This window comes from Gobio gobio (genome assembly GCF_949357685.1).
Source record: "Gobio gobio genome assembly, chromosome: 15".
NCBI lineage: Eukaryota > Metazoa > Chordata > Actinopteri > Cypriniformes > Gobionidae > Gobio > Gobio gobio.
Window position 1 is genome coordinate 8,236,109 of NC_137108.1, and position 144,179 is coordinate 8,380,287.

Here is a 144,179-nt window from a genome sequence, read left to right on the forward strand (position 1 = left end):
CACTTCTGAGGCCATTATATCAAATATTTCTATCACAGAGGACAGAGCCAATCATCGCCCCCGAGCCCGAGCCCGAGCCCGAGCCCGAGCCCGAGCCCCACTGTGAGTTTGACCAGATGTGTGAGCAGGCACCACCACGCATCGCCATGGGATGTTAAGTGGAGTTCGAGGATATGGAGGAAGACCCCACCCACAATCTCACCCCTGACCGTGAGATAAGACTAGAACCTGTAGAGACAGAGCGACACGCGTCATAATCTGAAAACCACGACCACCGGGGGGAAAACAATCGAACGCTCTCCATTGACTTTGCATTGATTGAAGCGGCCTCCTTGTCATTTCGGACTTATAACAAAAAACAGAACAATGTCTAAAAGCGGATATGTGACAAAGTGTACAGCAAACAAGCTAAACAAAACCCACAACCAAAAACCCAAAAGTTTTTATAAGCTGTTGACCCAAAAAACGAGCGTTTAAGCACAAAAGAGTGGATACAGGCCATTGAGACAGAGCGTGACACGTTATATTACACTGAGAAGTACACCCACTAGAGGGGAACGTAATCAGTGACAGGAAATATAATAAAACCCCAAATCAGAAAAAGTTGGGACAGTATGGAAGACGCAAAAAAAAAGTTCTAAATTTACTTTGACTTGTATTTACTGTTTGTATTACAGTAAAGCATTTACCACTTTGTAATGTTGCCATTCCTTTTCACAACACTTAAAAGACGTTTAGGGACTGAAGACACCAAGTGATGAAGTGTTTCAGGTGTAATTTTGTCCCATTCTTCCTGCAAACAAGTCTTAAGGTGGGCAACAGTACGGGGTCTTCGTTGTCGCATTTTGCGCATCAAAATGTGCCACACATTCTCTATTGGAGACAGGTCGGGACTGCAGGCAGGCCAGTCAAGTACCCGTACCCTCTTCCTCCACAGCCAGGACTTTGTAATGTGTGCAGAATGTGGTTTTGCATTGTCTTGTTGAAATATGCATGGACGTCCCTGGAAAAGATGTCTTCTTGAAGGCAGCATATTATGCTCCAAAATCTCTATGTACTTTTCAGCATTAATGGTGCCTTCACAGAAGTGCAAGTTACCTTTGCCAAGGGCACTGACACAACCCCATACCATGACAGACCCTGGCTTTTGGACTTGTTGCTGGTAACAGTCTGGATGATCCTTTTCTTCTTTGGTCCGGAGCACACGGCGTCCATTCCTCCCAAAAAATACCTGAAATACTGATTCCACTGTGTGATGGTCCATCCCAGATGCCTCCGAGCCCAGGGAAGTCGACGGCGCTTCTGGACACTGTTAACATAGGGCTTCCTTTTGGCACAGTACAGTTTTAACTGGCCTTTGTGGATGTAACTACGTATTGTGGTACTTGACAAAGGTTTGCCAAAGTAGTCCTGAGCCCATGTGGTGATATCGCTTATAGATGAATGACGATTCTTGATGCAGTGCCGCCTGAGGGATCGGAGATCACGGTTGTTCAGCTTAGGCTTGCGCCCTTGTCCTTTACGCACTGAAATTCCTCCAGATTCCTTGAGTCTTTTCATTATGTTATGCACTGTTGAATGTGAAATATCCAAATCTCTTCCTATCTTTCTTTGAGGAACATTGGTTTTAAACATTTCAATAATTTTCTCACGTATTTGTTGGCAAACTGGCGATCCTCGGCCCATCTTTGCTCCTAAAGGATTAGACCTTTCTTGGATGCTGCTTTTGTACAAAATCATAATTACAATCACCTGTTGACATCACCTGTTTCAAATCACATCATTATTTAACCATTTTACCTCATTACTAGCCCTAAATTGCTCCTGTCTCAACTTTTTTTTAAATGTGTTTCAGGTCTGAATGACAGGAGAGGATGCATATTTACAAATGACATGAAGTTGACAAGACAAAACATGAAATATTTTGTGTTCATATTGTCTGCAATGAAATACAAGTCAAAGTAAATTTAGAAATCACTTTCTTTTTTTTGTTTGCGTTTTCCATACTGTCCCAACTTTTTCTGATTTGGGGTTGTATATAAAACTGACATATGGATATTTGACTGAACAGTGACAAAATGTTTACTGCATACATACGCATACTGAGGCATCCTGAGTGTCAGGATCCCAAAATGCTTCCTGCTGAAGCGTCACGTTTTACTGCCTGTATCCATTTTTGTCTCCTTAAACTCTCGTTTTTTTGGGTCGACAGCTTATAAAAACGTATTTGTGTTGTCCTTAAGGGTTTTAATTTTCAAATATCTGTGTTCTTTAGCTTGTTTGCTGTACACTTTGTGACATATCAGCTTTTAGACATTGTTCTGTTTTTTGTTATAAGTCCGAAATGACAAGGATGCAGCCTCACGCAATGCAAAGTCAATGGAACCGGTGTGGGCGTGGCCTAAATAAGCTCTTTATGGAATATAATGATTATGAGGATTTGCATATGGATGTTTTGCTGAATCTCCCGTCCCCGCTGGTTCCCAGAACAAAGTCTGTGTCATCGTCGCTGATCCCACCCAACCTCCCTCTCCCGCCTTCTCTTCCTAATTCAGCCAGTCCTTCAGCATCACATCCGCTGGTTCCCTTCAGCCACTTGACTTCTCCTCTAACGCCACTCAGTTGTGTGGATCTGTTTCAGGTCTTCGGGTCTCCAGCTCCGCCCAGACAAGTGGATCCCATGGCTTCGCCTCCAGCTTCTGAGCCAATCCTCCACACTTTGGCTCCTCCCTCCCTCGCCTCCACCAGATACCAACGTCCTTACGGCTCAACCAGACTCCCTCGTCCCTCTGGCTCCACCTTGGTCAGACGCCACTCTGTTTGCGCGACAGACTTACGGGCCTTCAGCTACACTTCATCCCACCACACTCTTCAGCTCCAGCGGGCCCCGCCGGCTCCGCCTTAGTCCTCAGGCCCACCGGCTTCACCTTAGACCTCTGGCACCCTGGCTCCAGGTCACGCCGACTGTGCCTTGGTCTCCTAAGCCATCAGTTTTGTTCAGTCCCATCAGCTCTCAGTTCAAGACTCCACCATGGCTCTTCTCTGCATAATACCCCTTTAAATAAACTAACCTATTATTTCGATCTTCTTTGTCAACTTTCTTCATCTTCTGACCCATAACTTGACAAAAATAGAAAACACTTATTAATTTGTAATAATTTTTCACAATATTACAGTTTTTATGTATTTTAATCAAATAAATGCATCATTGGAAACTTTTGAAAAGTAATGTACATAAAAACGAGGGAGTTTCTATGCAAATGATCACATTGTGGGTGACATTTGTGTTGCTATAGGTGTCAAAAGAATCCACCCCCACGACTCTTTAATATTCTGGTCTCTGCTCAAGTCACTCAATCAATCAATGGGATTTTTATACGTTTTATTGTCCAGCAAGTGGATGATGGATGATGATTTATACACTGAAGTTTAAAACTCAACGTTAGGGGTTTGTTTCAATCCATATGGGTGATTTATGCTCAAATTAAATACGCAAGTCTGTCATGTAGTTACACTTATCATTGTAGATCCCCGGCTGTCATTACACTGAATAGATTCATCTCTGATGTGATCTTCTAATACCACCAATTAGAAACCATCCTTTACGTTACCCAGCTGCTACAGGGCCCTGTCATTCAGCTACCAGCTGCCCAGAGAGGGGTACCATCCCCCGTCCCGCCACGGCACACACACTTTATTACAACAAGCCTCAATTAAAGCATCTTGTATGGAACAAATGCACTGACCGTAATGCTTTTTGCTAGTGTGTCATCGATACATGTAAACAATGAGTCAATAAGACAAAGACATAAAGTAGAAACCACGCATTTTGTCAAAACTGAGAACATTCGGTCTTGTGTGTTAGACGGGTTTGACTCCACTGTGTTCAGATTCAGAGAAATTAATTTTAAAGCATCAAAATATTCAACCAGACACTTAGAAGCCTTTGTAGGGCAGTATGACTGGGCAAGAAAGGCAGACAACAGACATAATGCCAGTGTGTGTGTGTGTGTGTGTGTGTGTGTGTGTGTGTGTGTGTGTGTGTGTGTGTGTGTGTGTGTGTGTGTGTGTGTGTGTGTGTGTGTGTGTGTGTGTGTGTGTGTGTGTGTGTGTGTGTGTGTGTGTGTGTGTGTGTGTGTGTGTGTGTGTGTGTGTGTGTGTGTGTGTGTGTGTGTGTGTGTGTGTGTGGATGTGATGGAGTCCCAGATGGTGTGTGTGACTGCAGACGCACTGGGGTGGAGCCCGGTGTATTGATCATGTCAGTCTGGTAGAGGAGAGAGCAGAATACCGGCCTCACACAAGATCCAAAAACATAAATATTAATTAGGCTATGAAACATTTTAAGGAAGTTACTGGATATACAATTCAAGATTTTATACTGTGAAGATTTGAATGTTTTGACAATTTGCTATATAGATAGATTTATGGATGGATGGATGGATGGATGGATGGATGGATAGATAGATAGATAGATAGATAGATAGATAGATAGATAGATAGATAGATAGATAGATAGATAGATAGATAGATAGATAGATAGATAGATAGATAGATAGAGACGGATGGACAAACAGACAGAGAGACAGACAGACAGACATACAGATAGATAGATAGATAGATAGATAGATAGATAGATAGATAGATAGATAGATAGATAGATAGATAGATAGATAGATAGATAGATAGATAGATAGATAGATAGATAGATAGATAGATAGATAGATAGATAGATAGATAGATAGATAGATAGATAGATAGATAGATAGATAGAGACGGATGGACAAACAGACAGAGAGACAGACAGACAGACAGACAGACATACAGATAGATAGATAGATAGATAGATAGATAGATAGATAGATAGATAGATAGATAGATAGATAGATAGATAGATAGATAGATAGATAGATAGATAGATAGATAGATAGATAGATAGATAGATAGAGACGGATGGACAAACAGACAGAGAGACAGACAGACAGACATACAGATAGATAGATAGATAGATAGATAGATAGATAGATAGATAGATAGATAGATAGATAGATAGATAGATAGATAGATAGATAGATAGATAGATAGATAGATAGATAGATAGATAGATAGATGATGGATGGATGGATGGATGGATGGATGGATGGATGGGTGGGTGGATGGATGGGTGGATGGAGATAGATATGTGCTCAAGCGTCTCTGATGTTCAAGTCTCCGCCTAGCGATGACGTCACCTCGTGAATATTGATCCATTTTAATGGTGGTTTTTAGACGCTGTACACTGCCATTATTTTTTTCCCTGCGCCATGAAGGTGAGAAGATGAGATATTAAAAGGTAAGAATTGCGTTAATTTGTTATTATGGGATGTTTAAGTAATGTTGTCTTTGCGTCTTTTGCCCGGCCGGGTACAAAGAAAGGCTAAAACGATTCATTCACCTTGGAGAGGTTATTAGACAATACCTGCTCGCGACGTCAATATTAAAACCTAATCAGTATATGAATGACACGAATAAAGTCTAGGCTAGTCACGACCGTGTAGAATCTACGATAAACAAATGTAACGATTGCCTAGCCGAACTAAATGAATGTAAACGAGCCGGGTGCTTCAGCAGTGTTTCTGCATATAATCATTTATGATGCTTCTCATTTGAATCTCAGCTGCTGGCACATGATTGATGTCTTTATTATTTTGTATTTCTCTTTGTATTCCCGTCCATACGAGTCGTCATGATATCATCCTGGCCCACATGGAAAAATAATACTCGGTTCAATTAAATGAAATATGCTAATTTGATCAAAAAGACGGGTGCCTCGAATAATAATCTGTTCTAATATTATCAGAGATTTGCTGCAAAGGTTCACGTGCAAAAGAATAGGCCTATATCTGCTATATGAGCCCCACCATCACTGGATGATGATGATGACAACATTTGATCTGCCATTATAACATCCCCTGACTTCACACAAATCAATCAGATCGACACACTTAACCTCACTGTTTTTATTCAAGTCAGAAATATTGTAAAGGGTTAGATCACGTAGAAATAGATCATTAAAGTTACAATTGCATCTTGCCGTGTCAACCGGGTCATTTCTCCATTAATGCCATATTAAAGTGGACTCTGGGGTGTTGGGTTGGGCTTGCACTGCTGCATAAGCTGGATTATATAAAGCTGGTTTCTACATGATCTAAGTTGGTCACTGTAGCTGGTAGACTAGCAAAAAACAGCTGCCAGCTGGGCAAGAGGGTTTTTGAGCTACTACACATCTGGATCTATGAAGAACCTGTAACATCCATGTACCTTTCCATTGCACAAAAGATTCTTATATTGTTTATATAAAATATATTTTCTTCACAAATGGCTCTTTGAAGTTCTGTTCACTGAAGGGGAAATGAAAATGGTTATTCTATGGCATCCCTGCTGAAAAAAACAAACAGCTAATACCAGCCAAGTTTGGAGGTTTTTATCTGGTCTTCCAGCTTGAACAGTTAAAGGGATAGTTCACCCAAAAATGAAATGTATACAATAAGCCAGCCTATATGACATTCTTATTTCAGACGAATACAATCAGAGTTATATTACAAAATATCCTGGCTCTTCCAAGCATTATAATGGCAGTGAATGGGAGCCCAAAAATGGAAAATGTTGCCCAAAAGAGTGCATCTACCCATTATAAAAGTGCTCCACACGGCTCCGGGGGGTTAATAAAGGCCTTCTGAAGCGAATCGATGGGTTTGTGAAAGAAAAATATCCATGTTAAAAACGTTATAAAGTAAAATTTCTAGCTTCTGCCAGACCGCCTCCCGTATTCAACACCACATCCGACGTCATTGTTGTGCCAGTTACGCTTTTTCCTCAAGTTGAATATGCCAAGAGCTAGATATTTTACTTTATAACATTTTAAATATGGATATTTTTCTCACACAAAGGCATTGATTGGCTTCAGAAGGCCTTTATTAACCGCCGTGTGGAGCACTTTTATAATGGATGGATGCACTTTTTTGGCCTTCAGATTTTGGCCTCCCATTCACTGCCATTATAAAGCTTGGATTAGCCAGGACATTTTTTAATATAACTCTGATTGTGTTCGTCTGAAAGAAGAATGTCATACACACCTAGGATGGCTTGAGGGTGAGTAAATCATAGGCTAATTTTCATGTTTGGGTGAACTATCCCTTTAAGACCAGCCTCTTCAGCTAAAAAGGAGTGCAAAACCCCTCTAAAACCAGCCTGGGAGACCAGCCTAAACCAGCCAACCAGTTTAGGCTAGTTTTAGCTGTGTGTTTTTTCCCCCCAACAGGGATAGCTGCCTTTATTTTTAAGAGTAGGCCTACCATTTCAATACAATTCAATTATGATTCATTAGTACAGATCCATTATACCGCATGCTTTCACCCTCACAGCTGCAGGATAAAATGGATCTTGCACACGTGAACTCGCACAGATGACAGAATGGACTCTGTGGAAAGCAGCAGTATGAAGCAGCAGCAGCAGCGCGCGTCCTCGCCAGCCAGATTCAAAGACTCGCCGTCAAAAGCGGCTTCCAAAAGCGCGTCCCCCAAAGCCGCCGCCGCCGCGTCGAAGCCAGGCGGTAAAAGCAGCCGCAGTAATTCTCCGGTCACCGTCCACGCCGGCAAAGACAAACACGCGGCCAAAGGCGCGGCCGCTGTCCACGGCAGCGGTGCTGAAAGCCCGACTCTGAGGAGGGCGGAGAAGAACAAGAGCGTCGAGGAGCGCAGCAGCTCGTCTGAGGAACCCTACGCCGCCGACGAGTCGCTGTTGGGGGCCGATGCCGCTCGGGTGGTGTCCGATCAGCCGAGCTCCACGAAATCCTCTCAGGGCAAAAGAGAGAACGCGAGAGCCGATGGAGGAAAGCAGACGGCCAAGAGTGCTGTAGGATGCGGCCCGGGCTTCTGGAGGGAGGGATGCTTGCAGTCTGAACTCATACAGTTCCACATGAACAAAAGCTTGAAGAAAGAAAGCGGCATGGCAACGAAGACGCCGAGCTCGCCGGTGACGGAGCCGCAGCTGCCGCACGCGGAGGCGAACCGGCCCTTGGAGGCTTTACCTCCGCCAAACCAGGAGCTGCAGGAAGAGATCGAGAAGCTAGAGGAGGATAACGATTACCTCAAGGTAGGATGCGATAGATATACTGAATGTGCTACTGTGGAAAATATGGTTCTATTTAAAATACATACATGATAAATGCATATGATACAAAGAACGTGTTGCTGTAATGAACAATTTCATTTTCTAATTTTCATTTTTGCATCACATAAGACCATCCTGAGAACAAAGAAAAATATTTATAATATTTTATTTATTATTTCTTTAATACATTGCAATTAATTTGATAAAGTATTCAAAGAAAATATTATTAACACTTGAAAAATATGTGTCCACCAAATCAGAGTGGTATAATAACCATAATGCAGGGTTGTGCTGTCATTGTGAGAAGTAAACAATCAAACCCTTTACATGATTGTGAATTAAGGACGCTTAATCTCTTAAAATATCAGATAAATTGACCTTTTTAAGTAACCACACGAAAAATTAATGACATACACTCAAAAAAATTATATGTTGGATTTACTTAATTTTTTTTAAGTCAACAGGTTCCTCGTAATTGGGTTATGTTGAATTTAATTAACATTGTTTATTTCAGTAAACTTTTTTTTTTTTTAAACTAAAAGTTTTTTATGCAAGGTTAATTCAATGCCATTTAGTTAAATCAGGTTAACATTCTTAATTTTGTTCAAACCTATGCAATTTAATTATTCTAAAATCCATATAAAAAACAAACCAAAACAAGTAAACCAGTTTAATTGATTATTTTTATTTATTGAAATACTATTTTTACAACATGTACAGAACTTTTACAAGGTCTTGCTAGCCAGATGACGGTTTTGAACACCCATGGCATGGCCAAAGTAGTAGTTTTTTATTATTAAAACAACTTTAATTGTTATTAGCAGGTCCTCACCCCAAGCACATGCTCTACACTTCACCTCAATTGTAAACTCCAAAACACTAACATAACACAAACTTTTTAATACCAACATAACAAAACATTAAGCATTAAAAAGTCTCTCCATTTGCTCATCTTGTTAAAAATGCATCAAATAGCACTTTCTTTAAACATTTACTCTCCGAATTCAGCCCCTTTGCAAAGCATGATGGGAAGTGAAAGTCTTGTTTGATTGGGTTACTTATTGTTATTTCAAAATGAAAACATCAAGTTATGTCAAAGAGTAACGGGTTTAAGTCAGTTTAACATGAATCAATTACATTTGAACCAGAAACCTGATTTAATTGTGTTAAATCAAGATGAATTGCTTAAATAAAGTGAACAGCATCATAAAATATTTTTTGGAGTGTACATTCAGAAGTTTGGATTGTATGTTTTTATGTTTTTATAAGAAGTCTCTTCTGCTCACTAAGGCTGCATTTATTTGATACAAAATACAGTAAAAACAGTAATATTTCAACATTTGAATAGAATATAAAATAATATATTCTATTTTAATATAAATGTAATTTATTCCTGTGATCAAAGCTGAATTTTCAGCATCATTACCCCAGTCTTCAGTGTCACATGATCCTTCAGAAATCATTCTAATGTGATGATTTGATGCTCAAGAAACATTTCTGATTATTATCAATGTTGTGTACATTTTTTTCAGGATGTATGTAAACATTTTTAACATTTTTACTTTTTTTACTTTATTTTGGATCAAATAAATGCAGCCTCAATAAGCAGAATATGCTTCTTTTAAAAACATACACTGTAAAAAATTATAGGATTAATAAGTTATGACAACATATATTTTTAAGTTAATTTAACTCGTCAAAATAAGTTAAGGAATTTCAACTTTTTAATTTGAGTTATACAAGATTCAACTCAAAATTATAAGTCAGTTAATGTAATCTAAATTGAAATGACTCGTACTTTTAAGTTGCTTTAACTTAAAAATGTAAGGGGGCTGAACTAAAGTGTTTAAGTTGAAATAGGTTGAATTTTTTCTTACCAATCCCAGACATTTGAACCGTAGTATACTTTTGAATTCGTGATTAGACAAAAATGTTTACCTTGAAAAATGTTTGCAACATTTTTGTTGAAAGTGCAATAAAGTTATTTTAAAACCTAAATAAATAAAAAGATTATTATTAAAAAGAGCATTTCCAACAACTTGCCGGTTGGCGCATCATTTTTAGACTAGATTTAAAAAAGATTACTCACTTTAGACATATTTTTTGTCACTAACCCACATATAAAGGATTTTTTTTCTATTTTAACATGACTTTGAACTTGTGATTTATTAGCATGAAATTGAAGAAATGCGAGCAGAGATGGATGAAATGAGGGACACATTCTACGAGGAAGACGCCTGTCAGTTGCAGGACATGCGGCGTGAGCTCGAGAGAGCCCATAAGAACTGCCGAATCCTTCAGTATCGCCTGCGGAAGGCAGAGAGGAAGCGAATGCGATACGCAGAAACAGGTGAAATTGACGGGGAACTGCTGAGGAGCCTGGAGCAAGACCTAAAGGTAGAGTCAAATCCTCAAGCCTGTAAACAAATAAATGCATAGGTCAGATATGAGGTTCTTCACTTTACCTTTTCACTGTGTCAAAAAAAATGTCAGAACCACAAAACAACAACGAATGAGAGAAGTGTCAGTAACAAGACAACGACAACCCTAAAATGTTCTTTCCTCTCCCAGGTGGCCAAGGATGTGTCTGTGCGACTGCACAATGAACTGGAGAATGTGGAGGAGAAACGAACGAGAACAGACGAAGAGAATGAAAAACTGAGGGAACAGCTGATTGAAGTTGAGGTGACAAAGCAGGCTTTACAAAATGAGCTGGAGAAGACCAAAGAGGTGAGAGGATCTGGAAGATACCGATGTTGAACTAAACAGGGAGCCATTTTAACTGGCCAGTATAATAAACGATATATAACTAAACAGCCGATACGATTTGTAATCTCTCCATACACAATAAAAATTTGCACTGATGCATGTTTTCAAAGCATAATATGTTTTGAGCATAGAAATTTGTACTTCATACACTGAAAAAATATTGCAACAGACAAATTAGTTTTACTCAAATTATATTTATGGTACGGTTCAGACCTTAAAGGGATAGTTCACCCAAAAATGAAAATTCTGTCATCATTTACTCACCCTCAAGTTGTTCCAAACCTGTATGAGTTTCTTTGTTCTGCTGAACACAAAAGAAGATATTTAGAAGAATGTTTGTAACCAAGCAGAGAGAGCAACCATTGACTACCATAGAAGGGAAAAAAATACTATGGTAGGTAGTCAATGGTTACTCTATCGGCTTTATAAACAAACATTCTTCTAAATATCTTCTTTTGTGTTCAGCGGAACAAATAAACTCATACAGGTTTGGAACAACTTGAGGGTGAGTAAATGATGACAGAATTTTCATTTTTGGGTGAACTATCCCTTTAAATTTGATTTAATATGAATCCAAAACATTCAAACAAAGTAAAAATATTATTTATTTTAAAGACCATACCATACTTAATCAATATATTTTCCTTAGACATAAGCTAAAATGTTACTTAATGTAGGTGAATATAACAGCTTTTTTGTGGCATTTTCCTATTTAATTTCACCATAAGCAAAACATATAATATATATTAGCTATAATATGACAGCAGCATTTTCACTTAAGATAAAACTAAAGTAAAAACATTTTTTACTTACAATAAATAAAGACAACTTCGAAAGACCTTAATTTATAGAGTAGTGCAGGCAGGACATCAAAATCCGAAAGACTAATTTGCCACTGGTTCCCTCAAAAATGTCCTATGGGTTTTTATAATGGGGGGGGGGGGGGGGGGGGGGGTAATTTATGAGTAAAATAAGGTCATAAAAGGGATAAATATAATTTGACGATTCTTGGACGTTTTGTTCTATGATGTACACTGCACACATTCACACCCCAAACTGCCTTATCTAGCTAAAATGAACATAACATCTTCAAAATATGCATTTAATATGGTTGTGTATAATTTACTTTGAAGAACAAAACATCCAAGTATCATCAAACAACCTTATTTAAATCATAAATTGATGGATTGAACCGATTATAAAAACCCGTAGGAAAATCTCAAGGGAACCAGTGGCGAATTAGTCTCAAGGATTTAGACGTCACGTCTGCACCACTCTATTGTTGTCACCAGAGTGGTCACCAGACCATTCACCTCAGCACACTACATTTCCCATAATCCTCTCTGGCTAACACCTGTGCACACTCAATAATCACCACACTTGTCTGTCATCAGCCTCATCAGTTCCTCCATAAAATCCAGCACCAAACACACATGTTGGTCTGGTCTGGTCTGGTAGTTCAACCCTGAACACTTACCCGACTACCAACCTGTGGATAATTACTTGTGTGCTTCTGTCTCGAACTGTCCAGTCTTCTGTCTTCCTCAGTCTTCAGAGATCATATCATCTTCAAGCCAGCCAGCCAGCCAGCCAGCCTTCCAGTCTTCCAGTGTGTGTCTCAATAAACTCTGTATGAATTCGACCTTTGTCTGCATTCTTCTGTTCCATGACAGAAGACCAGACCTAAAATGGATTATGCAGCGCGATTTGCTGTTATGGCTCATGAGCAGTTTTTACCAAGAGATTCTGCCTTCTTGTCGTCACCAGCCCCTTTTTTTAACAACGAGACCCTGAAGTCACTTTTCTGGATCGGGGCGAATTACCATCACCCTGTAGACCTCCCAGACACCTCTGGGCTGAACCTGGAGGGATGCTATCATCCAGTGTCTGGAGAGCATTTACCTCCGGGTCCAGAAGTCCAGAGTCCGTTCCACCACCATCGACCACGGAGGAAGCGTGTGAGTCCTCCACAGACGGAGAGCTACCACCCGCCGCGACGCGTCAACCAGTGTGTGAAGATACAAGGTCAGTGCGGACCCTCGCCCTGGAAGAGGAGCCTCCCAGTGAGTCTAACCAAGGGTGTGAGCCCACGACATCAGTGGCCGAGGTTATTTTGGTGGATTTTGAGACTGGCTGATCAGCCAGTCCTCCAGCCCCGGCTCTGATGGAGGTTGTCAGCCCTTCGCCATCTCCTGCAATGCCAAGCACTCCCGTCTAGCCTCAGGTCCTGCAACCACCATCAGTGCCTGACTGGATAGATCCAGTGGCTCTGCCTCCGGCCTCAGATCGTCTCGCTCCATCTCAGCCCGTCGACCTGTTGGCTCCACCTTCGGCTCCACCAGACTCCCTCTGCCTTTTGAGTTCACCGGGTTCCCTCGTCCCACCAGCTCCCCCTTGGTCAGTCGTCACAGCACCTCTGCCACTGTCTCTTCTGCTACGCTCTGTTCCTCCACCCCTACCGCTGCAGCGGGCTCCTCCTTCCCTTTGTGTATTCCTCGGTCCACCATCACACCAGCATCGCCTCAGTCCTCGGTCCGTCAGGCTCCTCAGACGATCGTCACTGTGCCTGCAATGTCGCTCTTTGTCTGCGTCCTGGGATCCATTGGCTCCACCTCCATTGGTCAGTCCCCAGTTGACGTCAGCCTCTTCTCCACCATGGCTCCTCCCTCCCTCAACTCCGCCATGGTCTGGGTCTGTGCCTTCAGACAACTACCATCATCGCTGCCGGGGTCTCGTCATCCATCTTTCCCCATTCCCGCCACCTGCTATCTCCATCCCTTTGCCTGCTCCTCTTACCATCCCTGCACCATCTCCTTGCCCTCCTCCTAAGTCTTCTGTCTTCCTTTGTCTTCAGTGATCATCTCGTCTTCAAGCCAGTCAGCCTTCCAGTCTCCTGTTATCTCTGCCTGCAAACAGATAAGAACAGTCATTACCCTGCCAGTATCATCTCATCGATCTACTTTCCAGTTACTTACCTGTTTACATCCCATGTGTGCCTCAATAAATGCTGTTTGGATTTACTTTTATCTGCATTCTTCTGTTGCATGACAATTGTGATGTCTTTTTAAAATATGTAATTGTATTTTCTGCTATATGCTTAAAAAAACAACAGAAAACCACAATGATTTCTGCTGCCTGTAAAGCTAGCCAGAATGTGTTCTGCACATCAATGCTCTGGTGTCAAGCGAAAATACTATGTAAAAAAAAATGTATTGTATTTTTTTTCTATGGGGAGTGTTATTTGCTTTTAGACAAACTGAACAAAACCATGATATTTGATTAGACCAATTTAAAAATGTATTTTAACTAAATACACTGTTGTTTTGCATTTTTCAGCGTAGATAATGAAGTTCCATAATGTTTATTTCAATGCATTGCAGCTTTCTCTGAAACGAAGAGGAAAAGATGTGCAGAAATCAGAGAAGAGGACTCCACAAACCCCAACAGAGGTAAGAGATATTCAAATGTTGTATGCATCAGGAGCATTGCAGCTTTAGTAAGAGTAGAAATGTCTAAGTCTCCCTCCACTCCCACACATACACTATTTTGGGAAATAATAATTGTGGTAGAAGCAGAATCCTTTGCCAACCTAAACAAACTCGGCCAGCACCAGTTGCATTCGTGGGCCATGCCCTCCAAACGAGTTACTGTGACCACCCTCCTTCCCCTCCTCACTGAACGCGAGCGAATTCAAAAGTGAAAGCGAAAAGCGAGTACTCATTAGAAAGCGACTGAACATGATATCAGCTATCAGCTATTATTTATGTACCCTGGTGCCGGCGTGGTGTGCAAGTGGTAAGTACCAGTTAACCTGGCAAGTGCCTATATCACGGGTGGCGAACTCCGGTCCTGGAGAGCCACAGTCCTGCAGAGTTTTGATTCAACCCTGATCAAACATACCTGAACAAGCTAATCAAGGTCTGAAGGGTTACTAGGAAGCTACAGGCAGGTGAGTTTTATCAGGATTGGAGCTGAACTCTGCAGGACTGAGGCTCTCCAGGACCGGAGTTCGCCACCCCTGGCCTATATTATGTCACCTAAAAATGTATTAGCCAAGCTGACTTTTCCTAATGACTCCTGCCTAATGTTCCTATGCCCTTGATTTGCACCAACAGCATCGATGCATTATCAATTTGACACCAAACTATATTTTCTTCCATAGGAGGAAAATGAAGATCTAAAGTGCCAGTTGGCCTTCATCAAGGAGGAGGCTATCTTAATGCGGAAGAAAATGGCTAAGATAGACAAAGAGAAGGACCGTTTAGAGCAGGAGCTCCATAAGTACCGTTCCTTTTACGGTGATGTAGACAGTCCTCTCCCCAAAGGCGAGGCTGGAGGTCCCCCCACCACCCGAGAGTCCGAACTGAAGCTCCGCCTGCGGCTGGTGGAAGAAGAAGCCAATATTTTAGGTCGCAAAATCGTGGAGCTGGAAGTAGAGAACCGCGGGCTGAAGGCAGAGTTGGATGACCTGCGTGGGGATGAGCTGGCTGGTGGGACGATGGACCCATCGACCAGAGAGCAGAGCGAGGCGCTGTCCGAACTGCGGCAACAGCTGCAGTTGGTGGAGGATGAGGCCGAACTTCTGCGCCGCAATTTGGCTGATGTGGAAGAGCAGAACAAGAAAATGACCAGCGAGCTCAACAAGCTCAAATACAAGGCAGGGTCACATGAGGGCTCACGCTACAACAGTGGGGCGATCGATGCCGCAAAGTTTGAAGCTCTGCAGGAAGAGCTGAAGGCCGCCAGGCTGCAGATCAACGAACTGAGCGGGAAGGTGATGCAGCTGCAGTATGAAAACCGCGTGCTGCTGTCCAACATGCAACGCTACGATCTGGCGTCCCACCTGGGCATCCGCGGCAGCCCGAGGGACAGCGACGCAGAGAGCGACTGTGGCCGCAGGGAAAGCGACGATGACTGCTCTCGGCTCACGCCGCATCGCAAACGTGAGGGTCCCGTCGGCGGCGAAAGTGATTCCGAGGAGGTCCGCAACATCCGGTGTCTTACTCCTACTCGCTCCCTCTACACCCCAGAGGGACGTTTTTTATCAAGAAGTTTCAAGGACCGCCAGCAGATGATTGATATCCGTATGGAGGCGGAAAGATTGAGCAGGACCATTGATAGACTCATTGCTGACACCAGCACCATCATTGCAGAAGCTCGAGTTTACGCGAGCAACGGTGAGCTGTTTGGAAGAATGGATGATGATGAAGAGGGCGGCCGAATACGAGAGCACGAGCTGCTCTATCGTATCAATGCTCAGATGAAAGCTTTCAGGAAGGAGCTGCAGAACTTCATCGACCGCCTGGAAGTCCCAAAACCAGAGGACCGAGAAACTGAAGAACCTCTGTCAGTAAGTACAAATAAAAACAGGACTTACACAAGCCTGTTTAAAGTGCCCCTATTATGTTTGTTTTTTTCTCTGGATATTACTTTTAATTTAGTGTGTAATATCACTGTTTGTTATTGTAAAAGGTCTGCAAAGTTTCAAAGATCAAAGAGCATGATAAATAGAGTTATTGCCTCCCAAAAGAAAGAACCGATTCTGATCTGCTTCATATGAGTCATCAGGATTCCAGTTTTTCTTCTTGAACCTATTTAGGTTTGTCACAAATTTGCATAACACCAGCCTATGGTCTTCATTGGCCACCTGTGAACACTGTCTAATTTGCCCTGCCCTCAAACACTAGTTTGATTGAGTTTGGTTCGTGTTGTCGAGATGTCGATAAGATGCAGTTTTCTGTGCTGTGAAGAGAAATCCACATTGCATGCACTTCCAAAGGATGAGGACTCGCACCAGAATTGATACTCTAAAATCAACGCCATCTTTGCTGTTTGTGTCACTGTGTATCAAATGCTGAGATACACATTCAGATTGGGCATTTAGTTTCTGACACGTAATGTAATGTCCAATCACAACAGACTGGGCCATCTGACCAATCAGAGCAGAGTAGACCAATCACAACAGACTGAGCCATCTGACCAATCAGAGTAGACCAATCACAACAGACTGACCCATCTGACCAATCAGAGCAGAGTAGACCAATCACAACAGACTGAGCCATCTGACCAATCAGAGTAGACCAATCACAACAGACTGACCCATCTGACCAATCAGAGCAGAGTAGACCAATCACAACAGACTGAGCCATCTGACCAATCAGAGCAGAGTAGACCAATCACAGCAGACTGTCCATCTGACCAATCAGAGCAGAGTAGACCAATCACAACAGACTGGGCCATCTGACCAATCAGAGCAGAGTAGACCAATCACAACAGACTGGGCCATCTGACCAATCAGAGCAGAGTAGACCAATCACAACAGACTGGGCCATCTGACCAATCAGAGCAGAGTAGACCAATCACAACAGACTGGGCCATCTGACCAATCAGAGCAGAGTAGACCAATCACAACAGACTGGGCCATCTGACCAATCAGAGCAGAGTAGACCAATCACAACAGACTGAGCCGTCTGACCAATCAGTGAAGAGTAGACCAATCACAACAGACTGAGCCGTCTGACCAATCAGAGCAGAGTAGACCAATCACAAAAGACTGGGCCATCTGACCAATCAGAGCAGAGTAGACCAATCACAACAGACTGAGCCGTCTGACCAATCAGAGAAGAGTAGACCAATCACAACAGACTGAGCCGTCTGACCAATCAGAGAAGAGTTGACCAATCACAACAGACTGAGCCATCTGACCAATCAGAGAAGAGTAGACCAATCACAACAGACTGAGCCGTCTGACCAATCAGAGAAGAGTAGACCAATCACAACAGACTGAGCCGTCTGACCAATCAGAGAAGAGTAGACCAATCACAACAGACTGGGCCATCTGACCAATCAGAGACGAGTAGACCAATCACAACAGACTGGGCCATCTGACCAATCAGAGACGAGTAGACCAATCACAACAGACTGGGCCATCTGACCAATCAGAGACGAGTAGACCAATCACAACAGACTGGGCCATCTGACCAATCAGAGAAGAGTAGACCAATCACAACAGACTGAGCCGTCTGACCAATCAGAGAAGAGTAGACCAATCACAACAGACTGAGCCGTCTGACCAATCAGAGAAGAGTAGACCAATCACAACAGACTGGGCCATCTGACCAATCAGAGACGAGTAGACCAATCACAACAGACTGGGCCATCTGACCAATCAGAGACGAGTAGACCAATCACAACAGACTGGGCCATCTGACCAATCAGAGACGAGTAGACCAATCACAACAGACTGGGCCATCTGACCAATCAGAGACGAGTAGACCAATCACAACAGACTGAGCCGTCTGACCAATCAGAGCAGAGTAGGTGCTCGGAAAAGAGGGGTTTCGAGAACTGAATTCTTTATCAAACCGTTTCAGACACTTACAAATGAGGTGATGCTGCAGTGTATACTACGAGAAAACAACTAAAGTGTTTTTGATCTTAGAAGCATGTAAACCTTTTGTAGGAGATCAAAATGAGCAACCTTTACAACAGCATAATGGGGCACTTTAAAGGAAAAGTTGAACTGAAATCAACATTTAATCATTATTTAATCATCCTCATGTCATTCTGGCCCTGTATGCCATTTCCCCCCAAATAAGACATTTTGAAGAATCAATACTACAAGTTTATTGTAATTTAATCTGTCAATCTCCAAAAAGGATAAAAAACACCATAAAGGGTTGCGTGAACATACTATTTTTGAAATTGTTTATATCCACGGAAACAATTTGCATTCTGCCATAGCTCAAATCAAATACAGCACCAGTTTTGGCCCCGGTGATGTTTAGTCATAAGAACAGTTATGTTTGAAGAAGTTATTGAGTTCTAACTTGAGGAAATGTGACTGATGTGTCAGCTACGGTGGAGAGCAGGCTCTTTAGAGAATAAGGATTTCAATTTTGGCCTGTTTGTCACCCATTGTGATTTAACACAAAGTCAAAAAAGCTGCATAAAGATTCTTCAAATGTTAAATAAATGCATACGAACAATAACAGCATATGGGTTTGGAACGATGATGTGTAAATAGTGACAAAATTGTCATTGTGGGGTGACCTATTTCATATGTATATGGCTTGCATTTAAAATGGTTTGTTGAATGGATGATTGTGATATTCTCTATTTTCCTCAATAATCTTGGTCATATGTAATGCATATTGACCTTTCTGCCTATCTTCCGACTCACTGTTCCTCTCTTTCTTCCATTTCCTCTTCCATTTTGATATCAACCCAGATGTTTCAACCTATTATTTTGCTTATTCTCATTCTTGTCTTATTCTCATCTTTATCGTATGCCACTATTTTCAAACTAGTCTTTCTTTTCACTCTTTTCTTTGTTCTGTAAACTTCATTTCTTTTAGTTATTGTACAGTTTTGTTATTTTCTCCCTTTTCTTTTCGTTCTATTTTCTTAGTTTATCACATTGATTTTGGACATGTCATCAAGGTTACACACAGGAAGCGATGATCATTTCAGGCACGGACTACTACAAACACTCACAATCTGCTTCACTGTTTCTGTAGTCAGTTCATTAGGTGAGTAATCTTTTGTGTATTTCATTAACTTGTTACATTTAATATAGTTTAAATGATATGTATTAGCATGTGTCCTGATCAGGGCTTGACATTAACACCTGCCAAATGCGTGTGGAACGCAGTCACTCCTTTTTATATATAATATACATCGTTTTCAGTTGTAGTCTTTTAAAAATGCATCAGAAATAATAAACTAAGAGCCACGTAGTTTTGTCAAACGTATCGCTTTTTCGATCCTGAAATCGATCCTGAAATATCTGAAACGCTTCCAATACTTATATTTCCTGTAGAATAGACACACGATACCAGCTGCTCTTTCTCTCTCTCTCATCTCTCTGACAGTGAGACAAACCTCTTCTCACATACTCGCTATATTTGCTCCGGATGAATATTGTTGCTGTTTTCGGCGTGGGATTGCGCATCATTTTCCAGCAGATTTTGTGCTCGCACCCAAAAGTGCGCACACATAAAGCTGCCTCTCAGCACTATATGTAGTTCTTTTCCGCTGCTTGTTTTAAAGAAGACACTCAGCAGATTATTTCTGAAGTGAAAGCATTTCAAAATATGAAAGTTTGAAAAAGTTATGGAAGTTTAAATTTACTGTAAATGAAAAATACTGTACTAAATATTTATTTTATATAAAATATATATTTTACAAAAAATGTTTTACTCTAAAATTACTATAAAATTAAAGCCATATGTCTAACCAAGTTGTGTTTCAAATTTGAAGTTGAAATCACAAAATTCGAAGTCCCCATGAGATTTTGTTTAGGCGCTATGCCAAAAATAGCCACCGGGTGTCATCCACATTCCATTGATTGTTTTTTTAAATGCATTTTCCTGTAAATTTCTGTCCAAATATCACTTCCATCACAAAACAGTCACCAAATATGGAACCTTGAGACTCAGACCTTACAGACGAGATGTGTTTTGTCAAGATTAGAAAAGATTTAGATTATAAAGTAGTTAAAATACATTTTGTAATATGAAACATGACGCCGCCCACTAGGGGAGGAGCCCGCTAGAAGAATTTAGAGCACCGTTTCCATGGTAACGCAAAGTCTGATTTCAAAACGGTTTTCACAGGATGAATTTTGAGTTCGTAAGCTTTCGAATGATACCTAATTTATGATAATACCTAAAATATATGATGCGAGAAAAAGGCGATCAAAAAATAAACGCCAGGTGGGGGTTTTAAACAATCAAATACACACAAAATAATGTCAAGATGCCGGTTTTGCCGAGTATTCACATAAACACAGTCAGTTCTGTTTTAAGTGAACGTAAACAGTTGAGAAAGAAAACACATGTGTAACAGTGTAATGGATCCGTGAGTCAGATCTTAAAGTGACAGCAGCCAAATAAACCTGCTGCCAAATTATGAGATATTACAAATATCTAAATGGCAGTTTTTCTGATGATACCGATGTCAAAATAGTGGGCAGTGGAAATGCTGAATGGCTAGTAACTTTGGAAAACCATTAGCCAGTGGCTGGTGAGCAAAAAAGTTAATGTCAAGCCCTTGTCCTGATTATCTGAATATTTATACAGAGTATGAAAACTTTCAGTTTGTGGACTGTAAAACATGTTAAAACATCTCAGCATTGTGCATTAGTCAGTGCTTGTTTGCAGCATGTATATTTTCAACGAGAATCATTTCCTCTGTTCTCTCAAGAACCCTTAGTTGGCCATATGGTTCTTTGGAGATTAAAAATTTCCTGATGTTACATTTATATGTGATGAGTGTCCTGGTTCTAAATATCACCTTTTAAAAGTGACAAAGTGAAGCCCTTCTCCAGTGCATTTTCTAAAGAACCATGGAACTCTTTTGGCATCAGGCTGTAAAACACATGTGAAACCTTTTCAAAATAAAGAGCGTGTGATATATACCTATTTTTGTTTTAATGGTTGATGATCACAGTTATGATGACTATCTGCTGTACCCTGTAAACGCTGAATATAAGCAGCTGTTGCTTTCTACTTTTCTACTCATTGTGAACCTTAAAAATGAACTTCTTATACTGTTTCTGTTGAGATGTTTGGGTTCTGTCTTTTTTGATTCTAATGGTTATCACTGTCATATCATTTTTGAGTTCTAAGAGAACTGAGAACTAAGAGAATTGCCTGTTCTAAAGGCAGAAGTGCGCGTTCTAAAGGCAGAAGTGCGCGTTCTAAAGTGTGAAGTGCGCGTTCTAAAGTGTGAAGTGCATGTTCTAAAGTCGGAAGTGCGCGTTCTAAAGTCGGAAGTGCGTGTTCTAAAGTGTGAAGTGCATGTTCTAAAGTCAGAAGTGCATGTTCTAAAGTCAGAAGTGCGTGTTCTAAAGTCAGAAGTGCGTGTTCTAAAGTCAGAAGTGCGTGTTCTAAAGTCAGAAGTGCGTGTTCTAAAGTGTGAAGTACGTGTTCTAAAGTCTGAAGTGCGTGTTCTAAAGTCAGAAGTGCGTGTTCTAAAGTCTGAAGTGCGTGTTCTAAAGTCAGAAGTGCGTGTTCTAAAGTTGGAAGTGTGTGTTCTAAATTCAGAAGTGCGTGTTCTAAAGTCAGAAGTGCGTGTTCTAAATTCAGAAGTGCGTGTTCTAAATTCAGAAGTGCGTGTTCTAAAGTCAGAAGTGCGTGTTCTAAATTCAGAAGTGCGTGTTCTAAATTCAGAAGTGCGTGTTCTAAAGTCAGAAGTGCATGTTCTAAAGTCAGAAGTGCGTGTTCTAAAGTCTGAAATGTGTGTTCTAAAGTCAGAAGTGCGTGTTCTAAAAGTGCGTGTTCTAAAGTCTGAAATGCATGTTCTTAAGTCAGAAGTGCGTGTTCTAAAGTCAGAAGTGCGTGTTCTAAAGTGTGAAGTGCATGTTCTAAAGTCAGAAGTGCGTGTTCTAAAGTGTGAATTGCGTGTTCTAAAGTCTGAAGTAAGTGTTCTAAAGTCTGAAGTAAGTGTTCTAAAGTCAGAAGTGCGTGTTCTAAATTCTGAAATTGTGTGTTCTAAAGTCAGAAGTGCGTGTTCTAAATTCTGAAATTGTGTGTTCTAAAGTGTGAATTGCGTGTTCTAAAGTGTGAATTGCGTGTTCTAAAGTCTGAAGTAAGTGTTCTAAAGTCAGAAGTGCGTGTTCTAAATTCTGAAATTGTGTGTTCTAAAGTCGGAAGTGCGTGTTCTAAAGTCAGAAGTGCGTGTTCTAAAAGTGCGTGTTCTAAAGTCTGAAATGCATGTTCTTAAGTCAGAAGTGCGTGTTCTAAAGTCAGAAGTGTGTGTTCTAAAGTCAGAAGTGTGTGTACTAAAGTCTGAAGTGCGTGTTCTAAAGTCAGAAGTGCGTGTTCAGAAGTGCGTGTTCTAAATTCAGAAGTGCGTGTTCTAAAGTCAGAAGTGCGTGTTCTAAAGTCAGAAGTGCGTGTTCTAAAGTCAGAAGTGCGTGTTCTAAAGTCTGAAATGTGTGTTCTAAAGTCAGAAGTGCGTGTTCTAAAAGTGCGTGTTCTAAAGTCTGAAATGCATGTTCTTAAGTCAGAAGTGCGTGTTCTAAAGTCAGAAGTGCGTGTTCTAAAGTGTGAAGTGCATGTTCTAAAGTCAGAAGTGCGTGTTCTAAAGTGTGAATTGCGTGTTCTAAAGTCTGAAGTAAGTGTTCTAAAGTCAGAAGTGCGTGTTCTAAAGTCTGAAGTGCGTGTTCTAAAGTCAGAAGTGCGTGTTCTAAAGTGTGAATTGCGTGTTCTAAAGTCTGAAGTGCGTGTTCTAAAGTCAGAAGTGCGTGTTCTAAAGTGTGAATTGCGTGTTCTAAAGTCTGAAGTAAGTGTTCTAAAGTCAGAAGTGCGTGTTCTAAATTCTGAAATCGTGTGTTCTAAAGTCGGAAGTGCGTGTTCTAAAGTCAGAAGTGCGTGTTCTAAATTCTGAAATTGTGTGTTCTAAAGTCAGAAGTGCGTGTTCTAAAGTGTGAATTGCGTGTTCTAAAGTCTGAAGTAAGTGTTCTAAAGTCAGAAGTGCGTGTTCTAAATTCTGAAATTGTGTGTTCTAAAGTCGGAAGTGCGTGTTCTAAAGTCAGAAGTGCGTGTTCTAAAGTCAGAAGTGCGTGTTCTAAAGTGTGAATTGCGTGTTCTAAAGTCGTAAGTGCGTGTTCTAAAGTCGTAAGTGCGTGTTCTAAAGTCTGAAGTGCATGTTCTAAAGTCGGAAGTGCGTGTTCTAAAGTCGGAAGTGCGTGTTCTAAAGTCGGAAGTGCGTGTTCTAAAGTCAGAAGTGCGTGTTCTAAAGTCAGAAGTGCGTGTTCTAAAGTCAGAAGTGCGTGTTCTAAAGTCAGAAGTGCGTGTTCTAAAGTCAGAAGTGCGTGTTCTAAAGTCGGAAGTGCATGTTCTAAAGTCAGAAGTGCGTGTTCTAAAGTCAGAAGTGCGTGTTCTAAAGTCTGAAGTCCGTGTTCTAAAGTCGGAAGTGCGTGTTCTAAAGTCGGAAGTGCGTGTTCTAAAGTCGGAAGTGCGTGTTCTAAAGTCGGAAGTGCGTGTTCTAAAGTCGGAAGTGCGTGTTTTAAAGTCAGAGGTGCGTGTTCTAAAGTCGGAAGTGCGTGTTCTAAAGTCTGAAGTGCGTGTTCTAAAGTCTGAAGTGCGTGTTCTAAAGTCGGAAGTGTGAATTGCGTGTTCTAAAGTCTGAAGTGCGTGTTCTAAAGTCGGAAGTGCATGTTCGAAGTGCGTGTTCGAAAGTCGGAAGTGCGTGTTCGAAAGTCGGAAGTGCATGTTCGAAAGTCTGAATTTTCAAGAACAAAGTCAAAATTTTGCGAGTTTTAAAGTCAGAATTATTTTTATTCTGTGGTGGAAACAAGCTTCCATATACGGTGCTGGTCATATCATTAGAATATCATCAGAAAGTTGATTTATTTCACAAATTCCATTCAAAAAGTGAAACTTGTATATTATATTCATTCATTACACGCAGACTGATATATTTCAAATGTTTATTTATTTTAATTTTGATGATTATAACTGACAACTAAGGAAAATCCCAAATTCAGTATCTCAGAACATTTGAATATTACTGAAGACCAATACAAAGAAAGGATTTTTAGAAATCTTGGCCAACTGAAAAGTATGAACATGAAAAGTATGAGCATGTACAGCACTCAATACTTAGTTGGGGCTCCTTTTGCCTGAATTACTGCAGCAGTGCGGTGTGGCATGAGTCGATCAGTCTGTGGCTCTGCTCAGGTGTTATGAGAGCCCAGGTTGCTCTGATAGTGGCCTTCAGCACTTCTGCATTGTTGGGTCTGGTATATCGCATCTTCCTCTTCACAATACCCCATAGATGTTCTATGGGGTTAAGGTCAGGCGAGTTTGCTGGCCAATTAAGAACAGGGATACCATGGTCCTTAAACCAGGTACTGGTTGCTTTGGCACTGTGTGCAGGTGCCAAGTCCTGTTGGAAAAAGAAATCTGCATCTCCATAAAGTTGGTCAGCAGAAGGAAGCATGAAGTGCTTTAAAACTTCCTGGTATACGGCTGTGTTGACCTTGGACCTCAGAAAACACAGTGGACCAACACCAGCAGATGACATGGCACCCCAAACCATCACTGACTGTGGAAACTCTACACTGGACCTCAAGCAACGTGGATTGTGTGCCTCTCCTCTCTTCCTCCAGACTCTGGGACCCTGATTTCCAAAGGAAATGCAAAATTTACTTTCATCAGAGAACATAACTTTGGACCACTCAGCAGCACTCCAGTCTTTTTTGTCTTTAGCCCAGGCGAGATGCTTCTGACGCTGTCTGTTCAAGAGTGCGACAGCTGAAACCCATGTCTTGCATACGTCTGTGCGTAGTGGTTCTTGAAGCACTGACTCCAGCTGCAGTCCACTCTTTGTGGATCTCCCCCACATTTTTGAATGGGTTTTGTTTCACAATCCTCTCCAGGGTGCGGTTATCCCTATTGCTTGTACACTTTTTTTCTACCACATCTTTTCCTTCCCTTCTCCTCTCTATTAATGTGCTTGGACACAGAGCTCTGTGAACAGCCAGCCTCTTTTGCAATGACCTTTTGTGTCTTGCCCTCCGTGTGCAAGGTGTCAATTGTCGTCTTTTGGACAACTGTCAAGTCAGCAGTCTTCCCCATGATTGTGTAGCCTACAGAACTAGACTCAGAGACCATTTAAAGGCCTTTGCAGGTGTTTTGAGTTAATTAGCTGATTAGAGTGTGGCACCAGGTGTCTTCAATATTGAACCTTTTTACAATATTCCAATTTTCTGAGATGCTGAATTTGGGATTTTCCTTAGTTGTCAGTTATAATCATCAAAATTAAAAGAAATAAACATTTGAAATATATCAGTCTGTGTGTAATGAATATACAAGTTTCACTTTCTGAATGGAATTAGTGAAATAAATCAAATTTTTGATGATATTCTAATTATATGACCAGCACTTGTATAGTGAAACGGCTTCTTGAAAAATAAAGGAAAAAAGTAGGACGGGGCTGGATTTTGTCCATGGGGAATTGATTGGATGGTTGTGGTTTGCTATTGATGGATGTCCTGTGGGTCATCAGAAAAGAGAAGATGACAAAAGGAAGGGGAGGTTATTTTGATTAAAGATTACATTAATGTAAAAAGTAATGATGTGCACGGATAAATACTGCAGTAGGCCTATTCCATAAAATATAAGACTCGCCATTTTTGATTTAATGGTGACTTTAAAGTCGAGCTTTCGGGGTGCATAAGGACGCTGAATGTTAGACCTACAACATAGTTACAGAGGTAAAAATACACGTGAACTCTTACATCAGTGAGCTCAGAGTATTTTAGGCTCTTGACTCGGAGTCTGTCGGTGTCATTTTCAGTCTGAAGCGCTAATGGATAACTTCAATCTGCGGCTCACTGGCTTATGTTATTAAAGAGAAAAAATGTAGACTGATAATTTATTACCTAAAGGATATAATTGAGAGGATAGTGTATAGCCTACTATACTATTTCCAGTGTAAAATCGGCGTCTCAGGAGAATGACAGGCTGACCTTGTCGTCCTTTATTGATATGGAAGGAACAAATGCGCCCGGCGCAGAGAGCGCGGACTGGGCTGCAGAGGAGATGGCCGAAATGGCTGGTTTCGGATAATAAATAGTGTGCGTGTTTTTTTTTTTTTACGGGGACTGTAACTGCAGTGCAATAGTTAAAAAAGAGAGAGAGGCTGTTATTCGTGTTTAGTTGTGACTGAAAGATGTGGAATGCGTTTGGAAATGGATCAAGCGGGTATGTGAGCAAGGCGCAAGGCTGGGAGTTCGTCCCGTGCTCTCGCCTAGAGAGGCCCGGTAAGAAGGTCCAGAGTCCCGCCCGGGTTCGATCGTTCCCGAGCAGCCTTCTGGAGCAGCTTCCACCTGGACCCGCTGCTGCTTCCGCTGCATCCGATGCGCCTCACGGACAAACTCCGAGTCCACACACACGCCTTAAAAAGAAAGTCGAGGACTTAAAAAAACGCTACGATCACGAGAAAGAGGAGTGGAGAATGGAAAAGGAAATGCTTTTGAGACAAGTTGCTGATATTCAAGTACAAATGCAAGCATGCGACACCAGTGGTTTTGACCAACCAGCAGTGTGCGTTTCTCTCATTCTGCGTTGTATTTACAGGGTGGAGAAAACAGAAGGATATTGTTGGATCTGAAGGGTGTTTTAGAAGAGGTGCAGTCGGGGGTGAAGCGTGAGGAAAGTAAACGGGGTGAGCTGGAACTGCAGTACATTAAGGATCGATGCGCGTGGGAACTGGAGCGATCAGAGCTGAAGAGGCGCATTACTCAGGTATGAAACATACTATAGCATAAAATCATATTTCTGTGATAGAGGATTTCTGTTTCTAAGGGTGGGGTTCTTTGTGAAAGACACAAACCGAAAGTGTTGCCTACAAAACACTTGCACCTGAGGGTAAAAGGTGGTTAATTGAACACAGACTATAGCGGGGCATGTTGTCACAGCGTGAATTTGTTGTTTTTTGATGTTGATTTGAGAGGAATACATTTTTGGCATATGAAATACAACAATTATAAAAATTTAACATATAATATTTCCTCGCATATTTGTATTCCAAAGCACAAACCAATACAGATAAACAATAAAAATGCAAAGATATCAAACCGATTATGTTGTTTTGGCCAACAGAAAAACATACAATACATTTTTTAATACATAAAATAACAGCAAATAAAAAATCGGACACTTCTTCCACACAGAAAACAACAACCAAACAACTTAAATTAATTAAATTATGGAAAAGAAATGTTATTTAACATCACTGAACCGACAAACATCCATACCAACAAAAGTCATTTTTAGGGTGTTAAAGCAGGTAGAAATGGATCTTAAAGGTAACAATCACAGGTTACCACTTTTTACAGTGTTTTAAGTAGTTGTTTAAAAATGAAAACATCTAAAAGTTAATTTTTAATTGATTATAATGTCAAATGATGGTTTTCTAATGGTTGTCATTGAGCATAGCTCAGAGATTGCATAGGCTTAATGTAACGCAAACACTATCATGTGCAAATACATCCTGTCAGCAGCAGCTTTGTGTAAGCGGCCACAGAAGACCAGCTCTTTTGCGGTATTAGATCATATATTTCACCAATGAATGAACAAGATATTGTCACCGTGCTAATGTAAGAGTAATATGCAACGCAAACGAATGTGGAAACAATCTAAAAATAGCATCCACTTGTGCTTAGTTTTCACCTCGCGTATGTAATGCTTTAATTTCTGTCTATGACATCCTTATAAAGACACTGTCCAGATCGCCTATACTATCCACTGTGAGAGAAGATTTCAATCCGGTCGAGGGCTCTCCTAATACAGTAGCACAGACAGCATTGTTGAGATGAAGAGGAGAGGAGCTTTGGATTGTTGTGTGAAGGCATATCTTGTGACGGACTACGCCTCAGGACACACACTAGACTCGAGACTCCATGCTGTGCTCCAAGTTAAACATACTGCAAAAATATACAAAAGAATAACCCAATAATGTGTAGTTGGTATTGCATTGATGTTTGACATTGTGGAACTATGGACTCGTGTGTTGCTTGACCGCAAGTGCACTTGTTTAAATTCAGAAAACGATCTGGGTTTAGCCACACAAATCCACCCAAAGTATTGGTTGGTGCAGAGAACAGAATTCAGGGAGGGGTCGAACCCAACTGTAAAAAGTTGTTTTCTTTGCAGTCCACATCCGACCACAGCACATACTTTAGTCCCAGTGGATTTCTTAGGTTTACCACTACAGCAGGGTATTTGCCTGCATATTTCTGAGCATATTTTTTGATCTTTAAAACAGAGATGAGTTGCTCCAGGGCCCCACCCTCAGGAATGTGAGATGCTAAAGGATTGGTCTTGCCGTCTATTAATAGAAAGCTGTTTTTGTGACATTGTTACACAGACACAGAGTGCACTGCAACCACGGTAATTATATTTTAGTCTTAAAACTAGCAGCACCCTTGCACTCTCAACTCTAGTTACATGTCCCGTCAGTGTTTCACATGCCCTCTGCTTGTAAACATATGCGGCGACGCACCCAGGAGAACGCACAGGTTTGATGACAGTGTGCCAGCACATTTTAGTGCTATATGAGCACACTGTTAGTACAAACACTGCTCTGCTCTGGTTCGTTGCTATATGAACCATAAATAAGATTCACTTATTTTTGTCTTTGCGGTTGCCCAGATGGTGGAGCATGCAGGTTTAGTCCAATCAAGTTGTCAGCTATATTATTATTAAGAATTTAATATTAAAATTAGCTGTGTTTCCATCCAAAGTTGCAAATTTAAAGGGTCAGTTCACCCAAAAATGAAAATTAGCCCATGATTTACTCACCCTCAAGTCATCCTAGGTGTATATGACATTCTTCTCTCAGACAAATACAATCAATTATATCAAAAATGTCCTGGCTCTTCCAAGCTTTATAATGGCAGTGAATTGTTGCTTCGTTTTTGAAGTCCATAATATAAAAGTTTATTTGAAATATTTTACTCATGGAAAGCCCCTTGAGATGCAGCATCTCGTTTTTAAGGGGGACCAAAAAAGCATATATCCATCATATTGATATAGCTATTTGACTTTATAAAGTTTTAAATATAGATATTTTTCTTACACAAATGCACCACTTCACTTCAGAAGGCCTTTATTAACCACCCGGAGCCGTGTGGAGCAGTTATATGATGGATAGATGCACTTTTATGGACTTCCGAAACGAAGCAACTGCCATTATAAAGCGTGGAAGAGCCAGGACATTTTTAATATAACTCTGATTGTGTTTGTCTGAAAGAAGAATGCCATATACACCTTGGATGACTTTAGGGTGAGTAAATCATGGGCTAATTTTCATTTTTGGGTGAACTATCCCTTTAACTTCTGCGCAAAATTGGAATATTGGGAATAAAGCAGGGTTTCCATCCAGTGAGTAGAAGAGAACAAAATCGTCACTTCCTGATAAACTGGCACTAAAAATCACTTAGAAAAGTCGGAGAAGCCACTGTATATAATAATCTTCGTATATAAGACAGCGAAAATAAGTGCAAATAGCAACTTATGCTATTTATACTATGTCAAAATAGCAGTATTTTCTTTGCAATAAGTGTAAATAGTAGTTAGATGCTCTTTATGTTTATAAATAGTGGCAGATACTATTTGCACCTCAGTGTTGTTGTACATTAAACAGTATGCAATAATAACAGAATGTAAATTATTATATAAAAAAATATGTTTAATAATTATGTTTTTTCGAATATTCCCTTCCATTCAGTGTGTAATATCGCTGTTTGTGAATGTAAACGTTCTGCAAAGTTGTGAAGTCGAAAGTGCATGGTAAATAAAGTTATTGTCTCCCAATAGAAAGAATCGGCTCTAAATCACAAATACGAATCGTTGTTATTGGCGGTTCTACGTCACTAGAAATGACATTCGCAAAATGTCCGCCTATGTTGTCCGCCCGCGAAAAACTTGTCCCGCCCTCAAACGTCATTTTACTGACGACTGCTTCTTAAATCTCGGAGTTCAACACAGGCTCTTGAAAGATGGTTTGAATGGTGTTTTTTGACCTTTGATGCATTTAAACCTGTTGTTGGAGACGCCAAAACAAAATTAGGAAACTTTAAAATAGCATAATTGGGGCACTTTAAATGGATGCCGCCTTATTGGGAAAATAAAGCCATCCCTCTACCCTTAACCGACAATTTAACCGATAATGGCAGTAATTTCATTGATAAACACTTTATTATTAAACACATGTTAGACCATTTATTTCCACTTTGATCATTTTAAATAAGTGATTTATTTGAATATTTGATTGTTAAATAAGTGACTTTCCGGTCTGATATGTAAAAAAGGAGTAAAGTGAGTTAAAAACAGATTCAAACTCCAGTCGATTTGTGTCAACTTTCTGCCACACGCCCTAGCCTACATTATTACTACTTTTGATAATCTAGCATCTTCCGTCATTTTTCCTGGCTCAACCAGACATCAGTGGGTGGAGATAGTGTAAATAACCTCTGCCAGCAAGGACACTCCGATATAGTAAATCCTTTGCGTCTTAGAGCGCAGACGAAACGCAATAAAAGCGTTATCTTGCTTTCAGAGGCAGATGTCTGCTGTTTGGGAACGCAGTTGTGTAAGACAGTTCTGGAAGGGAATTATACCGAAATATGACGACAGACTTTGCTCAGGCGTTTCAGAACGACCAAAATAGCATTTCAGATGCTGTGCAAAAAGATCAGTCCGCTGGTTAGTCCAGTTATGCTGTCTTGTCGCGCATAGTCACATGATGTTTTTAATGCGCATCGAGGAATTTATTCGGTAAATGTGTTTCAATTGTAGTCTATGCGCAGTAGTTTAATCTTATCGGATACAAAATCAAATGAACACATGTTTTTTTATGCAAATTTGTAGAATGTATGCGCATCTTGGCATTTTCATCCAGCAGTTTATTATGCTCACCAAGATTGCTTCTTAATTTCTTTTGTGGAAAATGTTAAATTTTTTCAGGGTTATTTGATAAATACAACGTTCAAAAGAACAGCATTTATTTGAAATAGAAGTATTTTGTAACTTTACAAAAGACTGTCTTTACCGTCACTATTGATCAATTTAATGCATCCTTGTTGAATAAAATATTAATTTAGCATCGTAACTTTTGAACAGGAGCATGTAGAAATCTGTAAAACACAACGAGCACAATTATGTGTAATAACTCCTGTCGCAAGGGCTGTGCCAAGTGTGCGACCGCTCAGGGCCTTGCGCAAAAGTAAAGTGACGGCTGACTTGATGATGGAAAGCCACTAGTTACATTTTTAGTTTTTGTCCTAAAACATAGCTAAAATGTGTATCGTGATGCTTTATTATTCTGCATGTTAAAAATGTATTATGTAGTAAATTGCAATAGCATATTTCTCTGTGCGTGAGACTGTGTGACAGTGATTAATGCGCATACATGTCAGTCAGAGGGCATCGCACGTCAGGCTCGTAGAGCTTTATCACAGTCCATTCAAATTCTGATTTTGGCCACATCTGAAATGGGTCAAACCATAGATATTACCTAAGAAGTTCAAGTAAATATGCTAGAAATCAACGCTCATTTAAAGGTGAACTATGTAGGATTTTTGCAGTAAAATATCCAGAAACCACTAGGCCAGTGTTATATATTTTGTTCAGTTGAGTACTTAGAATATCCCAAATGTTTCCAACTATTTGTAAATCGTGAGAAATTGCTATTTTAACCAAGGAACCGGGACGTGTGAGCTATGCGTGTGAGGGAGTCGCCTGTCGATTGCGTCATATCTGCGTCACCCTCGGTTTCCGGTTTTATTCAGTGAAACACTTTACTCTCACTGCAGTGTGAACAAGTGTCATAGCAGCCGCCGAGCGAACGTCATAACTTCCTTTTCAACACATTCAGATATATCTAATACGATTAACAGAGTTGCGTTACCTCATACTCATGACTGGAAAAGAGGAAGTGCCGCCGGCGACCGTGTCATAATAAAAGTCCCGCCGGCGACTATGCCATAATAACAGTCCCGCTCTTCAATCGCTCCTGCGGCCTTGCTCAGCTCCACAAGCCCTGCTCTGCTTCATAACTACAGTAATGTTAATAATCGCATCCATGAACATGATTTCTGCCAGAGTCCTATGCTGACTCTTTCCCACCGGCTGTGAGGTGAAGATCACATGTCCCAAGATTCTACGCTCAAACGTGGCGTCATCAAACTATGCCTTTGTTTTGAACAGGCGACCTCTAGTGGACGGAAAAGTTACATAGTGTAGCTTTAAGGATGTGCATTTTATTGCACGGACGGAGAAAGTGTTTTTTATTTAACACTATTAAAGTTAAATAGCGTAGCCTAACTATTACTCATCTTTCGGAGCATCAGTGAGAGCAAGGGCACTGCAGAACGAGTAAAGCCTACTCTATCTCTAGATGTTTTAAATGTTTTAAATCTGAAAACTGCAAAAAGCAACGAAATTGTCAGACATCCATTTAGCACATGTTCACAGAGGAAAACAACTGAAAAACAGCGCTGGTCCTCTCAATACTGTTTATTTTACTGAGAAATGGCTTCAGATGATTCAGTGAGCGAGCAGTCCAAACTCATTCAAGTGGATTCAGGCCGTTTTGCAAACGCGTTTGACCCATTCATAATTTAGAACATCATTTAAGTGTCAAAATGTGCCCAGTTCAGTTACACAGTTTAACTTCTTGAACCTAATGCTGTTAAACTGAATATACATTGTTTTTCTTCTTAAATATCCACAAAAACAACAAATTGTTCGTCACTATAGCAACAGTAGACCCCCGTTAACAGGCTATACCCCGGCCCCGGGCCTCGCACATCATGTTCGCACAGGGCCTCGCACCCCCCTTGCGACGGCCTGATGTAGACTATAGGTCTCAATGACATCAATGGCTTCCATCAGCTGCAGAGTTCAATCAAGCTCTGTGATAAATATGGTTTTAGTGTTTGCTGTCGAGTGAGCTCCCTCCAGGATCATCGGGGGGTCAGCATACCAATGTGGCCTCTCCATTACATGCGAAACTCTCAGCACCAGTATGAGCTGTTTTTGTCTGTTGGCTTAGGCTGGGCATCCAAGGCCTTGGTCATCCGGTTGGCAACAGGTTTCTCAAAACTCCTCATGTTTCGTCCTGTTCAAATGATTTGTTTTCTTTGTACAACTGTCCCATACACCCATTTCCTCTTTGGTGGTCAGCAAATCCCTGCCTCTCTTCCCCCCACAGCTAGAAACGCGGGGATGTAGCGGGTTGGTGGAGACTGTGAGGAGTAATGAACTAGGGGACACTCTGAAGCGGGAAAGAGCGGAACAGAAGAGGCTGTTGGCAGACACTCACAGTGCAGCGATGGACCTCCGCTGCAGGCTGGAGAGCAGCGAGAAGGGCTGGGTGAAGGAAAAATCTGAGCTGCTGGAACGCTTTGAGACTGAGAGGAAGGAGTGGGAGAACCAGCTCATGGACATGCAGCAGAAGATTGAGGAGGTGAGTCTGCGGATGTGCGCCACTCCCCACATCTCAGCAGAAAGAACGATATCTTGTTTCAAATGAAATGAATTCCCCAAGTGCTCCTGTTTTCTTCCATGCTAAATGAAAGCTCTGCCAGTAAGGATAATGGTAACAACTAAAATTGGAAGCGATGAAGTCACATTATATAAACCTTGGAATTTCAAGTGACTGCCAAAGGAAGTTTAGCTCAGTGGTGACAGGCATTCATCAGAGAGAAGCTCAGAGCTCCAAACTAGTGGTAGTGAAAGAGCAAACATCAATGCATTTGGCAGATGCTTCATCTAAAGTGCATTTAAGCTATGCATTTTATCAGTATGAACGTTCCTTCAGAATCAAACCCACAACCTAGGTGTTACAAATGTTCGTTGCTCTACCAGTTGAGCAGCATGTCTTATGGTGCGTTCACACCGGACGCGAATGACGCGATTCGCGCGAGTGATTTACATGTTAAGTCAATGCAGAGACGCGAAATGGCATATCTATCTATCTATCTATCTATCTATCTATCTATCTATCTATCTATCTATCTATCTATCTATCTATCTATCTATCTATCTATCTATCTATCTATCTATCTATCTATCTATCTATCTATCTATCTATCTATCTATCTATCTATCTATCTATCTATCTATCTATCTATCTATCTATCTATCTATCTATCTATCTAAACATTAAATGACATGAAACACAACCCAGTCTTTTTTTTGTTAAATGCACGTTTATGTTCGATCAATAATACAAAAGTATAAGTAAAAGGTATACATGAAATAAAGCAAACAATTCAGTCGAACATTCAAAGTCAGTGCTAGTCGGCTACAACTGTAACTTTAAAGTTATAGCCTAAAAATAAAAAAGTAATGAAACTTCACTTTGACCTCAGCCTAAACGATTTGCCAGGGAACAAATTATAGATCCATGAGACCAAAGATCGGCCGTTACATCTACACAAGACGAATTATAGCTTGAGACACCGCAGAGACATCAGAGCCAGCGGCAGACGGCAGAAGGACTGGCCGAGGAAAGTCTGCTCTCGCCGGGGTTAACGAGCGCTGAGCGCCGCTGATCCACTGGAGCTGACAACTCCGAAAACACCAGATAAAATGTTATAATAGGCACTCTTTTTTATAAATAAACCACAAGTTTGAGCTTTAAACAACGACATTATCGCCTGAAAAAGTCTTAAAACTACGTTTTGTCACACATTAACAGTAGATTTTAACAAAAAAAGATGTGTAAACACAGCCCATGTCAGCCATTTCTCAATGAGACGAGCGCCTCCCATGACGCGAATTCGCGTCTGTTGTGCAGTGAATGTCACACGCGAATGAAGCGAGTAAACTCAAAATGTTCAAGCGTCCACCTTCACGCGAAAAGCGTGATTTATTCGCGTCAATCGTGTCCGGTGTGAACGCCACATTAGGGTCAGTAATGGAACTTTTCATTGATCTGTCAAAGTGATCCCATAGAGTCTGGGCAAAATTCTTAGCTCTAGACCAAGTTTAGCTCAAACACTGAACAAACCACCTACGTGTAATGTTCTAATAACTCTGAAGACTTTTATTAGCTTGCTCAGGTAGGGGTGGGCAATATACCGGTAGACACGATTAACCAGTAGAAATTTGTCAACTGGTAGAGATTTTGGTTGCCGTCCTGTGCCATCTCGAAATCTTGTTTGAAGCTTTGCGGTTTAAAAACTTTATTTTTAAATCATTAAAGCGCAATAAGCAGTGAAAGAGGACTCATTTCGGCATATGCGTGCGCTGTCTGAGAGACTGTTTTTAAGCGCACACATAAAGCCGCTGCTCATACAGCGCATGAGTGCTGAACTTAGTGCCTAGAGTTCTTTTTAGCAACTTACTGGACTTGAACAGTCAAGTACATAAACGTATTTGTCAAAATGCCAGTCTTTGCGAGTATCCTCATAAAAAGTTGTTTATGTCTTAAGTGAACATAAATGGTTGAGAAAGAAAGCGCATGTGTATCAGTATTAGGGATGAAACGGTATGGAAATTTAACATCACGATTATAGTGAACCAAATTATCACGGTTATCAATATTATCACGGTTTTGTTCAAACGAGATGAAAGTGTTCAAAAAGAACAGATGCACACACTTAAAACATTTCAACAAGTTTTATATTTGAAAATCAACAAACAACAAATAACTAAAGCAGCTCTATGTACTTTTTTAAAGCTAGATTCTGTGGGATTTCCATCCTTATAATGGCCGTCGTCAATAGCAACGCATAAATAATAATAATTTGTCGTAAATATAATCTCTAATATTATCTCTGTAAATATATTCTGAAGCGATATTCTCATCTGTGTTCAGCAATGATGCATTTAAATCAAGCATATTTTGTGTAAGAGCCCAAACAGTATTCTAGTGAAATAATGCATATGATTTGACAGTTTATTTTATTAAATATCAAAATGTGTGCATCATACCCGACACCTCAGTTAACTGATCAATTTACAGTCAGTTTTATGACTGTCATTCTCTTCAAATGCTATTGAAGTCAGAAACATGTATAACGTTACCAATGTTGTATGTAACTTTAGAGACGGTCCCTAAATTCGCCAGCGTTATGCCAGTCATATCAGATGCGCTATGGTTCTGCTGTGTTTTTTTTTTTTTAAACCATTTTCGCTGCTGAAATAGAACAAAAACAGTCAACCACTGGATGATGAGTGAATTTCCTGCGTACATCGCACGTTTATCTCTGCTTTGAGTGCAGATTTCAGTGAGTGTGAGAGCGGCGCGCGCTCTGAACTCCGGCTAATCTGAACGCCTCTGATTATGAGACATTGCATTCATAAACTCAATATAAACACGTGTGAGTGGTTATAATGCGCAACGCGATTATAACAGATGGCTTTTGAGAAGACTATAATAAGTTCAACAGCCAGTTCAACAGAGTGGCTAGTGTGCAGCCGAGATAACGTTACACCCGCAAATGGCGGTTGTTAATGTCAAGCTCTGATTATTATCCCTTAATGTCACCCTAGTCTTGACTGAACTTGTTCGTTCGCTTCACGTTATTATTTTCCAGAAGTAGTTTTGGTATTGAGTCCACTTGCCTTGCGTTCGTAGTTTTGAAGTGTTCCCCCTATTACAGCGACTTTCTTCTGGCATGTTCTGCAGACAGGGTGACCATCTTCGATTAAGTTTCCCTCAGGACTTTTGTAAAAACCAAAATATGACAACGCCTCAGATTTGGTCCTTTTAGAAGTCTGAAAAATCTCCCAGCGCTGTCACTGCCTTCTGCCATTTCTTCTCATTCAAAAAACAGCGGTGCGGTGAGCCAGACTGACGCTGACTGGACAAGATTTACCGCGAGTTTTCACAATCGTGATAATCACACGCGGTTTTAATGCTAATTAAATTTTATACGATATTACTAACTGTCACTAAATTTTAGCGTGGTTTATCGTGAAACCGGTAATCGTTTCATCCCTAATCAGTATATTAGATCAGTGCGTTCCCTCTTAAAGTGACAGCACCTTAATAAACCTGCTTTGTTCTATTGTAGTTTTTCAGTGAGCTAGTTTTTATTTTATTTTACTTATGTTGTTTTTTTATGTGGTTTTAAAATTAGTGATGAGATTTCTGAAGTTTCGATACAAATTTTATATCATAACTTTATTTAAAGCAAAAACAACTATATTGTCATATACAGTATATCGTTATCGTGAAAAAATATATTGTGTCTTTTATTAAGGCTGGAGATAAACTCTGCAGGGCAATGCCCTTCCATGGCTGCATTTGTGGGACCCTGCACTAGTCTGAACCATGACTTAGATTTTTGATATGTGGTTACATATGCATTTGGCAGACACTTTTATACAAAGCACCATATTAAAGGTATACCGTTTATCAGTTCATGCATTCTCTGGGAATCAAACCCACGATCTTGGCATTGTGAGCACCATGCTCTACTGCAGGAGTGTCCAAATCTGTTCCTGGAGGGCCAGAGTTTAACCATAATTAAACTCACCTGATCTAGCTTATCAAGGTCTTCAGAGTCACTAGAAACTTCCAGGGAAGTGTGTTGCAGCTAAACTCTGAAGGACGTTGGCCCTTCCAGGAGCAGGATTGAAGACCCCTTCTCTACTGATATGCTGTGGAATGGAGGGGTGGTTAAATGTAGAACAGGGAGGGGCAACGTCAGCTCTAACCTAGATTTTTTTTTTTTTTTTTTTTTTTATCCTTTGTTTTACCAGGGTAGTCACATTGAGACAGTAGTCTCTTTTTCAAGTGAGCCCTGGCCAAGAAAAGGCAGCACATAGCTTAAAAAGACACATAAAAACAGAGATGGACACAACATAAAAAACATAAATACAATTAACAAGTGAGAATATGCAGGCTGTAAACAACAAAAAGTCTAGACACACTCACATGTATGATGTAAAGTGTCTGCCAGATATGACTTGAAATCAGAAATGGGGATAAACATGTTTAGTTTCAGTTCTTTCTGTAGTGCGTTCCAGGTTGACGGAGCATTGTAACGATAGGCTGTTTTACCAAATTCGGAGTGAACAGTAGGCACATTCAAAAGTATGCTATTGTTAGACCTGAGGTTATATCTATTGTTTGTTGCCAATGAGAATACTGATAAATATGATGGTAATGATCCAGTAATTGCTTAATAAATGAAAATCAACCAATTGCGTTGTCTGCGTATAGACAGTGGTAACCAACCAGATAAGCTGTACAAATTGCAGTGGTGTGTGTTATAGTCGGCTTTTGTTATAAATCGTAGTGCTGAATGGTAGACAGAATCCAGTGAACGCAATACAGACTTTGAGGCATGCATATAGATAATGTCGCCATAATCCAGATAAACTCTGTCTGTAGCCTTAGCAATCCTTAAGACATTAGGCTTGTTCGAGATACATCTGCGCTGCGCAGACTGATCGGCGTATGACATCAAAGTACAGCGAGAGTGATTCAAAAGCATAAGGAGTTGTTTGCTCTCCAATCGCTCTTGGGGTACTTTGATGTCATACGCCGAACAGTCTGCGCAGCACCGATGCATCTCGAACAAGCCTATTCATCAGGTTTGATTACGGTTGGTGCTAAACTCTGCAGGATAGCGGCACTCCAGGACCGACGTTCCTATTCCTGATGTAGAGGAAAGAGCATGGCTGGGCTTCTTGTCGAGGTAGCAAGTAGTAAATGTCTGTATATTACAAGACTACATTCACAATTGTTTTTTCTTTTCCAGTTGTACAATGAAGTGAAGGCTCACCGGACAGGAAGTTCTCTCAGACCAATTACCGATGGACAAAATGCACTAAGGATCAGCTCATGTTCTGCCAGCACTTTGTCAAGTGAAGTAACCTATCCCTCAGATGCCCAGAGCAATGAATATTCTGAGGCTCTAACCCAGCAAAGCAATGCCAGCATAGACTCCCAATCAAGTCATCTCAGTCACATCACCGGTGAATCCAGTGAATCCAGTGAATCCAGTGACCAGTGCAACAGCGATCAAAGCAAACTATTCAATCAGCAAGAGACTGGTGAACAAAAGGCTATAGACACTGCAGAGCTGGAAGAAATCCTGGAAAGCTGTTTGAAAATGAAAATGGGGAACAAGTCCTGCTTCACTGGACAAGATGACCTCCTTAACCCTTTCAAACGATTTCAGAGCATGGAAATAACCTGTGGAAGTGACAAGAAGAAGAACAATACTGCTCTTAATGCGGTGAGACTTTTGTTCATAACACTCTAATCTCAATCTAATCTCTCAGGCTTTACAATTACTGTATTGGTTTTACCTCCTGAACTATTCCTTAATAGAAACACAAAACATAGGGAGCTGCAAATAGTACATTTCATTGTATTCCATGTTAGGATGCTGCCATGTAGGGTAGAGATTGTGTGGTCTGAGGTCTAAGGTTTGCTCTTTATTCATCAACATCTTATAGGCACTTAAGGAAATTGCCCTTGTGAGTGAAGAACTCTGTAGCTACCAGGATGAAATGCGGAAGTGGCCAGATATTAAGAGGTAAACCTCATTGCGCATAGGTGTTGCATGCATCACAAATGAATCAGATCTTTGCTTCATAATGATCTCACTTTAATTGGTTTCCCTTCTAGAAGCCGCAGTGAGTCAATGTTTTTTCCGAGAGAGGCTGGGTTGGTGGAGAGGGTAAAGGATCATTTGGAAATGGAGGATACAGTTTTGTACTTGAAAAACATGAGTGAAGATCTTAAATCCCTCGATGAGCAATACTGGATGAACTGGGAAAGTTGTAACATGGAATCACAGCAAAGTGATGCTAAGCCACAAGACAACTTAAGACAACAAGCCCCGCCCATACCAGCCCGTAGTACATCTTGGTACCTTTGCAGTCCTTCAGCTTCAGAATTAGAGTCCAGTGGTACCGAGCAATTGTGTCAACGGCCAGGAACCCACCCGGACAGAAAGTACACCAGCCCCGCAATTGTACGAAAGTTTGAGGCGATGCTTCAAGAAAACGAGGGGAAAATTCTGACAGACTCTGAGAATGTAACCTGCAGCGATTCCAAGTGCAATATTAGTTGCTGCCAGAGCCGCTGGTCCTGTGATGGAAGTAGGTTTGGCAGCAACAATTCATCCAGATATGCACCTGTTAAAAGATGCCTCTCCAACATAGACATTATAGCTGAAGCCACAGATCATAGTCAAAACCATACAGATGCGGAGAGAAAAAAATATCTCAAGAGTGCATCTCATCCCATGAACATGCCTATAGATTCTGTTGCATCAATAGACTTAATTTCGCCATATCCCAGCGCTACAGCTACTCCTAGAAACGAGAGAGATCTAAACCCAACAGATGCAGAGAGCAAAAATGATTTCAAGAGTGCATCTCATCCCATGAACATGTCTACAGATTCTGTAGCATCAATAGACTTCATTTCACAATATCCCAGTGCTACAGCTACTCCCAGAAATGAGAGTCATCTAAACCAAATGGATGCTGAGAGCAAAAATGATTTCAAGAGTGCATCTCATCCCATGAACATGTCTACAGATTCTGTAGCTTCAGTAGACTTCATTTCACAATATCCCAGTGCTAAAGCTACTCCCAAAAATGAGAGACTTGAGCAAAAAACTGCAGAGTTCAACCGTACACTCTTCCAGGCAGGAATGGGTCGTCGGTTTGATGAGGACATTTCTACGAATGTTTCTACTGATTGTTCTACAAGTCTACCAGAGGTCGTATCAAAGGACACATTTACAGAGAGGCCATCAATGTATGTTGAAGACAATCTAAAGGTTGTGCTCTCGGATCTTGTGCCACAGGAGGAGGGAAGACGAAAGAAAACAAAGGACCTCGTCTCTAAGTCTTCATCTCCACAGCAGGAATGTATTCAACAAAAAGACAATGAAGTTAAACCTTTCCAGACTGAACACGCTACACCAAGTTCAGTTGACCAGCTTGGCCCAAGTGTTGAAAAAAAATGCTTTGAAATTAGTGCAAGTCCACCACAGCTGCAAATCCAGATGGAAAGGTGCAGCAAAGTTTCAGATGTTAGTACTGATCAACATCAAGCAGTCAAAAAATCTAAACAGGCCAAAAAGGACGTGTGTAGCACCAGATCTCGGATTTTAGATGAAAATCCCTGGAAGCCCTCTACACTAGCAGCCTATCCTCGTCCAATGGAGTCTAGGTCCAACTATGGCGCTGTTGAGAGGATTCTCAAAAGTTATGAGGATTTGGAGAGATCTCAGGAGCAGAAGCAGTCACAGCCCAGTCCAGGGAAGGAGGAAGACCTCATGGACCTCTTGGAAATGTTGGATATGCGACATGAGCCCAGATCCAGTCAGAGACTAACACACACACCGCACCACCAGGTCATAGCCCACAAAGAGACACATGTAACAGTGCAGGTCAGTACTGCACACACTCCCACACATAGAGACACACCATTCAAACCACAAAAGCACACACTTTCACCTGAGCTCCACACATTCAAATACATGCTAAATAACTCAGCCGGAGAAGTGTATGAAGTGCAAGTGTAGATGACTATAGTGTATTAAGACTCTGTGGTTCTCAAACCTGTCCTGGGACCCCTCACCACTGCACATTTTGCATGTCTCCCTCACATAACACACCTGATTCAACTTATCAGCTCATTAGTACCAAGCGGCAACCTCACCCAGTTTATCTTGAAGCCAATACAGAAGTGACTTATGCCGCGTTCCATGCAACCCGTAACCCGTGTTTTTCCAACCTTCTACCCGTGAAAGTGCACTGGAATGGCAGTCAAACCCCCGTGAACTCGTACTAGATCGATATACTCCTAGTTACGAGCTCTGACGTTACATAGCCCGTGAAACAACAATGGCAGCCCCTACGGATGCTGTGTTTATGAAAGTCGTACATTAAAAACCAAATCGTTTTTTAAAATAAGGTATTGCTCTAACGTTATTTATCCACCAATGTTATGCATTATCAGCAGCTTTTCTAGCGTTAGCTAGTTTTCAGTCCATTGAGTGCAAGAATAAATTAATAACAAATACATTTCCAAATATACAAATAATGTAAAATAAAAGGTCTAACAGCTTCTCTTGCCTTATGCACCGTTGTTTTTTCTCAGTTTCCCTCAAATAAGCAAGGAGTAAGCACCTTTGGCGATAGAAACGATTGTAAATGAGCATAAGCCCTGTACAGTCTGCCATTCTTTGTTTACATCTAGTTACCACAATTCCTTGCTCTCAGACAGTTTTAGCGTGACTGCCTGGAACGCTCCAAAGTCGTGAGTAGTGGTTTGAAGTTGCAACTTACGGGCTCAAAAACCTGCCTGGAACGCAGCATTAGGGTGCGTTCACACTTGTCATGTTTGGTTCGATTTAAACAAACCCTGGTGCGATTGCTCGGTTAGTGCTGTTCATTTGAACATATGTGAACGCTGCCATACGAACCCTGGTGCGCACCAAATAAGCGGACCGAGGCCGCTAAAAAGATGGGTCTCGGTCTGCTTCCAAACGAACTCTGGTGCGGTTCGATTGATATATGAACGCAACAAGGACCAAAGACATGTAAACGAACCAAAAACAGGACGTGATCTCACAAGATGCGACGCTACAAGTCAGCTGATTTGACGACGCGGAAAGATCGGTGTATCCAAAATGAGTAGAGGGAAAAAGTGAAGCAACGAGGAGGTAAAGTGCCTCATCAATATATCGTTAGCCTCATAGCATAATTGCCCAGATCATATTTCAATCTTTATGGACTTAGGCAATTATGCTATGAGGCTAACGATATGCAGATCTTCGTTTCTGCATACACCGGAGGAAATCCTGCTGCTGTTTTGAATGTTTTGAACATTTTATGAGCTCTTCGTGAGTTCTCAGCTTGTAAAAATAAAACCATATGTACACGCAAAAAATGATGGCGTTTAATCCAGCACACAGCATTGTTTTGAATGTCCGGTAAGCAAGCTCCGTCGCAAAATATACGTGATAAAAGCCGACCAATCAGGTTGTGACCGTATCCCTATGCCTTTGGTTCGGTAACTTTAGGTTCGCTGTTAAAAATGCCAGTGTGAACGCTAAGCAGACCAGGAATATATGTATTGTTTTTGTTTTTTGGTCCGGACCAAACGAACCGAACTACAAGTGTGAACGCACCCTAAAACTGCAATTCATCAACTGGCCACTAGGGCTCCAAAAAGGAGCAGAATCTCATTGAGCCCCATGTTAAAATGCCCAACTTTACAGCAGATAAAAACATGTTTACAGTCTGGTACAAATTGTGGTTTTGGTCTATATATCTAATTTTGCCCTTAATGACAACTGTGAGGGGGTGAATTTATACATTAACATAAGTTTACATTATATAAAGCCTTGCATTTCTGCATAATTAAGGGCGTGGCCACTTTGAGTGACAGGTGGATTGTCATTTGTCTGCTGTCTGTTAGTCATCACGTCACCTCAGCTCCGCCCACATCCCGCCTCTTTGCCCATTTTACGTTATACGCGCTGCCAAGATGGCAACAGCCAGCTCGACCCTACTTTATGCTTCAAAACTGCTCTTCAGAATCCTATGGGGTCCATATGTTTTTACAGTCTATGATTACTACAGACTACAACATTTGAAATGGGTGTGTCTGCTGAGGGAGACATACAAAAGGTGAAGCAGTGGGGGACAGGTTTGAGAACCACTGTATTAAGTAAGTAGCAGTTTTTCAAGGAAAGAAGTCACTTTGTTCTATATTCAAATGCATTTACTAAAAGCTCTGAAAGCCTGTGGTGTTGTGAATATAGGCACGGTTAAAGGATGTTGTAGCACCTGCAGCAACTTTAGCCATGGCATACAGGTAAAAAAAAATATATATATATTATTTCTGACATGTAAACTAAGGTTAATAAGTGGTTTCTTTGGGTGCTGTATATTGATACACACTCAGTTTTTATCAGAATATGTTCTCATCAATAAATAACAGCAAATATATTAGACATTGCTTAGATTAAAAAATCCTCTAAATCTACAACCGCAAGTCTTTTCTCATGTCTGGAAATAGTTAGAATTTATTGTAAAAATACCTCATTCCCACAAAACCATCAAAGTAGCACAGTTAAAATTCCTTAAGTTGAATTTCTGTCAGAAAATGTTGGCATATTTCTCAAAGCGAGAAGCACAAAAGCTTCTTATTGTTGAAACCGTGAATTTCCTTCAAGGCTTTGAGTGAAAAGAATGGGTGGCACAGAGTTTAATTGACATCTTTCATGTCCAGCTCTTTGGACAACCTCTATTAACTGTTTTTATAGAGGCCAAGGTACGTGGTGCAATTACTCAAACATGTACCATGGCCAGGATTCCTAGTGAAGCCAGTCCTCTGCATGGACCGCTTTTGAAAATTACACTGCAGAATTGCTGGAAATGATTGTCTGATGACTCAGAAAGCATCAGAGAGATTTAATCAGTTCTTTTATTTTCAATTAGTTCTAAAATGGAGACATATGCTGGAAACAAAAGTTCAGTCATTTCCTTTAAATGCAATGGCATCGAAAGAAAAATACAAGAAACGTTCTGTGATTTTTATGACAATTAAGCAACCCCTCCCTAAGTTTCCATTACTGTAACCTAATTATGAAAACCATCCTGTCTGGACACTTTTCACTTTTGTACTTTATCAATATACATAACACTTTCTTTGCTGTATACATTAAAGGGTTAGTTCACCCAAAAATGAAAATTCTGTCATTAATTACTTACCCTCATGTCGTTCGACACCCGTAAGACCTCCGTTCATCTTCAGAACACAAATGAAGATATTTTAGTTGAAATCTGATGGCTCTGAAAGGCCTCCATTGGCACAATGGCACGGTTCACTCTCAAGACCCTTAAAAGGTACTAAAGACGTCGTTACAAAGTCCATCTCACTACAGTGGTTCTACAATAACTTTGACTCGGCGAGAATAGTTTTTGTGCGCAAAAAACCCCTAAATAACGACTTGCATAGTGATGACGATTTCAAAACACGGCCTCATGAAGCTTCGAAGCGTTATGAATCAGTGAGTCGATTCAACAGTTTGGATCGCCAAATTTCAGCAGTTTGACACGCGATCTGAATCATGATTCGACTCACTGATTCATAACGCTTCGAAGCTTCATGAGGCCGTGTTTTGAAATCGTCATCACTATACAAGTCGTTATTTAGGGTTTTTTTGCGCACAAAAACTATTCTCGCCGATTCATAAAGTTATTGTAGAACCACTGTAGGGAGATGGACTTTGTAACGACGTCTTTAGTACCTTTTAAGGGTCTTGAGAGTGAACCGTGCATTGTGCCAATGGAGGCCTTTCAGAGCCATCAGATTACAACTAAAATATCTTCATTTGTGTTCTGAAGATGAACGGAGGTCTTACGGGTGTCGAACGACATGAGGGTAAGTAATTAATGACAGAATTTTCATTTTTGGGTGAACTAACCCTTTAAAGACTGCATTACATTAATGATAATTACAATAACCATGCAGGCAAAGCATAATTTCTTCTTTGATTTGGGGGAGAAACATGGCCTGGGCATCTCAGATCTCGTGAGATTCATTGACAAATGTTCTGCACAGAGTAGGTTATTATGCTGTTGGTAGGAATATTTAAATCCAATGATATTTCATTCAAATATTTGTCTCAACAGCAAGGCAAAGAGTCCTCTGTAACTATCAAGAAGAGCTTTTCACGACCCATGTGTCCTGCAAAGAGACGTTTGCCCTCTCGTTGGGCTAGCCGCTCGTCCGTCTCGTCTACATCATCTCCCTCACCCCCACCCACAGTCTTCACCCAGCGACAAACACTCACCTACTCCACCTATCACACAGAGACAGTGATCTAAACGGCCGTTAGGGAGAGTCCGATGCCTTTACAGCTGTAAATGTTGCCTGATGACCTTGTGTAAATAAACACTGTGACTGTTCAAATGATGATTTTGTTGTGTACATTTCTGTAACCATGAACTCGAACTGCCTTTTTTCATTGTTTTGTTTATTTTTAATTTCTACCAGTGCGACTTAAAAGTGCACAAATGATGTTTTCTGTTTTCATAAACTAATATGTCATTATATTTTATAGCTGCCAATGTAGACCTGTTTTCAGTCCAAGCTTCACATGTGGCCTCGTGTGTGTGTGTGTGTGTGTGTGTGTGAGGTCTGATGTCTGATTGATAATATCACATCCTTTGTTATACTTTTACCAACCTTAACCAAAATGACACAGATGGATTCTATGCTCAGTTTACTTGCTTATCTGATGTGAGACATATCATTTAGACTATGCCTTTGCAGTTCTTTTTCTTGTTAATTAATATGACAAGTGTATTCAGCATTTATAAAATAAATAAAATATTGACACTCATTCCTAGATGTGTTTTATTCATAACCTATTTAGTCTCGCCTGGCTGGTGCTACAGTACACATATAAAAAGTAAAAAATGAGGTGTTCTTCTTTTGCATCAAATGAAGGATAGTTTATTTAATTCTGTCATCAATTCCTCACCCTCATGTCGTTCCAAACCCGTAAGACTTTCGTTCATCTTCAGGACACAAATTAAGATCTTTTTGATGAAATCTGAGAGATTTCTGTCCCTCCATTGACAGCTACGCAACTACCACTAATCCATATGAATTGAGCGGTTTAGTTCAAACTTTCTGAAGAGACACGATCGCTTTATATGATGAACAGACTGAATTTAGGCTTTTATTTACATATAAACATTGATCAAATCACACATCAGATATGGTAAATAGAAGCTCTAGCATAATTGTGCATCTGCAAGAACCAATGAGGTTCATTCTCGTGTTACGCAGCACGTTTGAGCTTCTGCAAGAACCAATGAGGTTCATTCTTGTGTTACGCAGCACGTTTGAGCTTCAGCAAGAACCAATGAGGTTCATTCTCGTGTTACGCTGCACGTTTGAGCTTCTCAAGAACCAATGAGGTTCATTCTTGTGTTACGCATCACGTTTGAGCTTCTGCAAGAACCAATGATGTTCATTCTTGTGTTACGCAGCACGTTTGAGCTTCTGCAAGAACCAATGATGTTCATTCTTGTGTTACGCAGCACGTTTGAGCTTCTGCAAGAACCAATGAGGTTCATTCTTGTGTTACGCAGCACGTTTGAACTTCTCAAGAACCAATGAGGTTCATTCTTGTGTTACGCAGCACGTTTGAACTTCTCAAGAACCAATGAGGTTCATTCTTGTGTTACGCAGCACATTTGAGCTTCAACAAGAACCAATGAGGTTCATTCTCGTGTTATGCAGCACGTTTGAACTTCTGCAAGAACCAATGAGGTTCATTCTTGTGTTACGCAGCACGTTTGAGCTTCTGCAAGAACCAATGATGTTCATTCTTGTGTTACGCAGCACGTTTGAGCTTCTGCAAGAACCAATGATGTTCATTCTTGTGTTACGCAGCACTTTTGAGCTTCAGCAAGAACCAATGAGGTTCATTCTTGTGTTACGCAGCACGTTTGAGCTTCTGCAAGAACCAATGATGTTCATTCTTGTGTTACGCAGCACGTTTGAGCTTCAGCAAGAACCAATGAGGTTCATTCTTGTGTTACGCAGCACTTTTGAGCTTCTGCAAGAACCAATGAGGTTCATTCTCATGTTACGCAGCACTTTTTAGCTTCTGCAAGAACCAATGAGGTTCATTCTCGTTTTACACATCATGTTTGAGCTTCTGCAAGAACCAATGAGGTTCATTCTTGTGTTACGCAGCACGTTTGAGCTTCAGCAAGAACCAATGAGGTTCATTTTTGTGTTACGCAGCACGTTTGAGCTTCTGCAAGAACCAATGAGGTTTGTTCTCGCACATCAAGCAGGTTTGGTTGAGCTTCTGTTTATGTTCGCAATGTTTAAATGTGAACAAAAGTTTTACGATCTCTTTACAAACTTTTTGAAGCGTCAACGTGGTAGTTGCGTAGCTGTCAATGGACGGACAGAAAGCTCTCAGATATCCTCAAAAATATCTTATGAACGAAAGTCTCACGGGTTTGGAATGACATTTTTGGGTGAAGTAACCCTTTAAAAAGCGTGCTTGAATCAATTGTCCTCCTGTCTAGAAGTGTTTTGATCCTGAGGCATGAGCGACGTCTGTTTGACAAGGACAGTTAACATTTCCCCTTGAAATACCATGAAATAACACAGCAAGACAAAACTCTAAAACAGCTTTTGATCAATATGCCCATATACACTTCACTTTGAATACAATGTCTGAAGTACAGTTCACTTTACATATTGAATTTGCTTTGCTTTTCAATCTATTCTAGTCATGAGTGTAGACATGTAGACTCCAACCTTGCTCTCTTTAGTCGCTCACAGAATTAAGTCAGGAAAAAATGTTTTTGCAGCTGCAGCATCCTGTCAGAAAACCTTTGCCAACATGCCAGGACAAAGATCGCCTTCCACAAATCACCTCGTCCTTGTCCACATTTATTCCACTTCACTCAAACATCTCTCCCAACAGGAAGCCAGGAGCCCCACATAGGCATCTGAGACAGGAAGAAGCATCTGTCAACCTCTCACTTCTGAAATGTAATGTCTTTTCACTGTCATCTAAGGCTCCGTGTGTTTGTTCCTGCACTCTTTTAGAAAACCAAAAGGTTAAATGGGGTTCTATATAGAATTTAAATACTTTATCTTCAATGCTATTTCAGTTTTGTCTAGAGATAAAGTATGTTTACAAACTGTTCCAATGATGGGAACCCCTAAACTGTTAAATGAAGCAATGTAGATATTATTTTACTAGTGTATAATTGTGGTTACATCATGTAGGCTACATGGTTATTAAAGAGGTTGATTAAAAAATCAATCAACAAATGAATGACACTCTACTGCTTATTGTGTGGAATAGGGACAGTCTGTGGGCTAGCCTAACCAAAATATTTTAAACAAAACGTGAAATCTTTAAACAACACAAGCTTTAATATAGGATAAAATGAAGTGATAAATAATGAAGTAGGCTACCTGTCTCGGAAGGAGCTCGAGCAGCTCTGTTGCTACTTCTATTCGCGAGCGCCTGTTTGGCGCCAGATAAAAATACGCGCGCAGACGCCTGTCTGTCCCGCTGTGACGGGGTAACCTTAAACCTTATAACCTATAAATATTAACTAATAAATAATTAAAACTGTAGCGCAGTCTTTTCCTTAATAACATGTACGGGTACTGTCAACAAGGCTGTATGGTACAGTATGAGATACTAATCAACTAATAAATCATTATAATCAGTGTTGTTGGGCAAGTTACTCTAAAAAAGTAATGAATTACTAGTTACTAATTACATCTTCAATAGTGTAATTGGATTACTGTAGCCTACAAATTACTCTCACCAAAAAGTGTTTAATTAGCCTATATTATTACTAATTACTATCTAAATCCTATATCAACCTCGACTAGGCCTAGTGAAGTGATTCAAGGATAGATTGACTTTTAATTCATTCAAATAAATAATATAAAACTACATAAATTATTCTTATTAACTGACCAGCAAATGTGAAAATGATACATAAAAACATGCATTTTAAAGTTAGACTTTATATTTCGATGTTAATTCCACTATTGTATTATATAGGCTATAATTACAGTCTATACACAGTATTTAGTTCCATTACATCAGAAGTAACTGTAATTACATTTCAGAAAAAATAAGAGTAGCCCAATCCCTTACTTTACTTTTTCAAAGGAAAAGTAATTAAATTACAGTAACTAATTATTTAGTATACTAACTTACACCCAACACTAATTATAATACATTGCAACCAATAAACCATATTATAATAAACATATTATATGTCTATTACAGTTTTCCTGATGAAATGGTTATATATTTAAAGTGATGTTGTGAAGGATGATGTTAAATTAGGCCATCAGGTAAAAGGTCAGATAAGGTTAATGCGGCTTCCACGTGTTATCAGAAATTCCTACTTCCCACTTCTGAAGTCGTGATTACGAGTTTGTCGCATTATAATATATTCAAGTGCTTTGTTGTTGGAAACAACAGGAATCAGGAGGACACCAGGTTCATACTATTGATTTATTGGGAAAATCTTATTAAAGCCTATGATATTTAGCTATCAAACTATCCCTTTAAGATCCCCCTGCATTGTGGTCAATTACTAGTAATGTCATATTTAACAAAAATAAAACAAAGAATAATTTCCTTCTTTTATTTGCCTAAACCTTTTCCACTGTCACTTCCATGGACTGTGGTCACTTCTCCCTTGATTTCAGCTTGCTTGGAGTTAGGGACTTATAAAGCGACTTTGAGTTTGAAGCCATTTTATAACAATATAATAGATATACAAAAAAAGTACAGAATTTGGCGTCCAACTGTTAAAATTTTCACAGAATTTATGGGATTCAATGTTAGGCTAAACAGTTATGATCCATTTCATTTAGCCTACATTACTGGACTATGGTTTACTATATCAACCTTAGTACCATGGTGTTCAAATTGTAAGCTAACATGCAATATACAAAGTGCCATGATACTTACATTTTATTATACCATCAATGAATGAATAAACCATATCAATAGTTAGGCCTGAATATTTTGGTGTGTTGGGGAACAGCTCTCCCCTGTGGACAATTGCAGCATCGCCTAGAAAGTGAATTTTAATAAATCCATCGATATCTCTGGTGGTTATATCGTCTGCTTTTATTTCTTTGTGATGTTCTTTAACACGTTGAGTGCATCTAGCAGCTTTGAATTGAATTGTAAGTTTAAGAAAGGCGGTATAAAAGCGGAATGTTTGCATCAATACTTTGTTTCTTTCAGGACCGTTTTTAAAGTTACTCCTACTGCTCGAAACAGGTCAAGTACCTTTAAAATACTGAAAAATAAATGCATTAAAAACTGAACACTATAATAGACGCGGCATAATCATAATGAGTGTGTGCGGTGCCGCTCGGTGCCGGTTGATCCAGACCCGCGGTGCTGTGAGGAGGGCCCTTCAGCAGAACCGAACCGCCTGCGGACACACGAATGGAGCTGCTGAGAGTATCAGGGAAAAGCTTCAGGCTTTCCCGGGGGGATCCATAGATCTCCAGAAGCAGCAGGAGTCAGGCGTTGCGGTGCTCACTGTCAATAATCCCGCGCGCATGAACGCCTTCTCAGGTACTCATATGTTTTGCGGACACTTTATTGTTTAAAGATTTGTGGTGGAAATTAAACTTTTGAAATAACATGGCAGAACCGTTGACTTGTTAAGTATTTTCATACAAATATGATTAATCAAATAATAGCTTTGGTCCCACTTTCAGGATCAGGAACATTATCTCTTCATCACGGCACCTGTTTTAGTGGGTGGGATATATTAGGCAGCAAGTGAACATTTTGTCCTCAAAGTTGATGTGTTAGAATCAGGAAAAATGGGCAAGCGTAAGGATTTGAGCGAGTTTGACAAGGGACAAATTGTGATGGCTAGACGACTGGGTCAGAGCATCTCCAAAACTGCAGCTCTTGTGGGGTGTTCCCGGTCTGCAGTGGTCAGTCTCTATCAGAAGTGCTCCAAGGAAGGAACAGTGGAGAACCGGCGATAGGGTCATGGGCGGCCAAGGCTCATTAATGCACATGAGGAGAGAAGACTGGCCCGTGTGGTCCAATCAAACAGACCAGCTACTGTAGCTCAAGAAGTTAATGCTGGTTCTGATAGAAAGGTGTCAGAATACACAGTGCATCACAGTTTGTTGCGTATGGGCATCAGAACTGGACCACGGAGCAATGGAAGAAGGTGGCCTGGTCTGATGAATCATGTTTTCTTTTACATCACGTGTGTCGCTTACCTGGGGAACACATGGCACCAGGTGCACTATGGGAAGAAGGCAAGCTGGCGGAGGCAGTGTGAAGCTTTGGGCAATGTTCTGCTGGGAAACCTTGGGTCCTCCATTCATGTGGATGTTACTTTCACACGTACCACCTACCTAAGCATTGTTGAAGACCATGTACACCCTTTCATGGAAACGGTATGGTGGCTGTGGCTCTTTCAGCAGATAATGTGCCCTGCCACAAAGCACAAATGGTTTGAGGAGCACAATGAGTTTGAGGTGTTGACTTGGCCTCAAAATTTCCCAGATCTCAATCCAATCGAGCATCTCTGGGATGTGCTGAACAAACAAGTCCAATCCATGGAGACCCACCTCACAACTTACAGGACAATGGCACCTTAACAACTAACTAACTCATGCTTAAACCTACCCATACCACCAAACCTGGCCCTAACCTTACCTGTATCCCTCCTCAATAGCAGCACAAGTGTTTTGCAACACAAGAAAACAAGTACATTATACACAAAAAATGTTATGCAAGTACATAGTCATGACACCTAATAAAGTGTGACGGTTCATTTGATAGAAGTAGAATTTGTAGACGTTTTGCATTATTTGACAAAATTAGAGTTTGATTGGAAATGATGCACAATAAAAAATACTTTGTCCATAAGTTATATTTGCCTTAATCTTCTTCACGTCACATTCCTCAAACTTTATCTCAAACTTGTATTGTCCTTGCTAAACAAAAATAAAAAAAACTAACTTAAAAAACTTAGAGGTAAAATTGATTGATGTGGTGGAAATGGCCTTGGAAATTTGTGAAATTTGGTTTATGTTTCACTCTTGTTTTGTAATTGTGAGATAATGATAGTCTTTCCTTCCCTATTGTGAAACACGCTTGAATTTTTTTCAACAAAGTTAAACCAAATACAGTTTTAGAGTTTTTAGCAGAAAACCTGCTGATATAGTTTTACCATACATTTTCTGTCCATAAAAATAGAATCTGGCATGATGTTAAAAACAAACAAACAGACTTCCCTATTGTGACGTACTGTATGTCTGAGTGAAACCGCTTCTCGAACAAGAACAAATGTAGGGCGGGACTTGATTTTGTCCATAGGGAATTGATTGGATGGTTGTGCTTTGCTATTTGTGAGTGACAAGATGCCCCGCCATCACGCCAGTAAACACGCCATCAGAGAATATAATGAGATGTAAGAGGGAGTGGAAGTTCTTTTGATTAAAGATTATGGCACATGAATGTAAAACAAAATGATGTGCACGGATAAATCATTTAGAATAAATATGGCAATAATCCATAAAAAATAGGAATTATCAACACAACTGTTGATTTCATGGTTGACAGTCTGGGATAAGAGTTAAACAATAAAATCTCTACATACAGTGAATATATCTGAAATGTAGCCAATATAAATTATGCATGTTAAAAAAGCAGGTTAAATGTGTTTAATGTTTGCAGGCGGCATGATGCTTGAGCTGGAGCAGCGGGTGCATGAACTGGAGACCTGGACTGAAGGGAAAGCTGTCATTGTGCAGGGAGCGGCTGGAACCTTCTGCTCTGGATCTGATCTCAATGCAGTCCGAGCCATAGCAAACCCACATGTGAGAAGAGTTATGTTCATACTGTCAACACTGCCCGGACAACAAAAGTTGCTGGATTTATATAGGCAAATGCTTAAGAGTCTATGATTGGATCATTATTGCAGCAACGTGTAGGCAGACACATCATGGCCATATTCCAGGATCACAATGTCAAGATTCATCAGCTCAAACTGTCTGGCACCTCTGAGTCAATTCATTGAAAGTCTTTGGGATGTACTGGAGGAGACTTTACAGAGTGCTGGACTCTTGCATTGACAGTACAAGATCTTGACCAAATATTTATAGAAATAACATCACAACATTTATATCCAGCACTCCCTTTCTTCATGTTCCCTCCCAACCATTCTTTCACAGTTTGAGCTGATGAATCTTGACATTAGCTACGTTTACATGGACACTTTTTATTTCTATTTTATTGAATCCGAACGTAGTGTTTACATGAAAGCTAAATAAAGTGATCGGGTTGATGTGTGCGTTTATATGTCACAAGATTCAAATCGGAATTGTTTTTTTGGACACACTGCACAAATATACAGGGTTTCCCGCTGTTTGCGCATACTATTCTCCTACATTGCTTCTTTTTATTGTTTTAAAGGGGTCATGAATTGAGAAATCAACTTTTCATTCAGCCTTTGATATAAGAATATCCTGTAAGTTTCAGACCTTGTTAGTCAAAGAAAAACTTTTATTGACACCAGGCCCAGCAAACGCTCAATCTCAGAATATGTCACACCTTGACGTCATCGTGTGTTGAAACACCGCCACAACATAAGATGAACAACGCCTGATTCTGTAGCCCCGCCCACCAACTCGTGCCTGAGATGATGTAGGCCTACATAGAGCTAGACCGGATTGAACTTTTAAGCAATAAACATACCACATAAATTTCATTCGGATTCCAATATTATGAATGCATGGATTAACTTTATTTTAAATGAATATCCAGCTCACGTGTTCCTTCATTTCACCACGGATTCGTTTGTAAACAAGAGACTGGATTTGCAGACAGGATGAGATTACATGAATGAATGAATGAAGCAACACACTATGAGTAAAACATGTTTTTTAAATGTGATAGTATTGCATTGTTACAGATTGTATTGATTATGTGTATGTGTCTAACTGAACATACCTTAGCACGCTGTCAAAGGCTGAAGAATCCTTTATTTGTGGTTTTGTTGGTTCATTGCGATTCGGAATCAGACTCAGACATGTATGGGCTAGGGCTCGCAAAGCCCAACATCCCGAGGCTATGGGTTTTCCAGACGGGCTACCAAAACATAAGCCCGGCCTGTCTTAAATAGTGAAATAACATTCCTTTCTTGATGTATTTCACTCTCTTGACTTGATATTTGAAGGGCGCGTAACATTCCAATCAATCGCGGGTGGATGAGAGCTGAATCGTGTTTGTTTGATAAAGACATTTTGCAAGCCCTGTGGGCGATTCATTCCGGTTGCCGTTTCCCCACTGACCACAGGGGAGCTGAAGCTCATTAAATATGCAAATCTTATCCAATGCTAGCATTGGGCATTTACTTTCAAGTCTTCAGTGCGGCACGCCCATAAAAACAGAGCGTTCCGGGAGAGAGCCTCAAAACCAGGGTCGAACATAGCCTATTACTTATTCATTATGATGTTTTTGAATGTAAAAACCATGCAAACGCCATAAGTTGACCTCAGACAACAGTATAAAAAATTTAAAAAGCCAGTTCATGACCCCTTTAAAGAGCAGACATGATATTTTTCTATTTCGGGTTCTAATTAGGAGATGACAAACGCATGCCGTGCTGCTTATATTAATCAAGCAGTAAATACGGCCATTCCTGTGCCCAAAACAAAGCGCCAAAGTCCGAAACAAGGACTAATGGGACATTGTCCTACTCCACTTCACAGACGATGAGTGGAAGAAGAATTTTAGAATCACACAACAGTCATTTCTGTCAGGACCACTATCGTAAAAGATGATTGATTGACTATTTGCATAGTTTGGAGTGGCGGTATGGTTCTGTTCTGGGCAAGAACTCCCTGCGCATCCATGCAGCCTATTATGGATAAGAGCAGGGAGAGCAGCGATAACCCCCCTAGGGTAAACAGAACAGAACCAACATAATGTATTGCAGGTAGCATTAATGTTGATATTAAAATGTACAACCTAATTCTGGAATTTAGTCTGATTCCGGGGGAATCCGATGCCAAATCTTGACTGGACAAGAGGAGGAGCTGGGGATGGAGGAGGGTAATTGGCTCCGGAGAAACGCGATAGCTGCTGATAATACTGAAGGAGCTTATATATATATATATATATATATATATATGGTCAGTCAGCTGATGCGAGCTTGACTAACGTTACCTGCCAAAACTAATGCTACGCTTGGTTTATGACACTTCATTCAACAACAACAACAACAGCTCATTCTGCGCGTCATACGTCATTACGCTATTTCTACATCGGTACTTTCCAGTTTTCTGTTTTCAACCCGATCAAGTGTTTACATGCCTTTTCGTTTGGATTAAACCACCCCTTTCAATCCGAATGAAATTTGAATCCGATTTGGCCAATTTATCCAGATTGACGTGGTTACATGTGACTTTTTTTAATTCCGATTACAATCAGATTATTAGGGTCCATGTAAACGCAGCTGTTGTGATCCTGGAATATGGCCATGATGTGTCTTCCTACATGGTTGTTTAAGAAATGAAAAGCTACACACTGCAACTAGGGTCAGAAGAACTGTTGCCAAACATATAACATGCTAGAAACATAACACATTTCAATACATTTGTTAATTGTGAATTGTACTTTCAGAACTAAAACGTCCCAGTAAAAAAACATTGCCTATCTTTGCTAACATTATAACTTCTGTAGCCTTGTGAAACATCTGAAGAACAAAACACCCACTGTTTCCAGTTTATATATTGTTTGCTGTGTTTTTCAGGATGGCATGAAGATGTGCGAGTTCATGCAGAACACTCTAACACGACTCCTCAGGTTAGTCTGGGCAGTCAAGACACCAGGGGTCAATACTGTAGATGTATTTTTTGAACAAAACACCATGAAAATGATCTCCTGTCCTTATTTTTTGCAAAGGTAGTTTGCTATGTTGTTATAACCTGACCATGTTATTATCATGAAAATAAATAGATATAAACCTTTGGCAGATTAATAAAAAGATGAGTCAGGCACATTAAACACTGTGGCTGTAATTACTCCTGTTACTTTATTTATCACACTGGAAATAGAAGGTCAAGTGGAGCTTATTACAATGCTGTTCACTTTTCAAATGTCATATTTTACTATTCAGCACAGCATATACTGTATACTACTGGTCAAAGGTTTGGAATAATTATGATTTTTTTAAATGTATTTTAAAGAAGTCTCTTGCTCACCAAGGCAACATTTATTTGGGAAGAGGAAAAAAATGTATTGAATACTCATTTACTTCAGAAAGGATGCATTAAATTGATCAAAAGTGACAGTTAAGACATTTATAATGTGACAAAAGATTACTGTTTCAAATAAAAGCTGTTCTTTTGAACTTTCTACTCCTCAAAGAATCCTGTAAAAAAGTATGACTGTTTCCACAAAAATGTTTAAGGAACACTCCACTTTAAAAAAAAAAAAAAAAAAAAAAAGGCTCATTTTCCAACTCCCCTAGAGTTAAACAGTTGAGTTTTACCGTTTTCGAATCCATTCAGCCGATCTCTAGGTCAGGCGGGAGCACTTTTTAGCATAGCTTAGCATAGATCATTGAATCTGATTAGACCGTTAGCATCTCGCTAAAAAAAATGACCAAAGAGTTGCGATATTTTTCCCATTTAAAACTTGACTCTTCTGTAGTTACATTGTGTACTAAGACCGACGGAAAATGAAAAGTTGTGATTTTCTAGGCCGATATGGCTAGGAACTATACTCTCATTCCTGCGTAATAATCAAGGAACTTTGCTGCCATACCATGAGTGCAGCGGTCCAATGATATTACGCAGCGCCTGAAAATAGTCCCCAACACGCTCTGTGTTTTCATTTTCGTCGGTCTTAGTACACGTCAAGTTTTAAATATAGAAACTCTTTGGTCATTTTTCGAGCAAGATGCTAACGGTCTAATCGGATTCAATGATCTATGCTAAGCTATGTTAAAAGTGCTCCCGCCAGACCCGGAGATCGGCTGAATGGATTCGAAAATGGTAAAACTCAACTGTTTAACTCTAGGGGAGTTGGAAAATGAGCCTATTTTCAAAAAAAGTTGAGTGTTCCTTTAAATTGCAATGTTTGCAAACATTGATAATAATAAGAACCATTAATAATAATTGAGCACCACCAAATCAGCGTAATAGAAAAATGCGGCTTTACCTGCATGAGCATCTACAGCCACATTTTTTGCACAATCCCCACAGTGCATTGTGGGTTTTCACATTGCTTGTACATTCGTTTTGCAGTGCATTTATTGTATTGAAAATGTGCATTCAGTAATTTCCAGTATGGCTTTGGTGCTCCTCATCAAATGGCTGTCCCTTCAAATAGTGCACTAAATAAGGGCATAGTGGGCATTTTTGAACAGAGTCTGTATACGGCCATCTAGTTTCAAAACTGTGCAGATCCATGTGTTTTAAACAGCATTATTTCTGCGGTGTCCTGTGTCAGAGCTAAACTCCAGTTCTTTCAGGCAGGCTGCCGCTCATCTCCATGGCTCTGGTGGAGGGAAGAGCGCTGGGCGGTGGAGCAGAACTCACCACCGCCTGTGACTTCAGGTACAAAGACACACATATTTAATTGTTTAGGGGTCATATTATTCTATTTATGTATTCATTTATTCAAAGTGATTCATTTCAGAGAAAGAAATAAGCAAATAAAAAACGTGGAATAACTAATTGCGGTAACACTTTATTTTAGGTTCCAATACTCACTATTAAAGGATTAGATATTTTACTCACCCCCATTTCATCCAAGATGTTGATGTCTTTCTTTCTTCAGTTGAAAAGAAATTCAGTTTTTTGAGGAAAACATTCCAGGATTAGTTCAGAAGGAACATTCCCTCCTGAACTAATGCTTAACCTTCTGGTGCTTTTCACACAGCGGTCAAAAGGACTGAATTTTTTTTGTTTTTAATTTCACTGAAATGTACTATATTTTAGTTTGATTTGATAATAATTTTTTATTTAAAATGTATTTTTAAGGGTAGTATATGGTACTAAATTATATTTTTGCAGAAGTTATAATATAACCCATTTATTCTCTTTTTGAGCATCGACCTGAAAATGAGTCATAAATCTTGAATGTTTTGGAGCACAGACTGAAGTTGGTCTCTTTCATAGGAATTCATTGAGAACACTCGCTTTGCTCACTCCGTTATGAATGTCCGAGCGGCCGTGCGCATTCACATTCTGTGAGTGAGATCCCACCCTTGTGGGCGGGTTGAAAACATATGGAACTAGCTCCTACTACTGGCTGTAGTCTCTAGCCTCTGGTCAAAAAAGCCTCCTATGATGCAAAATGAAGATTTTCAAATTCCGAGCATGGTCATTTGAATATACTACCGGGTTTCTATTGATACAAAGCTTAATGCTAAGTCGCTGAAGTAACCCTTTAAGCCATTTTATCTTTAATATCCTGTTGGAATAGAACGTCACCATTTTATTTCCATTTCCAGGTTGATGGCGTCTGATGGTGTTATCCAGTTTGTCCATAAGCATATGGGACTGGTACCTGGATGGGGAGGAGCTGCAAGACTAGTTCGTATTGTTGGCAGCCAGAACGCCCTGAAACTGCTGAGCGGGGCTAAAAAGGTTGATCCAGACTTTGGCAAGCAGATGGGACTGGTGGATGAGGTGCTCCAGTGCTCTTCTGGTGCGGGAGAGACACTGGCACACGCCGAGCAGTGGCTGAGTCCACTCATCAAGGGTCCGGCCCCAGTGATCCAGGCCATCAAGAAGGTTGTTGTCTCGGGAAGAGAGCTTCCCCTGGAACATGCCCTTCAAACTGAGAGACATGTGTTTGGGACAGTATGGGGTGGTCCTGCCAATCTCCAGGCTCTGGCTTTGAAACCTAAACATAAGTGATTGAAATCATAACATTAAAACTGTTGCACAATTGCTTGAAGCACTTTTCAGATCACATTATAAAATGGAAGTTACCGAAATTGTTTTGCGGAGTTCATGTCAAGCACATGCATACATTAGTAAATAAATATCATCTTTCTTACTGTTTTCAAGTTTATTGTTTTGTGATTTTTGTGTGATTTTTGTGAAGTTTTGCAAATTCAGCTAATCGTTTATTTATAGCATTATTTGCTAAATAACAGCTAAAACAAGGTTATCCACCCATCCATACATAGTGGTATTATAACAAAGTGGAAGCAATTGGGAACAACAGCCACAAAGTGGTAGGCCACGTAAAATCACAGAGCGGGGTCAGCGCATGCTGAGGTTCACAGTGCAAAGAAGTCACCAACTTTCTGCAGAGTCAACAGCTACAGACCTCCAAACTTCTGTGGCCTTCAGATTAGCTCAAGAACAGTGTGTAGAGCTTCATGGAATGGGTTTCCATGGCTGAGCAGCTCATCCAAGCCTTACATCATCAAGTGCAATGCAAAGTGTGGGATGCAGTGGGGTAAAGATCGCCACCACTGGACTCTAGAGCAGTGGAAATGTGTTCTCTGGTCTGGAGTGACCAATCACACTTCTCTGTCTGACAATCCGATGGACGGGTCTGGGTTTGGCGGTTGTCAGGAGAACGATACTTGCCTGACTGCATTGTGCCAAGTGTAAAGTTTGGTGGAGGGGGGATTATGGTGTGGGGGTTGTTTTTCAGGGGTTGGGCTTGTTCCCTTAGGGTGTACTCACACTAGCCAGTTTGAACCGTGCCCGAGTGCGTTTGACCACCAAAGCGCGGTTCGTTTGACTAGTGTGAGTGATCCGAACCGTGCTCGGGCGCGGCTCGATTAGCCGGCCCTGGCCCGCTTGGAAGAGGTGGGCCAGAGCACGGTTCAGTTGGACTCGGGCGCGGTTCGCATGCAGTGTGAGCGCTAACACAGCTGCGCGCTACTATCAACATTACAACAGCAAACACCAAACTATTACTACTTGGATACACTTTTCAATTAATTCAATTATATTTTGGTTTATAATGGTTCTGGTTCTCACCTTATTGATGAACATGAATTGAAGTTTGCGGGTAAAGCTGCAAATTCCTCCGTCAAAGTCAGCTGCCTCCGTAATAATCTTCTGATATGTGCAGTGCAATCAAGTGAAAATCGCTGCGCGGCATAAATTATAAATGTATTAGGCAGTCTATTAGCGAAAGCGCTTTTCTTCCTGTCTTCTTCAAAACAAAAAGTTGCATCGTGAATGACTTGGAAAAAAAAGTGAAAGCGAGTGAAAGCGTGCTCCGGCCCGGTACGTTAAGTGCAATGTGAGTGCAGGCCAGCGGGGGAGTGGGGAGGGGGGACAATCGCGCTCGGGCACGGTACAAGGCAATCGTGCCTAGTGTGAGTACACCCTTAGTTTCAGTGAAAGGAAATCTCAATGCTTCAGCATACAAAGGCATTTTGAAAAAAAACGTCATGCTCCCTATCTATCTATCTATCTATCTATCTATCTATCTATCTATCTATCTATCTATCTATCTATCTATCTATCTATCTATCTATCTATCTATCTATCTATCTATCTATCTATCTATCTATCTATCTATCTATCTATCTATCTATCATCTAATCTATCATCTAATCTATCATCTAATCTATCATCTATCAATCTATCTAGCATGCATGTTGTAAAAACAGAAAGCATATGTCATTACTGGTATGTAATGCTTGAATCACATTACTTGGTAGGCTTAAACTTGCATCAGAGTTCACACACACACACACACACACACACACACACACACACACACACACACACACACACCTCCTGCATGTCTCTTTAATTTAACCATTTTGTCGTGTCAAGCCTCGGTCAGGTCTGGACACTGTACAGTCCCTAAATGTATGTGAAGTTGATGATCACTGACCGGTATCGTTTATTCTTCTTTGGCAGAGCTTTTGGCGCAATGGGTCGCTGTTTTACACGGGTTAATCATTGATCGCTGACGTTTTTGCTGGTGCTGTGTGTGTGTGCTGTGGGACGGTGTGTGTGTGTGCATGTGGACACCGCGCGCGCAGCACTGCAGTTTCTGCATTTCAGCTCTTCTGCCTGCGGCAGAGTCAGACTGACCGCACCGAGGCTTCATTATTTCCACGCGTGGATTTTACAGTGTTACAGGAATTCAGCGTGAAGCGAGGCGTGTGTCCCGTGAATGCTGCTCTGACAGGACCGCGAGAGCTGCCAGCCGCACACACGGTAAATCACCAGAGACAGCTCTTTATTAAGATTCCGTTCAGGTGATATTTGATATTTACTTAATGCCACATTTTGTGGATGGGTGGTGTGTGCACTGCAGGTTTAAAGAGATGGACAGATGTTTGGTGGGTCTGTTTTGCAGTGGTTTATTCAGGTGATGGATAATGTCTTCAATGCTACTGTAGGTCCTTATAATCTGAGGTATTCGAAAAGTTATTAAGGGCTCCAATTATAACTTGCTTAATTCAGTCTTTTGCATGTAAAGTCATGAAGTAAATACATCAAGATACGAGTGTTTCATTTCAAATATAATTTCTGAAGTGTCTGTGGATCCATTGTGCTGATGATTTCACTTCTCATCAGTCAGAGGCCTCAATTGTGTTCTCATTTTTTTATTGTAATTTATTATTACTGTATTATGTTATACACCCACGTTGCCTTCATGCATGCATCAGCACATCTGCATCATAGATGTGCAAGAATCTCCCTTATAACACTTTTCACTCTCCCACTTGCTTTTTCAGTGTCCCTCGGTGTACTTGCACCACAGGAGAATTGTACAGTATTTTTGTACTGTCATGAACATTTGAATGCCATCACCATTCATTCTGGGGTGGAAATAACGCTAGTGGAAATGGCATTGTAAACATTTTCTAACTTCAAAGCTTGCATTTAATTAAACACTATTAAAATGTCACACTTTTGCATAATTTGACTATACAGCTTGATTACAGAACTGTTGTCTCCTTGATAAACAAGTACACTAAGATAAAATGTTATTAGGGATAAAATATCTGGCTGAGGTGAAAATGTTTCCACAACCAACAAATATGATGGAATTTCATAGTTTAGCAGACCTAAAGCTTTTGTCATTTTTACTATATCAAGTTGATTTACTTTGCATTGCAATACAATAGAAATGATCCGAAAACTGAAGAAAAGTGTCTGAATACATCAACCACTGAAAATAATAGTATGCCTAATGCAATTCTAAATGTGTGTAGTAGTAGGAAACATCTTCCTCCTTAAATCCATAAAGTTTGAGCCTGAATCCATCTCCTGTTGACTAAGAGGTGGGTCAGTACTTCTGTCACTTTCGATCAAATGTACAGTACGTCATGCATCACTGTGCTTATCTGCTGAGTACAGAGGATGGAACTGTCATAACAGAGATTATAAGACATTTGATGACTGTGCATGAGTGTCCATGCTCTATATCAGATGCACTGAACTATAATTAGGAAGATATCTTTACACCATAGCTTTCGTTTTCATGTTGACTGTGGTCCAGTAGTAGCCTAGAAATCTTGACGCACACTAGCGGCAGCAAATGTAATTTGCAGCCAGGGTCGTCTAGCAACTCTCCGTCGACTTGCGAGCTTGAAAAACCAAACTCTAGTCAGGCCAATCACATCTTGTATAGAGTCGGTGGGCGGGCTTAAAGGGTTAGTTCACCCAAAAAGGAAAATTCTGTCATTAATTACTTACCCTCAATGTCGTATGACACCCGTAAGACCTCCGTTCATCTTCGGAACACAAATGAAGATATTTTAGTTGAAATCTGATGGCTCTGAAAGGCCTCCATTGGCACAATGCACGGTTCACTCTCAAGACCCTTAAAAGGTACTAAAGACGTCGTTACAAAGTCCATCTCACTACAGTGGTTCTACCATAACTTTATAAAGCGACGAGAATAGTTTTTGTGCGCAAAAAAAACCTAAATAACGACTTATATAGTGATGACCGATTTCAAAATAATGCATCATGAAGCATCGAAGCGTTATGAATCAGTGAGTCGAATCATGATTCGGATCGCGTGTCAAACCGCCAAACTGCTGAAATCAGTTGACTTTGGCGATTCAAACCGCTGAATCGACTCACTGATTCATAACGCTTCGAAGTAACTAATTGTGTTACTTAGATACTTTGGTAACACTTTATTTTAGGGTTCAATTCTCACTATTAACTAGGGGCTTATTATCATGCATATTACTAGGATATTGGCTGTTTATTAGTACTTATAAAGCACATATTAATGCCTGACCATATTCTACATCCCTTAACCAATACCTAAACTTAAACGCTACAAAAACTACCTGTACTTACTATTAATAAGCAGTAAATTGGGAGTTTATTGAGGCAAAAGTTGTAGTTAATAGTGAATATATGTTCCCCATACTAAAGTGTTACCGATACGTTTTAAGTAAAGTAATGTTACGTTACTTTTGCTGTACTTTTACTCACCTGGGCTGGGTTTGCTTGTATGTTTTTGATTTTTTTTTTTACAACAAATAACAAATTTTTTTTGCCCCTTATGCTGCGTTTACACCAAACGCGAATAGTGTCTCGAGTGAGTGATTTCAATGTTAAGTCAATGGAAAGGTGCGTTGACGCGTGTCTGGATGTCCTGCGGCGCGATAGACGCGATTCTGCCTCATTCGCGCGAATGACGCGAATCGACCGTCTTGTTTGATTTGGTGCTTTTTGTGCATTGACGTGTTTGAAGCAAATTCACGTCTGACGCCTGAGTTGAAAAATCATAACTTTGGCGTCTATTCGCGCCGTGTTAACCAATCAGGAGCCTGCTTGCTGCTGTCACATAGTAAAGTGACGTGATGAGAAACCCTGCAAAATTAAAAAATACTACTGTTATTGTGTCACAATTCTTTTTAAAGACTTTTTCAGGTGAGAATGTACAGTAGTTTAAAGCTCAAATCTGTGGTTTATTTATAAAGAGAGTGCCTATTTAAAAATAAATAAAATAAATTCGGAGTTGTGAGATCCAGGCGATCATCGGCCGTTCAGTGTTCATTAACCCCAGCGAGAGCAGCCTTTCCTCAGCCAGTCTTTCTGCCGCTGGCTCGGATGTCTCTGTAGTGGTTAAACAAGAGATAGAATTCGTCTTGTGTAGATCTAATGGGCGATCTTTGGTGTCATGAATCTATAATTAGTTGTCTGCCAAATCGTTTTGACTGAGAAGTTTCATAACTTTATTTTTTAGGATATTTAAATATGCAGTGAAGATAATTTAGGCTAGGTAGTGCGTTGCCTGGACCACATTTGTGTGGCTATTAATGTTTAATATTTTTTTTAATGAAAAGGAAAAGAGGCAGAGTGGTGTTTTATGACATAATTCTCCTGGAGCGCCTTGAACGGACGTTTATTTAGCTTCAAACGCTCAATTTATATGCGCGTTCAATTCACTGTGGACGCGCAAATGGATTCAAAATGTTCCAGCGTCCAACTAGACGCGGTAGACGCGAGTTTGACACTCTATTCGCGTTTGGTATGAATGCAGCATCAGGCTGAAGGAAATGCAGATTCACGTGTGTACGGTAGAGGGCGCAGCTCAAACAAACCTTTCAGCTTTGCTGCTATTATGGATCGCAGGAGAAGAAAATTCAACACTCTAATTTAAGCCACAAAAACAAAACAAAAAAGAAACACAAATGTGGTGTTAACTAAAGTCATTTTTGCTTATTAGCATGGTTGAATTGGATCATTGAAGGTCAGCAGCAAAGACATTGGTTAATAAAGTGAGATTAAATACATAAAGTATATTTGTATAATTTAACGTTTAATTATTGCAGGTTTGCTTAATATTCTGAGTTTGCATTTCACAGTTTTTTTTTAATTTTGAGAAATACTGAATAGGGATGGGCAACAGTGGTCGAGTAATCGAGTACTCGAACGTGACAGCGATCATCGATCATGAGAACGATGATCGCCCTGACTTTAAAAAAATATATTTGTCTCTTTATTATTTTTTATTGCGTCATTTTGCGTGGTACCGGAGGTCTGATTGGCGTTATACAGCACGCCTCCAGACCGCGGCGAAAAAGTGAAAAAGTAAAGTGAAACTGAGGCGTGCACTACAGTGATGTCTGGATTCTGGAATCACTGTGATCGTTGAATGGTTATTGCAAGATGTGCAGCGCCAATCTGTCACAGCCTACATAGCATTATAATGAGAACACGATGGAAATAGAATGCTGTAAATTCTCTGTGCTTCCCCGTGTATCAGCTGTTAAAGGAAATCCACAGAGAAGCGAGAACACTCAGACTAGTGCGCTTAGTTCATGTGCGCATTCGCGTCCTTTTCTGCAGATGCACGTTGTAAGATTACTTTTATGTTGTCTATATCTGATTAATCTAATATAAAACGCATTTGGTTGAGCTTAATAAGCTAGCAAAGCGTTTTTCGTTATGAGTTCGAAAACGCGCAGTGATGTCTGTAAACACTTCGATCATGAATAATAAAATTAAGTGCATGATGTGCAGAGTCAATCTGTCAAAGCATTAAAATGAGAACACAATTTTAGTAAAATGTTGTTTCTGTGTGCTTTCGTTGTCCGTGTATCAGCGTTGTTAAGGTAAGAGCTCAAAGGCAATGCTCGATATTATTGACTTGGTTATTTGAGACGGTCATTTTATAAAGATGTTTCTTTTTCAAAGACATTTATGCATCATAATCTCAGTTATTTTTTGTTTTATATGTTCATGTTTTCATATACCCGTTTTCATGTCACGTTTGTATTTGTCAACAACCATTTTCATAACAGTATTTTCATTATCTCAATGACGCACATGCCCCGCCCCCTGCACATGCCCCGCCCCCGAGTACTCGAGTACTCGTTTTTGAGATCCATCGATGATCGAAATGAGAAATTGACAAAAATGCCCATCCCTAATACTGAATCTGTTTTTGTGCAAGCGAGATGAGTAAATGCCTGGTCACATTTAGGGTATGTTTCCTGTTCACACGGATCAGTGAAAACGACTAAAAACGCGGTTACGCTGCCAGGCCGGTAGATGGTGATGTCACTGTGTAAAGAAACAATATACGTCTATAGACTAAACACTTAATATGCATGACATCACCATTTTCACAAATCTGTTTAAATGAATGGCCCAAACGCATGAATAGTTTTGCGTTGTTAGTTGGAAACATTGTCGTGTAAACGGGCCTTTAGTCTAGAACTACAGTAACCATCATGTTCACACAACACACACAACACCTCTGCACTTATGATTCTCTCAACATGGGACAGGAGAGCTGGCAGTCAATAAATGGAGAACAAAGTAACTTGAGTTACTTGTTTGAAAAAGTAACTCAGATATTTTGTTGTAAATTTAAAAGTAATGCATTACTTTAGTTACTTAAAAAAGTAATCTGATTACGTAACTTGTAATGCGTTACACCAACACTGTTAAGTGCTCACTGGAGGAAAGAAGTGTGTGCACTGTATAGGGGAGCATCCTCCCCTATACAGTGCACACACTTCGTTCCTGTGCGAAATTTGGTATCGATCTGATACCAAGTAAATAGAGGGCCAGTATTGCCAATGCCGATACTGATACTTTTTTACTTTTAAAAGCATGAACTTACTTTCCTTTTCGGGAAAACAGTGTGTCATGATATATGAGGTGAATGTTTCATTAATATGCTAAATCTGAATACATTTTCATGAACACCAAAAGGTTTTGTGATTTGTGATGTGCTTGTAATTAGTCCTGTGTATGGTTACTGTAGTGAAACCATTGTTACACTGTAAAATGTTATGTGCTATTTTCTTAAAAAAATTATGGAAACAATATTGCACATAATATTTTTGAGTAGTTTTTAAGGCTTGTTTTTAATGGAATCTACCTGAATAAATAATGTAAAATCTCCTTGATTATTTAGTCTATGACACAATTGATTTACAATCTAATATTTTTAGTGAAATGTGCTTATTTATTTTAAGTTGACTTTAAATAAAGGAGTTAGGAGTGAATGGAAATGACCTGTTTATATTTGACTTATACAATAATAGACTGTTCGCTGCTAGCACAAAACAAACCTGCAGTGTTATTGCACTGGCATTAGCAAAGTTATTGCTCATTGAACAAAGCAACATGCTTTATAATATTAGTATACATGCAGCTATCCACAACCTAACCACAAGATCTACTCTCCTGCACAGCGGTCAAAACTTCAACATAACAGAAACTCTTTCAAATGTCAAACATAACTGATCATTAAACATTAACAGATGTTTCCCTTCACTCAAAAACACATCAAATAATTCAAATAACTTAATTTCAATATTAGCTCTCCATTTCCAGCCATATGCAAATGTTACGTATATCTGCATGCTGGGAACTAACGATGGTGTCTCTAAATATAACTGCACAATTGAGATAATTCTCTTAAAATAAATAGGTAGCCTTTTCCCCCTTAATTTTATCAGCTTAATCGGTTCGTCAATTCAAGCCTCAACATTGTTTATATTTCCTTTGAAAAAATATGAAAATGTATCTCTTGGTTTTATTAGTGAAATGTTCTCAATATTTTATATACAACACTGAACCACAATTTTATTAAGAAAATTACACACAAAAAAATCATTTTTTACTGCGAGTTCTTTTAAAGGTCCCGTTTTTTGTGTTTTTTTGAAGCTTTGATTGTGTTTACAGTGTGCAATATAACATGTGTTCAAGTTTCGCGTGTAAAAAAACACAGTATTTTTCACACAATTTACTTATCTGTATACCGCTGTTTTCACTGTCCTCAAAACGGCTTGAAAGATTTCCCTGTTCTATGAAGTCCCTCCTTCAGAAACACGTAACGAGTTCTGATTGTGCCAGCGGTTCCCGTGTTGTGATTCGACAGCAGCTTAGCGCACGTTACCGGAAAGGTCACGCCTCTCACCATAACGGGGATGCATGCGCTCAATGATCTCTAAGTACAGCGTCCCTGGGAAAGCCAAACAAAGGTGACTTGACTCCGGGATGAAAATAACAGCGTCTCGACGACATGGCAACAAACAAACTATACGAACGCAAACGAACGCAACACTTCCTACTCTCCACGCGGGAGCGACAAGACCACGCCCCCTTTTCCGCGTGTTCTTGTGGGCGGAGGTTAGTCGACATACTGCTCTACTGACGTAATTAAAGCCAGTGCTTAGTGTTCGTTTTGGGTTAGTTGTTGCGACAGATATTTGGCTATAATCGTTCTAAAAATACAAAAGTTAAAGTGCCATTCAGTAGCGATCACTATAGACCCGCAGTCTTTACTCTTGAGGACTGAACAGGTTCTCCTCGATCATCTTCACTCAAATGTTCTGGGTCTGATTCGGGCTCATATGGTTTTATTGACGCCGACCAAAGCACAGCCTCCGGTGAAGGTAAGGGGGCGTGACGTTTCCGACAACCGTGCACTGCGGTTAGCGAATCAGAACACACTAGGCCAGCTAACCAATCAGAGCCCACTGCGTATTTTTGAGGGACTGGCTTCATACAACCCGGAAAGCATCAGACCGTTTTACAAGGAGGGACAGAGCAGTGTAGAATAAAGGTCAAATATATGAAAAATAAGGCAATTTTTTTTAAAACGAAGCATGAACACATGTTACAGTGCACCCCACAAACACAATCAAGCCTTCAAAAGAATGTGTTTTACCACCCCTTTAAAGCAGGAAATACCAGGATGTAGTCCTAACCAGCCGTTCGCTGTAGGCTTTGAAAGGGAACTTCTGTTAAATAAAATATCTCGCTTGGCATTGAACTTTGAGCTTTATAATTTTACAGGTATAGAGTGCCGAAGTAATGACGTCACTTTGTAGGCCAACCCGGAAGTTAGCGGCGCATGGGTTCCCTCGATCAAAAAGCCATTCATTTTCCCCATAGACTTTTGGAAAATCGCAAAAAATAAGATCTGTGTTCAACAAAGAGTAATGACCCTTACACGTTTTGTCTACCAAGATAATCTTTACAAGTTAATCCAAAATGTATACATTTTTAAGCCCAAATAAAGCCGTCAGATATAAAATGCTAACGGTAGGCTATAAACGGACTACAGCACACCATGGTCGCGGATCAACATCATCATCAAGCTTCCTCAAACTTTATTTAAAAGCACGCTCGCTCATTATGATCTGCGCTGTGTATGAACACTTATCCACTTTTTCATGAGAAATATTGCCCATTCGCTTTTTCCAAAAATGTTAGAAACTAATTTTGTTTATGCGTGCCTCTCTGAGATTTATCTTTTGTTAATGTTTTTTCAGACAATATGATTATCACTGTGATAACATTAAATTACATGAAACTCAACCCAGACTCTTTTTGTTAAATGCAAGTTTATGTATGATCAATAATACAAAACGTATAATAAGCTTCACATGAAATAAAGCAAACAATTCGGTCAAACATTCAAAGTCAGTGCTAGTCGGCTAACTTACAACGGTAACGTAACGTTACAGTTATAGCCTAAAAATAAACAAGTAATGAAACTTCACTTTGCACTCAGACTAAACGATTTGCCAGGGAACAAATTATAGATCCATGAGAGCAAATATGGGCCGTTAAATTTCCACAAGACGAATTATAGCTGGAGACGCCACAGAGACATCAGAGCCAGCGGCAGACGGCAGAAGGACTGGCCGAGGAAAGTCTACTCTCGCCGGCTAAACAAGCGCTGACCGCCGCTGACTCACTGGAGCTGACAACTCCGAAAACACCAGATAAAATGTTTAAATAGGCACTCTTCTTATAAATAAACAACATATTTGAGCTTTAAACAACTACATTATCGACTGAAAAAGTCTTAAAACTACGTTCACACATTAACAGTAGATTTTAACACAAAAAGACGTGTAAACACAGCCCATGTCAGCCATTTCTCAACGAGACGAACATGTGAAGAGAGTAAACTCCAAATGTTCAAGCATCCAACTTCACACGAATAGCACGAATTATTCACGCCACATAAGTTCTTCATAAGTTAGGCTGAAACGTGGGCTAGTGAGAGATTTCCTGTTTGTCACGATGACGTCTAAAGTCCCCGCCAAAGGATGTAGTCCCTTTTAGCAACTTGTTAGCAACCACCGTTTTTAAGACACAATAAAGTTTAAAAAAATCACAAGCAGGTTTTAACTAATGTGTTTTATGTCATAGATCAAAACGTGAAAATATTTAGAGGCTTTGTTAACCACATACCTTATTTCAGGCGATTAAGCAAAAACCCATTAAAAAAACCCATAGACTTTAGGGCGAGGGAACCAGTAGGGCTAAAATGCTAACTCACTTCCGCGTTTTGGCCTACAAAGTGACGTCATTACTTCGGCACTCTATTATAAATGCTCTAACAGCAACATTACACACTAACTAAAGTTTGAAAAATGGGATCACGAAGAACAGGACCTTTAAAGGGCTGCCAGTGAAAGACTGTTGTGCCCAAAAAGGAAAACTTTTTTTTTTCCCCTGACAGATTTATTAACAACAATTACAGAACATAACTTATAACAATCAATTTAAATAAATGTAATTGCACAAACTGGCCTAATTATAATATGTACACTACTGTTCAAAAGTTTGGGGTCAGTGAGATTTGTATTGTTTTTGAAAGAAGTCTCTTCTGGTCGCCAAGGCTGCGTTTATATAATCAAAATACAGTAAAAATAGTAATATTGTGAAATATTATTACAATTTAAAATCTATCTAGCTATCTGTTTTCTATTTTAATACAGTACATTTTAAAATGTAATGTATTCCTGTGAATTTTCAGCATCATTACTCCAGTCTTCAGTGTCACGTGATCCTTCAGAAATCATTCTAATATGATGATTTACTGCTCAAGAAACATTTCTGATTATTATCAATTTTGAAAACAGTTGTGTTGTTTTCAACAGTAGGATCGATATCTATTATGTGTGGATCGATCCTTTCAATACAACATCAGTATCGAAAGTATTGATACTTCAGGATCGATCCGCCCACCCCAGTACTATAAACCATGGAAAGATCGATCAATCAGTTGTTGTGTGGATCTGTGGCATCAACACAGTTCATGAGTTTTGAATGCCAAGTAACACATTGAATTAAAGATGAAATTCCTACAAAAGTTTGTTGTTATACTAGCCTATTATGAGTTCATTGGACTCCTCAGAGAAGTGAACGTTTATTGCAGGAGTTGAGTTCTGGTTTCAGGGTAATGGGTAGCTAGAATTCATTTACATCTCATTTCCTCAACTTTCTCAGTCCTTCAGCATCATCAAACAAAGACAGGTCTATATATGACACATCTACATGCCCACATGCTCACACAAATATCTTACTACATGCTTGTGTGTGCATTTGTGTGTATGTGTCTGTGTTTTGCTCTATCCATCTGAACTTTGAGGTCAGTGTGAACACTGTCTTCTTGAACTGCTGCATGACAGTACACACAGTACATGACAGGGATAACGTTTTATATATCACACTGGTTTTACATATAGTTTTACATTTAGTTTTACACACAGTTCTACATTATAATGCAGGTGATATGAAAATCTGAAACGGCTGCCGTACCTGAGCAATGCTGTGGCTAATCATTTACTCTTGGTTAGCCTAACTTTAACACACAGGTCAGTTGCCTAACCCATATGAGTAATGTGAGGAGATCATTTTAAAAGTCACAAATATTGCGATTTAGCATTGCGCCAGGGTTTATGATCACGCAGGAGCATTTGATACAGAAGCCAAGATATTCAGTAACACTTTAGTATGGGGAACATACACTCACCTAAAGGATTATTAGGAACACCTGTTCAATTTCTCATTAATACAATTATCTAATCAACCAATCACATGGCAGTTGCTTCAATGCATTTAGGGGTGTGGTCCTGGTCAAGACAATCTCCTGAACTCCAAACTGAATGTCAGAATGGGAAAGAAAGGTGATTTAAGCAATTTTGAGCGTGGCATGGTTGTTGGTGCCAGACGGGCCGGTCTGAGTATTTCACAATCTGCTCAGTTACTGGGATTTTCACGCACAACCATTTCTAGGGTTTACAAAGAAGGGTGTGAAAAGGGAAAAACATCCAGTATGCGGCAGTCCTGTGGGCGAAAATGCCTTGTTGATGCTAGAGGTCAGAGGAGAATGGGCCGACTGATTCAAGCTGATAGAAGAGCAACTTTGACTGAAATAACCAGGTCTGCAGCAAAGCATTTGTGAAGCCAAAACGCGCACAACCTTGAGGCGGATGGGCTACAACAGCAGAAGACCCCACCGGGTACCACTCATCTCCACTACAAATAGGAAAAAGAGGCTACAATTTGCACAAGCTCACCAAAATTGGACAGTTGAAGACTGGAAAAATGTTGCCTGGTCTGATGAGTCTCGATTTCTGTTGAGTCAGAATTTGGCGTAAACAGAATGAGAACATGGATCCATCATGCCTTGTTCACTGTGCAGGCTGGTGGTGGTGGTGTAATGGTGTGGGGGATGTTTTCTTGGCACACTTTAGGCCCCTTAGTGCCAATTGGGCATCGTTTAAATGCCACGGCCTACCTGAGCATTGTTTCTGACCATGTCCATCCCTTTATGACCACCATGTACCCATCCTCTGATGGCTACTTCCAGCAGGATAATGCACCATGTCACAAAGCTCGAATCATTTCAATTTGGTTTCTTGAACATGACAATGAGTTCACTGAACTAAAATGGCCCCCACAGTCACCAGATCTCAACCCAATAGAGCATCTTTGGGATGTGGTGGAACGGGAGCTTCGTGCCCTGGATGTGCATCCCACAAATCTCCATCAACTGCAAGATGCTATCCTATCAATATGGGCCAACATTTCTAAAGAATGCTTTCAGCACCTTGTTGAATCAATGCCACGTAGAATTAAGGCAGTTTTGAAGGCGAAAGGGGCTCAAACACAGTATTAGTATGGTGTTCCTAATAATCCTTTAGGTGAGTGTATATTCACTATTAACTACAACTTTTGCCTCAATAAACCCCCAATTTACTGCTTATTAATAGTTAGTATAGGTAGTTTTTGTAGCATTTAAGTTTAGGTATTGGGTAGGATTAAGGGATGTAGAATATGGTCATGCATTAATAAGTACTAATAAACAGCCAATATCTTAGTAATATGCATGCTAATAAGCAACTAGTTAATAATGAGAATTAAACCCTAAAATAAAGTGTTACCAGAAATTCCAAAATATTCAGTGGTTGTTTATGCATTTTTGTGGCTTGATTGGCTTTCAGTAGCTCAATATCACGCGGTTCTTTGCTATGTCAAAATATTTGCTATTTCAAGAGACTTATTGACCAGGTCCTGTCTTTGATATCATTTAAAGTTTTATGTTTTTATGTTATTACAGGACCAACCACTGTCTGATTTGGCCGATAAAAAAATTTTTTTTTTTATAATATTTTAAACTGCCCCTTTTATATTTTTTCGGATACTACCTTTCATGCAGTGTATAATACAGCTGTTTGTGAATGTAAAAGTTCTGCAAAGAATACAAAGATTGAAGAAAAATAGAGTTTTTGGGCCCTATTTTAACAAGGGCGTGTCCGAATTCACCTTTGCTAGTTTAACGACGGAAAAAAATTGTCGGCGCGCCAGGCACATGTTCCAAAAGTGTTGTACCTAGTCTCTTAATGAGTCATGGGTGTGTTTTGGACGTAACGTGCAATAAACCAATCAGAGTCTCATCTCCCATTCCCTTTAAAAGCCAGTTGCGCTATTCACATGCAGGAATTTGCGAGCGGAAAGACTGAACGCTTCTCCAGAGAGAGAACGGCACAAAATGGCGACTTCACAGTAAGGTGACCCGCGGTGTTTGGGGATAGAAATGGCTCATTCTAAAGTAGTAAAAACATAACGGTTCATAATGTAAGGTCTTTATACACCACTGAAAACTAGGGATGCTAGGGATGATTTTGGGGTTCAGCCGAATACCGAATCCACTGGTTAAGATTCTGCCGAATCTGAAACCGAATACCGTATCCGACTCCCATCCTCAGTCCATTATCACAGTAAACACATTAATGAAGTAAACAACGTCACCAGCAGTGTAGGGATGCTCATATTGCAAAATATGCGATGCGGTATTAAAATACAGCAGTAGTTCAAGCTCCTGACTGGTGGAAAGCAAATGAAAGGCACTTCTCGAGGCTGGCCGCTCTAGCGAGGCGTTATCTCTGTATTCCCGGGACAACAGTGTCATCTGAAGCCTTGTTTAAGGCTTTTCGTAATGTGGTTTTGGTCAAGTTTACTAAAGTAAACATTGTCACGCATGTTCTTCTCGCCACTGTTTCCTGAAGGTTTATAGAACAATTACCCCAGTCGCCCGCTGTCGTTTTAAAGAACAGCAAAACGGAGAGGGCAGGACGTGCGCGCGCAGTCAGCAGATCGGTAAATAACGGTTAATAATCGGATAATGAGCAGCAGTTGTCGGTTGGGAAAGTTAACCGAATGAGCATCTACAGCAGTGTATTTTTAATTTAATTTAAATTAAGAATAGGCAACATTATGCCAGATTGACTTTCCTTCCTTTGCCGTACCTGAAGTTGCTGCATTGGCTGCTGTCTGTAGATTCCCTCATGCTCAACTCGTATTCTATCGGATGTTTCATACGCAAATGTTTTAACAGCGGCTTTTGTTTAGGGTCCTTGCCACCACAAGACAAATGGGCATTGCATATTGATCTTGTAGCTCGAATTGAATCGCCTTCTTTTGACTGAAAGTACTGCCAAACAACATGTTTTCTGATCTCGAGTTCCATTTTCACTTTCTCACACCCGACTGCATTCGATCGGTCCACCTAGTAAAAACACCCTCCCATTATCAACTGCGGCGTCATTACTTTCGACCAGCGGAGCGCGTAGTGCAATTGAGTTCGTTTTGGTGGAAAAAAATTCTAAGGTTCAGCAGAAACTGAACCCCGTCAAAAGCCCAATATTCGGCCGAATCCTGGATTCAGTGCATCCCTACTGAAAACATAGTTATGTATATTATATTGCATTTCTGTCAATAGATCCTCATAAATAAACACTGCACCTTTAATCAAACATTAAGGGCATTAAGGATGAATGTGAGGGAATATGTAAAGCGCTTTGGATGGCCATGGGTCTGTTGAAAGCGCTATATAAATGCAGTCCATTTACCATTAATTGCATTGTTAATGTAAAAATACAAAATAGAATTGTATTGCTTGGTGCTGTTGTTTTCCTGATAGTGTAAGTAATGTTTATATATTCAACCTGAATAATGTATCAACATTAACTCTTTCATTGAAGAGTTTTTCCGACAATCCACGTTTTCACTGTTATACGGTACGGGGTGCAGTGACGGATCTTCTGAAATAGTACAAAGAAGAAAAAGAAAAAGAAGAGTGGATAGAAGTTGTTCAGGCACAAGTAAGCATAACATTCAACAGCATATGAATCAAAACTCTGAGGAAAAATGCTGAACCCACAAAGAGATGTAACGGTGTGCAATTTTTGGGGATGTTGATGGACTCAATCTACTTCATCTATGTTTTGATCATCGTTCTGAATTCGATCAAAGTCTTTGACAAAAATTTGATTTTCTCAGCTGTTAGTTTAAAGGATTAGTTCACTTTCAAATAAACTTATAATTTATTATAATTTACTCACCCCCTTGTCATCCAAGATATCCATGTCTTTCTGTCTTCAGTCGAAAAGAAACGAAGATTTTTGATGAAAACATTTCAGGATCTTTCTCCATATAATGGAAGTCAATGGCCTCCAAACGGTTCAAGGTCCAAATGAGAGGTTCAGTACAGCTTCGAAAGGGCTTTAAACCACATCAAACGGTACCAGACGATCAATAAGGGTCTTATCAAGACGCAGGCGCAAAGACGTTTCAATATGTGGATACGGTCGTATCTCATTTGTAAACACTGACTCGGTACTTCCGCCTGCGTCTAGCGTGACCTTTTCAACGTAATTGCGTTTTACGTGACGTCACGAGCGCGCATCACTGAACAGATCAAGCCGAGCATTTGTGCTTATAAAACTTAAACTTTATTTATTTTTTAAAAAATGGCAGATCGTTTCGCTAGATAAGACCCTTATTGATCGTCTGGTACCGTTTGATGTGGTTTAAAGCCCTTTTGAAGCTGTGCTGAACCTCTCATTTGGACCTTGAACCATTTGGAGGCTATTGACTTCCATTATATGGAGAAATATCCTGAAATGTTTTCATCAAAAATCTTCATTTCTTTTCGACTGAAGACAGAAAGACATGGATATCTTGGATGACAAGGGGGTGAGTAAATTATAAGCAAAAGTTTATTTGAAAGGGAACTAATCCTTTAACATGTTGTCAAATGGAACGTGAATTTACATAAAATAAAAACAGTGAGACATGTGCCTCCTCATTTCAGAGCACCACTGGACGCCACTGACTGCATTGTTTGATTGGCTGTAAATCTTGCAGGCGATGGCTGCTGGCCGCAGGGACAAGCTGCGAGACCTTCCTCCGGCGGAGCAGAGCTCCAGTGACAGGAGCAGCTCTCCGAGTCCTGGGGACACGCTGCCCTGGAACCTCCCCAAACACCAGCGCGTCAAACGCTCCAAATCCGCCTCAGGAGACGTGCTGGACCCGGCCGAGAGGGCCATCATTCGCATCGCAGGTCTGTTCTCACTCTTCTCATATCTGCTGACCTCTGAGCATGACTCATTATAAGCAGGAAATGACACGCTCATTCTCCGGTCGAGGTGATGGCTGGAAATGTAGTATTGACTTTACACAGGCAGATATGCTAATGGTCTTCTCAGTGTCTCTTTGTATTAGAGGCGAAACCACTCAAGTATAAATCATTTAGGCAAATCTCACGTGGGACGTCTTTAGATTGCTGGAGGAGTGTAATTAGAATAGATCTACAGCACTAGATGTATTACAGCATAGATAAGAGTAACTGAAGCCTCGGTGTGATATTAATGAGAAATATGAGCTATGCATGAATATGAACACATAAAAACATTCAGAAGACACGCTTCAATGGAAATGTGATACAAAAGTTGCTCTGATATTATATTTAAAATTATTATGTTAAATTTTATTTAGTTATTATATTTATATGATACCATGAAGTTTAAGACACTTTAAAACTTTATTTGTATTTGAAAATGTTTTATTATATTTTTATGTTTGTATATTTTATGTTACATTACTATATTATACATTTTAAAATTTTAAAATTTTATTAGATTTTGGGTTACTGATTTCTATGGAAGCTTTTTTTTGCCACGGTTTAAATTCAAAAGATAATTGTGACTTTTGTACCGTTTTCGGAATTGTGAGATAAAAAGTCGCAATTAACAAAACAAATTACTTATTTTTTATTCAATGGCACAAACAAGCTTTCATAGATTCGGTATATATATATATATATATATATATATATATAAATAATAAATAATAATATGTAATTTAATTATTTATAATTCTTTTTATATTACTATACTTTTATTTATACTTAAAATTTTTTATCAGATTTAGAGTTACTGATTTATTTTATTTTTACGTTTTTTATTCTTTATATTACATTATTATATTTTGAAGTTTAAAACACTTTAACATTTTATTAGATTTAGGGTTACTTATTTATAATATTTTTAATATTTACATTTTTATACTACATTATTATATTTTACATTTTTACTTTTAGGGTTTTTTAGGGTTACTGATTTAGTATATTTTTATTTGTTTTATTGTTTATATTACATGATCATATTTTAATATAATTTTTTATTTTCTTTTACAATTTTGTACGATTTAGGGTTACTGATTTATTATATTTTTATTGATTTTTATTTTTATATTACATTTTTATATTTTTAAGTTTAAAATACTTAAACAAGAATTAGGGTTACTTTTATTGTATTTTTTATTTCTATATTTTGTTATTATATATAAAGTTTTTACATTTTAGTATAAAGTTTCTAGTGTATTATATTTTGATATGTTTTTTTTAATATTACATTATTAGAATTCAACTTTTAAATGTTTAATTGAATACGATTCAAGTTACTTTTTTGATCAAATTCATAACACTAGTATTAAAGGGTTAGTTCACCCAAAAATGAAAATTCTGTCAGTAGTTACTCACCCTCATGTTGTTCCAACCATGTAAGACAGTGGCTCTGTATTAAGTCTATCATGCGACGAAAATACTTTTTGAGCGGAAAAAACAACAAAAATAACGACTTTATACCACTATTATTGTTGTTCAATTTGAGCCTCTGACGAGAGTTCGCGGGAGTGCCACGACGCATGCGTGAGAACTGAGATTAACCCTACTCCGAAAGAGTGAGCAGCCAGTAACAAGTAGTAGTAGAAGAAGAACGCCTTAATCTCAGTTCTCGCGCATGCGTCGTGGCACTCCCGCGAACTCTCGTCAGAGGCTCAAATTGAACAACAATATTAGTGGTAAAAAGTCGTTATTTTTGTTGTTTTTTTCGCTCAAAAAGTATTTTCGTCGCATGATAGACTTCATACAGAGCCACTGTAGTCATTTGGACTCCTTAAATGACGTTTTTACTTACTCTTCTGGGCCATCAAGTTTCATTCCCTCTGAAAGCCTATGGAGGAGTGAGACAGCTCTCAGATTTCATCAAAAATATACTAAATTATGTTCCGAAGATGAACGAAGGTCTTACATGGTTGGAACAACATGAGGGTGAGTAATTACTGACAGAATTTTCATTTTTGGGTGAACTAACCCTTTAAAGATCAGTGTGTGCTGTTTTCAGGACTCTTTCCACACAACACAGTAACAAAGCACCTAGAACACCCTGGCAACCACATACTGTAGCAATGTGCTAAAGCCCCTTGTGTCAAGCACACACAGCAGCCTTGTGGCAGGAAGCAATTTTTATATTTTAATGGAAAAATGTCAAATTCTTGTTTTATGTTCTGAGTAGTTGATTTTAATGGCTGGATTGTCCTTCTCTGCATCCAGACACTCTTGCATCAGTGGTGCCAAACGTCTGCAGTCAGAGCAGACGACAAACACCTCTAACAAAAGCTCAAGGCAGCGAAACTTTGCTTTAGTGATGGACAGAACATGTGTCTGATGTGACAAGAGTGTCCTCATGAAAACTGCAGCAAGAATCTGTGAATCTGTGGCATGTGAAGAGACGATTCAGCATCTCTCTCGCCTCCGTCAGGGCCTTAGTCAGCAAACACACACACACACACACACGCACGCACACACACACACACGCACGCACGCACGCACACACGCAAGCACACACACACACACACGCACGCACGCACGCACACACGCAAGCACACACACACACACACACACACACACACACACACACACACACACACACACACACACACACACACACACACACACACACACACACACACACACACACACACACACACACACACACACACACACACACACACACACACAGGTTTGTTTTGCTATCTAAGTGAGGACATTCCATAGGTGTAATGTTTTTTATACTGTACAAACTGTACATTCTATCCCCCTACACTACCCCTACCCCTAAACCTACCCATCACACACACACACACACACACACACACACACACACACACACACACACACACACACACACACACACACACACACACACACACACACACACACACACACACACACACACATACACACACACACACACACACACACACACACACACACACACACACACACACACACACACACACACACACACACACACACACACACACACACACACACATACACTACCCCTAAACCCACCCACCCATCACACACACACACACACACACACACACACACACACACACACACACACACACACACACACTACCCCTACCCCTAAACAATCACACACACGCACACACACACACACACACACACACACACACACACACACACACAGGTTTGTTTTGCTATCTAAGTGAGGACATTCCATAGGTGTAATGTTTTTTATACTGTACAAACTGTACATTCTATCCCCCTACACTACCCCTACCCCTAAACCTACCCATCACACACACACACACACACACACACACACACACACACACACACACACACACACACACACACACACACACACACACACACACACACACACACACACACACACACACACACACACACACACACACACACACTACCCCTAAACCCACCCACCCATCACACACACACACACACACACACACACACACACACACACACACTACCCCTACCCCTAAACCTACCCATCACACAAACACACACACACACACACACACACACACACACACTACCCCTACCCCTACCCCTAAACCCAACCATCACAGGACAAATTCTGCATTTTTACATTTTTAATAAAACATAGTTTAGTACGTTTTTAATGAGGACATATGAAATGCCCAATACGTCGTAATACCAGTGTAATACCCGTGTGATTATACAAATGTGTGTCCTCATAAATCACAAAAACAAACAAACAAACACACACACACACACACACACACACACATGTAGTGTTTTCATCTTTTATGGGGACTTTCCATAGGCGTAATGGTTTTTATACCGTACATACCGTATATTCTATCCCCCTACACTGCCCCTGCCCCTAAACCTAACCCTCACAGGAGACATTCTGCAATTTTACATTTTCAAAAAACATCACTTAGTCTGATTTATAAGATGTTTTCCTCATGGGGACCTAAAAATGTCCCCACAAGGATGAGGATTTCGGATATTGCTATCTTTGTGGGGACATTTTGTCCCCATAACGTGATGATTACCAGTCCACACACACACACACACACACACACACACACACACACACACACACACACACACACACACACACACACACACACACACACACACACACACACACACACACACACACACACACACACACACACACACACACACACACACACACACACACACACACACAGGTCTACAAACAGTGGGAGTTCTTGCTGACAAGCTCTTGAATAGCAGTACCTTAATATGTAATATGATTTGAGAGCTTCTCCTGTAATAGATGAGCTCTGTTACGGGTCAGATGAGAGTGACACCATGACCACTGATTTGAGAACACATAGAAAATTTACACATTTTTAAAAGTTTTAGGTCAGTTGATTTAATAAATGAATACTTTTATTCATCAAGGATACATTTAATTGATCAAAATTGACAGTAAAGGCTAGAGATGCACCGATTGCAGTTTTCTTGGCCGATTCCGATTGCAGTTTTTTTTTAAAGTGTGACCTGCCAATACCAATTTTTGCAGATTCCGATTTTCTTTCAAATACCTATAATTGACAGCATATACTGTAAAAACTAAAATCTGTTACAATTTTGTAGAGCAGAAGGGAAGAGTCAGATTCGGAGCTTCCACAAAGGACTGGTTTATTACAACCCCAAATCAGAAAAAGTTGGGACAGTATGGAAAACGCAAAAAAAAAAAAAAAAGAAGTGATTTATAAATTTACTTTGACTTGTATTTCATTGCAGACAATATGAACACAAAATATTTCATGTTTTGTCTGGTCAACTTCATGTCATTTGTAAATATGCATCCTTTCCTGTCATTCAGACCTGCAACACATTTCAAAAAAAGTTGGGACAGTAAAGCATTTACCACTTTGTAATGTTGCCATTCCTTTTCACAACACTTAAAAGACGTTTAGGGACTGAAGACACCAAGTGATGATGTGTTTCAGGTGTAATTTTGTCCCATTCTTCCTGCAAACAAGTCTTAAGGTGGGCAACAGTACGGGGTCTTCGTTGTCGCATTTTGCGCTTCAAAATGCGCCACACATTCTCTATTGGAGACAGGTCGGGACTGCAGGCAGGCCAGTCAAGTACCCGTACCCTCTTCCTCCGCAGCCAGGACTTTGTAATGTGTGCAGAATGTGGTTTTGCATTGTCTTGTTGAAATACGCATGGACGTCCCTGGAAAAGATGTCTTCTTGAAGGCAGTATATTATGCTCCAAAATCTCTATGTACTTTTCAGCATTAATGGTGCCTTCACAGAAGTGCAAGTTACCTTTGCCAAGGGCACTGACACAACCCCATACCATGACAGACCCTGGCTTTTGTACTTGTTGCTGGTAACAGTCTGGATGATCCTTTTCTTCTTTGGTCCGGAGCACACGGCGTCCATTCCTCCCAAAAAATACCTCAAATACTGATTCATCTGACCACAGTACACGTTTCCACTGTGTGATGGTCCATCCCAGATGCCTCCGAGCCCAGAGAAGTCGACGGCGCTTCTGGACACTGTTAACATAGGGCTTCCTTTTGGCACAGTACAGTTTTAACTGGCCTTTGTGGATGTAACTACGTATTGTGGTACTTGACAAAGGTTTGCCAAAGTAGTCCTGAGCCCATGTGGTGATATCGCTTATAGATGAATGACGATTCTTGATGCAGTGCCGCCTGAGGGAATCGGAGATCACGGTTGTTCAGCTTAGGCTTGCGCCCTTGTCCTTTACGCACTGAAATTCCTCCAGATTCCTTGAGTCTTTTAATTATGTTATGCACTGTTGAATGTGAAATATCCAAATCTCTTCCTATCTTTCTTTGAGGAACATTGGTTTTAAACATTTCAATAATTTTCTCACGTATTTGTTGGCAAACTGGCGATCCTCGGCCCATCTTTGCTCCTAAAGGATTAGACCTTTCTTGGATGCTGCTTTTGTACCAAATCATAATTACAATCACCTGTTGACATCACCTGTTTCAAATCACATCATTATTTAACCATTTTACCTCATTACTAGCCCTAAATTGCTCCTGTCTCAACTTTTTTTGAAATGTGTTGCAGGTCTGAATGACAGGAGAGGATGTATATTTACAAGTGACATGAAGTTAACCAGACAAAACATGAAATATTTTGTGTTCATATTGTCTGCAATGAAATACAAGTCAAAGTAAATTTAGATATCACTTCTTTTTTCTTTTTTTTTGCGTTTTTCGTACTGTCCCAACTTTTTCTGATTTGGGGTTGTACATGAGGAACAAAACAATAACAAAACACCATACACAAGCGAACATAATAGAACGGACAAGGAGTGCTGGGAGTGAGTTCAATATAAAGGGAGTGCAAACGATGAATACCAGGTGCAGGGAATCCGGGGAGAGTGGTAGAGACGATGAGGAAGTGAGTTCAGATGTGAGACAGGGAGGATTATGGGAAATGGAGTCCGGAACAGGCATGTATTGTAACAAAATCTACTTTTCTGCAATGCAAAATTTTGTTTTCATTAAAAAAAAACAAGTAAAAAGACTAATAAAATTAGAACAAATAAACAAATTTCAAACAACAGCGCAAATAAATGCAGTAGAATAAAGAGCGATATGAAATAAACACAATTTCTTTTTTTTTATTCTTTTTTTTTACAATAATAGGGCCCTATGAAATGTTTTTTACACAATTCTGTGTTGTGTATTTTAGTTTCTCTGGTAATCAAATGAAGGCATAAACCATGAATTATTTTTAATCAAATTAAATTTAAATAAACCCTTCCATTTTTTGGCAAACAAAGTGCTGCACAAGAGGTTTACTGTTAAAATTAAAACATGGAAGAAAACTTGTGATTATTCCTTAAAAATAAAGTTTAGTAATTATTGTATTGTTGCTGCTATTATTAGTAATATTACATTAAGACACACATTATACTGGATCTTGTAATACAATAGTACATCGTACTATACAATAGTAATATATTTCTGACACAAGTTAAACCAAACCACGCGCGTTTGGGGCCCCCAGAGATTGGTTTTATTAGTAGTAACAGTACTAGTAGTAATGTAATAGAAATTATAAATGGATAATCTACCAAATAGTTACAAATATAACAAAAGTATGGCTTATTTCTGCATTTCCGGCAAAATACAACAAAACGCTCCACTCACAAACCGCTCAAGCTCACGGGTAAAACGACATTTGCTCAAATCCCACTCCGACATGAAATTTCTCTGTACTGGAGGCTGCTATACTTCTTTTAGCCATTAAGAAATGGTATTTAGTTTTATATTTATGTTTAAATATATTTATATATTTGGCAGACACTTTTATCCAAAGCGACTTACAGTGGCCTTATTACAGGGACAATCCCCCTGGAGCAACATGGAGTAAAGTGCCTTGCTCAAGGACACACTGGTGGTGACCACTGGGATCAAACCAGCAACCTTCTACATGTCAGTTTCATGGTTTAACCCACTGGACCACCATCTCACATATATCATAATTTAATGTTATTTTTTTATGTCTATCTATGTTGTCAATATGAAAAGTGAACAGCATGAGTGAGAAAGGACACATCATAAGATGCGCAATGCCAGGAGACATGGAGTGGGTCAGACATGATGATTGTCACCACTTCATTACGTTTTGTAGAAAGCCTTTCTTTAAAGTAAATTTCTTTTTGTATAAATTGTATCTTAATTTTAATCAATGTTTCATCAGCCAATTGGGGCATTCTGGGTTGAGCGAGCGGAGCTTAATTGGTCAGTATTATTAAATTGCAGACAAAGATTTTGGATAGCTACGTTGGTGCGGTGTGGGCCCAACATCATTTTCTTTCATAGGGCCCATATTTGATGGCGGCGCCCCTGATGATTGGATTCCGTCCGTGTTTTCTGCATCGCGGAAATCATGGAGCCCTGGCTTATGTGCGCACAGATCAGTGGTGTGTGCGTTTGGTGTGAGCTAGGAACCTGCACGAATTCGTAAAAATATGCGCAATACAAGCACTATTTAACCGGAGCGAATGAGACGAGTGACTGAGAGGACGTGGGTGTGTGTCACTTCGCCGTCAGAGAGAGCTTTTCAGAACTTTGACAAATGGTCTGGCAAGGTTCTGAACAAACGATGTTGTCTGAAAAAAACTTTTTTTTTGTGAAGCATTTTAGTTGGACGTTCACCTAACATTTAAAAAACATTTCAGAACGTTCAGAGAACATTCAAAAGTAACGTTCCCATAATGGTTGCAGAATGATAAAATAGAATGTTCCAATCAAGAAAAACATTTAGAGAACATTAATATAGTCTTCGTAATTGAATGTGAATGTTAGCCAAATGTTTGTTAGCTGGGATAAACCTCCTTGGTGTGTACAAACAAACTATAGCAATTCCAGATGAATCTTCCTTTTTCATGACAGAATGGATTTATGAATTTATGTCTCTGTGAGCACAAACACAGATATGAGCAGCACACACTGCGCTACGCGACCAGGTGTGGATTCATATTTCATGTAGCATAAGCAGCCTTAAATGGTTCACGTTTAAATTGCAGCGTCGTCCTGTGACATGATGGATTATAGTGTTTACCAGCGGCCTCACAAACGCTGAGTCAGAGCGGCTGTTTGTGTGGACGTCCACAGTGTTTCATGAATCCTGCGTAAGTGAACACACTGACCCCTGGACTGCAGTCCTCCACCCTCATTTATACACACGCCCTGTCGCCCTCTGAATGAGAGTTGCATTCATAAAGAAATGCATAAGCTCAGACAACGTTTGAGTCAAATCAAAGGCATCCGATCCAATCCATGCTGAGTTATATAACTAAGATTTTTATTCGGCTCTGGTGAAATAGTCCTGTGGCAAATTCATTAATGAAAGTACAAATATCCCATGTAAATCAGTCTATAAAGTGTAATAATGATACAAGGGTTTAATCTTGAAACTGCAGTTCCATTTAGATCCACCAGATGTCAGTAGGTTCTAACGGTAAATGGAAAATGTGATTATTTCACTAGACACAAATGAGTTCGCTATAAGGATTTATTTATCACAGTGGAAGGTGGAGTGGGAATCATGCTAAATTATTTCAATAAGATAGGTTTTTCTTTAAATATGGGCACTAAATAAATACAATTACTCAGCACTTTTTCAAATGTCTTATATTTTTTCACTCTTTGTTTAGATTGTCATAACATTACAATTTTATATTTTTATGATAGATTTAAATTCATCTTAAAATTTCAAAACAATAAACAATAAAAGGTAGCGAGACGTGATCTTCTAAAAAAAAATGTGTGTGTGTGTGTGTGTGTGGGGGGGGGGGGGGGGGGGGGGTTAAAAAGCATATGATAATTTTGATGAACAGGAAAATAGACTTTTTAATGAACTGAGATGGAGTCTATTTTATAGTAAGAAAACAAGAGCTCTTAAAAAAATTGCTGCCTTAAATTTTGAAGTACAATCAACTTAAATGAAAAGGCTATGAAGTCATTTCAACTTAAATGACATTAAACTGACTTAAAATTCGTTTGAGAATCTGAGAATCTTGTATAGCTTAAAATTGATGAGTTGATGAGTTGACTGGATGAGTTGATGAGTTAAAGTAATGTAAAAAACATATCTTGTCAGAACTTATTGATCATATCATTTTCATAGTGTATCTTGTATCCTAAATTATTTCAATAATTCATACATCTGTGTTTCTTCAAATGCAGGCACTTTTAAATAAAAATAAATAAATAAATAAATAAAACAGTAAAATTTGTAATTGTTTATATTTTTGGCCTTATTTCACTCTTTGTTAAGATCAGGGGTTTTCAACCTGGGGTCCCGGGACCCCCAGGGGGCCACAAAGGAGTGACAGGGGGCCTGTGGAAAAGTCTAGGGAGAAAAAACATGGAAAAAATGTAAATAAATAAAAAAGATTAAAATAAATGAAATGTTAAATTAACATGAAATTTACAAAAATAAATAATACAGTTAAAATGAGTAAATAAATACATTTGCTTATTTATTATTTATAAAGTTTTATTTGCTTAGTAAATATTAGATTAGATTAAAATAAATAAATAAATAAATGATTGAATGTGAATATATATAATAAGTGATTAAATGTTAAATTAACATAATAAAATGTAAAAAAAATATATATTAAAATAAATGAAAATGGGATTCAAATAAAAACAAATATTAATCATTCAATTAAAGGGATAGTTCACCCAAAAATGAAAATTCTATCATCATTTACTCGCCCTCAAGTTGTTCCAAACCTGTATGAGTTTCTTTGTTCTGCTGAACACAAAAGAAGATATTTTGAAGAATGAAAAGGCAAAGAAGTCCAGGGTGCTCTGGGAGTTCAAGAAGTCGTTTGAAGGTGCTCTTTGGGGTTCGGGAATTCAAATGAATGTGGAAAAAAGGAAAATCAAAGGCACTCTTCTTCAAATTCAGGGTGAAGAAGAAGGCTGTTTGTGCCGCTACGCGTGGGTTATGCCCCCCCCCCCATGTCTTTTAAATGTTATGAAATAGCCTGTAAAATAAAGGCTTTTTAATAATTTGAAGAAGAGTGCCTTGGATTTTCCTTTTTTCCACATATTTTTAAGAATATTTGTAACCAAGGAGATAGAGCAACCATTGACTGCCATAGTATTTTTTTCCCTACTATGGTAGTCAATGGTTGCTCTATCTGCTCGTTTACAAACATTCTTCAAAATATCTTCTTTTGTGTTCAGCAGAACAAAGAAACTCGTACAGGTTTGGAACAACTTGAGGGTGAGGAAATGATGACAGAATTTTCATTTTTGGGTGAACTATCCCTTTAACAATCAATATAAATGGATGAAAATTGGATTTAAATAAACAAATAAATGATACATTTCACAGTTTGTTATTATAGCGAGTAGAAAAGATATACAATAAAGTAACTTAAACTAATGTTAGATATATCATATCAATTATTATAATATTAAATATGCTATATTACTGTATTAATTGGGTGTTTATAAAAGACATGTCGGCTACTCTGCACGTCTGTTCAAGTCATCGTTTGTCTTGTATCAGTTCATGTTCTGTTCGCTTTGGATTATTGGATTTCTGTTCATGTTTTGGATTGACTGTAAATAAACTGCACTTGGGTTCATCACAACTTGCCTCCAGTGGACTAACGTTACAGGGTCCCTCACACGAAGATGTTTATCATTGGGGGTCCGTGGCATCTAAAAGTTTGAAAAGCCCTGGTTTAGATGATCATTGTTTTAAAATGTTATAATATTTTTATGATGAATTTACATAAACAATAAACAAAGTCTAAAACAATAACAATTATACATAAAAAGTTGGGCTGTCAAAAGATCAATCGCGATTAATCGCATCCAAAATAAAAGTTTGTGTTTACATAATATATGTGTGTGTACTTAATTATTATTTATATATAAATACTCACACAAGCATGTATATATTTAAGAAAAAAATATTATTTTTATAAATAAAACATTTATATATATTATAGATTATATAAATGTATATACATGCAAATATTTCTTAAATATATACATGAATGTGTGTGTATTTATATATAAATAATAATTATCAGAGTACACACACATATATTATGTAAACAAAAACTTATTTTGGATGCGATTAATCGCGATTAATCTTTTGACAGCCCTAATAAAAAGACATTTAAAAAAATAATAATCCTTTATTATCTGGTCATTTCTTCTGTGTTTACTTGAGCTCTTCATATTTCTCCATACGCCACTCTCATATCTGTGTATTGCAGGGCATGTTTCGTGTTCCTGTGTTAACATATTTTGTTGATCCTGGAACATTCCTGTCCGAAAATGTAGCTACCCATAACTGATCCCTAAAAGCAGAGGGAAATGATATGTGAATAACACTGATGTAGAAACACCTAACCCTGGTTGTAAGCCAAAACTTGAACTGTAAACCTGTCCCTCGAATCTGATTGGTTGTTCCAGGAGCATGTTGTATTTGGCGAAATCAGGTTCTGTCTTCTACATGTGAATGTCATACTGTAGATGGCAGAATATGTTTAGAATTGCTTTAATGTTTGTTGGGTTACTACCTGAGGTCATAAGCGAGGGGGTCAAAGGTCATGACAGCTGTGTGCTATAAAAGGTACGCGTGAACGGTGCTAACATGCTCATGTAGGGTCAAACCGCTCCTTGAGCAAGTCGGACATATTTCATTTCACACTCACGTCGGGTTTCTTTGTGATGGCACGGGGGTGTTAAATGCTCAGATGTTTCCAGCGTGTCTTCACACACTACACGAGAGACCACACACACTTGTGTAACTCGAGCCGACAGTAACGTCCTCACACTGCAGCCAGCACCTGTTTTTGGCTTCCAGACCGTAGTCCTGAAGGAATGACTCAGGCTGTTGGAGACGTGCGTGCGCCCCTCAAACACACTTTTATATATTCACAGCCTTACAGCCCTCAGTGTGTGTGTGTGTGTGTGCTATCTTCACTGTGCTTTGGCTGGATTTACCGGATGGCCTTGGCTTCCACACGTAATTGCTCTCTAAAAATGGAGCAGTTTAAAGCAAAGAGGTGTAGCTTTACACTTCACTGTTTACTTTCATCTTAATCTTTAATTGAGGGGTAACATGAATCAACCCCCAACCGTGTGTGTGTGTGTGTGTGTGTTTGTGTCTGTGATTCTCTCTTTCAAACATCTTCTGGACATAAATATGTTGTGCTCTGTTTCATTGAATCAAACATAAAAGGAAGAAAAAAGTCTGGCAGATTATTGCCCTGACATATCAGGATTATTTTTCCTTAAATCCACTTTAGTGACTTTCTTTCAGAAGACTGACAGGTCCATGCCTTCACATTGCAATGGTTAAGTTATAAATAATTGCTAATTTATGATTGTCCAAACACTTAATGTATACACCGGAAAGTATTCACAGCGCTTCACTTTTTCCACATTTTGTTATTTTAAAGCCTTATTCCAAAATGGATTTGATTCATCCTTTTTTCCTCAATTCTACAAGCAAAACCCCATAATGACAACATGAAAGAAGTTTGTTTGAACTCTTTGCAAATGTATTAAAAATAAAAATGTACATAAGCATTCACAGCCTTTACGCAATACTTTGTTGAAGCACCTTTGGCACCAATTACAGCCTCAAGTCTTTTTGAGTATGATGCTGCAAGCTTGGCACACCTATTTTTGGGCAGATTCTCCCATTCTTCTTTGCAGGACCTCTCAAGCTCCATCAGGTTTGACGGGGAGCGTCGGTGCTCAGCCATTTTCAGATTTCTCCAGAGATGTTCTGGTTCAGGTCTGGGCTCTGGCTGGGCCACTCAAGGACATTCACAGAGGTGTCCCGTAGCCACTCCTTTGTTATCTTGGCTGTGCTTAGGGTCATTGTCCTGTTGGAAGATGAACCTTCGCCCCAGTCTGAGGTCCAGCGCGCTCTGGAGCAGGTTTTCATCAAGGATGTCTTGGTACATCGCTGCATTCATCTTTCCCTCGATCCAGACTAGTCTCCCAGTTCCTGCCGCTGAAAAACAGCCCCACAGCATGATGCTGCCACCACCATCGCTTCACTGTAGGGATGGTATTGGCCAGGTGATGAGCGGTGCCTGGTTTTCTCAGACATGACGCTTGCCATTCAGGCCAAAGTGTTCAATCTTTGTTTCATCAGACCAGAGAATTTTGTTTCTCATGTCTGTGAGTCCTTTAGATGCCTTTTGGCAAACTCCAGGCGGGCTGTCATGTGCCATTTGTCCACTCTACCATACAGGCCTGATTGGTGGAGAGCTGCAGAGATGATTGTTCTTCTGGAAGGTTCTCTCTCCTCAGAGAAACGCTGGAGCTCTGTCAGAGTGACCATCGGGTTCTTGGTCACCTCCCTGACTAAGGCTCTTCTCCCCAGATCGCTCAGTTTGGCCGGGCAGCCGGCTCTAGGAAGAGTCCTGGTGGTTCAATTTACGGATGATGGAGGCCACTGTGCACATTGGGACCTTCAATGCTGCAGAAATTTTTCTGTACCCTTCCCCAGATCTGTGCCTCGATGCAATCCTGTCTCGGAGGTCTACAGACAATTCCTTGGACTTCATGGCTTGGTTTGTGCTCTGACATGCACTGTTTACTGTGGGACCTTATATAGACAGGTGTGTGCCTTTCCAAATGTCCTATCAACTGAATTTACCACAGGTGGACTCAAATCAATACTTATGTACATGTTAATTTAATTAAAGGGATAGTGTCAGGATACTGAGAGTGAGGACCCAGATGCAGAATGAGCAGGGGGTGAAATGTATTAACAATATTAGACACAGGACAAGAATGGTGAGACAGGAACAAAGTCCAAACAATAGGGGCAGGACACAATGGGAGAAGTGGCTGGTCACGGTAGAGACAGCAGGGATGGGATGGCCAATGATGGAGACAAGGCAGCAGCTCGGGGAACCAGGCTTGACAATAGGTGATGTGACTTGCTGTGAAACCAGACTGGTTGCCAGGCCAGGAGAGTCCAGGGTGACCAGGGTGGAACAGGATGCAGGACGGGAAACACCACAAGACAACACAACACACAAGACTCAAGGCGAAACAACAAGAGATAAACAAACATGAGCAAAAAGCAAAAACTAAGAATAGGGATAAATGCCAACAAAGTAACTAGAATCCAAAAAAGAAAACAGAAGAAAGATTTCTCAAAAGAGAGAAAAGGCAAAATTAATAAAAACTAGAAATAAATAAGTGGAACTAGAAACTAAATCTGTAACGTAGCAGGAAACTAGAGAGAGAAAATAAGGATAGGGAAAAAGTAACCAAAAACTATAACTAGACGAGATAAACTACTATCACCAGGACAAGGTTAGCTAGACACGAGGCATACAACAAAAGCACACAACGAACCAGCAAGGACAAGAGGGAAAGGAGCTCAATAAAAAAGGGAAGAGCACATGAGGATCAGGTGAACACAATTAATCAAACAAGGACTAAACAAGGGGGCGTGGTAAAGGGAAACAAGGAGGTGGGACGAGAGGAGCACATGGCCAACACAAACAAAGACAGAACCATGTGGGGCCTATACCATGAAGCCGGTTTAGCTGGCTAGCCAGATATGTTTAAGCTTAGTTTGTGCCAATCCTGGGTTTAAGGTACCATTAAAGTGGTTTGGCTTTTAGCTGTGTTCATCTCCATAGTAACTTACGCTCCACGGCTAACCTACTCCAGGGCAGGTTATGTTCTGGATAAGAGATCTCAAACTGAAATTGGACCAATCAGCTGTGAGCAAAGTGACACATATCTGATGCAATGAAGTCACTCCCCCTTTTTCTACTCCAAATTAAAGGTCACTACATGGCAAATGGCTATTAAAGACTTAAGCCTCTGGCTTTTAACAATGCTTATTTATAATAATAATAATTTTGAATTATTTAAAAATAATTTATGTAATTATTATACCCTTAATCAATTACACATGTATAATTTTAGTAAATCAATCATTAATATGCATTTTGTTAATATTAAAATAAATAGCCTATATAAAGGTCATACAAATAAGCTTTAAATTCAATAACTAAATCTATAAAAAATTACATGTGAGCATAAATGTTCAATTCTCTCTATATATCAACTAAACTAACTTCATAACTTTTACTTGCCTTGACGTATAAGATTTTTCTTAAAGTTGTCCTCGACAGCTCTTTTCTTCTGTGTAAATTTGTTTAAATTCTTAATATTTTTCAATCATGTATATTCTGCAGAAGAGTGAAGTGAATCTCGCTGCTTCTCTCGTGAGAAGTGAATCTCAGTTTTACTGATCCACAGCATGTGATTGGCTGTTCACTGCTGATGTCACAGCTAAACTCAGGATCAAAGCCTGAGTTGACAGACAAAGCTGATGATCAGCATCATGGGACCAACAAAGCCTGAATAGATTGGTTTGGTTTTGTCAACTCGAAACTAATCCTGTAACCCTGAGTTTGTTAAACTACCATCATGGTACAGGCCCGTGGTCAGACACAAGACAAACAAAGAAACATTGAACAGACAGGGCAGGGCAGGACCCTGACAGATAGTTCACCCAAAAACGAAAATTATATTTTTTTCTGCTTATCCCCAAGGTTTCTTCAGTAGAACACAAATGAAGATTTTTAACTCCAACCGTTGCCGTCTGTCAGTCATATAATGCATGTGAATGGGGTCCAATTCTATTAGAGTAAAAAAACATGCACAGACAACTTCAAATTAAACCCTGCGGCTCGTGGCGACACATTGATGTCTCAAGACACGAAAAGATCGATTTCTGCGAGAAACCGAGCAGTATTTATGCTATTATTTCACCTATTATCAGACAAATGTCATCAGCTCTCCAGACCGCCATAACTTCCTGCGAGTAAGGTCAAAATACCAGTGCGATCATAGAAATATATACGTAGAGTCCTCATTCGACCGATCCGCGCATGCACTAATGAGGCATCTATGTATACATCTATGATCGCGGCAGTATTTTGACCTTATTCGCAGGAAGTTATGGCGGTCTGGAGAGGTGATGACATTCGTCTGATAATAGGTGAAATAATAGCATAAATACTGCTCGGTTTCTCGCAGAAATGTGTGGTCACGAGCCGCAGGGTTTAATTTGAAGTTGTCTGTGCATGTTTTTTTTACTCTAATAGAATTGGACCCCATTCACATGCATTATACGACTGACAGACGGCAGCGGTTGGAGTTAAAAATCTTCATCTGTGTTCTACTGAAGAAACAAAGACACCTACATCTTGGATGTCTTGGGGGTAAGCAGAAAAACATCAAATTTTAGTTTTTTTGGGTGAACTATCCCTTTAAGGAAAACATTTTTAAATCCATTTTAGAATAAGGCTGTAACACAACAAAATGTGGAAAAAGTGAAGCGCTGTGAATGCACTGACTGTATATTGTTATCTATGTGTTACTATTGTGATGAATGTTTTAGTTCAGGATTTTTCAATCTTTTAGATGTCACGAACTCCCATATATGATCATTCTTATGCAATAAAATGTTCTGTATAAAGACCCAATTTATACTGTGAAAAATACATATTATAAACATGTTTAAAATATTATTTGAAAAATATTTAATTTATTACGTTTTTTTCTGCTCACTATAGTACTATGCTGTGTATTATTTGTTTTTTAATATATTTTTTACTATTAATTTTAATCTATTTATTTATTTTTTAAAGTATTTTAATCCATTCTTATTTTTTCATTTAATATAATTTTCTTATTTTTATCTAATATTTTTTTAATTAATTTAATTAATTGACTTATATCAATTTGTATTTTAATCCATTTGAATCTTCTTTTTATTATTTATTTATTTTAATATTTTTACACTTTTTTTTTCAATTTAAACATTTCCACGGATCCCTTAGCCCCTCCCAGTATGAAAACCCCTGCTTTAGATTATTTCCAGCTACTCTTTCTGAAGTAGGTGGCAAGTTTATTTATAAGTGATTTATTGAATCACTCATTTAAAGGGATAGTTCACCCAAAAATGAAAATTCTGTCATCATTTACTCACCCTCAAGTTGTTCCAAACCTGTACGAGTTACTTTGTTCTGTTGAACACAAAAGAAGACATTTAGAAGAATGTTTGTAACCAAGCAGAGAGAGCAACCATAGACTTCCATAGTAGGAAAAAAAATACTATGGTAGTCAATGGTTGCTCTCTCTGCTTTGTTACAAACATTCTTCTAAATATCTTCTTTTGTGTTCAGCAGAACAAAGAAACTCGTACAGGTTTGGAACAACTTGAGGGTGAGTAAATGATGACAGAATTTTCATTTTTGGGTGAACTATCCCTTTAAATGATTCATTCAGGTACGAAACAAGTGACTGACTGTATCGCAAATCGTCCTCTATACAGTCATTCACTATTCCCTACATTACTCCAGTAATATAGTCCATCTTCTAGCGATATGTGGGAATTTACTCGGCACTAAAAGTGCATTGGTATGCATCAGTTGTTCACTCGCTCTTACGGTGGATTATGGGATTGAAGGAGTGCACTTGATAATGTCCACAATGGTTTTGGTGTACCACTACATATGGATGTCCCCTCAAACAGTGCACTTAATAAAGGTATGGGGGTCGAACATAGCCATTGTATTTATGAGTGAGTCCTTGAATGATTGTTCAAAAACACTAAATAACTCAGGAAAAAAACCCCCAAAACTACTGGGTGTTGCTCAGAGATGCAAACTAGTGGTATTATTTTAATTGGTGGAGCAAAAACAAGACAAAGTGGCTGACAATATTGTGTATAAAGTTAGTAATACCTTTTTGTTTATTGGACCGTTGTATAAATTAATATCAAACTTACAATCTTCCCGCTTTTCTGTATATTAGTTCATCATGTCAGTGAAATGGACCCTTAAAATGAGATCACACACCTTGTTATATTCTACATTTACTAGTAAATTAAACAATTTTCTTTATTTATTAAACAAATCATGGCAAAAGTGAGAAGCCCAAGAGCTCTGATACACTTTGAACACTGGATCAGCATAACTTGTGATAAGTTGTGTTCAGGTCAGGATGTGGGTGTGCACAACAGGCTTCATAACTAGCAGAATATGCTTGATTTCCAGCCCTTACTATTCTAAGCCAGGCTGGATCAGCATAGAAATTCATGCTGGTCTTTTCATCAGAGACAGACATTACTCACTGCTGAAGCCCATATCTCATCCCTCTCTGCAGCGACATTAGCAAGACATGGGAAGTTTAATCAGAAAGACACTTCATTAGAGTGAGTAAGAGTCTGAGCTTCTCGGGTAGTCATTATGTGAGGAATCGTCAGGCTTCTAGGAAAACCTGAGACTGTTAACCCTCGTGCACTGTTGGATTTCTGGTTACACTCCTTATGGTCCGGGTCAAATTGACCCTAATTGGATTCAATACAATTCCCCAAAAAACACACTATGAAAAAGCACATACAATCAGGTACAAACAATTAACTTTTAATATCAATACTTTTCACACATTACAAAGAATAAATATCTGAATTTACGATTTATAAAAATACTTTTAACCATTTTTATTTTTATTTTTAAGATTGGCCCTTAGGACACTTGCCTTTATACATTTAGAACAATACTATCGTAGTCTAAACGTAAAGTAATCTTGACCAACTATATAGCATTTGAAAGCTTTCAGACTCTAATTTTCATATTTGGTGACTGATTTTCAAAAGAGATGGCAGAGCAAGAGATAAATAGCGATAGATTCGTCATTTGTGATGCGGTGCCAAACTATAACGCACGTTTTGACTCTTTCCATATGGTTTTTTTATATGCATTTTAGAGATTGAATTCAAATCAAATATTAACATTACTGCCCAAACTACTTCTCAATAGAATGTCTACTTCATAGATATTTTGAAAAGTATGAAAATATAACGTTCAGATCACTCAAACCATATATGGAAATCGAAGAGTCTACATGTCATCTAGTGGAAAACGTTGGTACTGCACACAAAAACTTTTTTTTTTTTTGAGATATCAACCTAAAATTTGGTACAGAATTTGTTCAGATATTTAGCTTTGATTTTCCTGAGGTTTTAGAATTTAACATGTTTTGTAAAATGTATATTTTATATAAAATATAAAAAAAAATATATATGTTATATATTTTCATGTTCATAAACTTCTATAACTTGTTTTAAACTTTACTTTTACGACTTGTACAGTGATGGCCGATTTCAAAACACTGCTTCATGAAATTGTTAATAGTTGAAGAGCTCTGAGATACAACAAAGTGTTTTTTATTTTGTGTCTGTACAGTTGCTTTTGAACAGCTCTCCTATACGGGTCAAATTGACCCACAAACAGCAAGAGTGTATACAATTTTGATATGCACATTTCACAACGCATTATCATGTTGAAACTTTGCATGCATGTTAATGATCCTAAATGAGAAAAGGTCACACAATTTCAAGAAAAACAATGTAGGCTAGATATTATTTCAGATAGATTGAAAAAAGAAATTATAGCTCATTTTTACCATTTGTGGCAACCAAAAAATATTTCTGTATTGAAAAAATGGGGAAAAGCTAATTTAGCTTCATAGGTTAGTAAAAAACAAAAATAACAAAATATAACCAAGAAATTATATTATTTTGGGTCTCTACAATTGCCTTAGAACATTAAAATATGCAGGTCAAATTGACCCGTGAACTTCACGAACGTAACAGTAAATGTGTGTGTATATGTCAAAACACATCAGCGTGTTGAAACTTTGCATGCATGTTCATGACCCTAAATGAGAAAAGGAAATTTAATGAAGAAAAAAAACATAGGTTAACTGATATTTCTGACAACTTAAAAATCAAAACGGGTCAAATTGACCCGCAACATAACACAAGGGTTAAGGAAAAAAAGACATTGACTGATTATTAGATTTACTTTAATTTTCATTTTAGATGACCTATTATGCTTTTTTAGCATGTAATGTTGCTGTTTGAGCATGAAAAGGGTCTGCAAAGTTACAAAGCACCATGTCACTCCAAAGGGCCTATGAAAATAAAGGGGCGGGGACTGCTTGAGTTAGTAGTGTGTTGAAACCATAGACCATAAAAAAATATGGACGACATGTCTTCACTGCCTTCCACTGAAGAAAAGTGAAGCCGGCAACGTCCGAATATGGTGCTGACATATAGGCCTTTCCTACAGCTCAAACAGTAGAGCATGGCACTAGCAACGCCAAGGTCATGGGTTCGATTCCCAGGGAAAGAAAAATTGACAAAATGTAAAATGTGTACCTTGAATGCAATGTAAGTCGCTTTGGATAAAAGCGTCTGCCAAATGCATAAATGTATGCGCAGTAAAGACCAGGAAGTAGAGGCGTGATATCAAAAGCCCGCCCACACTCTCGCTGATGCAGAACAAATCATTATGTCGGTGTGAAATAAACAGTTATGGAAATGTAGAAATTAAAGCTAAAGCTCCAATCTCCTCCCGAAAATCCTGAAAAAAGTCCATCAGTGCCTCAGTGACAACTTCACTCAGAGAAGCCGTCAATCTCAACTGTCAATCATGACATCACACCCCCGTTTTTAATTTGCATAAAACGACAGATGGCATCTTTAGGAAAAAATTATGTGAAGCGTAATTTGGTTGTTTAGTTTGTCTCGCGTCCTTTCGAATCCATGGAGGGGCGGGGGTTATGAGCTATACTGGGACCGTCCACCGGGGGGGCGATAGAGACGCGCCGGCTTCAGTTTTCAACACGAGTGCGGCAGGCTCGGTTGAAACGCACGGTTATGGTAAGAGCCATGATTTTTACGAAACATACTCAAAGCAGTTGACCAATCACAACACACTGGTCCAGCTGACCAATCAGAGCACATTGCGCTTTTCGGAAGGAGGGGCTTCATAGAGATTAGAACTAAACGGGTGCGACCGTAGTTGCTTTTGAGAAACGTTACTAAAAGACTGGGAAGAGAGGTGCTGCAACAATGTCAGATATGTGAAAATACGGTGCAATCTCACAGCAGTTCGTGCGTATTTTACAAGGTGGCTAATTCGTACAACCTCACTCGTACATTTTTGTACAATTTGTCTAGACTCCAGTGATGGGTAGGTTTAGGGGCAGGATTAGGGGTGGTCCTTCCTGGTGACGCTTTTTTAAAAATCGTACAAATTCCTATGACCTCACTCATACGAATTTGTACAATTGAAACTTAAAATACGTACAAATTGCAGTGAGATCGGGTTGGAAAATAAGGTGTTTTTTGAACATTCAAACATGAAAACCTATTCCATTAGAGCCCAAAACAAAATCAAGACTTTGTAAAAGGGCATAATATGGCCTCTTTAATGAGTTTTTGGATATGACTTGCAAAGCACAGGAAGAAAAACTGATCTCATATGTCATTGAATATAGGCAACATTGACAGTGCACAATATTCCTGGAAAAATGTCATGGTCCCATTATTAACACATTCTGTTGACTGTAAGTAACCTTGCACCTACATGTCTACTAGACCCAAGGATCTTAATAGATGATTCGGATCGCGTGTCAAACCGCCAAACTGCTGAAATTTGGCGATCCAAACCGCTGATTCGACTCACTGATTCATAACGCTTCGAAGCTTCATGATGTCGTGTTTTGAAATCGTCATCACTATATAAGTCGTTATTTAGGGTTTTTTTGCGCACAAAAACTATTCTCGCCGATTCATAAAGTTATTGTAGAACCACTGTAGTGAGATGGACTTTGTAACGACGTCTTTAGTGCCTTTTAAGGGTCTTGAGAGTGAACCGTGCATTGTGCCAATGGAGGCCTTTCAGAGCCATCAGATTTCAACAAAAATATCTTCATTTGTGTTCCGAAGATGAACGGAGGTCTGACGGGTGTCGAACGACATGAGGAGAAGTCATTAATGACAGAATTTTCATTTTTGGGTGAACTAACCCTTTAAATGCAAATGAGCTGCCTAAGAGGGCGGAGCTTCAAGAGCTCATTCTTTGGTGTCAGGACGTAGCCTGGCTCCGCCCTCCTACGCACTTCCGCTCAATTATCATTTTCCTTCAGTGCTCTGTCTGGGATTGCGGTATATTCTCTGGTTTTCTCCGGTCAAATTTTAACCGGTCCAATCAGCGAACAGAGGGAGTGGCTGAGAACGATGACGTTGATGTCGTGCGCTAGTTCGAGATGACATACGTCACGACCAAACGTTAGCGACTGGTTATGGCAGATCCAATAGTTTTAAACTTAAACAGAGTACCCGCCTTCAAGAAAGTTAACGCTTGTCAATGGAGAGTGGCCAGACTCTGCTGTACAAATGAAATGGACGAGAGTCTGGTTTGGACCAAGCTTGTAGAAGAAATTGTTGAATAAAGTTGTTTTTGCGCACAAAAGTATTCCCGTCGCTTCATAAAATCAAGGTTGAACCACTGGAGTCACATGGACTATTTTAACGATGTCTTTACCTTGAAAGTGTTCATTAAATTGCTGTCTATGGAGGGGTCACAGAGCTCTTGGATTTCATCCAAAATATCTTTATTTGTGTTCTGAAGATGAATGAAGGTCTTAGGGGTTTGGAACGACATGAGGGTGAGGAATCAATGACAGAATTGACATTTTTGGGTGAACTTACCCTTTAAGAGGCGGGGCTTCTCGGGGCCTGTTGGTATTTCCCAGTCAGGAAGGAGGGGGTGTGGCTGGCGCTGGCTTTTGGAATGAAGTTTAGAGCAGAGAGGGAGGGAGAGAGAGAGAGAGAGAAACCACGGCACTGCCACACACACTTGTCCACACTAACAGAGGTGCACATCCTCTACCGGCTTAGAGAGAACAAGACAGAGGAAAGGACCTGAGACTGACCCGGCAATGGCCATGTACGAACCCCTCTGCCTGCCGCCCAATGCAGATGAACAGGACTTTATTCAAGCTTATGAGAACGTCCGAGAGAAATATAAAGGTATCACATTGGGAAAAGATGAAATATGATATGATTCTCTGTGTGTGTGTGTGTGTGTGTGTGTGTTTGCTGGAGCCACGTGCTGCTGGGCTTCAGCTGCTGGTGCGGAGTGCTTATTGATCAGCACACATGCTGTCTGTCAGTCTGTCTCTCGAGTTTGCCAAAGTTCAGAGTGTGTTTGCAGGAGGCATGTGAGTGCTCTCGCCGCTGACCTCGATAGCACTGCAGCAAGCGTTTCTCTGACAGACTGAGGTGTTTTCTAACTTAAGGGCTTTTGATTTTTTTTTACTGGGTCTAGATTAAATGCTCATGTTTAATTCATCAAGCTCTGAGCCGCAGGAACAGCCCACGCATGTTCTGGTACATGATGCTGTCGGCATGTTGTCTTTCGGCGCGGGTCACTTGAGTTCACATGGACGAGGCTGTGTGGATTTTTCCTTATGCACAATGTGTTTTTTATTTGTATTTTTATTCATTAACTGATGGTGGATAGAACGAAAAAGCCCTTCATTTCTCATTCAGGTCATGTCATCGCCCCTTTTTTGGGGTTGATTCTCACTTTCATCATCTCTGTTTTTAATACTTTCCCCATCACTTCTACGGTTTCTCTGAATCTGAGATGCACTACTGTTCAAAAGTCTGAGTTTGGTATATTTTATGCATCTTGTGCTCTCAAAACTGCATTTGTGATCAAAATACAGTAAAACGGTAACTCTTTTCTATTTGAATATATTGTAATTGGTGAATTTTCAGCATCATTACTCCAGTCTTCAGTGTCACATGACCCTACAGAAATCATTCCAATATGAGGATTTGCTGCTCAAGAAACACTTTATATATATATATATATATATATATATATATATATATATATATATATATATATATATATATATATATATATATATATATATATATATATATATATATATGTGTGTGTGTTTCTTGAGCAGCAAATCCTAGAGCAGCAAATCCATATATGTATATATATATATATATATATGTTTCAACAGCATTTATTTAAAATATTGTATAACATTCTAAATGTCTTTAATGCATCCTTGGATCCGAGCATAACTAAAGAAGCAACTGTTTATGGACATGAATTCCCCAAATCGTGTCTTAAATAGAGCTGTAAACCAAAAGCCAGTCAAGAAGCACATTTCTTTAGACACATTTTCTGACGTAAAGCCTCGCTCCCCCATTCTGTCCTTCTGTCCTCCACCTGCTTGTGTTTCTTCTTCTTCGGAAGACATTGTGTTGATGCTTCCTCTATAAATATCGCCCCACTTTTGTTCCCGTGTTGAGAGTGAGACAGAGTTCTGTGCTGAATCACTGTCTCGTCGTCCGTGTGTGTGTGTGTGTGTGTGTTTGGGACATGTAAATCGGGAGTTTACTGAAGCAGCATTCTTTTCCTGCTCTCCGCTCTCTTTTCCTCTGCCAGCGGATCTATCGGATCTCCTTATTAAGGCACGTCAGATGGGATGTTATCCACATGCTATCACTCTCTCTCTCTCTTCTGCTCTTTTCTTCATCATACAAATGTTGCCAATATCCTGTTCTTCCTCTGAATGTTTATCTTGTTTTCTAGTAAATGTATATTATTAAATCTTTAGAACAAGATGCATTTACTTAATCCAAAAAATCCCAGAGAAATCTAACTTAAGTAAATTATGACAGAAATTATTTTTGGGGTTTATTTTATTTTATATTTATACACCAAATATGTAATCCACATGCATTGTTGTTGCTGAAACTCTTCTTTTTTTATGAAAACCATACTTCATATTTTATATCCTTTTGCTTCTCAAGTAAATTGATCTGAGCTTTTTTACATGTTTTTTTGTGGCTCTAGAAATGACAATATAAGACAGTCAATGTCCATGAATGTAGTTTTTTTTTATTTTATACAAATGGCTGTTGCTTTAAGAACTTGACTGACTTGTGATGAGTGATGGTGTCCTTGTTGCTTGCAGTTGTTTTTTGCTCTGTTCCTCCTCTGATTGGTCTACAGATCCTCAGCCAATGGCAGTATTGTAGTAAGAGCATGAGCTAATAACACTGAGCAAACAAACAGAGCCCACAATCCCATCCCTACTCTTCTTTTTGACTGTGACCTCTCTGTATAGACAAGAAAGAGATTTATGAGTTGCTATTAGTGCTGTCAATCTATTAAAAAAAATTAATTTCACATTTTTATATTGTAATAATTTCACATTTAATATCCAGATTAATGTAGAAACAACATAGACAGTAGCCTGGGATATTTGTTTAATAGCATATTTTTATGAAAGATGGACAGTATTACTGATACCAATATTGCTACTGATGTCTCTATGAAATTTTCTCAATTTTAGCCATTATAGTCATTCAGCATTACAGTATAATTAAAAGCTGTCGATTTTAACATTTATTAGGCTTTCAAAAATATCACAACTTTTAATTTAAGTGAACTTGTAATAATCTTCACATAAAGTCATTATAATAAATGTCACATTTACCTGCCCTTCAATATCTCAGGGCTCAGTTTTTTTTCTTTTGGACCATCCAGACCAGTTCCGATTTTTACTTGTTCTGTCGAAATGCACCAAAAGTTATTGTTTTCATTGTGTGTGACCCATGTCACCTTGCAAACGATGCTTTAAGATTTTCAGGTAGGTCTAAAGGGTAGGATATATACAGAGATTGAATAAAGTTAAAAAACACTTGACATAAATTATAAAGGCAGCGGCTATTTGCACTTAGTGAAAATAACATATTTTTTAAGCGATAGATGTTATTTACTAAGAGAAATGGCATACTAAAGCAAGGAACACACCAAACCGACGCAGACCAACTAGTAGCGATGAAAGCAGACTGCAGAGTTGGCTCACGTCCGTTCTGCGCCTGCGTAAGGGTAAAGAGCTTTCCGGACCAGCTGGTGGCAGTCGTCTGTTTTCATTATTCAAAGCGGGAAACTGGAAGAGCTACCCTGTATACCCTATATAAACAAAGCCCCTCATAATCTCGCTCACCACTAGGGTTGGGAATAGTGAGAAATTTTCCGGTTCCGCCTAACAATTCCGGTTCCGATTCGGGTTCCATTAAAATTACTAAACAACTAGGGGTAAAGGAAAAAGGCACAATACACAACTCAAACAATCCATTTTGTGTTCATTACTTGCTCTAAAATTAATTTACATGTTGTCAATGTCAAAAAAGTCCTGTACATATATTACAGTATTAATTAAGCCATTCTTGCAACACATTTTTTTTCAAATGAACACCTCTGAAATTGTCTTATTACATTTAATCTCTCTGTCTCTGAATAAAACCAAGTTATAAATTATATTTATTAGTTATATTTATTAGTTAGTTGTATATTAATTTAATAGTAATTCAGTTATTCAGTGAACTTGTAAATAATAACTTGCAATTCAGCATTACAAAGGTAATTGTGCCTAAACGCTTACCTAAACCATGGTAACTCAACGGTTGACAAATATATATATATATAGGCCTTTCACTATAAATCTGGTATAAGCCCTGTGGCACTCTGTGCTGTAGCAAATGTTTTGTCAAATTGCTAGTGCAGCCTCCTTTGCATGTTATTAACTTTTCACATGTGTTACATTTTGCTTCATTATCATTCATTCTTTGGATATGAATCCATACTTGTGACTTTCTCTTCGCCATGCTGGTGGTCAACGAGAAAATATCTGACGCAAAACCGTAAATGTGTAGCGCGAGGGCTTTCAGTGCTGAACTGCGTTACACTCCTGGAAGCGGATGAGGTGAGCCAGGGTTGCCAGGTTTTCACAACAAAACCCGCACAATTGCTACTCAAAACTAGCCCAAAACAAGCCCAATCGCGTTTCAGGGGGGCTTCTCCGGTAAAATTTGCATTTCCGGTGCTAAATATCACATAATTGGGGTCGCTTCAACCCGCGGACGTGAAACACAGCCCGCGTCAACAGTGTTTAAGTAGCCCAATTCCGCGGGAAAACCACGGACTTGGCAACACTGGCTGTCACTCGCTATTAAAGGATACGCTTCCAGCGCTTCGCACACACATTGCACCAGAACCGTTTTCGGAACCGAAACGTAGGAATTTTGCGCGGTTCTGGTATTTTTTAAAAATCAGTTTCAGTTCTGCATAAGAACCGGTTCTTGGTTCCCAACTCTACTTACCACAGACGCTCACTTCTTTTTGTTTTTTTTTCTCATGCACTGGTTCTTTAGCAGAACAACCAATCAGAAGTATCAGATGGCCCGACTCACCGACAAGCGTCAACATGTTGAATCGCCGGAAAAATAGCCGACGAGGACCAACGTCAGCTGACGGTGCAGAACACACAGAGAAAACTTAGTTGGCCGACGCACGAAAACTGCCAGACGGCCGTGTGTTCGGCTTGGTGTGTTTTTGGGTGCTGAGGGAGGTAGATGTTGAATCCTTAGATAGACAAAATACAGTTAGGGACCAGAGGCATACAGTCACTGTAATACATGGTCAAATTATTTACACTTTGCTGTAGGAGAAGCCCTTATACAATATCATACCTGTTGGTGTCTTGAGAAAAAGAAAAAGAAATCTGGATAATGGATGCCACTGTGTCCCGGCTGAGATTTGGCTGTACTCGTTCGCCAGCCTCTCTGTATGATAGCCTGTGGTTTATGACATGGTCTATGATAGTAGCTCTTATTTCATCAGTTACCCTCATTCTGGCCCTTCTTTGAGCGCCACCGTGCATTCACCCTCCTCAATCTCTACCTTGCCCTTGTCCCATTCCTCTCCCTTGTCCTGGTACTCATCTTCCTCTCCCTCATCCAGGCCTTTTTCTGACTTACTTCATGTTGCTCACTATATTGTTCCTTTTTCACACAAGATAAGCCCAAAGATGTCCTCTTTTACTGTAACCATATGGTCATGTGATTGAAAGAACATCAACACCTGAACAATTCCTAGATGGGAATCAGCTGTGATTTATATATTTGCACAAATTCAATCTGCTGTTTATCAGTACCAATGGAATAAAATACAGGGGATATATTTGTGTTTCCCTTCACAATATAAACAGCTGTTTACCTTGACTTTAGCCTAAAAGGTTAGGGTTTAGAACAAGGTGTTATCTGTTCTGACATACAGTGTTAAAGCATTGGTAAATTTGGCAGTACAAATCCATTGTTTTGGTCTTGGTTGAGCTTGTGTGTAAAAAGTTCAAACATTTTAAATTTGTGTTAACTGTATGCATTTTGTGTAAAAGCAACAATAAATGTGTTAATTGTATAGCCTACACAGACAGATGTTGTGCTAACTGTGTTAAGAGTTTAGGAAATGTGTTAAAAGTATTGAAAAAATTGTCATAGTGATTGTAAAAAACTATAAATAGTCCAAATATAATTTGCTGTAATACAAAATGAGACCAATATGCAGCTTATATTGCAGCCAATCAGCTTCAGTGTTTTTGGAGTCTCTTTCAGATTGTACCACAGACACATAAAACGGATTTTATTCTTCAGCTAATAGTCCTCCAGTTATTCGTGTTTCTGTGATTACTAAATAGAATGAAAAATCTACATGCATTTTTTTGAGATCCTGCATTATTTGTAAACCAAATTAAACAAGATTTTTGTATTTCGTTTATTATATTGTCATGTGTGGCTATTGCACATCTTACATAATATGGTAAATGTGGTGTCCTAATTATGAAAAAAATGCAAATGCTAATTTCTGGAAATTGCCACCACAAAATCAGTCATTTTGATCTAAAAAATCACAAAAATCCTGGTGGGAATAAGCTATGAGGAAGTGCAAGTTTATCGATTTGTTCAATTTGAATAAATTAATTTACTTTGCAAATAAAATTTGTGACGGCATTTCCTTTATAGGTCTTAAATTTAATTCATAATGCTCTTAAAAAGGTCTCAAAAAGTCTTAAATCTGACTTGCTGAAACCTGCAGAAACCCTGTTTATGATCTCTTTAAACAAAAAGTTGCTTATCTGTCAATGGAGGCCCCGAAATCTCTCAGATTTCTTTAAAAAGATCTTAATTTGTGTCCTGAAGATGAACGAAAGTCTTGCGGGTTTGGAACGACATGAGAGTGAGTAATAATGACAGAATTTTCATTTTTGGATGAACTAACTCTTTAAATGGTAATTCGATTCAGTCAGATTTTGTGAATAAAAGCGGTCTATGTGATGAACTTGCTCTCCAATATTTTACTGTGGTGCTTCATAAAAGCATTGCAAAAGGTCGTGTTGAAAAAAATCCCCATGTTTTCTGCTGAGTTGAGTGTGCTGTATGATGTGCTCAGCACAGAAACTGTACTTGGACTGACTCTTCTGTTACGCTCCTGTTATACGGCCAAAATAAATCAGCTCTGCTTGCGTGCTGCGGTGTGAAACGGGCCTTCAGTAACGTGTGGCGTTTGGATCCCATGAGTGTTCACATGGGTCAGCGTGCTACTGTTCTGCTGATGTCTGACAGTGGAAAGTATTTGCTCTGTAAACCGCCTGTAACTCATCTGTGACCTTGTGGAAAGAGTCTCAGTCTCTCTCATGAGGTTCGTTCTGGTTTGATGGGCCGTCGCACCCACCCCAGTATTTCATTATGGCTTATGGTGCATGATTTGCTCAAGCACTTCCAGCGTTTAGGAAGAACGGTTGCCATGGAATCATACCAAAATGGTTGAGAGATTTTCTTATGAAAGATAATACAGCTGGAAAGACTTCTATGATGTCTATCATCACACAAAAATGGTAATAATGTTTGCTTCCTTAAATGACTGAAACTGATGGTGAAGAAGTCTTGTTTATTGTTCCTTGACAACTTAGACTCAGGCTTTCTTGACTGAAGTGACACTATCATTTAAACGTTTAAAGTTTTAAAAGGCCGGTGAGATGGAAGTAACATGAGATTTTTTTCATCATCAAGTTTTGATGTCAGAGGGTAATGGATAAACATCTATAAGTTCTGTTTATGTTTCATAGTTTCGGCTTAAACTATGATCTTTCCCTGATAAGAGAACACAGTTTACATTGCCGGATAGGGTGTCAGCTTATCAGGAATAATCAATGTAAGAATGTGCATGTAAAGAGGATGAATTTTGTCCTGACGATTGGTTGTCAAACAAATAATGGCGACTAATAATTTGATTCTATTTTGTTTGTGACACTTATAGTGTAAGCCTAACGTTATTCACTTGGGATTGTATATAATATAATAGTAAAAAATAATAAAATATGCCAAAATGATTGACTTTAATGCTTTGAAAACTAATGGAAAATATTTATTTATTTATAATAAACATAATATATAATATAAAATAATATAATATAATGTTGTCAATAGTGCTATCAATCGACTTAAAAAATGAACTACATTAATCACACTTTTTGTCTGGGATTAATCACGATTAATCGCAATTGAAACACTTATGTTTAAATACGTTTTTAATATATATAAATACTTTTTAATAACATATTTTTATGAATGAAGGCCAGTATCACTGATATTAATACTGCTACTGATGCCTCTATGAAAATACAATTTTCTCCCAATTTTAAACATTAATTATAGCCATTCAAGTGATAATTGTTTTTTTGTTTTTTTTACATTTTATTAGGCTTCAAAAATATAACAACTTTTATTTTAAGTGAACTTAAAACAATCCTCACATAAACTCATAATAAATGTCATATTTACCTGTGGCCTTCCTACCTGTGAGAAGGTTATCAAGCACTGCATAAATTGTAAATGAAATAGATTAATCCTCATTAAAGCTACAACTTTCTCTGTTCTCTTTGTTCTTTGATGAACATTAATGACAGACAGCATTAATGGCTGCTGTCCCTTTAAGATCTGCTGCTGCTGAACATGAGGCGGATCTGACGCACTGTCCCATTTTCTCCCATTGTTTTATATAATATAATATAATATAATATAATACAGTTTGATTAAAACCCTTCTAGGGTCTTCGGGGTCTTTTCTGACCCCAAAGGACGTTTGCTCAAATAAAAAAAAAATGTCCCTTTGTCCAAATGGGTTGAGACTTTGTACGTTTGTCAACACTCTCTAGATCTACAAATGAAAAAATAAATTGGATTGATATCTGTTTTTATGTACGTGTGACAAAAAAAGTCACACTCAGGGTAGACCCCGCTTAGAAAATGGACAAAATTCATCCTCAAAAACAGAAAAAACACTGAACACGCATACAGAAATGAAGTGGCACACTTCCAACAATGCATAAAACATCCACAATGTAAAATGATCATGCTCACACACACACACACACACACACACACACACACACACACACACACACACACACACACACACACACACACACACGCACGCACACAGTGAACTGAAGTGTACATTAAATCTGTGGAATTATAAGAAAATCAAATGTTTGAAATAAATGATAAACTCTAAAGACTCCAACTTTTCTCTTGTTCAGGTTTGATTCTAATCATAATGTAACATTATTGAAAATTGATGTTTTTCAGTACAAAAAAATGCTAAACTTTGACAAAATTAATTAATTTTAATTGTTATAATTGTGATTTCATAACATTTAGATATGAATCCAACTGAAAAATATACTTGTGAAAAGATGTCTTTCAGTCCGTCGAAAAGCACATAGCAAATAGTGGAGCTCTGCAGCCATTTACTGGTAAAAGTCTTTTATTTTTATTTTAAAACTGTATTTTCCAAAAGATGGGAAAAAATCTTACACTAAACCATGTCAAATTATCCATGTTATCCCCACGAATGAAAGTTAGAAATTTGGGTCTTTTATAAAGTGAATTTTACATAAAAAAAACTTTTTTGGTGAAAATCCATTTTTTTTATTTTTATGTATTTATAAAAATTATTATAAATACTCCAAAAACTGCACAAATGTTGATTAAAAACATTAATAAACAGTAAAATTACATTTGTTCTAAAAAAAACAAACAATTGTTTTGTTACAAAATTACGTTTTGTTGCCTGGGGTCTGTGGAGACCCCAAAGACCTCGAGTGTAATTCCCAAATGAGGACTGTACAAGGGTTAAACCCACAAGCCTACATTTTATTTGAAAGAAGACATTTGACTATCTTTGTGTACTTTATAACAGTGTTTTTAAATATATATATATATATTTTAATATTCTATAGTTTTTTTGCTGTCTGCCATATTATGACTTCCCTGCTTCCTTACCACACCGGAGAAGCACTGTTAAAGTGCTTTTCTATAAGCTATTTTTTCTATAAGTTATCTGAACTAGTTTAGATTAAATTGAAAAACCACGATCAGATGATTCAACAGTGCTACATGTAAATGCACCAATGTGCTGATGTGTTTGTGTCTAGTGTTGTGTTGTGTTGTGTTGTGAGAACAGTGTTTTGACTCTTGACTGAGATTGGCCCCTTTTATAGGCAGCTTTTGTCTTTAGTTGAGTCAGTTTGCATCCTCTAATGCAATTTGCAGCAGCAGGTGGCGGGGCGTCAGTGAGCCGCCGTAGAGAGGGATCATTACCACATGCCTAGACACACACACACACACACACACACAAACTTGCCCCATGAAGTCCTGCTGAAACCCCCAAAGGCTTTAAAATAACACTCATATTGCCCCCGCTTGCATGGCCTCCAATTAAACTACTATTTTTGGTCTTTGGCAGTTGATTGTTTAGCAAGGGGCAATTTAAATACCACAGTATTTTTGGAGGTAAGGAGATAAGAGTACGTTTACACGACAACAAAACTGGAAAGCTTTTCCTTTGCATTTTTGAAAAGTTTTGAGTACAGGCGATAACATTGTCAAAACAATCCCCGTTCACACAAATCTGCCAAAATAACTAACATAAAACGCTGTATTAAGCACGCCAGGCCAGTAGTTGGCGATGTCACTTTGATAAGAAACACTACGCGCACACACGCATTCTTCTTCAAAGCGGTGAATACACACAATCAGGTTGGAGACAGCATCGAGCACATAAAACGCATGCGCATGACTGTTCAGTTTACAACGGTATAACGGTATCATTTTCAAAAATGTTAACTTTAAAAGCTACACTGTGTAACTTTTTTAGTTTATTCTTAGCTAAAAACAGTTCTTTCAAAAATATATGTGCTCATTAATGTATATTTACTTCTTTCAAGTAATAAAGTATTCTCGTAAGTTTATAATATGCTATTGAAAATACATACGGGTGAGGGGTTCGAATGCCGGTCGCCATGTTGCCCCTCCATCTTGAAAGTACATCAGCCAAAGAGGGACATACCCGTGAATTCAAGCTTTGCCTTTCGCGTTTTAACACTCGATGGCACCGTGTCCAATGTGGACGAGGTCGAACCGGAAGCCATATTAATCTTGGACTAAATCGGCCACCGTAGGAGTTAAAACAAAATCGGAATTGAGAGGAACAGAAACTAATATTCACTGGATGGTCATATACCTTTTCACCGCTAGATGGAGGAAAATATCACACAGTGTAGCTTTAAAACCTGTTTTCTAAAGTTTTTGAACTTGAAAAAGTAAATGAACAGCCAAAACATTTTTAGTTGAGAACGGTGTTGTGTAAACGCCCTCTAAACCAATGCATGTTCTAAAACATGATCTGTCTTCATGTTGTGAGTCTGTGCATATGCTTGATCTGTTTGAGTGATTTATCAATGGTAACTGAGGCATTATGTGCGTGTCTGTAGGTGTGTGTGGTCCTGTGTGCATGTGTTCTGTTCCTGAGCTCTCTCTGTGTTATTGTGGCGGTAAGAGAGATCTTCATCTGAACATCAGGATTATCCGGACACTTCTGGAACAGTCTCGGCTCAAGAGATTTGCACATTCACAGTGCACAGCTTTACCAGCGCTCAGCATATCCCCTTATATGGCTGCTTCATTTCAAACGCTTTGTCTACTAACAGTGCCTTATACATTGATAAAAAAGTCAATAATTATTAATTGAGTAGTGCATTTAGCAGAACATCCTTCATTTTCAGTGCTAAAACTTTTTTGTCCATTTTTTTATTGTGTAGTATTACGTTTAAAGAGGACCTTGTATGCTTTTTTTAGTGTGTGATGTTGATGTATGAGCAGGAATACGGTCTGCAAAGTTAACTGCAAAGGCAGTTCTTCTCTATATCAGTGTCACTGTTTCTGAACTCCCTGAAACGCCTCCATTGTAGTCTTGAGTTTTCTTCTGGGAACGAACACGTCACAATATTCCTCGCCCAAGGCAAAATAAAGGGGCGGGGCCTGCTTTAATCAGTTGGTAGTGTGTAATTGACCTATCGGTAAGCCCCACCCCCCCTAGTTACTGTTGCTAACTCGGACAAACAAACGGAGTTGCTATATCTTACAATGACAGCTGTCAGTGTGAAAACCTTATCTCAAGATGTTTTTGGACACAGATTGTAGCGTATATCCCGTCCGAGTGATGGCCAAACTTTACTGATGGTTTATTATGTCCTTTTTCACTCCAAAAAAATCATTGTAAGAGCTGAACAAACAAAGCATAATAAGTGCCCATTAACGTCTCATTCACTAACTCTTTCTCTCCGTTGCATTAGCATTAACATACACAGCAAATTACACAAAAACACTCATACAACTAACAGTAAACAAACATATACACAGAGCTTATGACTTTTCGAGGGTGCAGTTAATAACTGGTAAACTTTGTATCTGCAAAACAACTCCGATAAACTGCGTGCGAGCTCTTCCTTTCACTACCCATAGACTATAATACCCATCAAAATAGGAGTCCTCCTTAGTAGGACAGAGAATGTAGACCTTAAACATATCTTAAAATAATTTACATATAACCGGTTTAATATGGAGAGGCACTGAAATGTAGACCTTCGTGTTTTTGACCTACAGTGTTACATGACGTGAGAACAGTTAGTTATTTTGATTTGTATGTTAGCAGGGACTTTAATCGTAACTTAATGAGAGTATGACAAACAGAAAATCCTCTCAGGATCCCTGGAGTCAGTGTTACAGTACCTCAGGCACGACATTTGAGCATTTTTGTAGCATAAACACCATCAAACCGATGAGAGCTTCGGATTTCCCAATGTTTCTCTATGGCTCTGACACCTAAAGATGTCCGAGTTCCAGTCCCAGCGCAACTGATACTCAACTGCTATTGGCTCATCTGCGTTCGAGGGGAGGGGCTTATCGATCAATTGCGCATTTGAAGGATTATGTAATTGTGGCATCTGTAATTGTAGTCATGATTTGAAATTGTGCATCCCTAGTATATAAAATGGATATTTTCAGAATAACATCAGGAAAAACAGAATCATGTACAGTGGCCAGTAATGCATGTGTTTATGTATTATGAAATAGGCATTATTTTTATTTCTTGTTTTTTTTTTTTCATAATAAATTGTGCAAATACACTACCTATTCAAAATTTCTATAAAAAATGCTGTATAACATATAACATCACATATATATAAAACATCATAACATAAAACATAACATAACAACACATAACATAAGATTACATTATAATTATGCAGAAATACATATAAAACAATATGCAATTTTTGCATACAGAGAAACAAACATACTTTAAATAGTTTTCAAATAGTTCATTTTTCCTTGCTTGTAGAGGTCAGCCGATATTGGATTTTGCCACAAACAATACCTAAAACAAATCTTTCCAATAACCAATTAATTACAGCGGTTTTTAAATTTTTTAATGATATGACAATGATAACTATGACTGTTTTGTAATTATTAAAATATTCAAAATCACATATAAATAGCTGTGCTTCATTACCACACACTAATTATGTGTTTTATTTTATTGAATGTAATGTACAATACGTTAAATTATATATAAATTATATACACCGACCAGGCATAAAATTATGACCACTGACAGGTGAAGTGAATAACACTGATTATCTCTTCATCACGGCACCTGTTAGTGGGTGCAATATATTAGGCAGCAAGTGAACATTTTTTCCTCAAAGTTGATGTGTTAGAAGCAGGAAAAATGGGCAAGCGTAAGGATTTGAGTGAGTGTGACAAAAACTTCTTCTCCAAAACTGCAGCTCTTGTGGGGTGTTCCCGGTCTGCAGTGGTCAGTCTCTATCAAAAGTGGTCCAAGGAAGGAACAGTGGAGAACCGGCCACAGGGTCATGGGCGGCCAAGGCTCATTAATGCACATGGGGAGTGAAGGCTGGCCCGTGTGGTCCAATCAAACAGACGAGCTACTGCAGCTCAAATTGCTGAAGAAGTTAATGCTGGTTCCGGAATGGTTTGAGGAGCACAACAATGAGTTTGAGGCGTTGACTTGCCCTCCAAATTCCCCAGATCTCAATCCAATCGAGCATCTGTGGGATGTGCTGAACAAACAAGTCCGATCCATGGAGCCCCACCTCACAACTTACAGGACTTAAAGGATCTGCTGCTAACATCTTAGTGCCTGGTACCACAGCACACCTTCAGGGGTCTAGTGGAGTCCATGCCTCGACGGGTCAGGGCTGTTTTGGCAGCAAAAGGGGGACCAACACAATATTAGGAAAATGTCATAATGCTATGCCTGATTGGATGTACAGGAAAGAGAGAAGAAATCAAGTTTTGTCTCTTTAAATGTAATTTCCAAATGGCATGTATGCAATATATACGACCTCTACCTTTTTCACATTGTCATGATGGCAACCATCCATTCGTGTAGTATCAGTATTGGGTGTGTTATGTAAAAGTACCGGACATTCCTCTTTCAAAGCTGACACACAAAAGATGAAAAATGACTGTGCGTTTGTATGATTTATGAGAATGTCTTCTCTTTGTGTGCTATTGCTGGGGTTTCTCTGCAGTGACATGAAGCAGGTCAAAGTTCAGTCCCGCAGAAACTCTCATGCACTGCAGCTTCCTTATTAGGAGTTTCTACTGACACATTTCAACATATTTGTGCATTGAATTGATCTGATCTAAAGACTGCTTTCATTGTAAAGATACGCCGCTGGATAGAGTGTGTGTGTGTGTTTTGACGGAAGTGATTGTGTGAGATTGTCTGTGTGTCATTGTATGTTTGTTCAAACATACTAAAATGCACTTCTCAGTCATTTGCACATACATGTCCTGATGTGTGTGTGAGTTTGGTCTGAATATCTGAACTTCTCTGAAATATGAGTGACAGGTCAGTCAGTCTCTCTAAGTCTTAGTCATTAAAACCATTATAGTTTTATAAGAACTTCGCTTCAGAAGGCCTTTATTAACCCCCTGGAGTCGTGTGAAGCACTTTTATGATGGACAGATGCACTTTTATGGACTTCAAAAATGACCCAACAGTCACTGCCATTATAAAGCTGGGAAGAGCCAGGACAGTTTTAATATAACTTTATTTGTGTTCGTCTGAAAGAAGAATGTCATATAACCCTAGGATGGCTTGAGGGTGAGTAAATCATGGGCTAATTTTCCTTTTTGGGTGAACTATCCCTTTAAATTGATTGAAAGTGACACTAAGGCCCCGTCCACACGAAGCCAGAGCTTTCCTTCTCCGATCTTTTTTCCCCCTCGTCTCAAGAAATATCTGCGTACACACGAGGGCACTGAAACCGACTCAAAACGATGTAGTATACATGCCAGGCCAGTATGTGGCGCTCTAATTCTGCCACAGAGATACACTAAAAACAGAGAAGAAGAGTTGGTACAGCAATGGTAAGAAGTGTGGCAAAATCTCACAATAAAATAACAATAAATAAATTTGCTACTTGCCAGATGTGTTTTATTAACGCCTACACCTACCGTCCGTATATTTTGTGAAACGGTGATGTCATCACACCACGTCCCGCACGGGAAAGACTAGAAAGGGATACAACTACGGCCACTGGGCATGCGCACATCAATATTGCGTCATTTAATGACTGTATTTGCATTATTGTAAGTGTAGGTTTAGGGTTGGGGTAGGTGTAGGCGTTAATAAAGCAAATTTATTTATTGTTATTTTATTGTGATATTTTGCCTCACTTCTGACTGTTGCTGTACCCCTTCTCATAGATATACATAATAAAGGCTAGATGGCTAGATGGCCAATGGAGGTCGACGTCTTCACCTGGCGGCCATCTTGTCACAGGCAGCTCGCTCACTCGTAACATTGTGTTTTAATGGTGCGTGTACTTTTTAAATAACCATAACTTGCTCAATTTTCTACCGATTTTCAAACTGTTTGGTTTGTTATAAACGTCAGAGATGTAGTTAGGACACTGCATACTTACGAATAATTATTCATAATTTGTTCAAGCATCCAGAATTATAGCCACGTTAATAACGATTGTAAGAAACCAAACCATTAGTAAATCCGTCAAGATTTCAGCGAGATAACAGTATTTGTGTTCGTGCAGATCACTCGCCTTACATCAGGAGCCACAGAGCCCGCCAGAAAGCTTGCCTGTGACAAGATGGCCGCCGGTGATGACGTTAGAGACTCCGCCGTAAGACATCTATCCTTTATTATGTATATCTATGCCACAACTCTTCTTCTCCGTTTTTCTCTGTGGCAGAATTACAGCGCCACATACTGGCCTGGCATGTATACTACATTGTTTTGAGTCGGTTTCAGTGGTTTCGTGTGTACGCAGATATTTCTTAAGACGAGGGAAAAAAAGATTGGATAGGCAAAGCTCTGGTTTCGTGTGGATGGGGCCTAAAGGCCCGGGTATACTTCACTTACCGCGCTCGGACGCGTCACACGCGCAGCCCTGTCCGCGCGTCTTTCAAAGTATACTCTACACAACGGACGCGCGCGGATGATCGCGTTCGACACATGCGCAGTAAAAAAAGTCTATATTCTACCAGACATCGGAGGGCAGCACTGAGTCCTGTCATCAACGGGACATTCGCTGGGCATGATCTGAGAAGAATTGTAGTGCATCCACCATTGCAACATAGTTTAGAAGAAACACTGAAGAATCAAAAATTCTCTCTTTTTTTCAAGTGTGTTGTTTTTAAACCGGTCTTTGCACACTCTTCTTCGACGGCTGAACACTGTGCTCAATACTGTCTGTATTGCCACCTAGTGGACTCTTCTGTACTGCTGGCGCATGTGCTGTTAGACACGGTCCGTCCGCGCGGTCTCAAAATTTGGGCTGCGCGCGGACGGGGTGTGCGGCCGGCCGCGAGCCCTCCGAGTGATGAAAATTACGTCATGCGGGCGGTGCACGAACGCGGACGGCCGAAGTATACCCGGGCCTTAAGGGATGTTTTATTAACAAATTTCGGGAGGAGCACATTCAGATAATTAAACCTAATTAAACACGAGTGGAGCACATTAAGTTAATCAATTTAATCAATGATAAGATGTGTATATATACTGCAGATTTACCTTCTTTCGTTGACAGTTTTTTTATTTTAACATCCCTCCACCACCCCATCTCCTCACTTTTAATTAATAAACTCTTATTAGACTTCAACACAATCCATAATACAATGCAGTCTAGTTCTAGACTATCTCTATCGGGGGGATACTCTGGGTTCGGGCCAATATTCTGAGCCCGGAGCCCTCCCCCGGACAGCACACCAAATACGCATTATCTTTCCTCTATTTAATTTGATGTAAGTGTGAACTCGTGAAATACATTTATAATGCTACAAATGATTTCTATTTCAAATAAATGCTGTTCTTTTGAGCTTTCTATTCATCAAAGAATCCTGAAAAATAAAATACATCACGGTTTCCACAAAAATATGAAGCAGCACAACTGTTTTGAACATTGATCATAATCAGAAATGTTTCATGAGCAGCAAATCCTCATATTAGAATGATTTCTGAAGGATCACGTGACACTGAAGACTGGAGTAATCAGTCCTTCCAGAAAAATGCGGCTTTTTTTTGTGATTGTTGCGGGCAAAAATCCTTGATTATGCGGCACGTTTTCTTAAAAAATGCGATGAAAAATCGACTCATTGATTCATAACGCTTCAAACCGCTGAATCAACTCATTGATTCATAACGCTTCAAACCGCTGAATCAACTCATTGATTCATAACGCTTCAAACCGCTGAATCGACTCATTGATTCATAACGCTTCAAAGCTTATGATGCTGTGTTTTGAAATCAGTCAGCACACAGGGAAACTGCTTTGCTCTTTTGCTGTTATTTTTGTTGGCCAATGGGAGTTTGTGCTTCATCATGGTTTCACCGATATCTATGGTTTCTCCACGGGGTTTGAAGCTTTTCGATGACGTTCGCGTCCGGTAATCACGTCACTTCAAAACGTTCCCATGGCAATAGGCGGAAATGGCGGCTCTTGTGTGAAGTAAACGAAAAATTTTCAACTTTCTGCTAATATATATGACTTTTTTTGCAACGAAAATGCGGGGATTATGAAATCATGATAGCCCCGCATATTTTGCACGCGGAAATAGGCAATTTATGCGGCGAAAGTGCGGCGTATTTGAAAAAATGCGGCCCCCGCATGAATATGCGGACTTTGGCTGATTATGCGTTAAATCACGCGATCGCATAATCGCGTTTTTCTGGAGGGACTGAGTAATGATGCTGAAAATACAGCTTTGATCACAGGAATAAATTACATTTTACAATATATTCACATAGAAAACATTTCTATTAAATTGTAATAATATTTCACAATATTATTGCTTTTACTGTATTTTTGATCAACTAAATGCAGTCTTGGTGAGCAGAAGAGACTTCTTTAAAAAAACAAAAAACATTTGATCAGTAGAGTAAAATGCTACAAAAGTGTCAAATATGGATCCTCAACTTGACCATATAATAATCACTACAACGGCATCATTGAACTTTATTTCCCTTAATAAAACAACATGTAAATTGAAATATATAGTTTCTTTGGAATGTAGCCACGCTGTTGGCAGTGTGACATGTTTCAGTATTACTTCATTTTTCCACTGTGATATTTGTACTTAATAAGACGGATCTGAGTTTGACATGGAGTGGGATTTCCGTTGATGTCAGTGCTTCTTTCTTGGCTTTTCGTCACACTGCTCTCTTTGTGCCAAATGGAAAGCATGTAAGCAGTTCCCGTAAAAGTGTTCAGGGGTCGGTCTATAAATGACTGTGTGACTGAGCGTCTGTGGTGCTCATAGGTAATATCTGACCACACAAAGAGCTTCTGTGTGCTGAAGGCCGTTCTGCGACCCTCTCGCCCATCCCTGGCCTTGTGTTCCTGCTTTTCTTTCTATCTCCACACATTTGTGCATAGTGTGTAGTAATCATTCATTTAGCAGATGCTTTTATTAGGGCAATTCATCAGGTTCACACGGTCAGAGTGAATATCTTGGCGTTTGAGGATTTTTACAGACTCTGATATAGCTGTCTATTAACCGATGAGAAATCCGTCTTTCATCGGAAGGACTTCATCAGAGGTTTTTCTAGTGTGTAACATCCTGTACGGTACACTTACGATTCAGCTCTCAATTATAATTCTAGTTATGCATGCACAAAAATGTCTTTGTCTACACACACACACACACACACACACACACACACACACACACACACACACACACACACACACACACACACACACACACACACACACACACACACACACACACACACACACACACACACACACACACACACACACACACACACACACACACACACCAGGAGCCAGTACATGGACGGCATGGACTGTTCTAGTTGTGAAGGAAGTCATCTCCTCTGTCCCTCTGAGAACATTCTCTCCCCCTCATTTCACAGCTGTTTGTGTGTGTGTATGTGTGTGTTTGTGTGGGCAGTAATTCATAAAATAAGATTGATGTCATGCATATAGATCAAATTAGTATGTTCGTTTAATTCATTTAAAAGTTTAATTATTTGTCGCCCGTCTTTCTGTCCATCAATAAGACATAGAAAATGAGTCTGAAGGTCATTATACATTTAGTCAAAATCCAGCCTGGTCTCTTTGTTAATACGTAGGTATTAATACGTAACTTTCAAAGACACAAAACGTATGTTTTTGAACGTTTGGATAGGTGCTGAAACGTAAAATATGGATGCATTGGTGACATTTAAAATAGTATTATTACTTTTTTACAGCTAAATTTTTTTTAAATATTTACGAATCTTTCATTTCATAAAGATATCTGTATTATTTCCCTTTTATTTTACAGACCCTGACCCTAACCTAAACATACACATTTTATACAGAATATTAAAAGAATAAAATGTAATGGACAGAAATGTGTAGGAAAATGTCCATTTTAGGAATAATATACGATTATTATATAACAATATTTCACCTATTTCTAATCCACCTACCCATAAACCTACCCATAACCATTTCTCGAAACTATGTATTGTTATAAATAAAAGCATAACGGACAGACAAGTGTAATCACAATTATTTAAATTTTTGTTAAATTCCAAAAAATATCAAAAGCTTTTTTAACATTTTGAATTCATAACAAGTCAAACGCGGGATTGGACGTTTACGGTCGATCGCTGATTAGAATGGAGATGAAGATCGCTGGATAAAGGGCTGAATTTGGATCTGTTCCTCGCAAACATATGGATTCTAAAGATTTGGATCACACCAAACAAATACAATTGATGTCTCCTCTTTTGTTCATTTATGTTGTGTTTTGGTGTATTTTATGAGTGTATTGTCAGTTGCTGCATAGGATAGACAAGTAAACTACATTTGATAAATGCAATTCAATTCAATTGACGGAAGTTTTTTGAGGCGCTGTGTAATATCATTGCGCTGCTGAACCCATGGTACGGCCGCAAAGCTCCTCGATTATTACGCAGGAATGAGAGTATAGTTCCTAGCCATATCGGCCTAGAAAATCTCAACTTTTAATTTTCCGCCGGTCTTAGTACACGATGTAACTACAGAAGAGTCAAGTTTTAAATGGGAAAAATATTGAAACTCTTTGGTCATTTTTTTGAGCGAGATGCTAACGGTCTAATCAGATTCAATGATCTATGCTAAGCCTATTTTCAAAAATAGTGGCGCGTTCCTTTAAAGGTTTGATCTTCTCAGTTGTTTAAAAGATTAAGGCAATTATCAAAGTTTGATAAAATGTTTCATTTTCCAATGAAAGATTATATATTTTATATGATTTATTACTTTGCAAATTTTGACTTATATTATTATTCTTGTTTTATTATTATTATTATTATTTTTATTTAAAGTGTTGGGTTTTCCAAGATTAAAAGTAAATTTTGAGTGTGATCTCAGATGTTTGAACCACTCTTACACACTCAATCAACAGTACAGATGGCAATCTTAAGGAATGTAATTATTCCACTTTGGATTTCCGCTCAACGATTGTTGTTCGTTTTGTGATTCATGTGTAAAGGGAGATATAGAGATACAAATGTAAGATCATTTAGTTTACATTTTAAGTGAAAATTAACATTTAATTAATAATTATTATTATAATCATTATTTTGTAAAGTGTTCGTTTTAAACCGGACTCTGGTTTTGGGACCCTGCTTTAAAAGTTTGTGCATGAGTCTGAGAAAGTCCCAAACGTTGCAGGGTATTTCATCAGGACCTGTCCGCTTAAACTGCTCAAGGACGAGTTTGACAGAGCATTTGTGTCCTTTCATACTTCCACACACGCGCATTAAAGTTGTCACTTGCTTTATTTGGAATCTAGTCATCCGGTTAGCATGAAGTCAGCGTCCGACAAGCTCACATAGCAGGCAATGATTTTAACTCCAGAAGTTTCTCCTTTGAATGAAGAGCCCTCTACTGCTGCAGTGTAATCACCTATAGATGGCGTTTTTCTTTTTAAGCAAGCACCCTGAGGAGTGACAGGGTGGAGAATCTGCAGCGAATCCTCTGAGATCTTTGATGACTTTCCTGTTTTCTCACAGCACCCTCATTGTTTCTGTTTAGTATTTCTTGAACATGAGTGATTTTTATCAGCTGGTATCAGATGACACATTTGTAACATTTACAAAGAGCCAGAAACCAGCAGCTTACCGCAGCAGAGTGGCATGTGAAAGACTCAAACCTGCAGGAATGTCATGGCAGGTCACAGACGCAGCTGCTGTCACCCGCGCACACACACACTGACACACTCAGCCCAGAGGACGGACGGCAAGCGTTAGGAATTTAATGATTCCGCTTCCGAGTCCACTTAATGCTTTGGGGTTAGTTTATTTCTTCCTAATTCAGTATTATAACATTTAGTTCTATTGTTAAAAACAACTAACATATACCCCAATCGTTTGAAAGGCAGTACGTATAAACACACACACACACACACACACACACACACACACACACACACACACACACGCACACACATACGCATACACACACATGCTGTGTTTCCATGTTTTATGGGGACTTTTCATAGACATACTGGTTTTTATACTGTGCGAACTGTATATTGTATCCCCTACTCCTAAACCTATCCATCACAGAAAACGTTCTGCATTTTTACATTTTCAAAAACTACTTTTTTAAGCATTTTTACTCATGGGGACCAAAAAATGTCCCCACAAGGACAAGGTTTTCTGGTATTACTATTATTGTGGGGATCATTACTATCATAACGTAGGCTTTGATCAATTTAGAAAGTGTGCACATACACCATAGACTGTAAAAAAATATGGATGTAATGTCCGCGATAGGGCTGAACGATATATCGTATCTATATCTAGATATGAACTTTCAAGATATTACTATCGAAAAAAGCAACGATATAGACGATATAGATTTCCCCTCTCCGCGCTCGCCCTGCATACAACTCTGGCCATCACAACAAACATCAGTTTTACGAGTGCCCTTGAATGCACCGCTAAAGCCAGTGCACACACACTACCAGGGGCGTGGGAACTATATTGTGGGGGCGGGGGGGCGTTTCCATGGTGACGCGTCATTGCTTGTCACGTGACACACCGCAGCAGCAACATCGCTGAATGAATGATGATCTGCTTTTGTCATTTTTTCCTTTTTTATTCAGAATATTCACAAATGTGTTAGCTATGGCATGAAATATCTGATATTCCGATTGTCAAATACATGCAAGTGGAAGTATATTGTTGTTTAAACACCTTTATAACGATGGCGTTAGTTGAGCTGTATGCGCGATGGCCGCCGCTGTGTTAGTTTGTGCCGCAGACACAGTTCAGAGAATCGGATCTGTTGGATTTACAACCTCTATGTTTACAACATGTGAATTCATCCACTTCTCCCGAAATACTTAAAAGTAAGTGGCTGGTGAACTGGGAATAGAATAGAGTAAACATTGAAGTTACTTACACAATGTGTATCTGATATGAATAAAACGTGTCGAATTATAATGGAAAGGATTGTTATTACCTCTTCCATAGACATCAGTGTGTATTTTACAAACTCTAAATGTATTGTTTTTTAGTACTTATGTGAATTTATATGTTTGAAACCTAAAATAAACAGTATGTGGTTGAAAACACTGAAAAGTTGTGATATGACAGCTCTGAGCGCGCCTGTCTCTGGCTAAATTCAACATTTGATCATGTGATGCGCTTGATCATCCGCTCCTGGGGCCAGCCTGGACTGATTACACCTGTGTGATCGTACGTGCCAAAGGCTTAAAAACAATACATTTTCTGACACAAATTTTTGAAATGTAGGCTTAAATCAAACACATTTTAATTCAGATTCTGGTTTTCACCGAACACGTAGTCATATCGTATTGTATCGATATCGAGATATCTGGCATGAAAATCGAGATATGAAATTTTGTCCATATCGTTCAGCCCGAGTCCGTGACGTCACCCATAGGATTCTGAAGAGCAGGTTTGAAGCGTAAAGTAGGGGCCGTTGCCATCTTGGCAGCGCGTCATCGTGCGTCACTCCCAGATAACAGAAAATGGGCAAGAAGGCGGGAGGTGGGCGGAGCTGAGGTGACTAACAGACAGCAGACAAACGACAATCCACCTGTCACTCGAAGTGGCCACGCCCTTAATTATGCAGGACTTTTAAGGCTTTATATAATGTAGACAAATGAGTTATAAAAAAATTCACCCCCCCCACAGTTGTCATGAAGGGCAAAATTAGATATATAGACCAAACCACAATTTTTACCAGACTGTAAACATGTTAAAGTTGGGCATTTTAACATGGGGCTCAATGAGATTCTGCTCCTTCTGGAGCATGTCCCTAGCGGCCAGTCGATGAATTGCAGTTTAAGTCACTTCCATATTGGCTTCAAGACAAACTGCATGAGGTTGCCGCTTGACACACACGCATGCGTGCACACACACACTCACACACACATGCATGCCGCACACGCACACACATTGGGTTTCCATGTTTTATGGGGACTTTCCATAGACATACTGATTTTTATACTGTACAAACTGTATAGTTTAGCTTTTTCCCCAACCCTAACCCTGCCCCTAAATCGACCCATCACAGAAAACGTAAAAAAAGAAACTCGTATAGTAGGATTTTAGGCATTTTTCCCCACAAGGACAAGGATTTCTGATATTACTATCATTGTGGGGATCATTACTATCATAACGTAGGCTTTGATCAATATAGATAGTGTACACACACACACACACACATACAAAAGTTTGCATTTATTTGATCAAAAGTAGTTTTATTATTATTATTATTTAAAATTAAAGTTTTCTATTTGCAAATATTGTAAAGTGTAATTTATTCCTGTTATCAAAGCTGTATTTTCAGCATCATTACTCCAGTCTTCAGTGTCACATGATCCTTCAGAAATCATTCTAATATGATGGTTTGATGCTCAAGAAACATTTATGAATATTATCAATGTTGAAAGCAGTTGTGCTGCTTCATATTTTTGTGGAAACATACATTTTTGTCAGTATTATTTGATGAATAGAAAGTTCAAAAGAACAGCATTTATTAAAGAAAGAAATATTTTATATCACCTTTGATCAGTTAAAGATATCACTGCTAATAAAAGTATTATGTTCTTGAAACAAAACACGTCCTGAACTTTTGAACGGTGGTGTACTTGTGAAATGTCTCTGCTGTTGATATGGACTACTGATATGTATCAGCACTAGTTTCAGCTGAATGCAATGGAGAGCGAGATTTACTGTATGAACCTTTCAAAAGTGCAAGAAAAAACCCTGCTTTCCATGATGCATGCCCTGTAACTAATAATAGTCCTATTCAGTGATCTCAGATGTGGATCCCAAATGCTGCTCTCCACACGATCCTTAAATAACTCTGAAATGGGTTTCCCCTTCCCTATGATTGGCATTGCGCCTCTCTCTTTTAGTTTAGGAAGCCTAATGTTTGTTTCTTTAACATGATACTAGAAGAGAGCACCATTCAGTGCTTCCTGTAGTAGTTTATAGAGGCCCAGTTTGGCAGCGCTTCAGAGGCAAAGCATTGTGGGTGAAGTCAGAAGGAAAAGAGCGCCAACTCTCCACTAAAGTCTGTAATTAGTGCATGCAAGCCTGATTACAGTGATTATTATTGTTATTATTTCCACAGCAGAAGGACCATCCATGCGTCAGCAGCACACACTCAACAAGTTTTCAGTGTCATAACAGGAATTGGAAAATGAAATGGCCGTGCTGCTCTCCTGTTCCATGCAGCGTCCTTGTGTGTTGAATGTCATGTCTTCTGACTGTTCATCACTGCTCATGCAGTGGATCAGTGGCATTGCAGTGTGACTGCAGGACTCTGGAGCGTGATTATGTAATTATGTGTTTTACAGACCAATAACATAATGATAGCATCTCAGGGCTCGACAATAAGCCTGTTCACATGCTTGTCCAAGTAAAAAATTAGCTTGTTCTGATTTTTTATTTTATTTGCAAACATAATCTATTCTGAAGCAATATTCTCACCAGTGTTCAGTCAAATTTAATTATTTACACTGAAAAATTACAACTGCATTAAATAATGTTATGAGATTGTTTTAAATATTTTTGAATATACAAATAAGAAATGTTGGAAAGATGAAACTAAACCGCCAGTAGGTGGCAGCAGGTGACCGTCTTAATGAGTGAGTCATTGAGTCGATTCGTTCAAACGGCTGATTCATTCAAGAATCAGGCCAGGGGTGTTCAAACTTTATGATACCAAGGACCCCCAAATATGATGAACCTTTATGAGGGATTTTTGTGCATTAAAAAAAAAACATTTAAACTAGATAAATAGTGAGTGTGACATTATAAATATAATATTGTTTCCCAACTTAAATTGGCTATACTTAATGTTGGATGTATAAATCTGAAGAAGAACATTTTCAATTAAAAATGATTTGTATAAGCAACTTTCATAATAAATGTATGTAAGCAGCTTACGTTAAGAAAACTGCCTTACAAGCCCAGTGAGCAGATAAAGGACTACAGTGAGAAAAACTCACTAGAAAGATACAAAGCAAACATATACAATTCTGGAAAGTATGTATACGGCAAGAAAGGAGAGAAACCGTTAGAATGTTCGGTAGACTTTATCCATTTTTGCTTTGTCGTTTTATTCTCTGAAATTTGCTGGTGACCCCTTAGAACCCTCTGGTTTCATAACGCTTCGAAGCTTCATGATGCCGTGTTTTGAAATCGTCATCACTATGTAAGTCGTTATTTAGGGTTTTTTTGCGCACAAAAACTATTATCGCATAAACTTATTGTAGAACCACTGTAGTGAGATGGACTTTGTAACGACGTCTTTAGTACCTTTTAAGGGTCTTGAGAGTGAACCGTGCCATTGTGCCAATGGAGGCCTTTCAGAGCCATCAGATTTCAACTAAAATATCTTCATTTGTGTTCCGAAGATGAACGGAGGTCTTACGGGTGTCGAACGACATGAGGGTAAGTAATTAATGACAGAATTTTCATTTTTGGGTGAACTAACCCTTTAATGTTGAGCCCTGCATCTTTTCTTAGCATTCGCTACAAACTCACATGACATAGTCTTACAATATGCTTCATAAAATGCATAATTTTAGAGATTTGTCAGAATGTCAGAATGGGAAAGAAAGGTGATTTAAGCAATTTTAAACGTGGCATGGTTGTTGGTGCCAGACGGGCCGGTCTGAGTATTTCACAATCTGCTCAGTTACTGGGATTTTCACGCACAACCATTTCTAGGGTTTACAAAGAATGGTGTGAAAAGGGAAAAACATCCAGTATGCGGCAGTCCTGTGGGCGAAAATGCCTTGTTGATGCTAGAGGTCAGAGGAGAATGGGCCGACTGATTCAAGCTGATAGAAGAGCAACTTTGACTGAAATAACCACTCGTCACAACCGAGGTATGCAGCAAAGCATTTGTGAAGCCACAACACGCACAACCTTGAGGCGGATGGGCTACAACAGCAGAAGACCCCACCGGGTACCACTCATCTCCACTACAAATAGGAAAAAGAGGCTACAATTAGCACGTGCTCACCAAAATTGGACAGTTGAAGACTGGAAAAATGTTGCCTGGTCTGATGAGTCTTGATTTCTGTTGAGACATTCAGATGGTAGAGTCAGAATTTGGTGTAAACAGAATGAGAACATGGGTCCATCATGCCATTTACCACTGTGCAGGCTGGTGGTGGTGGTGTAATGGTGTGGGGGATGTTTTCTTGGCACACTTTAGGCCCCTTAGTACCAATTGGACATCATTTAAATGCCACGGCCTACCTGAGCATTGTTTCTGACCATGTCCATCCCTTTATGACCACCATATACCCATCCTCTGGCTACTTCCAGCAGGATAATGCACCATGTCACAAAGCTCGAATCATTTCAAATTGGTTTCTTGAACATGACAATGAGTTCACTGAACTAAAATGGCCCCCACAGTCATCAGATCTCAACCCAATAGAGCATCTTTGGGATGTGGTGGAACGGGAGCTTCGTGCCCTGGATGTGCATCCCACAAATCTCCATCAACTGCAAGATGCTCTCCTATCAATATGGGCCAACATTTCTAAAGAATGCTTTCAGCACCTTGTTGAATCAATGCCACGTAGAATTAAGGCAGTTCTGAAGGCGAAAGGGGGTCAAACACAGTATTAGTATGGTGTTCCTAATAATCCTTTAGGTGAGTGTATGTCACTTATGTGTATATTCAGAAAGACTTGCGAGCAGCAGCCCTTTTATTTGGGGTATATCAAAATGCCCCACTTGCCAAAAGGGGGATGACAGGCAAACTAAATACATTTGTTTTGCCCAGTCCTAGTGTTGACTGAATGGCTGATGTCATTTCTAACGAGAAATTACTATTAGTTATTAAATATTCACTTAATCACCAAAGCTCGCTTTATTTAGTTGTAGATCATTAAACCGTTTCGCGGCATCTGGTGTCTGTTCAAAATCAGTTTCGTGAGGGGCTTTTGTGCGCAAATGCTGCCTGCGAAGTCACGGCCTGCTGAAACGGAGAGGAAACAAGTCACTGCCTAAGGTTTGGGACGCAGCCATTGTTTGTGGACTGGACCAGTGCCTGAAGAAAAAGTGAGATAAGCAGCTGTTTCTGTTGTCTTGTCGTTGACATGATTACATGAACTTTCACTCAGAACTTTATTTAGATATCCGCAGTCCGCCATCTAAAGACAGTTTAATGATATCAGTAATGTCATTGACGTCATTTGTTTCTTCTGTGTTCATCTTCATCACAGATGATTTGACATGTTAGACTGAAAGACGACTAACACATTGTCGTTTGACTGTGTGTGCACAGCCTCTAGTGGACTGTTTCCTCCATAACAGCAGCAAAACATGAGGGTGATCTTTTTGTATTCTCATTCCTGCAAACTGCAGTAAAACACACAGGGTTTACAGATGTCTGTGTGCGTCACTGGCACTAATGAAGGCCCTGCTATTGTGGAACTTGCCCTTGACCTCGTCTCGGATTCTGTGTTTGTGTTTTGAGGTGCTGACGTGAGATGCGAAACAAAGGAAACCTGTGAGTGTTGCTCTTTCCTCCATTCCCAGCAATCCTCGACAGGAAGACATGCTCTTTCAGTGCCTGGGTTTCCCCAACACCTGTGCCTGTGTGCGAGGACTGTCACAAACATTCATGGGTTTCAATTGGTTTGAACTCTTAGAAACCTACTGAGCTTAGCTTGATGTCACAAGGTGAAGAATGTAGAGAATGTGCCACTTTTGCAGCTTAATTGCAGTTATGAGTTATGAAACTTGCAGAATGTTTTACAATAGAATGAACTGAAAGTCAAAGATGTATATATACATTTAAATAAGGTAAAAAAACTTGATTTGATGATAGCATGACCCCTTTAAAAAATGTTTTGAAGTCACAATGAAACGGAAGTTGTGACAGATCTCTCTGTCCATTGTAATGTACTTCTGAGTGTAACTGATTAAAGGGAAAGTTCACCCAAAAATGAAAATTAGCCCATGATTTACTCACCCTCAAGTCATCCTAGGTGTATATGACATTCTTCTTTCAGACGAATATAATCAGAGTTATATTAAAAAAGTCCAGGCTAATCTAAGCATTATAATTGCAGTAATAGTTGCTCTGTTTTTGAAGTCCATAAAAATGCACCTATGCATCGAATAATGTGCTCCACGCGGCTCTGGGGTGTTAATAAAGGCCTTCTGAAGCGGATCGACGCGTTTGTGTAAGAAAAATATCCATATTTAAAACTTTATCAAGTAAAGTTCCAGCCGATCACCTTCCGTGGAAAAGTGTTGAATGTTGAAAGTGAAACTCAAGATGTGTACGTGACGTCATGACGAGCTTTCGATCGGCAGGGGAACTTTCAACACTTTTTCCATAAATTGAACACGGAAGGCGGTCGGCCGAAAGTTTATTTTATAAAATTTTAAATATGGGTATTTTTCTTACACAAACGCGCCACTTCACTTCAGAAGGCCTTTGTTAACACCCCAGAGCCGCGTGGAGCAGTTATATGATGGATAGATGCACTTTTTCTGGACTTCAAAAACAGAGCAACAATGACTGCTATTCTAATGCTTGGATTAGCCTGGACTTTTGTAATATAACTCAGATTATATCCGTCTGAAAGAAGAATGTCATATACGCCTAGGATTGAGGGTGAGCAAATCATGGGCTAATTTTCATTTTTGGGTGAACTATCCCTTTAATGTAGCGCAGGAATTGGTTCTATGCATCAGTTGTTGATTGGATCTTGAGATGTGGGCGTGGCACTCAGAAGTGTATGCAGATGAACAGGTGCTTGCAGGGGCGGGGTTTAAGAGCACTGAATGATGGAGAAGACTTGCATATGTTACTTGAGAAATCTGACATTTCCAGTTATGACATTTGATTAAACAGTTATGAGGTCAAAACATTTTAGTGGAGACCTCTTATGCCCTTTTTCTTGATTTTTTTAAATTGTTTTTCATACTTTAGTATTCCATAAACACATTATTTTTCTCTTCCCAGTCTGTCAGTAACGCTCTGTTTAGTTCCTGTCTCTATGAAGCCCCTCCTCCTGAAAAGCACAGGGCGCCCTGATTGGTCGGCTGAACCAGTGTGTTGTCAACCACTTCAAGTGCATTTAGGAAATGTCCCGCCTCTTACCATGACTGCGAGTTACAACCAAGCCTGCCGCACTCATCCTAAAAACTTCTCGATCTCCCCCAGGTGGTTGGTCCCAGTATAGCTCATAACCCCTGCCCCTCATGGATTCGAATGGACGCGAGACAAACTAAACAATCAAATTACACTTCAAATAAATTTCCCCCAAGTTGGTTTCTGTAATTTTAGGCAGTTTTTATCATGATGATTTCATTTCAAGTGTTCGTTCTTTTAAATAAATTTAGTTTCAGTTAGTTATTTAATGCTATAAAAACGGGGGGTGTGATGTCATGATTGACAGCTGAGATTGACGGCTTCTCTGAGGGAAGTTGTCACTGAGGCACCAACTGACTTTTTTCTGTATTTTTGGGAGGAGATTGGAGTTTTAGCTTTAAAGGTGGGGTAAGTGTTATTTCAAAAATGCTTTAGTAAAAGTGTCTCGGGCCGAGTACCAAAACTAACTTATAGCCAATCAGCTGTAAGGGGCGTGTCTACTAATGACGGGGAGAAGAGAGCGCTCAGTGCGGACATTAGCCGGGCGACGGGAGATGGCAGATAAAAAACAAAAGTGGAAAATGTCTATGGAACAAAAGAAGGCTTACGATCAGGCAAGAAGTATCAGCTTTCCAGCGCTGGAGGGAACTCAAGGAGTGAAGGCTGAGGTTGCTTTATTTCTTCTCGATAGGCGAGTAACATTGATTTTGTTTTGTTTCACAGAACTAATATACGCTGGCTTTTGCTTGAATATGCACATGGGTCATGTTTGCTTGCTTGTCCATTTGTAATCGTATTGTGGTTCACTTCAGCGATGATAAAGACCCATTCATTTCTACACCCGATAAGCCTGAAGTGTCTAAACCTCCTCACTGTCTGTTTCAAGCGTCAGCTCCTAAAGTGTGTCCGAAAAGTAAAATATACTTCTAGTATAAGTTTGTTTCCTTTCGTGATCAATATTACCCTCTAATCTTGTCATAATTAGTTAGTTGGACTGTCGTGCTCATGCAATCGAGTTGTTCATGAGAACTGTGTTTGTGTTTTTTGGGATGGAAGGGATGACTTTTTCATTGAACATTCGACCTGGATTACCATAGTAACACACATTTCTTTCACTTATTAATGACATCATACTCTCGGCCGGCTGGCACAGCAGATTCCACCCATAGTCATTGCCTGGGTTACATATGTGTGGGGCGGAGCTATCAAATTAGGGGTGAGACCCTTTTGGGGTAGGGGCGTGTTTGTTTTGGTGATTTGAAATATCAACATCGGTTACCAGAAAGCACCTACCCCACCTTTAATTTCTACTTTTCCATAACTGTTTTTTTCACACCAACATAATAAGTTGTTCTGCATCTGCGAGAGTGTGGTGGGCTTTTGATATCGCGGCCCAAATCTGCGCAAGATGTCAAGATGGTGGCTTCACTTTTCTTCAGTGGAAGGCAGTGAAGACATGTCGTCCATATTTTCGTCTATGGTTTCAATATACTACTAACTCAACCAGGCCCCGCCTCTTTATTTTGCATATGCCTTGGGCGTGAATGATTTAAAAGAGGAATATTGTGACGTGTTCGTTCCCTTAAGAAAACTCAAGACTAAATCGAGGCATTTCATGGAGTTCAGAAACAGAAACACTGAAGAATAACTCCCTTTTGAGGGTTTTTGTGCTTTGGAACTTTGCAGACCTTTTTCATGCTCAAATAGCAACCTTACACACTTAAGAAAGTGTCTAAAAAAAAACCTATGGACATTGTTCACAATAAGATGACATGCACTTAGAAAATATATTGGGTAAATTTACATTTCATGGTGGCTTTAAAGAAAAATGCTGATGTAAATTTTAAATGGAAAAATAAACCAAAATAGAGCATTAAAAGAGAAAACAAATGGATATCCTGTCAGGTGTTTGTGAGAGAGTTTGGAACAGTAGCAATGAGCCAAAACAATGACAAGTGATTAGAGGAGATCCTGAGGCAAAAGGTCCCAGTGCGCGCACACACACACACACACACACACACACACACACACACACACACACACACACACACACATGTTGGGTTTTCTGTTTTATGGGGACTTTCCATAGGCGTAATGGTTTTTATACCGTACATACTGTATTTTCTATCCCCCTACACTGCCCCTGCCCCAAAACCTACCCATCATAGGAGACATTCTGCATATTTACATTTTCAAAAAAATCACTTAGTCTGATTTATAAGATGTTTTCCTCATGGGGACCTAAAAATGTCTCCACAAGGATGAGGATTTCGGATATTGCCATCTTTGTGGGGACACTTTGTGTTTTGTCCCCATAACGTAGGGATTACCAGTCCACACACACACACACACACACACACACACACACACACACACACACACACACACACACACACACACACACACACACACACACACACACACACACACACACAGATGCCTCCTATGCCTTGAGTGCATGTGTATGGTAATTTCTCTGCTGTTCATTCAGTGCCTCATCTGCTCAGATATGAGTGTGTTTGCTTAGCAATGCTTCTGTTCGTTCGCGGCCCATAGATAGACGTGAAGTCCAGAGCACAAACAACCAGATCAGCGAGTGTTTAGATGCGTTTGTGGGATTGGGTGAGCTCAGAGGGATGGAATGTTTTCAGGACATCCGTAGTGCTGCTTTCGGACGGCACTGACACCAGAGAGACTGATGGGTATCGCTCTGTGATCATTTACACCGAGTCAAATAACCTCTAGTGGTGTCTGTGGCTCCTCTCATAGATAGAGGATTCTTACAATCATTCATTACACATTATTCATGAAGCACAAGCAGAATCATTTATTCAGCCTTATGTTGTTCCAAAACATAGACTGTAAAAAAAGATGGTATTCACTCTCTTCCATTGAAGTAAGTGAAGCCACCAGTGTCCAAATATGGCGCTGACATCTTGGGTTTCGAGTCTGTGGAGTAGTGAGCGCGAAGTGAGCCGCGACGTCAAGGTCCCGCCCACACTCCCGCCTAATCAATCACACGCCCCTGAACTTTTTGTGAAATAAACAATTATGGAAATGTAGAAATTAAAGTTAAAGCACCAATCTCCTCCCGAAGTTCCCCAAAAAATGTCCGTTGGTGCCTCAGTGACAACTTCACTCAGAGAAGCCGTCAATCTCAGCTGTCAAACAACGAATACTTGAACTAACATCAGCTTGATTAAAAACTGCCTTTAATAAATGACAGAAACCATCTTTGGAAAAAAATGTATTTGAAGTGTAATTTGATTGTTTAGTTTGTCTATGTCTCATTACATTACATGGAGAGGGCGGGGTTTATGACCTCTACAGCATCCAGTCACCTGAGGGAGATTGAGACACTTTGGCTTCACTTTTCAGGACTCGTGTGGCACGCTTGTTCCAAACCTGTATGACTTTTCATTTTTGGGTGGAAAACAAAAGGACATTTATCTTAAAGCTACACTGTGTAACTTTTTTAGTTTATTCTTAGCTAAAAACACTTAGTTCTTTCAAAAATATATGTGCTCATTAATGTATATTTACTTCTTTCAAGTAATAAAGTATTTTCGTAAGTTTATAATATGTCATTTAAAATACATACAGGTGAGGGGTTCAAATGTGGGTCGCCATGTTGCCCCTCCATCTTGAAAGTACATTAGCCAAAGAGGGACATACCCGTGAATTCAAGCTTCGCCTTTTGCGTTTTAACACTCGATGGCACCGTGTCGAATGTGGACGAGGTTGAACTGGAAGCCATGTTAATCTTGGACTAAATCGGCCACCGTAGGAGTTAAAACGAAATCGGAATTGAGAGGACCAGAAACTATTATTCGCTGGATGGTCATATACCTTTTCACCGCTAGATGGGGGAAAATATAACACAGTGTAGCTTTAATATTCATGCTAGGGCTGAGCGTTAAAACCCCTGAAATGCGATTGATCTTGTTTTGGGTTAGTTTTGAGTAGCAAAGGGGCGGGTTTTGTTGCGAAAGCCTGCCCCCCTTGGTTTAGGGGTAGGGTTAGTGTAAGGGGAGAGAATATACAATTTGTACAGTTTAAAAACCATTATGTCTATGGAATGTCCCCATAAAACATGAAAACACAGCATGTGTTTTAGGGGTGTAACGATACACCAATGCCACGGTTCGGTTCACATCACGGTTTTGGAGCCACGGCTCGGTACGGTTCTGTTTGCTGTGGGTCAGGGTTCATGGCAGGGCACCAGCAATTATAACACTAGATTCACTTTTAACTTACTAATAACAACAACAACAATAATTTAACTTAACATTTTCTTTATTAACTTTATATATTGGCTTCAAGTTTTCTTTAGAGCAGTTAGCAAATCTGAGTAAACTAAAATGAAGTAAATCTCTGCACTGCAGACTAGCTACCATTTACCATAATTAATAAAAAAACAAAAAAAACAAGCACATTTATTTAATAAAAATTGATGACACACACACAAGTAATGTCCCACTTTAGCCTACTTAACAAAGGCATAAATTGTATGAATATGACTAATACTGATGAATGAATAGGCCTATAAGTTAAAGCTATTAAATAGCAGTTTTTGTTAATACAATAAAGTAGCCGCCACAATAATTAAAAAATAAACAAAATAACATAAAATGAAAATAAAGTGGCATTTTGTGGTTATGGAAACAACATTTACCATGGCGAATACACCATACATCATGAAATCAAGCGTATAGCGTCAGTTCTGGCAGGTCACGTTAGTCAAGGTCGCATCAGCTGATTGTCAGCTTATCACGTCTACCTATAGGAATACAACGTCTATCATCGCATGCATATATAAGCTCCTCAGTACTATCACGTTCTCCAGAGCTCATTTACCCTCCCCCATCCCCAGCTCCTCTTGTTCAGTCAGGATTTGGTATTCTAATTCCCCTGAATCAGACTAAATTCCTAATTATTTTGTACATTTAATATTAACATTAATGCTATCTGCAATACATTATGTTGGTTCTGTTCTGTTTACCCTAAGGGGCGGGGGGGGGGGGGGGGGTTATCGCTGCTCTCCCTGCGCGTGTGATTGAAGTGTGTGCGCTACGAGCACAGTATAATGGCTGACAGGACAGGAAAGAGGTTTTCTGAGCTGAGAGAGATTTTTTTATTTCGTAACAAGCTACGAAAATGACGATGTTGCTGGGACTCAAAGGTAGCATTTTGCCTACCTGGCTAAATGGGGAAACGGACTCTCTTTGTCCATCCACCATGCAGCTTGAGCGATCATCCAAGTCACGTGACATGCAGTTGGAAGACAAAAGTTAGTGTGTATTTAGTAAATAATATTATTATAATGATATTTAGTAAAAATACAACTCTTATTAGTTGTTAAAAGTGTACTAATTACTATTTAATCAAATGTCAAGGAAGAAAAAATAGTTCTGTGGCATAAAGGCCCGGGTATACTTCGGCCGTCCGCGTTCGTGCACCGCCCGCATGACGTAATTTTCGTCACTCGGAGGGCTCGCGGCCGGCCGCACACCCCGTCCGCGCGCAGCCCAAATTTTGTGACCGCGCGGACAGTCCGCGTGCAACAGCACATGCACCAGCAGTACAGAAGAGTCCACTAGGTGGCAATAAACACAGTATTGAGCACAGTGTTCAGCCGTCGAAGAAGAGTGTGCAAAGACCGGTTTAAAAACAACACGCTTGGAAAAAAAAGAGAGAATTTTTGATTCTTCAGTGTTTCTTCCAAACTATGTAGCAATGGTGGATGCACTACAGTTCTTCTCCGATCATGCCCAGCGAATGTCCCGTTGATGACAGGACTCAGTGCTGCCCTCCGATGTCTGGTAGAGCATAGACACTTTTTTACTGCGCATGTGTCAAACGCGATCCTCCGCGCGCATCCGTTGTGTAGAGCAGGGGTTTTCAAACTTTTTGTGTGTGTGGACCACTAGTTGTAATCAAGAAATTTCGCGGACCACCTCATAATACACATAATAAAATTATGTCTACACACAGACCTACCTGAATTAATCCGCACCTCTAAATAGGCTTACTAGCACTAAAACTATAACTGGTCATCACATCAGTACAACAGGCTTGTTAAAAGAAAGTTTACTGTATACAACGGCTGCCACATATTTATTTTATTTATTTACTCAAGTGCATAATCGGGTTCATTTAAACAACGGGCTTATTTTGCAATGGAGTGTGAAATCTATACAGTAATAAGAACACTTGGATATAGTCAACATTTCAAAACCTTTGGCAAATTTAGGGAATTATTAGAGTTATTATTTAAAGTTTACAAGTCCTCAAAAAGTGAGGCACTGAACTTGAACGTCACGGCCGAGCGCCACTAGCCTATTTTAGTAATCACACAATAACATGACAATTTAATTTAAATTTTATATCAATATAGGTCTACATATTCTTTTTACTTTTTATTTTTATGGGAATTTCCTGGTAAAATGAAGGTAAAAAAAAAAAGTATTTTGCCTTTCCACGGACCACCTGCAGTACCCTCACGGACCACTAGTGGTCCGCGGACCACAGTTTGGGAATGGCTGGTGTAGAGTATACTTTGAAAGACGCGCAGACAGGGCTGCGCGCGTGACGCGTCCGGGCGCGGTAAGTGAAGTATACCCGGGCCTTTAGGTGAAGTGAGAACTGGGCCGGGGCAACAGGGGGGCGGGGCACATTCGGTTCGACATGAGAGTATCGCGGTTCGTATCATGGGTGGTGTATCGCGGTTTTGTTTGAAAATCATTACATCCCTAATGTTTGTGTGTGTGTTAATTTGCTGTGTCTATGTGATTCACTCTGAACACAGGAAGCTCAGTCCTGGCCAGACTCATTGTCAGGAAGTTTTGGCACATTCCCAGATCATAAATCCTGGACAGGAGAAAGAGAGAGAGTTAACACACACTGTCACTATAACTTCCTGCCTCCATTCTGTGTAGAGAAATGGACATCATGAGTTACACTTCATCAATATGATAAATTCTATTCAAAGAAAGGGAAAATAAATGCTTAAAAAAATCACTGTAATGTGACAGTGTTGTAGTTTCAATACATTTAAACTGATATATGGATAGTTTAAATGAAATGACTCTCAAACTTTGTCTGCACATTCTGATAAACAGTACATATTTTTGTTATTGGCCAGTAACTGAGTTTTATTGAGTTTGAAATGAACTATGCTGAGAATGTGTTGGTCTTTGTGGGATGTTTATTTTTGCAATGTCCAGGGGAGCAATCTTCAGAGATGAGCTCTGCTTCATTGAACAGCTGAAAAATGCTTTCTTTGATCTGCTTTTGCTCTCTAGGCTCTCTAAATAACTATATTTGAGAAATATAATTAGTAGAACGGTTAATAGAACCAATGACTGATGAGGAGAGCACAAATTATAACTATTAATAATTTTTTATATGTTTTTATATTCAAATTTGTTATGCTTATATTAAAGGGATTATTTAATTAAAGGAACAGTTGAGTTTTACAGTTTTCGAATCCATTCAGCCGATCTCTAGGTCTGGCGGTAGCACTTTTAGCATAGCTTAGCATAGATAATTGAATCTGATTAGACCGTTAGCATCTCGCTAAAAAAAATTACCAAAGAGTTTCAATATTTTCAATATTTTTCCTATTTAAAACTTACATCGTTTAGTTACATCGTGTACTAAGACCGACGGAAAGTGAAAATTGTCGAGGCCGATATGACTAGGAACTATATTCTCATTCCTGCGTAATAATCAAGGAACTTTGCTGCCGTACCATGAGTGCAACGGCGCAATGATATTACACAGCGCCTGAAAATAGTCCCCAGCTACGCTGGAAAGAGAGTATAGTTCCTAGCCATATCGGTCTAGAAAATCACAACTTTTCATTTTCCGTCGGTCTTCGTACACGATGTAACTACAGAAGAGTTTTAAATGGGAAAAATATTGAAACTCTTTGGTCATTTTTTTTTTGCGAGATGCTAACGGTCTAATCAGATTCAATGATCTATGCTAAGCTATGTTAAAAGTGCTCCCGCCAGACCTGGAGATCGGCTGAATGGATTCGAAAACGGTAAAACTCAACTGTTTAACTCTAGGGGAGTTGGAAAATGAGCCTATTTTCAAAAAAAAGTGGAGTGTTCCTTTAAAGCACATTTTTATTTTATATTAGATATTATATTAGATATATTTAAGACATGCATAAGGAGAGAATTTATTGCATAAACATTTGTTTATTTACTTTTTTTTTTCAAAACTACTACTAAAGAATGTTCATAAATAATATCAGTTGTATTTGTATTTAATATTTTTTTTATTTTTATAAATGAATCAAACTTTTGCAAAATGCAAGTGCTTTAAAATAATCTACAGTACCATAAAGTTTGACATCGGTTAGAATTTTTTATATTTTTAAGTCTCTTCTGCTCACCAAAGGTGCATTTATTTGATTGAGAAAAACAGTAATATTGTGAAATGTTATTACAATTAAAAAAAAACTGTTTTCTATGTGAATATATTGTAAAAATGTAATTTATTCCTGTGATCAAAGCTGTATTTTCAGCATCACAACTCCAGTCTTCAGTGTCACATGATCCTTCAGAAATCATTCCAATATGATTACTCGCTGCTCAAGAAATATCAATGTTGAAAATATTCTAAATATTTTTTACTGTGGAAACCATGATATATGTTTTTTTCCGGATTCAGCATTTATGTGAAATACAAATCTGCTGTAACATTATAAATATCTTTACTGCACTTTTGATTAATGCATCCCTGAATAATAATAATTTTAGAAAAAAGTTACTGACCCCAAATATTTGAATGGTAGTCTGTGTAAAAACTGTGAGAAGGGAAATTTGAATTTCTTTCAAATTCTGTCAAATTTCCAGACGCGTTTGATTGATGAAGGGTTCTGAGTTCATGAACATTAAATGTTCTTTCTCTCATACATTTTCTTTTTTTATATCAGCAGTTTGTTGTGTCAGTTTTTATAAATGGCTGACTTTAGGTTGTGTAATGATTGTGAGGATCTTTTCCTGTCCGTACAGCGTGTTGCTCAAAGCTTTGATCACTAATATATGCGTGCAGCAGTGCAGGGATTGGCCGGGCCTTCATGAATATGAATGCTGGGATTGGCTCAGGCAGGATGCTCACAGTTGAGGGGTGAGTTTGGTAGAAGGGATGGGCGGCACACGGACAGATTCCAGCGCTGGGAGAGAGAGTGGGCGTGAGACCATATGTGTGTGAGGAAGAGGAGGAATAAGAATACAGGCTGACCGCATGACCTCAAGCCAAAAGACTGAAAAAAAGACAGAGAGAGAGAACTGTGTTATCTGGCAGCAGGTGCTCGAGGACAGACAGAGAGACAGGGACACCTGAAGAAATTCACCATCCAGTCATGACGTCCAGATCCATTCAGCGTGAGATTGCGACTCTGAAAGGTACAACCACTCCAGTCTGATCAGAGGAAACTTTTCTCTGTTCTTTTCTGAGTCTGAAACTCTTCAGTCTGAAGTCTTTGAGCTTTTTTTTCTAGGAGAATAATGAAAGTAGATTGGGAGGTAGAAGTGAAGGTTTAATTTATAAGTCCACTTCATTTGGCGTCCGGGACTGTGCTGAATGTTTCCATGTTAATGCTGTAAAAGCTAAGCAAGAGAAAATGTTGTCATTGTTTTGGCTGGGCAGGGAGGGGTGTCCGGCTGTGGCATTGTTTTCTGAGCGACCGGAAGTTCAGACAGACTGGGATTCTCAATATGTGTGTTTGTGTGGCTTAATTTCACTATACTTTGAGGACTAATTATGACAACTATGGAGCCCCTAAAGGGTCATGGTGATGAAAAAAAAATGCTTTTGTGTAGTCTTGCAAAACATCTAGATGATGTATGTTGTAGTGCGATGACATTGCAAGGTGCGCCCCAGCGTTTAAGAAGAGCATGGAACTTCTACACTGCGTCAGCGGGGACGCCATACCCACATAGGAGGGGACGTTCTCACGACCTTGCGCAACGTTCCCTAAAAATGCTCTAAAGGTGATGAAAATCCCAAACCTTTACAGAACATTAGGGACGTTCCTAAAATGTCCTCTTTTGGTTATGAAAGTGCTGCTGTTCAAGGTTCCTTATATGACTTTAGGGGGACGTTCCATTTAGGTTATTTTATGGTCACACGGCAACATTACAAAGAGGACATTTGGGCTTGTTAACAGAATGTTCCCACATGGTCCTCTGTTCGTCATATAATAACATTCCCAACGTTCTGAGAACGTTCTGGGAACATAACATTTCCAAATAAAATGTGGTCTCCTAAACATTCCAAGAACGTCCTGAATGTTCCCTGAATGTCCTCCAAATAACGTCCCCTAACCCTTAAAAGAACTCCACATCATGACCAACGTTCTGGGAACGTTACCAGGCGATGTCCTTGACAGCAGCGGGGATGTTCTGGGAACATAACATTTCAAAATAAAATGTGGTCTCCTAAACATTCCGAGAACATCCTGAGTGTTCCGTAAAGGTCCGCCAAATAACGTCCCCCAACCCTTAAAAGAACTCCACATCATGACTGTCTCAGAACGTTCTGGAAATGTTACCAGGCGACATCCTTGACACCAGCGGGGACGTTCTGAGAACGTTCTGGGAACATCAAATTTCCAAATAAAATATGGTCCCCTTAACATTTCCAGAATGTCCTGAATGTTCCCTGAATGTCCTCCAAATAACGTCCCCCAACCCTTAAAAGAACTCCACATCATGACCAACGTTCTGGGAACGTTACCGGGCGACATCCTTGACACCAGCGGGGACGTTCTGAGAACGTTCTGGGAACATAACATTTCCAAATAAAATATGGTCCCCTAAACATTCCCAGAACGTCCTGAATGTTCCGTAAAGGTCCGCCAAATAATGTCCCCCAGCCCTTGCCTGCTTGTAGTTCTCAAACGAACAATATAAGCACTAAGCCTGGAGGCCTTCATTTTTTTACATTTACGCGAGCATACACACCCATTCGAACGTTAATATCATATTTTAAATATGATGGTTTCATTATAAATATGGTGATTATCTCTATGGTGGACACCCAACTTAATACATGATATTTACCATCTGAATCTAACCATGTGATTTCAACAAATAGAACATTCAGCCGGCTTTATTATCATGTCAATTATTGTATCCTTCACCCCAACAGCAGGGGCACCTTTTACCCCAAATACCATACTTTTACATTTTCTTAAATTATTAAAAAATTGTTGCCTTAATTACCTTGAACAAAACTGAAAATCATTAACATGACCTTTGTTTAAAAATATATTCAATAATTTTAGCGATTCTCATCCGCTGCATTTAAGATCAGCCAAAGGATCATACAAATTTCCACATGCATCTTGAAAAGCAGATGTTTTTTGGAAAGTGCTGAGGCAAGTTTTTGGGCCATCTAGTGGTTTAGAGGAAAATAAAATCAAAAGCGCCTTTTACCCTGGTACGCCTTTAGCCCTGTTGTACCCTACCCTCGCAACACATTGCTCTTATAACAGTGTTAGGAAAGTCCTGAAGCTTCTATGCTCAAAAAAGGAATCTAAACTATGCTCCAGGAGAGTCTCGACCCCTTAGAGCAGAGCTACCAGTAAATAGACAAAGCCTCGGCTAAACCCATGACCCACATCGGCACTCTCAGAAAAAAAGGGACAGTGGAGGTACAATTTTGTTCCTTGGGGAACAAAACGTATAACTACCTTTAAAGGTACACAATTGGTCCTTAGGGTACAATTAAAGCATTGTTTTCTTCTACTTAGAGCAGGGGTAGGCACGTTCAGTCCTAGCGAGTCACTGTCCTGCAGAGTTTGGCTCCAACCCTGAAAGACATCTATAGAAGCTCTTATTGAGAATTAACAGAGGTTTAGATGTTTTATTGAAAATGTTTGGTCACCATTATGGTGAACAGTGTTTCATTTAGTTGGGCAGTTTTACTCTTGGCTTTTTATGTGAGTTTGTGGTTTTTCTTACAGTGTTAACAAAACACATAATCTGTTCAAATTAAAAGAAGCCATAAACAAAAATGTCATGAACAAAAATGTTTGACTAAACTCATCACTACTAAAACTTTTAATAAATATTATTCACCTACAATACTTTCTTGCCGCAGATCAGACATTCTGAATTTTGATTTTTAAATACAATCTAGGGGGAAAAAAGAATCAGCATATGAATCTCAACAATGGTGACATACTTAATGCTGAAATGCATGCTGGGAGCCATGAGTTTTATACTGTGGTGGCTCAGTAGGGTTGGAGTTAAACTCTGCAGGACATCAGCTCTCTAGGACCAAACTTGCCTACCCCTGACTTCGAGGTACAAAAATGTACCCTTAAGGGTACCACCCCAGTGACGGCCACTTGTACCTTAAAAGGAACAATTTTCTACTCTTATTTTTGAGAGTGTGGCAATATGGACAATGAGAAGGAACATAACCTCACTCAATGTCCAAACCGGAGGAGGTGAAGGAGAAGAGAGTATAGCGACTTATTCAGTCAACTCAAATATCTGTCCAGCTCTACTTCTAAAATTTGATCAGGGAGCCGAACAGCTCAGGCTAGAGTAAAGCAAGCTCACCTTACTTTTCAAGGTACACTCATAAAAATAAAGATGCCAGGAAGAACCAAAAAGGGGTTTTCAAGTGAACCATTAGAAGAACCATTTTTGGTTCTCTGAAGAACAGTTTTGTGAAAGGTTCTGTGAAGAACCATTTTTTTTAACCATTTTATAGTCTAAAGAACCTTTCTGCGAACCTTTTGTGCAATGGAAAGGTTATTTGGATATTAAATGTTCTTCATGGAACCATACACTTTGCCAAAGAACCGTTTAAGAACCTTTATTTTTAATAGTGTAAGGAGTGAGCCCAAGCTCAGTTTAGACCGCTCCCTTTTTCCTAAATAATAGCCATAAGTGCCAGGACTGAACCTGATGCCAGCCATCCCCTATTTTTATTCCCCTTCTTAAAAACAACCTGTTGTACCCGAACACACTCCTCTGGAAGACTGGAAGAAAGGAAGAAGATGAAAAGGAATGAAGAAGGGGGCAAGGGATTAGGCAGCGGCCCAGATCTGTGTGTGTGTGTGACTTCTCTATTACCGTTTCGCTTCGCTCCCATTTCCTCAGAAGGAGAGCTAAAATGTTAACTGTTTTCAGCATTGATAATAATAATAGTAATAATCATCGTGTTTCTGAAGGATCATGTGACACTGAAGACTGGAGTAAATTCAGCTTTGATCACAGGAATAAGTTACATTTTACAATATATTACAATAGAAAACTGTTCTTTTAATTTGTAAAAATATTTCGCAATATTGCTGTGTTTTTACTGTATTTTTTATTAAATGCATGCAGCCTTGGTGAGCACAAGAGACTTCTTTCACACCAAAATTGTTATGTTTCCAAACTTTTGACAGGTACTGTAATGGTTTGTTTGACATTGTAAATGCCCTGTCAGAACTCATACATGCTCAGGGTTAGCAGGTTGGATCGATATAGTTGCTGACAAATGCTGGCATTCACCTCCCTTTGAAGTGTGAGGATTTTCACGATATTTGCCTCATCCCACAAGCTTACGTGAAAATGATTTATCACCCGTTTGGTGTATCTCGTCCTTTCAGCTCACGTTAGAG

General features: G+C 39.3%; 4 protein-coding genes across 5 annotated transcripts in view; all 4 read left to right on the forward strand.

Annotated features, from left to right (window-relative positions):
* Positions 1–7,449: 7,449 nt before the first annotated feature.
* On the forward strand, positions 7,450–19,258 carry mtcl3 (MTCL family member 3; the record flags this gene model as incomplete). Its single annotated transcript, XM_079837104.1, has 6 exons — positions 7,450–8,130; positions 10,321–10,545; positions 10,720–10,878; positions 14,298–14,366; positions 15,080–16,267; positions 19,148–19,258. The coding sequence occupies 6 exons, from the start codon at positions 7,450–7,452 to the stop codon at positions 19,256–19,258; spliced, it is 2,433 nt and encodes an 810-aa protein (XP_079693230.1).
* Positions 19,259–26,202: 6,944 nt separating this feature from the next.
* mtcl3a (MTCL family member 3a) lies at positions 26,203–46,782 on the forward strand. The gene is made up of 7 exons (XM_079836853.1): positions 26,203–26,928; positions 27,009–27,176; positions 33,649–33,903; positions 39,158–39,637; positions 39,861–39,940; positions 40,033–41,812; positions 46,071–46,782. Exons 1-7 carry the CDS (start codon positions 26,602–26,604, stop codon positions 46,263–46,265), a joined length of 3,285 nt encoding a protein of 1,094 aa, XP_079692979.1. The 5' UTR covers positions 26,203–26,601; the 3' UTR covers positions 46,266–46,782.
* Positions 46,783–51,026: 4,244 nt separating this feature from the next.
* Positions 51,027–60,027, forward strand: echdc1 (enoyl CoA hydratase domain containing 1). Of its 2 annotated transcripts, none has more exons than XM_079836065.1 (5): positions 51,027–51,547; positions 53,681–53,823; positions 56,760–56,812; positions 58,485–58,569; positions 59,469–60,024. In XM_079836065.1, the coding sequence occupies exons 1-4, from the start codon at positions 51,319–51,321 to the stop codon at positions 58,561–58,563; spliced, it is 504 nt and encodes a 167-aa protein (XP_079692191.1). In that variant the 5' UTR covers positions 51,027–51,318; the 3' UTR covers positions 58,564–58,569; positions 59,469–60,024. The 2 variants fall into 2 exon arrangements, with proteins under 2 accessions (XP_079692191.1, XP_079692190.1); XM_079836064.1 differs by having other exon boundaries at positions 51,030–51,547; positions 58,489–58,569; positions 59,469–60,027.
* A 40,893-nt stretch (positions 60,028–100,920) lies between these two features.
* plecb (plectin b) overlaps positions 100,921–144,179 on the forward strand; it is a 204,700-nt gene continuing 161,441 nt past the window's right edge. The window contains exon 1 of the mRNA XM_079837956.1: positions 100,921–101,130. Coding sequence (XP_079694082.1) covers positions 101,040–101,130 — 91 coding nt within the window. The 5' untranslated portion in view covers positions 100,921–101,039. The remainder of the gene's footprint in view (positions 101,131–144,179) is intronic.

What these genes read in the sequence shown, in the direction of transcription:
- mtcl3a (XM_079836853.1), top strand. Translation starts at nt 26,602, where the DNA reads ATGTGGAATGCGTTTGGAAATGGATCAAGCGGGTATGTGAGCAAGGCG. An exon ending in GACAAGTTGCTGATATTCAA is followed by an intron (nt 26,929 to 27,008) that starts GTACAAATGCAA and finishes TTGTATTTACAG; the next exon opens with GGTGGAGAAAACAGAAGGAT. An exon ending in ACAATACTGCTCTTAATGCG is followed by an intron (nt 39,638 to 39,860) that starts GTGAGACTTTTG and finishes AACATCTTATAG; the next exon opens with GCACTTAAGGAAATTGCCCT.
- echdc1 (XM_079836064.1), top strand. Translation starts at nt 51,319, where the DNA reads ATGAGTGTGTGCGGTGCCGCTCGGTGCCGGTTGATCCAGACCCGCGGT. An exon ending in GAGCCATAGCAAACCCACAT is followed by an intron (nt 53,824 to 56,759) that starts GTGAGAAGAGTT and finishes TGTGTTTTTCAG; the next exon opens with GATGGCATGAAGATGTGCGA. An exon ending in ACCACCGCCTGTGACTTCAG is followed by an intron (nt 58,570 to 59,468) that starts GTACAAAGACAC and finishes TTCCATTTCCAG; the next exon opens with GTTGATGGCGTCTGATGGTG.